The following is a 130,953-nucleotide window of genomic DNA, read 5'->3' as shown; positions in this document are numbered from 1 at the left end:
AAAGTTAAAGCTGGCACATGTGGGGCTGATTCGATTTGATTTAGATTTTTTTTTTGTTAATCACAGGCTTGCTTGTAAAATGCCCCCTACGGATCAGTAAAGTGTTCTTGATAGGCTATGTCATATTTTTTGTTATATTATATAATAATAATGCAAAATATAATAATATCAAATATTATATATTATGATGTTTTGCATTGTTAATCTCAATCTGGTAAGTAATTTAAATTATCATATAAATGTAGTGAAGTAAGAAATACTATATTTGCCTTTGGGATGTAAAAGTATGAGCTAGCAGGGGAAAAAACATTAAAGTAAGGTAAGTAGCCACTTCAGATAAGTACTTTCCACCAATGCCAGTTTAAATGTCTTATTTCAACATTGAGATGGGCAGGAAGTTCACTATTGAAGGTTTGTAGTTAAATTATGCGTAAGAAATTGAACTGCCCAAAATACCATGTTATGTATGAAGCATAGAAAATACTCTTGGCTTTGGTTAAAGTTAGGGCTATGCATACAGTGGTTATGGTAAATCTATTGGGAATGAACTCCAGTGTGTGTGTGTGTGTGTGTGTGTGTGTGTGTGTGTGTGTGTGTGTGTGTGTGTGTGTGTGTGTGATGGGTTAGAGCATTACAGCCTATAAGAATCATTGATCTGAGCCGCCCCTGTCAGAGAAAACACATGGTGCTGGCGTGTTATTCACCCTGTAATCTCAGAGTCACTGCAGCTTTGGTGTCCTCTGGTATCTGATACATGTACATAGTAAGACCCATTAAGTGTGTTGAGAAGACGCCTTAAAGAGTGACTCCCTCTGATATTCAATGCTGTGCATTCTAATTCTGTATGAGATCATGACATGACACATGAACTGCATTTCTTGCATTTGCAGTCCTGAACCACAAGGTGACACTGTTGATGTAGGGAACAACAAACACTTTACTTTTAGTTCATGCTTCCTTGAGCTTTTATTATTATTATTTTAAAAAAACACTGACAATTCCAAAATGCATAAAACTTGGTTCACAACACATACATCTATTTACAAAAACAGATAAAATAAAATAAAATGGAACGGAGATCATACTGTAAGTGCACATCAGTATAAATAGAAGATAAATAGACAAAAAGTGTATTTCATTTCACATCTGCATTCGTTTAAGGTGCCTTTGTTTGTGGGGGTCAGAGGTCATCTGCTCTTCATATTGATCGGAGGACTTAAAGAGTCAGACGCGAGCTCTGTTGGTGGTGGAAGTGAGCTCAGTTGGTCCGGCTGTAGAAGAAGTTTCCCGTTTCCTAGAAAATGACAAAGAAGAAGAACACACATTAGACACATTACAACAGTGTGGAGGAGGCATCCTGTAATTCATTATGAAATATGGAGATTCACTAAAAGATTCATATTAGAAGTTGGGTGATCGGTTTATTCTGAAGATGAGGCTCGGATTCATGTCTGTAATAATACTCACATGATGGAAGCCATGAGTTTTTGCACTGCCTTCAACTTGGGGTTCAGGCAATAGCGACGGCCGTTGTTGAGGGAGACACTGTTGAAATGGAAAGTAGAGGCAGTTAGATTGATGACTAGAAGTGCCTTTGAGAAATATTGGATAGAAATTGATAAAATGCCAGCCTAGGTGTTATGTGTGAAAGGTTTACTGAGAAGCTTCCAATTAGCACAAAAAATGCAAATAGCAAATCATTCTTTTCTAATCAGGACACATTATTGCACTAAGATACCACATTTCCACAATCTTAATTAAAGATTTCAGTGCATCTTACACAATCTCCACTTTGTCACAGAAGATGGTTGCTGGGTAGATCTGGATGTCCGTTATCTTAGTCCCTGGTCTAATTCCATTCCTGAGACGTTGACACAGACACAGTTTTCCTGATGTGTGATCCACTAGAGAAAGACAAAGAAAAAAAAAGTCATTAATTCAGTTCATTTTTCACTTCTTACAGCTACCAACACATATAGAACTGTATAAAACAAAGATCACATTGTGCACATTAGAGTGGTGAATGCTAAAGAAGTATTCAAACTTACTTTGGGCTTCAGAGATGCAGACCATGACAGCCAGGAGCACAAACACTTTCATGATGCCGGACATCGTCGGTTTCCTCTTTGGTGAAGAAGACACTGGTGCTGTGATGAAGGTGATAGAGAGGAGCTGTAACAAGTGCAGCTAGAAGGATAGACTAGAGTCAAAGAGAACTGTGAGGGGTAGAGACCAAGGGTTGCCTTTAAATACTCTCTCCAGACACATACCTCATCATACTTCCTGTGATCAAGGGGATTTTTGAAACAGGAAAGTGAAACTTCAAAACCCACAAAATTACCCTGACTCACTCTTTCCACTCGCCTCCCCCCGTGGTTACTAATAATTGAACTAGATTTTAAATTTAAAAGTATATTTTGATATCATGTAAGAGAATAGCAATATAAAAACAAAATTGTAACTTGTTGTGACTGTAAAGCCGCATGTGCAAGAAAACCGGTACTCACATTCTTTGTCTAAATTGTTTTATGACCTATGAAAAAAATATTCTTGGACATTTTGCACACTTTATTTATTTTGATATCATGAAGAATATAGATCCAAACAAATGGGTCGTGTAAAAACTATTCATGAAAATATATTAGTCATTTATAAGTTAATGATGGCATTTGGGTCACCTGTGTTTTTATTTCCCATTATACTTATTTCCATTATAAAGTTAACAAATAGCTCATATCATAGACAATGTTGGTGACATTTGTTTCCTCCTGGATGTAAGCAAAGACACAACTGAACTGAATATCTCTTGGTGATGATAGAATTCCATAATGTATAAGAGAAGACACATTAAATCTATTACACAATGTGTCAGCACATGAGAGTGCTAATCCTCAACTTCTGATAGACTTGGTCAAAAATGCTTTTGTATAACATTTTAAATCTAGTTCGTGTAGATTTGTGTGGACTATTTTATATTTGACAACAGAAAGTGTGGGCAGGTGATCTTTCCAACATCTGGTTCTGTATGCATGTGGTGGGCATCAGTGGTTAACACCATCAGTGCGTATACAACACCAAAGCAAACATAAGAGGGCTCTGAATAATATGACGACGAGTATGATTTTCTTTCTTTCCACTGTAGCTGCGTGGTAGTGACATGACATTTATGCTGTGAAAAAGTCAGTATTATCAGTAATATTTGATGGGTTCTGAATTTGTTTATTATAATCCGTAGTTGTTAGATATTAACTCTGTCAGATCTGATATGTGATATATGCCAGGAGTTATTTGTGCTTGTGCTAGTGAGCCATTACTATCCCAAAAGAACATTTCAATAGTAAAAAATACATATAAACCAACTCAAATTCCGCTTAATATTTTTTCAGTACTGTCTCACCATCACACTCCGGAGCACGGAGGAGAGGGCCGGACTGTCTGGACACTTGTGGTCAGCTGACCACTGTGCATACATCACCAAGTACCAATTCAGGTTTCATATAGTTTTTGTGTAAGATCGCTGCAGTGACCATGGATGTACTGTCAGGCGCACAGAGCTCAATGTAGAATCACACTCTCTGCCTTCTCCAGGCACCTCACCACAACAGGTGGTCTCTTATTGATGGCTGCCAGTATCAAGCTGTTTTCGCTTCATTCAGATGAAGTGAGACGGTGGGCTTTTTAGGAAATGATTTACCTCGGTGACGTCAGCTGGCTACTATGATGAGCAGGCCAGAAGATTCTGCTCTTCAGTCTGCTCCTCTCTCCTTCTCTCTGTGCTGTGCGTCTTTCCACTCCAAAGATAATGCAAATTATATTCGAGAAGTTTGCTCAAATATTGTCGGGTTGTTTCGGTCTCCCAAAATATTTGTCGGGACATGTCAAAACCATATGCAAACCTACGCCCTTGCCTAAATACCAGTTTGAGTGGGAAGAGGCATACACATTGGTTATACATCTGGCCCCGGGTATAATGATGTACAAAATACTTCACAAATCTGAAATGATCGTGTAATTGATGAACAAAACAGTCAAAGCGTTGCAACTCAATGGCTGAGACCTGTAGAGCAGATTAGGTTGACTGAACATGAAAATATTTCGTATATGATGCAACAAGAAGTCATGTCAATTTAACAAATAACAATTCAGACTTTTGAACATGAATAAATCATTTTCACTAAACATGATTTCAATAAGTGCAACCAATGTGCATTTTATTTCCATGTAGTTCCAACAGTTTCCCTTTTTAGTAGAGGGTGGAAGTGAGTTCAGTTGGTCTGGCTGTAGTAGAAGTTTCCCTTTTCCGAGAAATTACACACAAAAAAAGAAAGGAGGAACACACATTAGACGCATTACAACAGTGAAAAGAAGGCATCCTGTGATTCATTAATAAATATGGAGATTCACTGAAATATTCATATTAGAAGTTGGGTGGTCGGTTTATTCTGAAGATGAGGCTCGGATTCATGTCTGTAATAATACTCACATGGTGGAAGCCATGAGTTTTTGCACTGCCTTCAACTTGGGGTTCAGGCAATAGCGACGGCCGCTTTTGTTGGTGACACTGTTGAAATGGAAAGTAGAGGCAAACAGGAAGTGACTCTCTTAAACAAGTAAATATGATACATGCAGATAGATTGATGACGAGAAGTGCCTAAAATGTGTATGTTATTGTTGCCTCAGGAAGAGGTGATTATAACATTTACTGCAACTGAGACCTGTCAAAGTTTAGGAGTTCCAAGAGGACCCAAATGCAGAACACAGGACAGGCAGGTTGAATAAACAAAAGGCAAGTTCAGGTGTCATCCCTGAGATCAGTCCTACAGAATCTTCTTCACGACATTCCGATAGACTAAGAACTCTGGAGGTTATCCAGGATTTATAGAACCGTAGTTACATCTGTAACACAGCCCATCTTAGGACCACCATAACAGAGCTGCTCTGACCACCGTATGCACGCAGTGGCCTCAAAATAAGCTCTGAGGGCCCGCACCGGGCATGGCAGCCTTGTCCTCTCCTCTCCCTCTTCTAATGGGGGGTCAAACTGTACAAGCTGAATAGGCTGATTGAGATATGAGCATGCCAGCACCTTTGGGAAAAAACGCTGTATTAGACCACAAAAGTGACATTCGAGCCATCCGAGTTCCACATCAGGCATGAATCACTCACCGACAGGGCAAGTGGCTCACCTACATGCTGTGCAGCAGTGATGGCAAGGAGGAAAGCCGTTTTGGCCGACAGCCACCTAAGCTCAATCCATGCCAAGGGTTCAAAGGGAGGCAAGCATAGCGTGTCCAACAACAGGGGTGAGTCCTCTGCAGGTGCCTACAGGGCGCTTGGGGGACGCAATCTCAGAGCCCCTTTTAGGAAGAGGGACACCAGCCTGTGGCTCCCCGCTGGGTCATTGTCAACCCTAGCGTGCTGCAATGAAATAGCAGCCACATGCACCCTCATGGTAGAGGGAGACGGGCCCCTGTCTAGAGGGAATGCGCGACCCATGATGCCACAGTTCATGCGTCCGCCGGTCCAGGGCTCGATGATCCGAACAGCGAAACAACGTACCCTCCTGAGAGGGACAGCTTGTCGCAGCTTTTGGAGGGCGAGAGATCCGCAAGTCCGACAAGGCTATACAAGCGATGAGCAAATTTAGCTTAAGCTAATGCTACTATAGTACTTAGCCTGCGTAAGTGAGAAGATGAAGAAGGACTGATCTCAGGGATGACAACGGATACCCGGCCGGGGTCATCCAAGGTCACACGTGACTCAGTTGATATAAAGACTCGACATGCGTGTGCACGAGACGGAAGATATTCAGTGTTGAGCGCGGATGACCTGACAATTGAAAGAGGGAAAGCACGCAGACGACATACACAAGGAGAGCAGGGTGATTAGACACAGGGGGAACAAATCAGGGCAGATCAAATAATCACAAAGGCAGGAAACACAAAAAGGCAGGAAGTAGCACAAGAGAGAAGACAATAGGAGAGGACTTTCCAACTAAAAGAAGAAACACACTATAACAAAAACACTAGGACCATAAGAAGGCCAGACTTGGATAAACATTCGGTGTGACGGTGCCTAGTTAGCTGAGGAAGATACAAGCCTTTTTAGTGCATCTTACACAATCTCCACTTTGTCACAGAAGATGGTTGCTGGGTAGATCTGGATGTCCGTTATCTTAGTCCCTGGACTAATTCTATTCCTGAGACGTTGACACAGACACATGACACCAGTCTCTGGTGTTTGTATAGAAACAAACATTTTAGTTAATTCGATTTTTTTTTCACTGCACATATTTCTGCTCACAGCTACCAAAACATGTCAACATATATCAAATATAGATTTATTTTGTCTGTCGAACAAAACAAATAAAATCACAAACTTACGTTGGGCTTTAGAGATGCAGACCATGACAGCCAGGAGGAGAAACACTTTCATTATGCCGGACATCGTCGGTTTCAAGATGACACTGGTGCTAGAAAAATATCTTGTTGCTTGTGTTGAAGATGATCGAAAAATGAGCTGGAATAAACCCAGCTATAGAGATTAGCTATCAAAAAGGGCAAAGTTTGTTATGGGTAAATCTCTAGGGATTGGATGCCACCGTGTGTGTGTGTGTGTGTGTGTGTGTGTGTGTGTGTGTGTGTGTGTGTGTGGAGCATTACAGCCTATGAGACTCAGTGGATCTGAGCCGCCCCTGTCAGTATTAAGGCAGAATACTCTCTTTCAATGTGCATCAACAGAAGACATGAAAAATACACATGATACAATTGTCATTAATTGTAACAAGAACAATTTATAAGCTTCAGTTAACTTTTGTTTAAAACTTTTTTTGAGCGATGAGGTCGTCTCTATTGAGACTAGCCTGCAGGTTGTTCCACGACCAAAGTCCATTACAAAATATACTCTTTTTCCCCCCAGTCCACACAGGAGGCACCTTTAAGCCTAGCCAATTTCTGCATCTAAGATTTAGGTATTTTGTGCCAATACAACTTTCGGGCATTGTCACAATGTCCTTGTACATTAAAATATACTAATGCTGCATGCTAAGCATAGCAAGTAAAGGCCATTTTACAATGTGCAGTGATGAGTCCTGTAGCCTTTAGTTTCAAATGTATCTCAAATATATCTGGGACAGGCACATCTGTAATGGTATCGTCTATAGCTGAGAAAGGAATAGGCTTGTAACCAGACAATTATGTGAGGATGGAGAGAACTATAACTTAAATCTATATGGAAAAATAAGTGTGAACTTGAGTTACTTAGTTCCAATGTGATGTTTGAAATTAAGATTTTTGATTAATCAAATGCCGGAACATTTGAATGTCAAGAAACACATGGTGCTGGTGTGTTATTCACCCTGTAATCTCAGAGTCTCTGCAGCTTTGGTGTCCTCTGGTAGCTGATACATGTAAGTACTAGTAAGACCCATTAATTGTGTTGAGGAGACTTGTTGAAATATTTAATGCTTGGCATTCTAATATTACGAGATATGTTAATTTGCACATAAACTGTATTTCGTGCATTGGCAGCCCTGAACCACAAGGTGGCACTGTTGATGTATAGGGAACAAACAGTATCAGACCCGGAACAAAAAACAATGAATCAATGCTTCTTTGATTTCTTTTTTTTATTTATTATAAAAACAACACTGACATTACTAAAAATGCATACAACTTGGTTCACAACACATACATCTATTTACAAAAACAGATAAAAGGAAATAAAATGGAACGGAGATCATACTGTAAGTGCACATCAGTATAAATATAGGATAAATAGACAAAAAGTTTAATTCAACGACATCTGCATTCGTTTAAGGTGCCTTTGTTTGTGGGGGTCAGAGGTCATCTGCTCTTCATATTGATCGGAGGACTTAAAGAGTCAGACACGAGCTCTGTTGGTGGTGGAAGTGAGCTCAGTTGGTCCGGCTGTAGAAGAAGTTCCCCGTTTCCTAGAAATGACAAAGAAGAAGAACACACATTAGACACATTACAACAGTGTGGAGGAAGCATCCTGTAATTCATTATGAAATATGGAGATTCACTAAAAGATTCATATTAGAAGTTGGGTGATCGGTTTATTCTGAAGATGAGGCTCGGATTCATGTCTGTAATAATACTCACATGATGGAAGTCATGAGTTTTTGCACTGTCTCCATCTTGGGGTTCAGGCAATAGCGACGGCCGTTCTTGAGGGAGACACTGTTGAAATGGAAAGTAGAGGCAGTTAGATTGATGACTAGAAGTGCCTCAAATGTGCAGGTTCGTAATAACTTTCACTACAACTGAGGCCAGACTTGAACCTTTGCTAAATCTCGGATAGAAAGAATAAAATGCCACCCTAGGTGTTATGTGTGAGAGGTTTACTTGAGAAGCTTTCTATTATCACAAAAAATGCAAATAGCCAATAATCCTCTTCTAAATAGCACACATTATTGCAAGATCTCACAATTTAAATTAAAGATTTCAGTGCGTCTTACACAATCTCCACTTTGTCACAGAAGATGGTTGCTGAGTAGACCTGGATGTCCTTTATGTCATTCTTTGAGGTGATTCTATCCCTCGTTTTTTGACACAGACACTGTTTTCCTGATGTGTGATCCACTAGAGAAAGACAAAGAAAAAAAAAAGTCATTAATTCAGTTCATTTTTCACTTCTTACAGCTACCAACACATATAGAACTGTATAAAACAAAGATCACATTGTGCACATTAGAGTGGTGAATGCTAAAGAAGCATTAAAACTTACTTTGGGCTTCAGAGATGCAGACCATGACAGCCAGGAGCACAAACACTTTCATGATGCCGGACATCGTCGGTTTCCTCTTTGGTGAAGAAGACACTGGTGCTGTGATGAAGGTGATAGAGAGGAGCTGTAACAAGTGCAGCTAGAGGGATAGACTAGAGTCAAAGAGAACTGTGAAGGGTAGAGACCAAGGGTTGCCTTTAAATACTCTCTCCAGACACATACCTCATCATACTTCCTGTGATCAAGGGGATTTTTGAAAGAGAAAAGTGAAACCACAAACAAAACCTATGCATTCCACTCACTGTTGCATGTGGTTACTAATAATTTAACCAGATTTTAGATTTTGAAAGTATATTTTTGGTATCATGTATGAGAATATGAATATAAAACAAAAGTGTAACTTTCAATTGGAAAGCTGCATGTGACAAGAAAACTTATACTCACACGTTTGTGTAAATTATGCGTATATGACCTATGAAAAATATTTTTTTTACATTTTGCATACTATTTATTTTGATACCATGAAGAATAAAGATTAAAATCCAGTTGGTGTACATTGCTGTTGAATCTGGCAACACAAGGTGTGGGCAGGTGATCTTTCCAACATCTGGTTCTGTATGCATGTGGTGGGCATCAGTGGTTAACACCATCAGTGTGTATACAGCACCAAATCAGACATAAGAGGGCTCGGAATAATATGAAGGCGAGTATGATTTCCTTTCTTTCCACTGTAGCTGCGTGGTAGTGACATGACATTTATGGCTTGAATAATTCAGTATTATCAGTCATTTTTGATGGATTCTGCATTTTTGAATTTTAATCTGTATTGTTAGATATTAACTCCGTCAGATCTGATATATATGACATATGCTCTCCAAGGGTCATGAGTTTTCTTTCCACTGTAGCTGCGTGGTAGTGACGTGACATTTATTGTGTGAATAAGTCAGTATTATCAGTAATGTTTAAGGGATTCTGCATTCTTTCGTAGTCATAAGACATTAAATCAGATCTGATATAGGATATATGTCATGTCCTCCGAAAGTCATGGGTTTGAAAAGAAATGCTTGATTTCTGCAGAAAGCGTGGTCTAACTGTAAGTTTCAGTTTTACATCCTTTTTCACTTTTTGTTCAAAAGGACATCCGTTCACATCACTTCCTTCTCAGTTTGTGATATCCTTCTCTTTTCTTCTAAAGTTTTCAACAAATATGGAATGAAAGTGAAAAACACAGAAAATCTGGATTTCCTGAAATATACTATAACCTATATACCATTTGTAATAACGGGTGTTAGAGATCACATTATTTAAATAGAGTGGCAGGACTATAGGTGACTATATATATTATGTTATATTGCCTTATTACTCATAAAGCAGGGCCCCGAGGAAGACATATTTCTAACATTCAGACATTTAGAATAAAAGGCATGTTTTAAAGGGTTGGTTCATTACATTACATTACATTACAGTCATTTAGCAGACGCTTTTATCCAAAGCGACTTACAATAAGTGTATTCAACATCGGTTTTCGAGAACAACTAGAACAACTAGTCACCAGAAGTCATAAGTGCATCTCCTTTCTTCAAATAAGTATCTAAGAGCATAAACCAGAGCCAACGTACAGTGCAGAGACAGACGAATGCAATAAGTGCCACAAACTAATATGAATACAATAAGTGCAATAAGCTAGTATGGATACAATAGATGCTAAGTAAGTGCTAAGCGGAAGGCTAAGGGTAGGCCTTCTTGAAGAGGTGAGTTTTCAGCCTGCGCCGAAAGATGGGCAGCGACTCCGCTGTCCTGACGTCAGTGGGGAGTTCATTCCACCACTGAGGGGCCAGGACAGAAAACAGCCGCGACCGGGTCGATCGGCCGCAGGGACCTCTGAGCGACGGGACAACCAGTCGCCTCGAGGCAGCAGAGCGAAGAGGTCGGGCCGGGGGTGTAAGGCTTGACCATGGCCTGCAGATAGGAAGGAGCTGTTCCTTTCACTGCCCTGTAGGCTAGCACCAGAGTCTTAAACTGGATGCGAGCTCTTACAGGTAGCCAGTGTAGAGAACAGAGAAGGGAAGTTGTGTGGGAGAACTTGGGGCGATTGAACACCAGGCAAGCTGCAGCTTTCTGGACAAGCTCCAGAGGTCTGATGGCCGGGGCTCCGGCAAGTAGTGAGTTGCAGTTAGCTCTCGCAGCGTGAAGCGACTCCGTCACCGCAAGAAGGGCTGTCTCAGTCGAGTCACCCACTTTGAACCTGGACTGGTTGGGGTCCAAGAGGTTGTTTTGGTGGAGATAGGAAGACAGTTGAGTAGAGACAGCACGTTCAAGTGTTTTGGAAAGAAAGGGTAGAAGAGAAACCGGTCTGAAGTTCTTGACATCAGAGGGGTCAAGTGATGGTTTTTTCAGAAGGGGGGTGACTCTGGCAGTCTTGAAAGCCATGAGAAAGCATCCTGAAACAAGGGATTTGTTGATGAGGTGGGTGAGGAAAGGAAGGAGTTCAATCGCAATAGACTGAAGAAGAGGGGAGGGGATCGGGTCAAGGGAGCACGTGGTGGGGCGATTCGATGTAACAAGGTCGAGGACCTCGTTAGGGGAGAGGGGAGCAAGATAGGGTAAGATGGGGCATGGAGAGGGGAGGGAGAGCTGTGGGGGAAGAGCTGGAGATGATGGACAGGGACCATCAAACCAAACTAAATGGTTTTCTCACGTAGGCTAATGGTTTCTAGCCATGTAGAACGTTTTGGTCTTGCTTGTCCAGGTTTTGAAATATCTATCTCCTTTGGGGGTGAGGGCCGAAGTCTCCAAGGTTGATTTCTCATATTTTACTGTCTTCAAGTCTGGACTTGGTTTATAGTAAAAATATAATTTTGCTTGATGTTCCACCAAGCTACATTTCTTAACCGTGAAAAAGAAAAGACTGAATTTGTTGAATTCTTCAGAAATCTGTCTAAGCCAAGCTGTGCTAATTTAAGACACAGGGGTCTTTCCTGACAATGAAGAGCACTGAAAGGGACTTTCACTTATTTCTATAAAGTTCATATGAAACAACAGTGGTCAGCAAGTGTGACTTCCTTAAAACTACAACCACAGAAGCGAGCGCATGAAGGAAATTGAGTCCTTTTCCAGACAAAAAAAATGTGAGCGTAAAAAATGTGATTCATATCAAGAATTTCTGTGGTTTACTTCTCGAGAGATTTATTTATCACGCAGCAGCTCACAGTGGCACACTGTATATTTCTGCCACCTCTGATGAACTCCATTTTCTTTCTGACAGACAGACTGCACTTAGCAAGCTTGAATATTTCATACTTCCCTTCCATTAATATTTCATAGGTTTTCAGACTGGAGAGTGCACCGGCTCACGTCAGTAAAGTGCAGCTTGTTCTGGCACAGGAACAAAAAGGGATGACTCTGCGGTCCAGCTTTCAGTGGCAGTACATGTAAGACCAACACGGCTCATGGAAAATATGTTTTTATTAGTTGCCCTATTGGCTGTGTGTAGGGGGAAATGTGGGTTTGGGTACGCATTTAATAATTCATGTTTCCTTTTTGTGAAGTAGTGCAGCTCTTCACCACAAGCTCTTCACCTCAAAGTGCGAGCGACCCTGTGTAGGAACGAACCGACAGGAACTAGAAACGTCAGCAGAGTCTCTTCCTCTGCAGACTGTGTGTGTACAGCCTGGTGTGGTTGCACTTCTCATTTCATTTTAAAAAGCGATTTTTATAAATCAGCAAAAAACGCTGTGACTAAATACCAAGTAAATAGTGGGAAAATGTAAAAAAAAATAAAATAAAAAGATTAAAAACAAATCAGTGGTGGAAGAAATAGAAGTACCATTTATGTTAAAGTAGCCTATTACATTAAAAGTAAAAGTCCTGCATTCAAACTCCTACTGAAATCAAAGTACATAAGTATTATCAGCAAAATGTACTTAAAGTATAAACAGTAATTCTGCAGAAAACAGGCCTTTGTCAATGACACATTATATTAGCTTGTTAATACTGATGCATCCAATAGAAAGTAGAATTTTACTGCTGTAGATGCTTCAGATAGTTTAACTACATTAACTTAAGTCAGGAAGCAGAGTGGCCACATTAGATTGACAGTTTCCAGCCAATATAAACAGCCCAAATCACAACCTTGCCTGAAACACGTGCATGTGCAATAGAAAATACTTAAGCATACAAAGTTTCAATTTCACTTCAAATAACACAGGAAGACATGTGAGATCAATATTGCAACCCACAAAGTGTGGTGTCAGACAACAAATACAAATTCTCATTTCAATGACAATCTTCTGGCTGTTTGTCTTGTTTACTTAGGTTATATCTTGGCATATATTATTGGCATTAGTATTATATTGAGACTATTTTATATTCAGTCAAAACAGTAACTTTAAATACAATGCTAGAGTAAATCCACTTTATCTCTTTATACATTTAAAACATAGAAGTTATGTAGAGTGGAGTGTCTTCCTACATGAACAACTCTGCGTCGTAAGTGACCCACTGCTTCAGGCTGACTTGATGGAGCAGGTCAAAAGGCTACGCATTACATTCATTTGATATTTTGAGGATTGTTCTTACGGGCGGTTCCTAACTGTGGTTGATTCCCTCCACAGCATGGTCGAGACGAGAAGTTCCCATATTATTCAGTTCACATTGTGTTCAAATACATGAAGATAAGAGAAAAAATAAGAATGATGTTTTGAAAACGCATGTGATTAAATTGGGTGACTTTGTTTTTTTTGGGCCTCAGAAACCGAGCAATAACAATAATGACATCTGCAGAAAGACTGATTTATTTAACTTGACTGAAAACAAATTCAACTGAATGTTTGATGATGTCTTTTCACACCACCTGTGTTGACGAACTAATACGTTTTTTTAACAGCCCTTGCCTCTCATTTTGGCGTGCTGAGGTAAGTGTGAAAAGAAAGAGAGACTGGAGAGTCGATGTGACCGCAAGAGACTCTTCGAAAGTTTCCAGCCCGAAAAGACAAGTTTTCCTGTGACAGTGAAGGTGGTTTTTCTCTTACTGGAACCATCAGCATGTATGTGTCAAGTATTTGGACAAACCATAAAGTGAGCACCCAAAATGTTGAAACATAATAATTCCTCATTGCACATTAAAGGTGTGTTTGGGAACAACTACAGCAAGTAGGTAGGCCAAATCTGAACCTGGAAGTAAGTCAAACACGGATTTGTTTTACACCTGTGTGATTATCTGAATGCTCTTGATTCTTGTCCCGTCGGACGTCGTTCCGGACAAATGTCGCACCATTTCCATATCTTAGCAAATAACTGATTGAGTAGAATATTATCATTACAGAAAGGAAGGTTGGCTAAATCTACAAAATGAATAACGAAGTTGATTGATGAGAATGATCCTTTACACTATTTGAATAAACAGCCAATGTCTCAGTTTGGCCTAACTATACTTTAGATCTTAAATACACAATTCATTTTTTTACTTGGGTAAGTTGTCACTTTTAGTATGACTTCTAATGGGCCATTTGTCTATTAAATGTGCATTTTGTGGCACACCATTGCTTATAAGAGATTTAAGGTTACACAATTTGTGATGGCTTGTGAAATGCAAAGTATTTGCTAAGCCTGACCTCTACTGTTTAAAATGGAAAACTACATCCAAGGGTTGCTTTGAGATGTTTGCAGCTGAACCTCCAGATAAAAACAATTCTCTTTAATCAGAGCAGATATTTGTTCTTTTTACCAAAAATGCTACGCACAAAAAAAAATCTGTATATGCTGTTCTTTGCAATATTGAAATGTCTTGAATATGCGCATGTGAATCAGTCACTTTTATGCGTTTCATCGTGACATGCAGTCGACATGCAGCCGTACCACGACAGCAACAGATGACCTGCATCACGCATGTTTAGGTTCCGCGCTGTCGTCTTTGCTCAGCTGGTGTTTCTCCACACTTGTGTTTACCAGAGCAGGATCCCACCACAGTTACCATAGAAACTCCAGCGCCTGGCACCAGCTGAGCCGAGAGGGGAGTTCATTTACGAAGGATTCACACATGCAAGGAAACGGAGATCATAGCACAGATGTTGTGATCAAATATTAGACATTTGATAGTTGAGAGTATAAAAACAATGTTTTATTGATTCATACGTAGTTCACAAAACACAGGAAGGTAAAAAAATGTATTTTGTTTTGCAGATTTGTCAATTTATGTTTGTGTGTGATCACCAGAATACATCAAGTGTTGTAATAGTAATTTATTACATTGATATAACACTACAGATGGACAATCATAGCAAATCTGTATGTTTTCAAATGTGTGTTTGATCATATCCCTTAATATATCCGCATAGTACACATCTACATAATGCAGTGTCTCATGCACTGACAGAAAAAGGTTGGAAACTTTGTTGAGGAATGTCTTGGGTCACAATGTCTGTACATTTGCGCCCTAGATCTCAGCGATGGCAGGCAGCATGCAAGCTCGCACACGCGCCTCCCTCCACGCCGACCTGCAGTCAGAGAGCCACTGGGAGATGAGGGATTGTTTGATGGTTGGACTCTGTCGCTCCCCCTCTACCACTCTGTCTGCTGGGCTCCCTCTCCTGGTCTCCAACCTGGAGAAGCTGTGCTTTGGGGAGATGTTTGGAGTAGATGTGTTAGTGCTGGGGTGTAACTCAGGGCAGCTGCTCTTGCGCTGGCGTGGGATGTCTGGACTTGAAGCACGGGGGATGCTGTGAGCTCTGGAGCGAGCCTGGCCCTCCCATACACTCCCATGTTGCCTTATAAACCTTCCTTCAACAAATGCCCCCCTCACACCTCCTGACAGGTTGTTCTGGTGTCCATAGAGATACTCCAGAGGGTCGGAGTTGCCAAACATCAGCTCACCATTCAGTTTTATCTCCTTTCCCGGCTGCATGTCGGTGGCGTGTGCTTCGTCTGTAGGGTTGAATACAAAGGTGGAAGATGTTGTCCCACTGAGCCTTGACAGCCTCAGCCTCTGGTGCACGGCGTCCAGCTGCAGAGTGCGGATGTTGTCAGAGGAGATGTGCCTGGCGGGGAAGGTGGGGCTGGCCAGGTGGCAGATGGAGCGCAGGTAGTCTTCTGAGGAGACGACCTGGCCGTGGCCAGCGATGTGGAGTGTGTTGGCCTCATTTAAATCCCTCACCGTCTCCTCGGTGCCCTCTCTGATTGTGGGCAGCAGGAGTCTTCTCTTGGACAGCAGTCTGGACCGCGGCCGCATAGCTGAGAGAAAGACAAGGAGGAAAGACGTCATGTTTTGAGCCAGAATGTTTAGGCACCTACATACACAGTCATGTACAGTATATGAGCAGTTTTACAGTGAATTCATTGGATATTTTGAGGTTTTTATCGCAAAAGCAAGACACAATAACTTGATGTGGTAATACCAGTGGATTATGACGGGCTGATAGTTTTAGTGATCATATTGAAATGATGAAATTATTTGACCAGTTACAATAAAGGCTGTGGCTGCCAGATTCTGCTTCATTAGAAAACCGTTTATATCACCACATCGATGTACTATCCACCCAACAAAACATTATTTGATTCAACAGCATTTCTGAGACGAATAATTGAGGAGAACATATTAATACAGTGCTGTGTATCCAATAGACAGACACATTCTTGTATTTATTTAGCATACAGTTTATTTTCAAGGGTCCTGATGTTGTACTTGTACCTCATCAGACTGTGTTTTTACAATGACATCATTTTGCTTCTTCATCTGGACAAATAACTTGTAAGCGTATGGCGTTTCAAAACACAACCATCTCTTTTAGCCCCTAACTCAATCAAACCGAAATCACTTATAAGCCTTCCTCTCCTCCTCTTCCCCATTTCAGACTCCATCCCCTGCTTACTCTGGAGTTGCAGTGTAAACAGCCCAAAATACAAACAATCCCAGCAATGAGCAGCAAGAGGCAACATAAATAGATGACTCTTTTAAATTCCATTTCTGTCATGTAAAGCCACAGAATGTGTCAGCTTATATTTTGTTATGTAGCCCCATATTGTTACAACCCTGAGTGTAGCCCACAATATATTTTCGTCTTAACCACGATGCCAAAAATAGTGCAAGCCCAACCAAAATGCCAGCCTCTCCCAGTTTCTTCCAAGGTGTAACCATTGCTAAATTTAGACCACACCTTCGGTATACAACAGCTAAAAATGGTTCCAAGGCAGCAGCTCTGTGCTGAAGCACAGAATAGCCACCCTGTGTATTTTCAGCTCATGCATTTTAGAAATTATGGAAGCGTCTTCAGCACAATTTGCTCTCCCACTCACCTTTTTCCTTGTCTCGTCCAGTTGATCTGTCTTCCTTTCTCTGCTCTAATATCAGTCTGCAGCCTTTTTGCAGCTGAATCTGGTTTTTATTTACGATGCTGTAACTCCAGCCAGCGTTGTCGCTCCAACTGTCTCTGACCAGAGGCAGCAGCCGAATGCAGATTTATCTTCTCCCCACATCCCTCCTCCCTCCCTCCCTCCCTCTCCCAAGCTTACTTTAGGTTTGCCCTCCTTCCCTGGCTCTAAAAATAGACTCACCATCCATTTCCTTAGCCCAAGCACCGTCATTGGCCGACTGTATTGATGGAGAGAGAAAAACAGAGGCAGAGGAGAAAGAGAGAGAGAGAGAGAGAGAGAGAGAGAGAGAGAGAGAGAGAGAGAGAGAGAGAGAGAGAGAGAGAGAGACATGGAGAGAGAAATGAGGATGAGTGACAGAGGCAGAAAGGAGAACAAAACATAAAAAGAGAGGGTGGAAAAGAGATGGGGGTTTATTTTGTCTTCATTTTTCTGAGACATACTAAAGAATGACTAACTGTATATTGTTTGCTATACATATTGTGGAGCTTTTGTAAACATGTTTGACATTAGTTGTGTAAAGCATGTAACATGCGTCACAATTTGATATGCATGTGAGAGCTTTGCACATGTGTGTGTGTGTGTATGTGTGTGTGTGTTTGTGTGACAGTAACTGCAGTTCAAATACATTAAGACTTAAATCCCACACTGACAATTTCTGGGTAACGGCACATTCAAAAGCAACGAAAAACAAAGCAGATCTTTTTATAATTATTTCCCAATCTCAGATTTGGATTGCTCTTTCAAACTGTATTGATTTACTTTCCATGGAGAAGCTTGTTTATTTGACACGTGACATACGATGGTGTGAGGGCATGCAACATTTTGGAAGATTCAGTCATGGTGTTCTTAAAAAAAGGTCTTACCATTTGTAATAATTCATTTCACAAGGGTTCATTTAAGAATTAGATTTTTGACGATTTGACAAACGGCATTTGTTAGATATTTGTGTAGTTACACTTCAAATATAATTTCAAGAAAGCAACAAAAAATAGAAGTTAGTTTGGTGGAGAGAACTACTATTGGATACATATTTCACAATGAGCAGTCATGATGCATTTCTATAGTAGGTTAATACTTGTTAAAGCCATTTTACATCAAATACACAGATATTCTTAGCAACTCTATTACTTCATTGGTACATGTCATATTTATGATGTGACAATATTTGATAGGGTATATATGTGTGCCTGCTCACCAGAAGATTCAGCTGTCAGTCTTATGGAGTGGCGTGTAAGTGTGTGTGTGCGTGTGTGTGTGTGTGTGTGTGTGTGAAGAATTAGTATAGCAGATTTGAAAGTTATAGTAAACAGTAAAAAAAAAGAAATATCCAAATACCTTATGACTGGGATTGTAATGTTGACACGTGTGTTATAATTTCAAAGATGATTGGACGTGCAGAACGTAAAAGAATAATACAATAAAAGAGAAAATATTTGTGTGTTTAAACTGTATGATGACACTTTGTTTTCATGTCTTCATGGCTGAGAGCAATGACATTCTTTCCTAAAATGGTTGAACTTTGAACGTGCATGTTTGCTGTTGAATAAGGTTAGTCAGAAAGCTGCTGGCTGGGTCAACTGATGCTGAACACTGAGGCGACATGGAAGCTGTGATCGGACTGTTTGTGTTGATACTCGGAGTCTCTCACAGTGAGCTGTTTCACTTTTTTAATTAACTGACACATTTCATGCAGCCGGATCAAACATATACAGTTCAACATCATCTTCATTGATGTGTTTTGCAGCACAACCACTGACCCGCGCTGGGACCAAATTCATACAAGAATCATGACACATAAAATAACTGAATATAATTAAACATGTTTTTTTCTTCTTTGATCTTCAATTGACTGCCATAGATCTATTATGTTGAAACAAACTGAAAGCTTGGTGTGATTTACGACGATAAACTTAAGCTTCAAGACGCAAGATTTATTTAATTATCACTCAATTACTGTACAAAAAAAGCAGGATTGCGAATTCAGTTATAAAGCTAATGCTGATAATGCTCAGTCACAATTACAACATTATGTTTAGCATTAAATACAATGTATTCAATAACTTAGTGTACTGTAAAGCAGAGGGACGTTTGTGCATGAGTTCTTGGTGAAATGTTTTGTGGTCACATCTATCTTTTGCAATATAGAACATTTTCCTGTCTGCATTAAGGGAAGTATAACAATTCAGCCATACATCTGTCATGTTTTTTTTTTTTATTTAACAGATTCAGATATTTGTATTTATATTTTTCTCTACCTTGTTTTAAAAACATTTTATTTAAACTAATTTAACCTAATTAATATTTCACTCATGTTCTTTATAAATCCAGTGAACCCTTATTTCCACAATAAATGTTCATGAAAACTGCTTGAAAGACAAAAATATATATTTTATTACATTATACTGACATTTCATTGCAGCTACACAATGTTTACCTTCACAGGAAACACTAAGACATCATGGTTTTATGGCTGCACCATTACTCAGACTTATATGGTGCATCAGTACTTGTCATGTGATATATTGATCTTTATATTTTTCCTTTTTATTATTTCCAGGTGTGGAAAGCTACTGTGATGGCAGACAGAACGGAGCTCAGTGTTATGGACCTTTGGGAGGAACTGTGGTCCTCAAGCTGATGAACAACGCCTCAGAAACACATAAATACGAATGGTTGAACAAAAATACAGTAATACTGGAAGGGAGAATGAATAACATTACGTCTAATCTGATAGAAAACAGATCATCCTTTACTCCCAGTGATGGAACATTTAGGATCAATAAACTGAGCAGGACTGATGGTGGTGAATATAGACTTAGAACCTTTGATTCAAACGGAACTCAATCAGAGAACAGGGTTCTACAGTTGACCATTCAAGGTAAATAACTATTTATTACATGCATCTCATATTCTACGTGCTGTATATCTGTATCCATGTCTGGACTGCTCTGTATGAGAAACTCTACAGAATGATGAAGATTATGTCAATATGAAAAGTCATCTGTGTGTGTTTCCTTCAGCTCCTGTGTCCTCTGTCCTGCTGGTCACTGATTGTCTGTCCCAGGGACAGATGAAGGTGACCTGCTCCTCTGAGGGAGCGGAGAGTCCTCAGTACAGCTGGACTCTGGATGATCACACTCTGACAGGCTCTGAGCTCCTCTCTGGAAACACTGAGACAAACAGCATCATTCTGAAACAACACGTCTCAGGAAAACTGGTCTGCTCGGTCAAGAATAAAGTCAGTAGTGTCTTAAAAGAGGTGCAGATATCTACCTGTGGTGAGTGAGAGCATGAGTAGACACAAGTCTGATGTTAAGATACTACTGATTAGCTGAACATCAGTCATTGATCTCTGTCTTTCTCACAGGCTTCATATTCATTAACTGCAACTCACCCAATGGGACGCACATATCACAGTGGGGGGTTTGCAGTCAATAATACCCTGTGTATTGAGCCAACAACAGCTTCCAGACTATTTAAACTGACACATTTCATTCAGCCGGATCAAACATATACAGTTCAACATCATCTTCATTGATGTGCTTTGCAGCACAACCACTGACCCGCGCTGGGACCAAATTCATACAAGAATCATGACACATAGAATAACTGAATATAATTAAACATGTTTTTTTCATCTTTGATCTTCAATTGACTGCCATAGATCTATTATGTTGAAACAAACTGAAAGCTTGGTGTGATTTATGACAGTAAAGTTAAGCTTCAAGATGCAAGATTTATTTAATTATCACTCAATTACTGTACAAAAAAAGGAGGATTGCAAATTCAGTTATAAAGCTAATGCTGATAATGCTCAGTCACAATTACAACATTATGTTTAGCATTAAATACAATGTATTCAATAACTTAGTGTACTGTAAAGCAGAGGGAAGTTTGTGCATGAGTTCTTGGTGAAATATTTTGTGGTCACATCTATCTTTTGCAATATAGAACATTTTCCTGTCTGCATTAAGGGAAGTATAACAATTCAGCCATACATCTGTCATGTTTTTTATTTTTTATTTAACAGATTCAGATATTTGTATTTATATTTTTCTCTACCTTGTTTTAAAAACATTTTATTTAAACTAATTTAACCTAATTAATATTTCACTCATGTTCTTTATAAATCCAGTGAACCCTTATTTCCACAATAAATGTTCATGAAAACTGCTTGAAAGACAAAAATATAGATTTTATTACATTGTACTGACATTTCATTGCAGCTACTCAATGTTTACCTTCACAGGAAACACTAAGACATCATGGTTTTATAGCTGCACCATTACTTAGACTTATATGGTGCATCAGTACTTGTCATGTGATATATTGATCTTTATATTTTTCCTTTTTATTATTTACAGGTGTGGAAAGCTACTGTGATGGCAGACAGAACGGAGCTCAGTGTTATGGACCTTTGGGAGGAACTGCGGTCCTCCAGCTGATGACCAAAGCCTCAGAAACACATAGATACCAATGGTTGAGCAAAACAACATTAATACTGTATGTGAGAAGGAATATCCTTCTGTCTAATCGGATAGAAAACAGATCATCCTTTACTCCCAGAAATGGAACATTTAGGATCAATAAACTGAGCAGGACTGATGGTGGTGAATATAGACTTATAATCTTTGATTCAAACGGAATTCACTTAGAGAACAGGGTTCTACAGTTGACCATTCAAGGTAAATAACTATTTATTACATGCATCTCATATTCTACGTGCTGTATATCTGTATCCATGTCTGGACTGCTCTGTATGAGAAACTCTACAGAATGATGAAGATTATGTCATTATGAAAAGTCATCTGAGTGTGTTTCCTTCAGCTCCTGTGTCCTCTGTCCTGCTGGTCCCTGAGTGTCTGTCCCAGGGAGAGATGAAGGTGACCTGCTCCTCTGAGGGAGCGGACAGTCCTCAGTACAGCTGGACTCTGGATGATCACACTCTGACAGGCTCTGAGCTCCTCTCTGGAAACACCAAGACAAACAGCATCATTCTGAAACAACACGTCTCAGGAAAACTGGTCTGCTCGGTCAAGAATAAAGTCAGTAGTGTCTTAAAAGAGGTGCAGATATCTACCTGTGGTGAGTGAGAGCATGAGTAGACACAAGTCTGATGTTAAGATACTAATGATTAGCTGAACATCAGTCATTGATCTCTGTCTTTCCCAGGCTACATATTCATTAACTGCCCCACACACACACACACACACACACAAACAGTCATGTTGATCAGTTGTACTTTGACAGACTCTCAGACAGAACACTAACTGCATTTATCAATGTGCATTCTGCTAATGACAAACACGAGACGCGACATCAAGGTTTCAAATTTAAGTAAAACGGACGGATTTAAATTTGTGAAAGAAACAACAAAAACAAGATTGAACTCCAGTAATGATGGTATTTGTATTTGTTGCTGTGTGTGTGTGTGTGTGTGTTTACAAGGAAATAATTGTTTTATCAGCAGGCATTTTAAAGAGATTACGAATGGGTTGAGTGTTTTTTCATGGCTCTCAGCTGAACACCAACCAGAGCCTATTGACACAGATCTGTTTATGGTGTGTGTACTATAAATGTCATATTCTTGGGCTGCATTCAAATTGTGGTCAGTGGGTTTACTTGTGGAAACATACAATAAACTTAATTCAACAATTTTTCCTCAACCATAAACGTGTCATTGTAGTCACCAACGCCACATGATGACTTTTCAGTAATTATAAAATTCTTCTTCTTTGTCTAGCTTCAGCGTGTACAGAGAGAGAGTTGGACAATTTGAGTTGAATGATGGATACATAGAAAGGCTCTGGTTGTTGAGCCTGGTGATTGTTATCTCTGAGTTTCCAGCACCCAGAGGGACCCTAATATATGGTCATAGAGTCAACGAGGGGCGTTTCCTCAGAGAGATCACCTCCTCTTCCGAGAACAAGTTGTTTTTTGAAATATCTTTTGGGAAACATTTTAATCACAGGGGGTTTGCAAATTACCAAAATCACATTACAGTATAATGCAGTTACAGTAAATGGAATCACATTGCAATACATCTTGATTTATGAAATTTACAGTGTTCATTTTGAATCATTAAAATTTGGTCAAGACTTGTTTTTGAGCTTTGATCCATCCATTGGAACAAAACTGAAAACATATTTGCTGCACAGTGGAACCTTTGACTCTCATACCAATTAACCAATTACTTATTTAACATGAAAGGACTACCGACTGGGGACCCATGGAATAAGCTAAGAAACAACCATCATATCAAAAATGTTGACTTATTTCTTCTCAAAACCTTATTAGTTATGTTATTAATGCCATCTGAAAAACAGGTTATCTTAGAAAACCATGTCTGCTGCATCTGTCTCCTTAAAAATGACTGTCCCCTAGAGTTGCCCTACCCCGATAGTGAGTGGTACTTTAAATTAGTACCCATGGCAAACATGAACCCAATAAATAGTTCCATCTAATAAAACTGAATAGGCGGAATTTGGTGCTTTTGACAGGGATACCTGGATCCCAATAAATTGATATTCTTGAAAAACACTAATTAGAAACAGAAAACAACGTTATGAAGTTAATGTAAACAAATTGATTGACAAAATCATACAAAATTGGGCTGATGGAATAATGGGCCTGTGAGATATGAAAAAAGTATCTGTGGCGACCCCAGTCGGTAGGATTAAAGTGTGTAACAAGAGTGGTGTAGCCACTTTACAGAGGCCAGATGAAGTCAGCTTTGGAAAATGGCTAAAAGAACTGATTGGCTTATGAAAGATGTAAACAGGAAATAAAAAAATCTCCTTTCCTTTCTCAAAGTGTCGGATGTTACGGAAGCATGAACAAAAATAATTGCCATGTTTTAATTAATTAAATAACGTGATAATAATCTTGGATATTCTAAGAACAGTTTCCAGGGAAAAAGCAATCTGCTCTCATTCAGGAAGCCTTCAGAACACCTGGGCAAATATTATTTTTCAATGAATGCATTATGTTTCTGTAATATGTGACATAGCCAAAGACTGCTACAGCATTTTTATTTATTTTTTTACTGTCAATAAGCCAGAGTTTGAATGGAGTGACACAAAATCAATCTGAGAGTAAAACCAGATGAAAAGGTAGATATATCAAATCTCAGAGCAAGAGAGTGAGTGCAATGTAATGGCATATTTCCTGTACAGCTTGTAATCACATTAAATGTTAATTTCTACTCATAAAAACATGGCTGTTCTTGGGATCATCTCATGCTCAAGGGTAAATTCACCAAAATCTGAAAAAAACACATTGTCCCTCCTACCCTAAAGATATTTAGATATGCAATTTGGATTTAATTTGCAAAGGTTTCTATTTATATATCTATCTGCCACCCAAATACCACAGAGATGAGGGAATCCTTTAGAGCTCAAAGTGAAGAAAAAGGACACTGTAAGCAAATGTAGACAAAAGGTAATTTCCCGGGCCACATTTTCAATCCCACGGTGAAAACAACTCTACCTAAGTCAGCAATTTAAAGCCATGCTACTGAACCTGATATTCTGATTTTGATAAAAAAGGCAATACAAAGTTTTTGAGCACAAACATGAACAAAGTGCAAATGGGAGTAAAATGTCAATTGAATAAACATTTATAAGCATGCTTCCAGGAGATTGTTGCACCTGACCCTGTGCTGTGTCATATCACTCCGTTAACCCAAAACTGGTGCAGCAGTGAGGGTCACAGTGGTTGGCTCATGTTTTGTTTATCAGGATTGTGACATAACAACTAGTGGCTGCAGCCAAAAAGATAAAGAAGCATGATAACTGTTACTGGAACAAAAAGCACACAACACGGACAGTTTGCAAAATACCACAGGCACTTAAACTTTAATAAATATTAAACATTAAGTTCTTTTTCATATGTACAGATATCGTACAGAAAGATCCATGGACGCTTTTGCAGCTGCTGCAAGATTGAGATGTACCAATAATAAAACTTTTACAAAAGAAAACAAACTGGCTCCAAAGCTTCTATTTTGATACAGTCAATACAAACAGGCTTGTTTATTTTATTATAAATTTGTTTTACATAAATAAATGCACAAGGGACACCACTTTTAGCAACACTGACATAAAAAGCATCGTACTTAACTGACCGTAAAAAAAGAAAAAGAAAAATGCAATCAATATAGTTTTTTCTCCTCACTTATTTTGTTTTTCCACCTAGCTTAATGAGATATCAAAATATATCATCAAATTTCCGGGCGCACCAAGTGTCTGGCTATGTCTCTCAACATGCTGCATCTTAACTTCCTGAGAGATGAGAGACCCCATGTAGTCAGACTGGCATTTGCTTTGAAAAAGGCAACACAATCCAAGCAGTGTAAACTTTTCACAATTCAATTAACCCAAAAGGAGAATTGGACTTACCAAGAGGGAATGAGATATATCTGTTTGTGGGGAAAGTGGCTGCAGTCATGGGCTGTAATTTCATATGGAGATGGAGATTTCCAGGTGGTAGATTATGTTGCTCCATAAGTGCCGGTAGGGATAATACCATTCTACAAACATCACACTTATCATTGACGAGTCTGCGACTGTGGGTGGTTTGGAGGGACGAAAGCTTGGATTTGTGTAGTGCTGGCCAAACGAGCAAACTCGATGTACCCTTTTCATCCCCTCTGTTTCTCATTGTTGTATTGACACATGTTTGGCGATTCGCTTTTAAATCTGCTTCAATCTGTACTATAAAGGGCTTTTCTTTATTCAAAGTAAGTGTTCTAACATGTGGCCATAATATTCTCTCTCTGCAACAGTCCTGATTGTCATGTTAGTGATATGACAGTTCTTTTGTGCGGATAGGCCTAGAAAGCATCATGGCAGTTCAGAGGGTTTAAAAAGTCTGTAAATATAGTGTTCATCTCTATAAGAGAAATGAGGAGGTCTATCATGCTGCATGGCCTCTCTTCATCCGGAGGAGAAAGTTCCTCTTCTCCTCCAGAAGCTCCTGAATGCGTTTGTTCTTGGTTCTCTCTCGGAAGTTGACTCGACGCTTTGGGATTAGATTGTTCTGGGAAATGTCATTGTCTACGCCGATGATCCTGTTGTATATGATGTCGATAGAGTTGTTCTCACTATTCTCCACTGGTCTTCGCTGAGGTCTGGTGATGGTTGCGATGGCTGTTTTTTCTGTTGTCAGGGCAATGGTGGTGGAAGGTGAGGTTGTGGCAGGGTCTGAGATGCTCGTGGGAACAGGGAAGGTCACAGGGATATACTCAGACAGGTCCAGCCAGGGTGAGGAAGCGAGGTCCATCATATCTTCGCTATTGATAGTTGGGATCACCATAGTGAGGCCATCGTCCAGCACCATGGTGTCACTGACCACTCCCACGTTGCTGTAGGACACTGTGACTTCATCGTCACTGAGAATGGTTCCGCTGGTTACTGTGACATCGCCGCTGCTGGTCATTGTGACATCACTATATGGCATGTTGACTTCTTCAAAATTAGTGGTTCCAGTCTGTGTTATGAAGTCCCCAGAAGTGCTAGGTGTTATCGTTGAAGTATCAGGATACCACAGTGGAGTTTCATCTATGGTTGCTGTTTTGTTATTGATGTAAGTAACATTGATTCTGGACTCAGGCAAAGGTACGCCTGCAGCTATTGTTACAGTAGTGCTGGATGAGATAGTGGAAGAAAAGTACTTCCTCAGTTGTTCTGGACTTGGAGTGGGGGCTGTGGTATAATATGAAGGCATTGTTTTAAGTGTTGTCTTTTTTGGGTTACTCTTAGTCTTATTCTGATTAACCATGGCATTTTTGGGACCTAGTTTTGGGGTCTTTTGAGGATTTGTCTTTGTTTGTTTTTTCTTTGTAACTTTTGTCTTTGGCTGAATGTTCTTTTTGGGATTGGCCTTTGGGGGAGCCTCCTTTTTAAGCGTGGGTTTGTGTATTTTCTCCAGAGTCTTCTTCACTGGAGGAGTCTTTTTGAGAGTTGTCTTTACAGGGGGAGTCTTTTTAGGAGTAGTCTTTTTGGGAGTCTTCTTTTTGAGAGTTGTCTTTACAGGGGGAGTCTTTTTAGGAGTAGTCTTTTTGGGAGTCTTCTTTTTAGGAGTAGTCTTTGGCGAAGTATTGTTGGATGCAGTAGTCTTTTCAGGAGTAGTCTTTATGGCATTAGTAGTTGGTGGCGTAGTGTTTGTTGGAGTAGTCTGTTTGGGAGAAGTGTTTGGTGGAGTAGTCTGTTTGGGAGAAGTGTTTGTTGGAGTAGTCTGTTTGGGAGTAGTGTTTGTTGGAATAGTCTGTTTGGGAGAAGTGTTTGTTGGAGTAGTCTGTTTGGGAGAAGTGTTTGGTGGAGTCGTCTGTTTGGAAGTAGTCTGTTTGGGAGTAGTCTTTTTGGGAGTTGTTTTTTCTGGTCTGTCTTTTGGGGGTTTGCTGTTCCATGGGGTATTCTTTTTTGAAATATCACTTGTTTTCTTTTTGGGATTGATCTTTAGTGGAACATCTTTTCTTGTAGTATTTTTTAATGCAGTGTTCTTTTTGAGATTAACCTTTGGTGGAATCACCTTTTTGGGGGTTTTCTTTGGCGGAATCTTTTTGGGCTTGGATTTTAGTGGGGCGTCTGTTTTCGTACTGCTTTCTGTTGGATTTGTCATAGTTGGACTGGTTGTTGCTGGAAGTTGTTTGCCAGTTATAACAGATGTTGCTGGACTATTTGTAGTGCTCTGTAATTGTGTGTCTGTGTTCACGTCTGTGTCTGGGACAGGCAGAGGTAGGGGATGACCAGTAACACCAGGGGAAGTTGTAATAACTGAGGTCCTTGTAGTGGGGAGGACAGGAGCACTGGTGGCTGCTGGAGGATGAGTGGTGATCATTTGTGTAGCACTTAGTTGGGAAGGGGTGGAATGAGTAACAGCAGTGGTAGAGGTAGGAGGATGAGTGGTGGTCCAGGGATTGATGTCAGAAGCTGAAATGGTGGTGATGACAGCTCTGCTGAGGGTGGGTGGAGAAGCACTGGGCAGGATGGATGTGGAGTTGGTGGGAGGTTCTGTAATGGTGACATTGCTGCAGGACTTGCAGCACATGCGCCGGTAGTCCGGTAGAGAGCAGTAGCGCTTCAGCGCCTCCATACGACAGAACACAGAGCGGTCTCCATGACAACGCTGGCCTGTGGAGAAGAGAATAGAGAGCTGAGACCGGGTGCAGCCGGCGGTAGAGACGATGAAGAGGTGAGTATTATGTACGTGATTGATACGTCTTTGTATGTGACAGAATGTGCAACAAGTAGTATGTGACATTAGTATTAGTCTTTGTGTGTATGTTTGTATATATATGTATATATATATATATATATAAAGTACATGCATACGTGTGAGTGTGTGTGTTGGTTCCACACCATGCAGAGTACAGTAGAAAAGCCAGACCATTAGCAGATGATGCAGAAAGGAAGAGGAGGAAAAACCCAAACATCAAGAGCAGTCATGAGATTAGTCCAGAGCAACTGAAATGGAAAAACAAGGGTCACCAGTCTTGTGTTGTAAATATAACTCTGATATCTGAATTTTTCTAATTTTGATAATTTCTCATCAATTTTAATCCTCTACCACGTGACTTGTACCCCTTTTGTACCATGCCAGTACAAATAACTGTGTTCTACTGGCAATGTTTGACATTTTCTCTGACAAAGGATCTAGCCAGTGAACATTCCTGGTGAGAGAAAGATCACACTTTTCAAAACATTTTTATTGATACAACTTTGCTGTTGAGAATGACAGTAACTGAAACAATGAGATGTACGCCCCCCCCCTGCTCAATATATAGATATATTCTTTTCTTAAGAAAAATAATTCAACTGTATCGAAAGTTACAAGTTCACAGTCACTTTGGTAAAACACTTCATTACTTGGAAATCAACCAGTCAATCTGTTTAACGATTGAAAAAAACAAAAACATGAAGTACATAAATGATATTTGCTTTTTAAATGAATTACATAATTTCCATGATGATGTAAAAACTGGAATGGCACATTAAGTGTCATATGAAACATTTACAAAACATTAATAAAATTTCCCTGATAAATCAAAGTGCATATAGACGCAGTGCACGTAGTCCATCTGAATGTTTCTTCAACGTTAGCCAAACGTTAGCCAGCCCCACGCAGCAGGCCAGTGAAGCCACAAAACAGTTACCCATAGTATAGAATATTATAGAAGAAGATAACAGTCATGAACATTATTAAATACAGTCAACACCAATGTTATATACAGTCGCACTGCTAGGTCTGGCTTGGTCTCATACAGTCCAACTCCAGCAGAAGGAAACCTTGGATAGCTCGCTACATAGTCACAACAGAAATAAGTGATCACAATACAATGACAAGTCTGAAGTGTTTTTTTTTTTTTTTTTTTTTTTTTTTTTTTTTAATAATCGATACCATAAGTGTCCCTAGGCCCTTTGTAAACCCTCCCAGTAGTCGGACATTGGTCCAACATCACCTTGGTAGGTTTGATGGTTGGCGGGTGTGAGTTTGTTAAGTTGGTTTGAAGCTGCCTCTATTCCGAGTGAAACTTTGAATGAGTAAAGCCATCTCTTTCACAGATAAATGCCATTACATTCAATCCAAGATAAGGCATTGTTCATGTGGTTAATGTTCATCAACATAAAATGATCATCGGACGCTCTCAAATCAAAGTTTATGAGGTATTTCTGTATCGGATCGCAATGTGTAAAAGCCCGAATGATGAAGCTTCCTTACACACATACACACACACACAAACACAATCAGACAGACACACTTTGACTGACAAGACTAGCATATCTCATTTAATCACACATTTGTTAACTCACTCATCTAAACACAAGACACACATGCACCCAGAAGCACACACAAACAAACAAACAAACACACACACACACACACACACACACACACACACACACACACACACACACACACACACACACACACACACACACACACACACACACACACACACACACACACACACACACACACACACACACACACACACACACACACACACACAGATGCACCAACTCACACACATGCATACAGGTGATGGATGCGAATGTGCATGACAAAACGGGATCCTATCCTAAAGAAAACAAGAAGCGACAGTAAACCACTGATCCATCTGAGAGAATGGAGAGGCAACTAACTGACCAAGTCCTGCATAATATAGGTCTAACCCCTTCCCCCCCCCCCAAAACACTTTACCTTTATTAAATATTCATCTGTATTTATGTAAAATCAATAAAAAAATACACATAACAGTCAAGGATCTAAGCGATCAATAGCAGTCCAAAGGTTTTAGGCAAATAAGCTACAGCTTATTCATGGTAAAACGTTATTAATATTATTGTTACTCATATAGATTTAGATTTATAGGTATATATAAATACAAATATATTTATAGATGTATTTGTTTAAAGTCTGCAAGCACAAATAAGCTGCATTTATTGAACTTTAGTATAACAGTCAAAGAGAGGATGGCTGATGATGAGGTGAAATGGGAAGCAACCTCAAGCGGTCAGACTACCCTGTTTATTTTTTGTGTGTGTTGTTTTTTTAAAATTAGCCTTTCTTCAAGATCCTTCACCTCACAGTTCCCTCCCCCCCCAAAATCAGAAGGTTTACTTATGTCACTTCCTGTCCCGAGTTCCTGTCAATCTGAGAATGGAGCGTAGAATGAGACGCCATTCTCCTCCTCGAATGGAACCAGGATGTCAGATGAGCACTTTAGCAAAGATGTCCTCATTGTGACAAGATCACATTCACAATAAAGCTTTCATATTTTTTTTTAATAACTTTTTTTTCCTATATAGATATTTATATACCTTTTCTGTTTATTTTCACACCTGTTTCTCCCCACAATGACAGTGCGCTACAAAAAAGAAAAAAGCGCAGCTGCATCTCAGGAGTGGTAACCCATGACAACACGCAGCTAGCTCGCGCAAAACATGGCCGCCAGATGCAGAGTGGGTCCCCTCACACATGAACGGCTCCTCGACACGTCTCAGGAGGTGCCCGTGAAAACATGTTCGCCTTGCCACTTCGAATCCTTTTCACATCAAATTTTTTGTTGATCTTTTGAGTTTTCGACTGGCCAGCGGTTACAACACAATGCTCCACAAAGGAGAGAGAGATAGAGAGAGAGAGACAGAGCAAGAGAGAACCAACTAGCACACACAGGAGCCAGAGACCTCCCCCTAGTCAGAGCCGTCTCAGACACAGAGAGAGAGAGGCAACATCCCCCCTCCCCCGCAAAAGAGAAGTGAAAGCTTTGCCGCTCGCTCACGGGCGTGGGCACAGGCACGGGCCGTGGGGAAGGTCAGGGGGCCAGCCGGGGCCGGCCCTGCAGAGACAGGAGGACAGAGATGGGCAGGGCCCAGCAGAGGACAAACATGCAGCTGCGGCTGCCGCTGTGGAGGCCAGGCTGGGAACTATAGAGGGAGGTTTTACGTGAGGAGATCTTCGGTAAGATGGAGTTGGGGCGAGACAGCCACTGGATCAGGATGTTGCCGTTCTTGTTGAGGTCTGACGAGCCCTCTGCAGAGAAAAGAAGGGAGAGAGTGATGCAGTAGTTAAGGTGGGAAGGGAACTCTTTAAATGGTTATTGTGGTGCACCTTTCCCAGCATCTCCTTTCTACACTGATATCTGGGCCTGTTTTTGTCTACGTATTCAAGAATAGTTGCAGTTTATTACAAGTATAATTGCTGAGATCTGGCAACATGGGAATATTGTCAAAAAAGGGCAAGAAACAAGTGTTTTTTAGTCAGATTAGTTAAGGAAAAAACAAAACTCTTCCAAATAAGTTTAGTTAAGAACAAAAGGGTTTCAAATCTATGATTGTTTGACTGCTTGTGTTCCCATCATACAGAACTTCTTTTTAACATCGCCAGCTGTTTACTGTCCTTTTTTTGTTTTTTTTGCACAATCTTAGTATTGCAGATAGGAATGTTGAACAAAACAAACATTTTACTAAAGTGAAATTCTTAAGACAATTGTGTGTAAATGAAATAATTTGAGTGACTGGAGGTTCCTTGACACTCACTGGGACATGGATCCAGGCGACAGACTCTGATGGTGTCGGGCTTACTGTCCAGACACAGGCCGATGGTGTTGTCCCTGGTGTGGCACAGAGCCTGCCTCTGCTGGGTCCCGTTACCACATGACACTGAGCACTGGAGACACAGGACATCACCAACAAGCACTTTATAACACATCACCTGGTATATATGGACATAAAATGTACATGAATATTATGACATTGTGATTTTTGTAATCATTTTCCTTGGTTTACAGTAAGAAGTAATTGTGAAGATTACATCATCGGTTTCTCAGAGACTTTTCAACCCTGCCAAGAATACAGTTCTGGGGAAGTCTGATATTTAAACCACTGAGTCTCACAAAAATACCAGCTGTTGGGCTTCAATACAAAAATATCAGTATTTTCCCTGCAAAAACCAAAACGGGCCTGTTGCCCTACGTTCAGCCTGCATACCTGCGACCACGGTCCGACTCTCCACTGGGTCGGGCAGGGGTGTCGGTTGCAGGGTCTGCGAGTCTCGGGCCGGTCGTCGTTGCAGTGTTTATTGTGGATGGAGCGCGTGGTGTTGTCATCTGACGGCTGGACACAGCTGACCGAGCGGATATGCATCCCTGTCTTTCCACATGGTTTGCTGCAGTTCTGCCACTCCTCTGTCACCCAGCTGGAGGACACCACGGGGACAGAGAGAGAGAAACAGGAGTTCTGAGGGCATTCAACACGTCAAAATGCTGAAGTAAACAATGAGCGAGGAGGAAAGACCTGCTGAAGGCCTGCTGAATGTAGAAACAGCCTAAAGCTGTCTCTATCACAGCTTTGTTATTTCTTCACAGTTGCTGACATATAATACAATGCATACATGGGTGGGGGGCAGGGCTTCTGGTTGCAGTCTCTGGTGTCTCCTCTAGGTTTCATGTTGGATTTGTTACAGAAGCTCTTGTGGACCATCTTACTGTCAACTTTTCTTCTGCATCCGTATCGCAGGTACTGCTTCCCTACAGCAAGAGGGAATGGAGCATTTAACAAATGTAAGCACCAGAAGCATAAAGACAGACATCACAGTTGATCTCAGAGACACAACGGTTTCACAGCATGCATTTCCATTACTCCACTGTACCTCCGCCGCAGGCCTTGGAGCAGTAGGACCATCTCTTTGGAGCCCACTCATAGGCACTGTCCTCCACCAGCATGTTGTTCTGAATGGCAGAGTCACTGTCCATGTTCATCATGTACTTATAAGACAAATTCACATCCTCATCTCCATGCAATTTCATCTACAAAGAGAAAAAAGTGACAAAAAAAAATGAACACTTTCGATAACCGACACCATTTCAGACAAATATATATATAGTGTAATTTGGATTGTTAAATATGCTTGTGTATGAACAGATTATTCACTATTTTCACTCATTTCAATGTGTACCATGATCAGAATTCCATGTCTGAGAGGACCAGTGGTCTGAAGTGTCTCCTTGTCGTTCTCATTCTGATATTCCCACTCCACGCCCTTTTCAATCACCGAGTGGGATTCTGGGTAATTGTTTTCCCCGTTCAAGAAGAACAGTCCTGATGCCACGTTCTTTACAGCTGTAGATGGGTGAGAATTTTCATTGATTACACTAGTACCACACAAGTATACAACACAATACTACTAATAAACACGCAGGGAAGATAAACAATAGACAACGTCAAATACCTAAAGTGTGAGAGGTTGCTTTCAGCTCTTGGATCAGTAAGTGTCTCGCTCCTCTGGGGATTTCAAGAACTTTGAGGAAACCTGGAATGAAACAGACACCTAGTTTGTAACGCTGACATCATAACAATTTTACAGTTTCCCGACGAAAAGCCTCAGCTAATCCCGTAAAGAGCTCTTACTCATTTGAACCAAATATCCTCACGAGTTAAAATCCTTACAGTCTTGACTGTTTTCATGCAACTTTATAAAACATTTTGTGAATTTTGGTGCTGTAATGTAGGTCTGCTCTGACGCCAAAGATTAGATAATATACTAATAAACATTCGCCCATAGAGTTTGGTTTGACATAACTTGCCAGTGCTCGACTCATGTGGAAACATGATAACTGGACATTGCTACTAATCTTCCTCTAGAGGGCGATGTTTAGCTGAGTATAATTAAACGTGGTGCGCAGACAGTAAAGGAACACTGGACAACTATTTATCCGGTACTAACCAGCGTGATAGACAGCTGCTACATCTGATGCCATGTCTGTCCTACATTTAGATAAGGGTCATTGTCACTTGGAGTGTGTGTTCACCTTGTTTCTTGGCAGTACGTGTGATGGTGTCTTTGAAGGTTTTGCAGCTGGAGTTGTCTCCTCCACACACTCCACACTTGTCCTCCTGCTTTGAGGAGCCAACCACTCCGTCGCAGCCCACTTTCTGTTCATGAGGACATGGAAAGTTTAACACATGCAGATCTGACCACACCGCAGCAGCTGTCTCGCTCTCTCTCACACACACACACACACACACACACACACACACACACACACACACACACACACACACACATATAACGTCACTAACCTCACACTCCCCACGCACGCACACGCTGTGCGGGTCCTTGTATGAGCAGCGTGTGCCGTCCAGGACCATTCTCTGCATGAAGACCACGTCTCGTGTCTCCTTGGACTGGCAATGCAGGTGGCAGCGTTTGTTGGCTAGGAAACAAACACAAAAAAAATGACCCAATTGGCACATTTGAGATCTATTTTGATGAGTTCATCTTCACAACCAACATGGGATTACTTTTTATTTTTCTGAATGAGCTCTCCATGAGTCAGCGTGGCGCTCTGTCTCATTGTGTCTGTCTGTGTGACTCATAATACAACTACATGAGCCTCCAGAGACAAAACCTGGCAGTTCATCCCAGTGAGAATGAACACTTCTACATCATCACGTTTATTACACATGGACATAATCCAGAGACCTTGTTTTATGGTGCTTTGACACTAATAAGCAGATGGCAGACGTGCTACTGTAGAATTATAATATTTGCAAAAAACACGCTTTTCTCAGTCTGAACTGAGCAGAGTAGCAGAACTGCAGAGGTACAATACATTAGCTAGCCTGCATTTATATTTAAGATATGCTGTACATTAGCTGCCGATTCATTTTTATCTAGCTGCTCCTCACCTTTCAACGTTTCAACATGCAGATACATTTACAGTGTGGACAAATAGAAAATAATAAGCTTAATTTATGAGAACCCTAAAATGTTGTCAGGAGGTCACTTCCTATTTTGCACACTGCTCTATGAGGAGACATCTGATCACATCTGTGAGAAAACAGGAGACAATTTGGTTCTTATTAATAGACAGACCAACAGATAGCGATTGGATGAATCCCTCTAAACAGCTGATTGATCAGCCAAACACACACAGGGCAGCTTTACGTTTCGTGTTTCTTTGCTCACAAGTATATTACTATCTGTGTTGACTTGGGAAAACGCCTAAATAGAGACAAAAGTACAACTGTGTGTCAAACGTCTCTGAACAAATACTACAATTTCACACTCGGAGCAGACGCACTCTTTTCCCCCCCTAACACTATCTGAAACTCAGGAGATGACAGACCATGGATGGAATTCAATTTCACCTCCCTGTTCACTTTTTTTTTTCTCTCCCCCCCCCACACACACACACACATCTGTGCTCGCACACTCACGGAAAAGTAATTTGAGACTGAAAAAGCCTCGCTGAAAATGATAAGAACGGAGAAAAAACGGAGAAAAAACAATTTAGCAAGGCTCCTCTTAGCGTAGCGTGACCTCCAATTACATATGGAGACAGCTCAGCACTTTACTCTAGGGCTGCCCTCTAGTTGGATGATAATTTAATACCTACCAGAAAGGCAGTGACACCTCCACTTAGAGGCAGGGTGGGTCTGACAACCACACACACACTCATTTTAAAAGAGGTTTCAGATATTAAGTGAAGAACTCTAATAGTTTGTCCATGTGTGCCGACTGATACAATGATGGAGAGAAAGATGTAGGAAGAGCGGGTTAGTGGAGTTCAACATGACATCAGTGAATGGGTGGAGAGAGAAAAGACACAGAGTTCAAAGAAGATTCTTTCCAAAGAGATTTCCAAAGAGATGGCGTGGTTTTATGGGAGGGCGTAGTCGTAGCTTAAAGCTGTACACAGCAGGACAGCCAGATGTTAAGAATGACATAACAGAACAACACCTTTTATATAAACAACCCTCTAAAACCAACCACATTCAAGAATTATGTGTGTGCTTCCTCTTTTTGACTTTCATTCGTATTTACAACTTCCATTGTGCATCATGATGTCTGTCAATCTCAGGCTGGTATATTCATTCTGACAGACTCTTACTGTCCACCAAACTACTTCATCCCCTTTTCCATCTGCGGGTGTATACTCACGGTCTGTGTGTTCATAAGGCAGCCAGTGGTGCTTGTTGCTGTGGATTTCAAAGCGGGGGTCCCAGGCGTGGCATTGCTCCTCTCGCGGATCGCTGTAGATATCCTCGCACTCGTTGGTGTCGCACATCTGGAACTGGTGAGTCGCCCCCATGCAGGTGCGGCCCCCGTTGGCTGGTCTGAGAGGGTTGCAGGGCACAGGACGCGTTATCATTCAAAACTTTGCGCTAGAAATGATACATTTAACTCTTGTACAAATTTTCTTGATCAAGATCAGAGCTTCAGCTGAATTTAGCTCAATTAAGCACAGAAGGAAAACTTGCAATGTTTTATACACACACTGAGAAACACAGTTTCATACCTAGGATTGTCACAGTCGCGTGTGCGAAAGTGTACTCCTCCACCGCAGGTGCGGGAGCACTGGCCAAACTCACTCCACGTTCCCCAGTTTCCATCTTGCTTTATGATGTCAGGTGTCAACCAGATGCAGAGGCCTTTAAAGCAGTGCTGCAATGGGCAAATAATACACGAGACACAGGTGCTATTTGGATACAATAGTTTTTTTCAACAGAATATACATATTAATGTTCAATAGTGTATCAATACCTTGCCATTGCCGCACATGGTGCCATCAATGGGCGGTCCTTTCTTGGTCTTGCAGAAGAAGGGATTGTCTGGGTGGCTACACCACAGCTGCTTACACGGGTCAAACGTGCGAAACTGCAGGGCACAGAGAGAGAGACTCCTTCTTACAATTAATAGTCCTACTACACAGCACACACACGGGGCCACAGTCTGGCCTTAAATAATACAAGTCAACCATCATGAGACAGCTGGAATGAGACACTGAAAATGAAAATAGAGATGGGAGGAGAAATATCACTACAACAATAACCACAACAGTATTATACCCAACAACAACAACATCGACCCTGCACTGTGTCACTGCACTGTACACTACGCTTCACTGAGAAACACACAGCCATTCATGCAAACTAAACCAAAGGATGAGAGAGAGAGAGAGAGACAGCCCGTGATTTAATTAGGTCACAAGGGAGGTCAGAAGGCAAAAGGTTGAAAGGCCAAAGGTGAGGTCTCATTGACCTCTAGAATGCCCCTAGACACAGATCAAGGACCAAATTCTCCTCCTTTTCGGATATGAACCACTGATGAGGATACCACCAAACTGACCCGTAGTCCAGGGTCTGAGGGGCCGTGCCCGCCTCCCTCCTTTCCACAGACTTTCATACCCACCATGACCCCCGGGGACCTTTGCAGGTCAGAGTAACAATCAATGGCTAGACTGTGGTAGGTAATAACGAATGACATCAGACTGGAGGATCCTAAAAGCTGAAGTGAAACATGGAAAAACAGCCTCTGTTCTGGCTCAGCCCTTTCCCCTTGGGCGGGAAAGACATCTTTCCAACATTTTTCCACTCGTTTATAGTCGTGAGTGTTCCAATATAATGAGGCTCTTCCTGCCAGAGATTTGCAGGAAAACAGTCAGGATATGGAATGGTTCAACTGTTGAACTGCACCATAGTCACTGAACCAGTATAGTCACAGTGTTTTTAGGCTTTCAACTGCCACTGTCTCTGGAAATAAGCATTTTAGAATCCTGCAGACTAACATCCCAAATATGACGATGGGTAGAACAGAGAAAAAGTACAGTAAAAGAAAAGTAAGGAGCAACATTACAAACAATTACGACTTCTGAGGACAAATAGAAAAAGAAAATCTGAGAAAACAAATGACGGGCCACATGTCTTCGGGGAGGTGGGGTTACCTTACCTGCAATCCTGACTGGCCCGCCTTTTGTAGCTGAGGGGAATGGGTTTGACAAGAGAATAGAGGGTAATCTAGCAATGTGTGCAAAGCCCCCTGAATAAGCCCTTTGTCAATCAAGCAACAGTGTGCCACAGTGGCTTCACAGTCAAAGAGTGGGTGAGGGTGACAACGGGGAGGTTAGATGCCTGGCGAGATGCTGAAGCTCGTTGTGCTGTTTGTGCCAGGCTCATGTAAAGGCACTGTGGTATAAAGGTAAGCGTAATAAATATGTCTTTAAATCATATTTAACATTTACAACAGAAAAAAAGAAATAGCTATAAAAGACCATTACCTGCTTTTAAGCAAGATGCCAATCCCACCAGTGGCCGGGAGAGGAAAGCAGAGGACATCAGAAGAATGTGAACAGCTGTGTGTGTGTGTGTGACTCTTTCATTACAATGTAGATCAGAGATAGATGATGAAAGTGCTGCGTTCAGTTCACAAGGAAAATCTTCAGAGCTCAAGAGTTCCCATACAAATGGATCTTCCACAGGGAAATTCAGCAAATTCTGAATAAACTGAACAGACTGAATTCAAAGTGAGTTTACCCCAACTCTGAAAAAACTGCATCATCTCAGGAGATGAAGTGACGGTTGTAGAAGTTGCCGTGAGTATTGTTAGTTAGTGTTAGTAAACTCTGACTATGTTAGTAAAGTGACCGTGAGACTATGGGGATCTCTTACCGCGGTGCACATCGTGTAGCCCACACCAAAGTCAAAGCGACACTGTTCATTCATGGAGTAGTGCAAACCAGGAAGCTGAGGCAGAGACGGCCAGTTGTGGTCAAAGGGGTCGTCCCGGAGACAGTCATAGGAACTGCAGGAGGAGTAAAAAAAAAATGGGTTAAAATAGTATTTTATTTGGTTATTTTCTGGTCATCCTGTAATACTACGGATAAATGATTATTTTCATTTTGGATGATTATTATCTTAATTAATAATTGAGTCTATAAAATGCTGATTAATTTTCTGTTGATCAACTAATCAACTAGTCGGTTTATCTCTTATGTACTTATTATTTAAACCCCTTATTCATTCAAGTGTTTTTTACGAGTAGTACGTGTGTCAGAAGCTGCCAACTTACCCAAAATAAGTAATTAAAATATATTTAATGGTGTTTAATGAAACCTTAAAATTTGGGCTTTTTCAACCTGGAAACCACCACCATACCATTTTGGCAGTAATGCTCGTACACTTTGTAATAGAATAATTTCTAGGATAACAAAATCCCAGAAAATATCAACAAGACGCAAACTCTTAAATATTGATGAAAGTCTCAACCTTCAAAATCCCATGTAATGAAATTCTAGTACGAGTCTGTGTGTGTGTGTGTGTGTGTGTGTGTGTGTGTGTGTGTGTGTGTGTGTGTGTGCGTGTGTCTCACTGAAGGTAGCGTCCCAGCTCTTGCATGCTACATCTGGACCAGTGGAAACGGTGGAAGGCAGCTTGCACCAGCGGAGCCATGATGCTGCCCATGTGCACCTCGTCTCCACAGCGGTTCCCCTGGCCATCGTGCTCCATCCCCAGCCTGCACACAAAGAGAGAGAGAGAGAGAGAGAGAGAGAGAGAGAGAGAGAGAGAGAGAGCGAGAGAGAGAAGTGAAGGGAAAGGAGACAAACCAGCGGAGACAGATTGGGAACATGTGGGAGGAGAAGAAGAACAAGTATGGGGAGGGAGGCAGAAGCAATTCTCTCATCAGATATTGACTGAGGTAACCAACGGACCAACATTGTAATAAATCAATACGGTCACATAAGTGACTGCTTCGTTGTCTTTTGCTGTACCATGAGAGCAGGCCTGAAGACTTCATTATGGCAAATGCACTTACACGTGTCCGGTCTCGTGTGCCACCACAAAGGCAGAGGAGAAACCGTCCTCATGGTTCAGAGTGCAGCTCCTAACTGGATGGCACATGCCCGTCACTGGGGCGTAACCTAGAGAGGAAGAGAGACCCACTAGTCAAGATTTACAGACTTATTCTGTTGTACAAAAAAATACTTTGCAATGTTTGAACTTAACTTTTTTGCTCTTCACCATCAAAAGGTCAAGTTTCATTTAAATACATTTCATTGTGTCATTTTCTTTGTGTATTTCCAAAATGCCTTTTCACATACGCATGATGGAAAGAGGAGCAAGACGTAGAAACACGGTGTATTACTTCTCAAAATACAAAAGGAAGATAGATATATGTTCCATACCCACCAACCATACACACATCAGTGAATAAACATACGTATTATTCATTAAGTTCATACTGTCAAATTATTCAATTTGTATTTATTTTCTTAAATTAAATAATATTCAAACAATACTTTAAGTCAGTCTCCCGGCAACTCTTAAATTTGACTCCATATACTGAAATACACATCTGTTTAAATGATGTGCATTCGTGGGATCTGTGAGATGAAATTGATTTGGGTGAACTATACACACATTTTTACCTTAAATCTGTGACTTTTATCTCCAAAGATATGCAAAATATATATGACTTACACATAGCCAATCACACACACACACGTGTGCATGTTTGTGTGTCTATTCCTAACCCTAAACCGTCGCCTTCTACCCCTACATATGCCAATCTCCAACTCCCTGTGTGCTTGTCTGTCCTGTACTGCCTTTAATTGTGGGACTGTGGCTGGCCCTGCTCTGCCTATTGATTTTCTGCTGCTGAAGGCTGAGCCCAAGGGCAGCTGAAGGGCTTCTGGATAGCTAGGCCACTGCCTTTAGAGGCCTCTCCCCTGGGCCTGCCTGTTAGCCTGCACTCTGCTGCACAGAAAACCACCGAACCCACGGTGCACTATGCAGCTTCATGAGGCAGAGGCAGGAAGAGGGGAGTTTTCTGTGTGTACTCAATGAGTTCAAAGTAGGCGGGCATGCCGTTTCGATGTATGTACTATATGTTAATCGGTAAGAGTTTAGAATACCCTGCATGCCCGTGGGGCCAAATTCCTGGCGTGTGAGGAAGATGGCGTGATCGTGATACTCGGCGTCCCCCGTGTCCTGCTTCTGCTGAAGGAAGGCCCAGCGACACACGTTCTCCAGACTCTGAGATGGGTTCCCCAGTTCAATCAGACTCATGGACTGGAATGAGAGAGAGGCACACAAGGAAAGAGAGAAGAGGGGGTAAAGATTATACAAAAAACAGGGAAACCTGCTTCTCGTTTTAGCTCCGGTACAATAACATTTTATTCAGCCCTGTAGGGGGCAGTGTCACAATGTTATATATTGTCAGCACATCTTGCAAATTGCTGAGGTGTACAACACACACTCACTCCAAGGGATCCACACTCACACAATACTGCTCCTGTAATCTTGATCATTTCAATAATGAATAAGAAACTGAACACAGAGCTGCCTATTAATAAGTTATGCACTAATAGTCAAAAACATGTCCAATTACAGAATATTTACTTATGATTAAATGAACAATACCGACATTCACACAAATCCACCCGGATACCAGCAATTCCTTCCATTCACCTTCACCTCTCATTCTCTTCCTCATTAGGATCTCTGCTCCCCTCTCCTCTCTCTCCCTACATTCTGCTGTACAACTCTTTCCATGCCTCTCTTCCACTGCTTCCTTTTTGCCTCACTTTCTGCATTTCCTCCCTGTTTTCACACACTAACAACGCACAGCTGAATCAAACGGGGAAGAGTGTGTGTATTGTGAGTGTGCTGCAGTGAAGACATATGGCCGGCCTTTGCACAGGCACCCCTAAGACAGAGTAGGTACATGTGTGTGTGTGTGTGTGCTGCATCATGTTCATCAGGTGCTTGTGTGTGTGTTTCAGTGTGTTTTTATGTTTAAAGATGTATTTGGAATGGTGTGTTGTGTGCACTTGTTGTGTTAGAGTGTGTGTGTGTGTGTGTGTGTGTGTGTGTGGGTGCGCCTGCATTCAGGGTCACATAGCCAATCTGCAGGCTGTCTGGGTGCAGCTCTGTTGCCACGGTAATTGGGGATGATGGACAGCCAGAGCTTTGGCTGAAGCTGCGTAGGGGCTGGCCCAGAATGACCAATGTAGGAGTGTGTGTGTGTGTGTGTGTGTGTGTGTGTTTCCAGGGATCCACTGGGACTGTAGACATGTAGAGAGGAGAGGAAGCGATAAGGCTACAGCAGCATAAGTGTATCACAGAGCACCTATCCAGCAATAAAATCACTGCTGTGGGGTAATCCCAGCCCTTCTCCATTCCTGCCATCTCTTGCTTTATCTGTGTTTTTTCCTCTCTCTCTTCCACCCCACTCTCTTCTTCTCTTCGGCACAGGCAGGAAGATAGAGTTACAGTCAAGAAGAAAAGGATGCTACCCCCGTGGTCCGGTCTCTCCGTTTATGAATGAGGGAGGGCTATCATTGATTGTTTATCTTTGCCTGGACTTCCCATGATTCTGTGCAGCAGCCTACTGGGAGGAAGGCTGATTGCATAACGGGCAGAGTTTCTGTGTGCTTTGGTGCTGAACTGTGAAGGCGTGCGACTTGAAAACACTCCCCTGGGATGCTGCATGCTTTTAGTTCCTCTTTTGCTCAGTCCACTGGAATAACAGGCTCCGGGCATCAGTGCGTGCTGATGAATGTGTGTGCGTGCGTGTGTCTGTGTGTTTGTTTATGAGTGCGTGTGTGCCTGTATGTATGTAGGTACAACTGGACTGTGCTTACTGTAGGTACTTAAAGCTATTGTAGCAAATTCCTAGTATCAGAGATAGTGCTGATAGAGAGACAAGGCAACCACTTTTCAGGAAGTGCATCACAGACGAGGTTTGAGTATAACACATCAGGTCTTACCTTGCCGTAGCCCAGCATGATAATCCTCACCAGCACCACATTGATCTTTGCTCCCAAAGACTGGTCATGGTAGATCTCATTCACCTGGAGTCACGCAGGAAAACACAAGAGGGAAAGAAAATGAGTCTCAGCAGAAGAATTACAACAATATCTAAACTAATATTTACAGGGTTTGTAAATTGTATCTAATAGATTTATTAATGGCTGATACGGTAAATATTTTAATAATGCTTTACAGATCAGTTATAAGCCGTTACTTAGGACAACGTTTGAGTTGCTGGGTTGTGATGCTATCAATCCAGAAATGTATGCTCATACATACATACTAATTTCTAATCAACTACTACGTCTGCTGGTATAAATGTTAGTAACTCATAAATAGGTTTTTATAATAATCCATCAATTCTAAACAACTCCATTTTAATAAAAGGTTAAAGCTTATGAATGGCTTAAAATAGATTTGTAATCACTAATTAACCATGAATAGTACAATTTATAAACCTGTTGTAAAGGGTGGAAATATCTGACTTAAGTATCCCACCAGCAACACAGTGATATGAGATACTAGAAATGAAGAGACAGGAAGTTCTCTCAAAAGAGAGAAAAGGAAGTTGAGGAGAGGGCAATGAACTCAGTTTCCCATGAGCACAGATGGAGAGGAGATGAAGGAAGAAAGATGCAAAGGAAGGGAAGAGCCTAATGCAAGGGAACAAGGTAATGTGTGACAAGGGAGATGCAGAGAGCATTATACTGGTGAAACACAGAGAGAGAGAGAGAGAGAGGGAGAGAGGTAGAGAGAAAGAAAGAAAGAGAGAGAGAGAGAGGTAGAGAGAAAGAAAGAAAGAGAGAGAGAGGTAGAGATAAAGAAAGAAAGAGAGAGAGGTAGAGAGAAAGAAAGAGAGAGAGAGAGAGGGAGAGAGGGAGAGAGGTAGAGAGAAAGAAAGAAAGAGAGAGAGGTAGAGAGAAAGAAAGAAAGAGAGAGAGGTAGAGAGAAAGAAAGAAAGAGAGAGAGAGAGAGAGAGGTAGAGAGGTAGAGAGAAAGAAAGAAAGAGAGAGAGAGGTAGAGAGAAAGAAAGAAAGAGAGAAAGAGAGAAAGAGAGAGAGAAATAGAGAGAGAGAGAGAAAGAGAGAGAGAAAGAGAGAGAGGGGTAAATTGGCACTGGAGTTGAGGCCTGCTGTCCTCAGTGGCTGTGTGCGGTGCCTAATGAGGCAAAGGGATGTAAAAACAGACAGCTGTAATGAGATGGCTGATGTACACTTTGTGGAGAAAGAGGAACACAGACTGAAAACACACACACACACACACATACACACACACACACACACGCAGAGGTACAGAGATGAAGAACGAAATTGCAGACACACCCAGCCAGCGAGAGAAAGGTAGAGAGTTGAAGAATGCTACGAATACGGAGAGGGAGAGAGACAAGAAGCTGAGCAGAGAGAGGCGAGGGAGCACGGAGGCAAAGCGAGGAAAGAGACAGAGCTTAGAAGGGAGTGGAAACGATGCATTCTTAGAAAACAAATGTAGAGTAGAGTCGCGTTTCTTCAGAGAAGAGGGAAGTAATTTAAGTCCATGCTCCGTACGTGGTGTAAAGTTGGAAATCCCAGCAACCTATTCGGAAAATTCCAGTGGAGTGATCCTTCAAGTCAGAATCCTAATTTGTTAACCAAACTCGCATGGAATACATTTCTTTGTGACATCAACACATGGTTGTAACGTAAAGCCTCAACAGCTTTACATCATTTTCAGAAACCTCAAAATAAAGTCACGTTTGATTTTCAGCGTCTGCCTTTGTGTTGTTGGGAACATCTGTCTGGTCAATGATCAGATTTACTAATTTACCTTCTGAAATGCTAAGTTTACAGTTGCCCGCATTATAAGCTGTTAATGTGGCCAAATATTACTTGACAACATCAGCGGTTTCAGTGGAAGAAGCCTTTTACGTCAGGAGGCGTCCATGTGTTGGTTTTCCAAGCTGGAACAATAAATAATGGAGACTGTAATTAGCCTGTGACAGTACTGTAACCGGGACTTTTTGGCCAGAGCGCTACTTGAAGGAAAGAAAAGAGTAATACTTGAGGTTGTGATCATTGTCATTTTAAGACAATACAACCACATTGAAAGAGGTGCTGCAGCAATTTTGGTATCGCTTTTCCATGAAGTTAGGGGACGTGCAAGAGACAAAATAAAATATAAATGGACAAAATTTATGCATGAGAGGCTGAGATTTATTTGAGTTTTTATTTCTTGTAAGGATCAAAAATACAAGATTCTACACTTTCCATAATGCAACTTGCATCTTTTGTTAAACCCTTCCTGCCTATTCATCAGTCACATCTGTGTCAAGATTACAACTGATGCTTCTTTAGTAATTGTCTAAGAGTCCTGCGCAGCACCTGCACAATTCCTACAGGACTCATTTTTTTATATTCCTGGGGGATTTTTTGGTACATTTGTAGTACTCTCTCTCTCTGTAGTACTGTGACATGTACTGGTCTCAAGGGATTTATCTTGACATCATAGCTTTGTAAGAAACATACTACTGTTGCAGTTCTCCAAAGTGGTCATCTCGTCAATATAGCTGTCAGACAAATGAAAAATACAAATATTAAGGAAACTGTACCTGTAATCGTACCGACTCACTTTCCACACCTGAATATAATTTATAGGCACAGTTAAGTGGCAACAACCCATTACGTTCATGTTAATATACTTTTATTTTTACTTCCTGAAAACAAGGACGGTGAGTTGTAGAGACACGTTTAGGACTGAGGGACATGAGAGAAGGGCAACGTTTTCTTTCAGCGACCTTCAGTTCAACATTTTGGATGCTCCTTTTACACATTAAAAAAGATACAGAGTTGCTGAGCAACCACCAAACAAAGACAGAGTTCTGTTGTCTTCTCAGTTTGACCGTATCTGAGACTGTGTGTGTTTGTGGGTGTGTGTGTGTGCAGTTTTGAACTTGCCCGTCTGTCTGGCTACCTACTGGTGGTATTTCTGTTTCCGTGTATCATTTGTAACATTTGTCTCACTCCCTCGCTATCTTGGCAGACTTAAGTATATGTGAGTAAGTGACACATAATGACTTTGTGTGTGTGTGTGTGTGTGTAGCAGTGTTTGTTTGTCTGAGATGACATGGACACTTGGTCCAGCCCGTTTCCTTGACAACCGTTAGGCCAATTAGGGGCGGTTGACTTCCAGGTGACTCTGACACTATGAGGTTCATTCTAATGGGACGGACGGACGGACGGACGGACGGACGGACGGACGGACGGACGCACGCACGCACGCACGCACGCACGCACGCACGCACGCACGCACGCACACACGCACACACACACACACACAGCGTGGTGTCCTTTCGCTCCCAACTTTAGCCTTCTGTGTCTTCATGCACTTTAGTGCTTGGACATGTCACACACAGACGCTGCGCACTAGAGGACAGATTTGGCACAGTGATTCATAATCTTCCCCGTGCACGCACACACAAACACACTCACAGAGTTCAGTGTTAACAACTGGTCAGGCATGGCTCTCATTAATGCTGCTGAAGGGCGACGCCAGGTGTCATTACTTACCACCCAGGCTACAGGTAGCCTAGATTTGTCCAGCTGTGTGTGTGTGTGTGTCTGTCTGTGTAGTAACTAATGCAGTGAATGAACTAATGAAGGCGACTGTGGCTAAGTGGATAGCAGGGCCGTCCTTCAATCAGCGGTTCGATCCCCGGCTCTGGCTGTGTCCAGAATTGCTCCCGTACGGTGTAGAAATGTGAAATAAGTAAGTTGCTTTGGATAAAATGACTGTTAAATTCATTGCTGAGGACACAAAATCATTACTATCAGATAAATATCAGATAAATGATGCAGTCGGTCTGTCACTGAACTTAACACTTAACTCTGCAGAAGGCAGGACGACGTAAAGACAATGTAAGACAAAAGTGGGAGGAGCAATATTAAAGGCAGTAGTTGTTTAACCACATAGATTATAGGTATAAAAGCAAAGTGCTCTAAGAGAGAGAATAAAGGAGGGACAGTTCAGACTGAAACCCAAGAACAAGAGAGACACCAGCAGTTCTGTCTTGCTACTTTGAATCTGCACTTCATTAGCTGCAGGCGCCTCATCCACCAGTTCACACCTACATTTAGTATACTAAAGATTCCTTACTTTATCATAATTTAATGACATATAAATGGTAAGAATTTGTCTATTTCTTTGCCCTGAGACTAGTAGTAATATGATTAAAGTACATTTAGATCTGTTATAATATCAATATTCTGATTTAAACCAACTCATCATGGAAAGTGTGTTTCATTTAATATGCATTAAAAACACCCTCAGCTGCCGATGAGACAGAACTGAGTCATCAAATTAAATTTGGCTAGAGTGCGACATAAATTAGATCAGACTTTGGACAGCTTTTCTACATATTTTTGTCAACACACTTGGGAATATTTAAAAACTTGAGACCCATAAATTTGAGCTCTCAGTCTGACAGTGCTCCTTACATATCTGAGACACTTCCAGCTAACAAGGTGTCTATTATTACCTGGACTACCTCTCCTTCCCCAGCCCTTCCTACCACTTAACAGCACAACTTTCTCTGCCTCCGGGAGCTTTGGTAACGACAAGACTGAACGATCAACACCACTTCCAGATAGCTGTTGCAGAAATGATGCCTATCACGTTCTGGAGTAGACAAAATACACCTTAGCATGCCAGTATGCATCATTTCAATTAAACATACAAGAGGGGCAACTGCCTCCCCAGCAGTGCCTATTCATCTCCATGGAGAGTGTGATTAACACTGAGCTGCACCTCTCTAAAGGTCTCCATTAATGGGTGAGACAGAGAGTAGACAGACAGATCACTGTTAGCCACTAAATCTATCACCATGTTCACCACAGGAAGATTACTGCACAATGGCCTCCACTTGGCATTTGGCACACATCATATTTTACAGGATTTACCACAACATTGTTGCTACAGCACTCTTGTTTTTCTCTAACAGCCCACTTCGTCACCCGTGGCCAATCAAAACAATGCACATAGCTACTGTACCTGAATAAGCCATTTCTCCTCCCCTTCCCTTTTCTGTTCTTTCTGTTCGTTTTCTAACTCGCTTAACTGCATCTTATTAATTAATTTCTCCTTCTGTGTCGCCTTTCTCTCCCTCACTCTCTCTCTCTCTTGAAATTTGACAATGGTAATAAATATCTTTCCTTTCAGTTTTGTCCTTTTTTGTTTTGTTTGTTTGTGTTGTCCTCCCTGCCCATATTGCCGTCAATGTATGCCATGTGATCTGTCTCTTGTCTTGAAGTGAGGTAAACACATGGGAAAGGAGTGGGAAGCAGAATCACCAATACACACATTCAACTCAACCTACACATCAAGACACACAAACACACTTTGACACTCCCGCTGAACTTCGCAGACGGGATTTAGTGGTTTTTCTGTGGGGGCGCTTTGATGTCCTGCAGACAGCAGTACCGCCCCCGCCCCCGCCCCACCCTCCCACACACACACACACACACACACACACACACACACACACACACGCACAATTGTCCGCCTTGACCCTTGGCTCATTTTGTCATTCCAACAGACTGACAGAGGCAAGAAGTAGGAGGAAGGTGCATTACAAAACCCAATAGATGAGTGAAAATAAGCTTCAAGAAACAATGCAAACATTGTAGTTTTACAGAATAACCTGTACGACGGTGTAACAGCTGCTGTAACAAAAGACAGAGGAGCACTTCACACACTTTATCGAGGTGTGTTTAAAGTGTGAACAAGAGAACACGCATACAGATGACTTTCTGTTAGTTCGGAGAAGAATCTAGAGGAATTGAAGGAGAGAAGAACAGGTGGAAGCAGGACAAATACTGGAATGGGAGAAGTGAGGAGACATCATAAGATCAATTTGAGGGTTTTACAATGTCAGAGCAGTTCAGGGGGAGGTATTCCCATCTTTCTGAGTGGCTAAGCAGCCACACTATTACAATAACACAAAAGACCTACAAACATATATGCACTCTTTTAGAGGGGCACCTGCGGCAAATATATTTTCAAATCTCTCTGTTAAATCTATCTTAAACCTGCGTTATCACTCACATTAAACATAGAAAGTTTTTTAACATCGGTCATGATTTGTTGCTATAAACTACCCAACTCAGAGAGAAGTAACAATGCAAAAGAGCTCAGTGTGGAACAGCTCAGCGCTGCTGAGAGGAAGACAGAGAGGGAAAGAAATAAAACAGAGAGCGAGAGAGAGAGAGAGAGAGAGAGAGAGAGAGAGAGAGAGAGAGAGAGAGAGAGAGAGAGAGAGAGAGCACACCCATCCTGAAGTGAGCAAAGCAAACTTTCAAGAAGAAAGTCGCCCAGATGCCACGCGTGGGAGGCAGCTCTTATTTATTTATTTCTGTTTATCTGGCTGTCAGTAATTTATTCTGAATGCGCTGTTTAAAATACTCCTTCTCCCTCTGTCTCACCATCTCTTCCCCACAGATTAGAGGGGGGCTGCGACAGGGCTGCGCATTCTCTTCACCTATATTGTCTAACAAATATCTAAAAGGGGAGGCAGAGAGCACGGCGGTGCTGAGCTGAGACAAAGAGGTGTGGTAGGATTTGTTGCTGTATGCTCGCAGCTGCTTAACAGTCGGAGATTGGTTCCTTGCGCAGTGGGTCGCAACGCAAGCGAAAGCAAACAGGGGCACGCACGCAAACAGAATGAGCGCACGCGTGCAAACAGCACTCTCACCACAGGTTTAATTTGCAAAGATTAAAGTCTGCAGTTTGTTCAGTGTCACACCAACACACAGGTGCATGCACACACACACACACACACACACACACACACATACACACACCTGGGAGTTTGAGTGCTTGGCTAAGTGTTGTTGTGGCCTGGAGCATACTGCCTGCTGTTTCTGCATCTCTCTCACTCTTTTTCTCTCTCTCTCACACACGCACACCGACACACACACACAAGATGAATGATGACATGACACAAAGCCTGATGAAATGATATGTAGGAGCCCCTTCAGAGCACAGGGCTCACCTAACACACACACACTCACTCAAACAAATGAAATCTCATCATATTCAGATAGAGAAGAAAGGATTACCCGCGGCTGATTGCTGGATGAGAACATGTAGGAAGGGAATTGAATCCTCATTCAGTTGCTGTGTGTGTGTGTGTGTGTGTGTGTGTGTGTGTTACCCTCTTTCTTTGACCTCACTGTGGCTTACCTCCCATTCAACTCAAATGGAACAGTTTTCCCATTTAATGTTTTTATTTTTTTTTAAAGCGAGAGAACAAATGTCCTTTTTTTGGGGCATTTCTGATGATGGGTGTACGTGAAGATGCATTTATGCGTTTGTGTGATAGCATGCTGTATGCGTGGTGTGCAGAGGTGGAAAAAGCATTCAGATCTTTTACTTAACACACTGACAACACTGCAGCACAAGTAAAAGTCTTGCGTTCAAAACCTTATGTAAAGTATTATCAGTAAAATGTACTTAAAAATAAAAGTCCTCTGCAGAAAAATGGTCCCTGTCAGTGTTACTATCATGATGTTTTTGGATTTATATAAGTGCTGCATTAATGTGTGTCTTGCATTAGATGTTTATGGTTGTGCAACTTATAAACTTCTGCTGGGTAGTTACATCTACAGCAATGCATCATATTCTATAAGATCCTGATATGTTTGTAGCCTCGCTGTCCTGTGAGAATTACGTATCTCACAGTCAACTCCTCATTAGCTCAGGAAAACTGTGTTCAGTTTTGTGTCGATGCATTTTCCAGCTGATACCAAAGGGTTTATTTAGCTTAAAAACTATTAGAAGAATTTTCTAAACCAATAGAAGAACACTTTATCCTTCAGTTTATCAGAAACACTCCGATTCATTGTTTTTGCTTTCACTGGACAGGAAAGGTAGAAGACATTGTGATAACTTTAGTAATTAATGCTGTCAGATAATTGTAGTGGATTAAAAAGTGCAATATTTGCTTTTAAGATATAGTGGAGTAGAAAAAAAGTAGCAAAAGAGGGAAATACTCTCTCTGTTGCAACTCCATACTTAGTTACATTCCACCACTGGTAATGCTACATGAGATCTCAGGCTCTAAGATAACCATAATGTCATCAATTTACATAGCAGGTGACTAATTATTTTAATAGACATTTATTCATACTTCTCCGTCTGTGTGTTTGTATGTGTGTCTTAATGTGTGTGCCACCAACACTTACAATGTTCATGAGTGTGAGCAGGTACTTTTGGACGTGCTCCTTCCCGTGAAACTGGACCACCGAGTCGTCGACGCCCAGCAGCACCTCGATGTTGTAGGCCCTCTCCAGGCTCTGTCTGCGCATTCGCCCCGCTCGCGTGTGGTTGATACTCTGCTCCACGCCGCGGTACAGAGACTCCAGGTCCATCAGACCGCCGAGGTCAGCGCCTGGACATAGACAAATTACAGGGTTATTTAAGTGAAACCCGATTGGCACATAAAGTCACAGGACAGATTGAAATGTTGATGTGCAAACCTCAAACAAATCTCCAGACAACATCCAACTAATTCTAGGAAGTTATCTATTCAGTTATCTATTAAAAAATAAAATAATAAACCGGTTTACCCTTCTCTGACCCCTGACCAGACCGGCAAAACCGGAAATCAGCCCAACTCTAAGTGGAAGGACAACGATCGTCATACATTTGCTGGTTTCCACTGGAAATCAACTTATAAATGAGGCCGTAAACGCTGACTTCAGTGTCCTCCAAGTGTACTTCTGTCAACAGCATGCTGCATATGACGTCTTTGTTATTGTTCTTTGGCGCATGTGTGTCAACTCACACTGAAATCACACAAAAAGGCGTGCAGTGTGAACGAAGCCTCACAATCTCTGTAGATCTGAACAATGGTAGCACATCGAGCATCAACCTTTTTTTATTGGAAAGAAACGAATCACAAATAAACCTATTACCCAACCTATTGTTGTGTTGTTTTCACAAACCAGAAATGTCTGCCTTCAGTGTGTGTCTCCCTGGCTTCCTCTCACTACAGCTTTTGTTGTGTGTTTAGCGCATGTGTGTGCTACACATTGACATCCATTTTATGCACATGCACTTATTTGAGCACTTGCATGTTGATGTCTGTCTTCTGTTTCCCTTCCAAGACACCAGTTGACAGAACGGAGCATGTGTGTGTCACTCGTAACCGCTGGTAGCGGTGCGACTATCCGACACAGATCTTCTCCTAATCAACCAAATATTTCTGCTCCCATCTGAATAAAAGCAGCAGATGGTGCCGGCTAAACACATGGATTAAGACAGCTCCCTCACACAGGGGCTGCTCACCCTGCTCTTTTCTTGCTAAAAAAAAAATGCAAAACTGAAGAAACTCAATTTTAGGTTATTCTATCGGAAAGTGTGCAACCAACAGGAGCCCTGATTTGTTCAGATCACTAATCACTTTTGCCTCCACAGGTATGGCATACAATGCGTTGTTATGTTGTTTGGGCATTATTGGATAAACTGAAGTCCTGACTCTGCATCAAGTTTATGCCTAGTCCATCCCCCCCCCCCCCCCCCCCCCTCTTTTTATAGCAGGCAAAGCATCAGAGTCATAGAAGATACAGAAGATAAATTGTCCTGTCTCCAGAGCCAAGGCCATCCTCCCTCTCCCTCATCCTCCTGGTACGTAGACACAACATGGCCTTGCTTGCATGGAAGCCATGGAAGACCTCGTCATGCAGTCTTGAACATGTATTCTCAGTGGATTCCATCCTCCCCGACTCTGGCTAAGGCCTCCCACGGCCAAGGATGACGTGTTCAAGTGTGTACGCAGGTGCTTGTGTGTGAGCACTGTGTGGACTAACATGTCTAACTGGGCCATAAATCATCCATCAGGTAACTTTAACTAACGTGAAGGCGAGCTGTAATAGATATGCCGTTTTTTGACTGTGGAGCTTTATTTGGAGGTGCGGGTTGATTCAACACGTGGCATGAGGGGACAGCTGGAGCTCCGGTGTTTTGACGAAATGCGGTTATAACAAGAGTTTAGTGTCGGGAACAGAACGAGATGCAAGGGGAAGATACAGGGAAGACTAGGGGAGAGGAAGAGAGATCTGCCACTTTGCCTCCCAATCAGGAGGGGGCATCCCGCTTTCCCCCCCTCCCTCTTATGCAACGTTGCCAAGGCAACAGGCTCATGGGTAAAACAACGACCGCGTGGATAATATTGGCTCCTGAGTCGCTAGCAGAATGAATCTGGAAGTCTGAATATGATCCCATATCTGCCCACATTCCAGCGAGAGAGCGAGAGAGCGAGAGAGCGAGAGAGAGAGAGTAGACGAGGGGGCAAAGATAGAAATGAATACAGAGAAAGACAAGACACTATGAGAGGAGAATTTAAAGATTTTTGCTGCACATAATTTCATTCCGTTTCATAGCTCATCTTTCACACACATTTCTTCTCCTCGTTAGTTGAGGAAGCTGGATTTAAGGCCGTGGACTTCACAACAGGCCCTGGCTCTTGCTTGTTATAACTGCCTTTAACGAGCCTGAAGTCATAACCACACCATCTGCTTTTAAAGACAGGTCCAGATATTTTTACCTTTTGCTTACGTAATGTTAAAACAACACACAGAAAAAAAGGATGATTGCGATCTCACATTTAAGTCTGCGCCTTCACAAAATTGGAGGGTCTTGGAAACCGCGAATGAGACAATGCGGGGAAATTGCATAACACGGGGCCACAGCTGTATGGTAAGTGGAAGGACTACAGTAGAGATAACTCAAAGCGACACTGGCAGAGTGGAAAACAAGATGTGACTGAACCCAGAGGTTGGAAGGTGCTTGACCAGGTGGCAAGCTCTAACTATTTAAACATCTCCGTTTTCGTCGCACCTCTGTCCTCGCTTACACTCGCTGGAACACTCTTTTTCTCTCGCTTCAGCTGTTTGGGAGAAAGTTTTTCAGCGAGAACTGCAGAGGAATGAGGTGCAAGAGAGATTGAGGGAGGCGGTGAGGGAGGTGAGAGGTAGAACTGAGGGGTGTGATGGATACGAGCGAGAGAGATGAGAAGAGACCAGAAGGACCTTGGGTGGTTTGAGTTCCGCTTCAAGCTCCTGCAGCGACGGAGAATATCGCTCGCTTGTAGAACATCCGAGTGTCTGTGTGTGACTGCGGGCGAAGCATCAGGGTGCGGCGCCGTGTTTCTCACAGCAATAGCTTACATTAGCCTCTGAAATCTAACTGTTATCACTCTCAACCTACAGACAGGGGATTGATCATAGCAATGTTCATTTTTCTTTTCTCTCTGTCCCAAATCCTCCCACGTCTCTTACCTGCATGCACACACACACATTCACACACCGCTATATGCGTCTCTTCTGACCTGAAACTTTCCTTTTCCTGTCACCACCCGTTCTCAATCCTCATTTGCATTTTCACTCCAGTCTGCATCCCTACTGTATGTACCCCGTCCACCTCCACCATCACACACAAACACGCCACCCTACATGCAAACACACACACACACACACACACACACCGCCCTCTCCCTCCAAGTATTCTCATTCAGGTGGGGTGCAGAGCGCGGCCTTATTAGAGACAAAGGTTCTTTGTCTTTCAACCTTTGCAAAATGTCAAGAATGTCTGGTCGCCCGCTGAATACCAGGTGGGGAGAAAGGGGGGTCGGAGGGGAAGGAGAGACTATAAGCCACAACAGGAGAGAGGGAGAATGGGGATGATAATTCAGGTCAATCCACATCTTGCTATTGAGCAAGGGTCTTTGGTTTAAGGTGACTGCTTGGCAGTCAGGTGTGGCACATCGCTCTGCTCCGCATTCAGGAGCTCTACTGTATAATGACTGTCTTCGACCTTATGATGGTCACTCTGACCAGCATCAAGGTAGGTGTGTACCAGAGTGTGTGTGTGTGTGTGTGTGTGTGTGTGTGCTAACATCTACATTTGGATGAGTTTGCTTGTTACAATATGTATGTTTGATCCTCAAACAACAACATAACTGCCACCTTTTTGTAACATAACCCAGCCTCGTGCACGGTGATTTATGCAGCAAAGTAGATTCAGTTAAATACACGATTTACATAGAGGAATTAGAATATGGTAAATTACACTGTATCATATTGTAAATACACACACATAACCACATGGTGACAATATATATATAATACACTCTTTTACAGCAATGCCCAATTTACAAACTATTTCTTTTCAATACATCAGACTTTACCCACAAGTCTTAGAGTTTATAGTAAAGTCTTGCAGGACGTTAAAGTAAACACAATCAAGAGAATAAAGCTGAAGTTAATTTTGGTGGTTAAGTGTGGTTAGGGCTGCTGAATTACAAGATTATGTGATATTAGCTCTATTCGCACAGGACTAGTACTTCCAGGGGACCTCATGATTTAGAAATTACCCCACCACAACTGTGTATTCGTGCTTCGCATTCACACAATATCTATATTAAATATATAATGAGCATGGGTCTTGATGCTCTGTAGTAGAGATGAGTCTCCAGAATTTGCACCCAAAATGCTGTGAAAACCTTCATTTAGAATTGCCAACGCAGCCTCAATGATTCGGGGAAGAGGCAGAAAAAAAAGCCACAGTGAGTATATATATATGTATATATATGTATATATACGTATATATATATGTATGGCTTAATATGATTTGGGGTGCATTTTTACTTGACAAATTAAGAACATGGCAGATTTGCACGGAATTAAGATCATAGACGACTTCCGCAATTATTACAAATTACTAGAGGTTCCCAGGTAATACCAGTACTGTGTGAACAGGGCTTTACAGTACATGCAGTACTATGTATTTATTTGATACGTGGGAGTCTTGGAGGCAAAAAGCCCTGGCTTTACGAATATTGATGGATTATTTGCTTCATTGGTTGAACAGATTTCTTATAAAGTTATTTGAGGAATTAGATGGTTTATTTTTGTTACAGTAAAAAGTTGCCTATTGTCATATTCTCAAAAAGTAATAAAAATGTGTGTGCATTCAAGTGACATTGAGGGTGTCTGCCTCCACACAGTCGTCCCTCAAGAGGGATGATTAGAATCTTTAGTGTATTTTGGTTATTTTTCTCCCTCATAAGAGTGGCAGTGGGCCTGAGGGAAGATGGTGAACTCATTAGTGCTTACCTGAGTCCAAGGCTGTCTGTCCACCTGGAGGCACAGTTATCCACACATGTGAACTCATTTACTTACAGACACGTCTTCACATAGCTCAGGGCACGGACATTTTGTCTCCACCGGTGACAGTTTTATGGGTTGTCACGGTGGCGAGTGGCTCGGACGGCGGACCGTAGACGTGGCTCCGAGCATCATGGGCAGGTAGCGACATGCCACGCTGTCCCACACAATGTCCCCGTACTGAATGCTCATTATTTCTAAGCTGCCATATGACAGCTGTAAAGACTGCAGAGAGTGGAACACATAGTGAACTACGCTTCCCATAATCATACTGCCGTTAATTATTTAGATTGGCAATCAGCAATCTAATTTTACATGGACAGCTCCCTGAAGACCAAAATAATTATTCATACATCAAGCACTGAACTTTGCCCATTTATTATATTAATAACCGCTTTAGGTTCGGGCTGTTTATTTTTAACGGCGATTTCTATATTGCTGATGAGATGTTTTTAGTGGTCGAGCCTCGACTGCGAGTGTCATGTCCAAAGATTCAGAATATTTAGGCTGGTGCATTATATCTTCCTGTGCTCCCTGAAGTGGAGCAGAGGACCGTTTTTTAATATTGCATGAAGCAGCCTTTATAATCAGCAGGCGAGAGGGACACCTATCCACAGTGCTGCTCGTTTTGTCTGTGTGGATTTCTGGTGGTTCAGGAGACGAGGCAACCTTTAGCTCTCCCCTCTTACATAACTGTCTGTCTTTCAGAAACACACCGGGCCGTTGGCTGCTAGGGAGGTGCAGTGGTGCACACCGACCCCCCCCCCCCCCCCCCCCGCTGCGTCCTGCTCTACCATTGTTTCATGAGCCCAGCTGAGACATTTCTTCATTAAGGCTAAATGCAGAGTTACCTGAGGTACTAGATTCCTAATTCAAAGCAGCCACAATGAAACAACTCTGGTTGGAAACTGACAGAATTCACACTCATGATTGCACACGTTGTCACACGTGAGCATAAATTGAGTGGCGATATTTCTCAGACCCTGCGGAGAGCCTTGCGAACGTCTCTTGTCACATCAATAATTACAGCAAAGAAGACCGGCCCATGTAAACATCGCAAACACATCTCAAAACACAGTAATCCAATCACTGCCATCCACAGAGGCAATAATGTTGGCAAAGATCAATCATGACCGCAAACTCTCTCTCTGTTCGCTCTGTGGTGGTGGATGTAAACTGGAGAGCCTTAGTGTCCAATAAGACATCAAAGCCAGGCTGATATAAGGCTTACTGCAGGTCTCATCCAGTCTGAAACTGACCTGTCTGAGAGCCTGTCTGCCTGTCCTTTCCTGTGTCTGTCTATATCTGCCTCAGAGCCAGACATTTATAAAGGTCTCTTATGAAATCAAAAACGTACGAGAACACCTCCAGCCATGACAGGGCAGTGAAGATAAACACACAACAGCAGCAGTATGCAGACTACCGTGTATGCAGACAAGGGACATTCTTCGTCTGCAGCTCTTACTGTCATATCAAGCTCCACTGCCTGTCCACTTTAAGAAAACTACGGATCAATCTTACAGGGACACGGGCGTGTGCATCAACAGAGAGATAAAGAGAGAGAGAGGCTGACAGCGAGGTGCACGGTCCGGCTCCCAGAGAACCTATAAATCTCTGCAGAGACAGCTTCCCCGCTGGCTTGAAGGGTTTGTGGCCCCCTTGCCACCTCTCTCTCCAACCCTGCCTCTGCCTGTCACCTCTCTCCTTCTGTCACCTCATCCTCTAATCTTATATATCAACCCTGTCTCCTGAAATTGATGTCCATATACAACTCATGTGTTTGTAGTAAATGTGATGCTGCCTTGATTATGCTTTTAATCAACATAAAGAGGACATGTTTATATATCGTACGTATACCTGCAACATGTTCACTGTGAGCATATCTCGTTTTCCCCTTACAATATCTGCTTTTGCTCAATTTGCACAGGTTTTTTTTGGCTGATCAATTTCTTTCTTTTTTTGTTATTGGTGCAAAAACATAACGGCAGTGACTTCACAGGTGGTACAACAATAATAATATCAGGGGGGAAATACCAAAGAATCTCTAAGAATACAGGTTGAAGTTCAGAGCTTGACATTATACATAAACAAAACAAAACAAGAGATGAAATAGTAGTCATAACAACATCATCTTAAATATATATAAAAATAAAACAAGATAAGAAGAGGTGGGAGGTGAGTGCACTTGTGTCATCAGCAGATTAATGTCGATGTAAGTGGTACTATACATTTTCTAGGACTTATGCAATTTGACTGATTTTCTAGATTTATGCAATTTGACTGGGTTGAGGGATGCGCCGACTTTTTTGATATCCAACCATTTATTGATTTTTGTGGCCACTTGGGGGAAGCACAACACGCTGTAAACACAACACTGACATATCACCGTAAGAAGGTAATATGGTAAATGTGTTAGCGAACAGTGGCTTATTTACACATCCAGCAGACAGAGAGCAACATTACCATTCATTTGAAGAAGTTTAATGCTCACTGCCCTCTTAGCTCAGTTCTGCCGGTTCATTTTTTTAGCCGCTAAATACACTAATATTTTACCAGCTTGTCGCTAACCTTTGTCCGTCTGCTGAGGAGGCTCTTGACTCACTTTTCTTTTACTGAGATGAAAGAACTCTATGTTTTGAGATCTTAAGTAAAAGCATTATACAATCTACAAACATTAAAACTCTTGTTTCATGCTCTGCCTTTCTCCTGCGCTCCCTGCTCGTAACCTCATTTCTCCTCACCAATAGCCGAAAGAAATGTCCTGTCGTGGCTGTGAAGTACTCAAAGAACAGGCAACGCCAGCCACCTGAGACACCCAGGACCACAGTTATTATGACAGGCAAGCCAGCCAAACATCTGTCAACCTGAGCACTGTAGGGATGAAGGGAGTGGAGATGGAGGAGGAGAGGAGAAGACAGAGCAGAAGAGGACAAAAATAAAAGTGGAGAAGGAAAAACACGACAGAGACAAGATTTTTAAAAAAAGTCATAAGATAAAGGAAGGGTGATGTATACATTGTTAGCCAGTAGGTTTTGTATTATCAACTAAGTTCTCAAGATAACAAGCCAAAATATATAAAAGCTTGGGTTACAATCCAAACCAGTTTCTAATGCCCAGAACCTATGAAGGTGAAACCACAGAGTCATCTTCTACGTTGTATCAACATTCATAATTAGAGGGCGATATTTTTATATTCTTAATTAGCACCATTTAGCAGCTTGTGAAGTTGGTTGGTTTGTAAAAGTTTTCTACAACAGCAAACCAACCAGACAGCAAACCAAACAGACTAATAACGCACTATGAACTTGACTCATGTTGTGCTAAAATATACTACAAAGAGCAAATGGCAGTGCCTTGGTGTTGATGCTTAAAACTGCCAACCTGCAGCGAAACAGAGGTGTCACACAAGGTGCCCCGACAGTCGAATGCATTTGGGCCCTTTGGTCTCTCCTTCTCTCTTCTTTTATCTACATCTTTACATCACGTCTTCCTCATTTTTATCACTCAGGATTCACATTTCCTGAAGAGATAGATCAAAGTGTGAACACCTGGATGATTTGAATAGACAGCCAGAGTTGGACCGGTAAAAACTTGCCCCGCAGGTGAGAGCAGCCAAATAAACAAAAGCTCCCACAACAACTCACCTGTGAATGGCCTACATAAATACCAAATGACACAAACGGGTCGCAGGTGTATCTGCGACCACCTACAAGTTCCCCTCTCCAACTAAACCTCTCTCGTTGCATTCCTCTTCTTTCCTGCCGTCTTCATTTCCTCTTTTATTCACTAAATGTACTTTTTCAAAGGGTAGATATGGAGTAAGTCTATCTCAAGGTGTGAGACAATATGTATGCAAATGTTCCCACCAAGCAGCTCACCAGCATAGCCGAGCCCGAGCACGCCTGCCAAAGGGCGGCAGGATGAGGATTTATCATCCAATATCACCTGATAATGATATGATGATCATGATAAACATGTAAGCCAGGCTGTAACATAGTTATAGACCATCTCTAACCCAGATATATAAGCAGGGTAGTAAATCACCAGAGATATCATTGTAACGTTTTAAACAATTAAGGCGTGGATACTTGGATTCACCACTGACTTGGACACAGGGAAGTGAATAAAGAAAAAAAAGAGTGTTTCGACCTTAAAAAACTGGCATGCTCTTACACCAAGAGTTATTACTGCCTAGTCGGCCCACAAGCGCACAGACGGCTCTTTTCAATTGCACAGCGTTCGAGCCAGACGGGAGAGAATTAATAAGGCACTATAGTGTATCGGTGTTACTAAATTGGCGGTGTTTCATAACAAAGTCTTTCAGAGCAGTTGTCAATTAGAAACAATTAAAAGAGCCATTCATCATTCTTGCAAAAGCGGCTCCGTACGGGGAGCAGCGCTGACACAGAGGCTGATCAAATGTAATCAAAACCATAATCAGCAAGCGCTCTTTAACAGAGGCTGGCGTTGACGGAGCTGAGGTATGTTCACTGTAATGATCACGCCTCCATCTAGCTCCTTTGGACAGGGACGCTGTCAAACAAACACACAGCCACTGAAGCAAAAGCTGTGCAGAAAAAGTGACAACTGGAGGAAAAACAAGATGCAAAGAAACAGGTTTGAAGTCAATCTGTGTTGACGCTTCAAAACATGCTATAAAAATCAAACAAACGAGTCAACCATTAGGCGCTTGGCAATTGTCACTACAGCATGTGTCTACTTGACGTCGCAGCCTCGTGCTGATCTGTCTGTTGATTGACATGCAGCATCCTGCATCCTATCTTTCCTGGAAAGTCCTCGCAAAGGCTTCCCATATTGATGTCCAGCTTATCACTGCTTTGTTGGTAACCAAGAGAGATGGGATCTTAATGCAAAGATGCACTGGGGGAAAGTATCCAAGTACACAATATGTCTCTGCACATCCAGCTTCCCTCAGCTCTCAGTCCCCCGGAGGCGATTGTGATTGCACAGGGAGAGGCTACAAACCCCTGTCCACCTCCCAGGCATATGGCTAATCAATGCAACCTCTTCCGTGCAATGGTAACTCTATACTTCAGTAAGGAGAGCTACCAGCGCGGCCTCCCCGTCTCTCTATCCTAATGAAGCTCCCAGGTAATCAAATCACTGCACACACAGGCAGATGGCCAATATGGGAACAACCACCGGGGCTCTTTGATGGGATCACGACAATGTTTTTAAACTTGCCAATGAGTAATTTCACCTTATGTATTAAGCAGAACCAAACTGATTTCAACATGTGGCTAAATTTACTTCCCAGCACTATGTCACTGATAAAGTTTGACGCAGAGACAGCTGAGGAAACTATACGGATGGCATGACAACATGCTGATCTCTGCTAAATCTGGCTGAAGATGTATTTTCATTTGCTGGAGTGGACTCATTTGTTTGGGAACCACTGGCATGGACTATATTAGGCGACTGGCAGCGTGAAAGTCTCCCAACTGAATCACTGCAACAGAAAAAGAAGCTGGATCTGGAAAGAAAGTCAAAGAAAAACTGTGCACATGCAAACTTCAGGAGAGATTTACACCTATATAGCAACGGCTATATCAAGCTACCAAACAGACAGTAAAAATGTAATTCCTTAGAAACAAGGAACTTCACTGTTCGAGCCCATTGGGGAATTTATTCACAGTCAGTTGTGGGAAAGTGGCAGAAATATGACTTCATAACAGTTATATATTATGTTCATTATTTAGGCTATTTGTTTATTTGATTTAATGCAGTTATCCTTAAATTGATCGCTGGAGCAAACACATTTGAAAATGCACAACTTCTACTTTGAAAGTTGGATAATATATGTTTTGATGCGCGGAATTGCATTGCACGTGTTCATTCAATGCGACATTAACACAGGCCAACCATTAATCGCGTTAAGGCAGCATCGGCTATCGAAGAACGAACTCACACATATCAGAATACTTTTGCATGAGCACAAGTAGACCAATGAAATTAGGCAATACCCCCAATCTGACATTTTTCATTACACCACATAAACAATGGCAGATAATCTATACTTCATGCACGGACCCTCCTTTTACTAACATAATGGCAAATTCAAAACAATCCTATTTATAGCGATAGTCCCCCCATATTATAGGTTTCACCATTAATAACTAATAACCTGTTATGTTAACAATGACTTAATCAGAAAAAAACTTGGAAATATTTAACTGTTGGCAGCTATGCAGACGACCGGCTCAGGGGGGGCGAAAAAGCCTGCTGTATGTCCTCCAGCTTGATTTAATAAAGAGAGGTTATTATAAAGGAATATTTCCCCGCTTCCCCAATCTAGCAACTGGAAGTAAGACCTGTCTCATTCTCCTCGCTCTGCAGAGCAAGTAATACCCACTAATCCTAGACACAGAGAGAGGCTGTGGGGACGAGAGAGAGAGAGGGAGAGAGAGAGGGAGAGAGAGAGGGAGAGAGAGAGAGAATGTCACTATTTACAATTTCATGCTAATTCCTTTCTTTAACATTTCACACCCTCACCCTTAGACCTCATCATGTTGGCCTGGGGGTGTGTGAAAAAGCACATGTGTGTCTGTGTGTGTTCATGTGTATGCGCTGTCACCAGAGCAAGCCCAGTGTGGAGGACCAGGCACAGACCAAAGAGTCGCAAATCCCCAACAGTGTTCATTTAGAAGGGTTCATGCTGGCAGTGCGGACGCGAACACACACACATACACACACACACACACACACACACCGACATACACACACACACAGACACAGGAAGCTCCCAGGCCCATCCCATGCAGTGTGATGTAATGAGATATCTGTCGTTTCCCATTCGAGCCTCTTCATCCTCCACAGAGGAAAACCACTGACGAAGAGGCGAGGGGAAAAAGGAAAGGAGAGGACGGAAACTAGAGGACAAGGAGCAGAATCAGATATTTCTGTTTTTGTCTTCCTCGCCTCTCTGTTTAAGGGAGTAATATGTCTCCATCTCTGTCCATCCTATTGTAATGGAGTAGGTCTCACTACGCTGCCTGAGGAAATTGCCTTATAGTCCCTCTGCCCCTTTTCTATATGTGGACACACACACACACACACACACACACACACACACACACACATTCACAAACAGACCACACACACTCTCATGGCGTTGGCCCCAGTGACACTGCTTAAATATTAATGACCTGGTTCTCTCTCATTAATAATAGCTGCAGCGCTGATTACTCTGTGAATACCACTGTGTGTGTGTGTGTGTGTGTGTGTGTGTGTGTGTGTGTGTGTGTGTGTGTGTGTGTGTGTGTGTGTGTGTGTGTGTGTGTGTGTACACATATGGAAGTGTGCCTACTCACAATGTGTGAGCCAAGTATTTGTTCTGCCCGTCACTGGCATATTACACTGTGAATCGCTCCAAAAAGATTACCGCCATTGCATTACTGAGGTAAATTAAATAACATTGAATTATATAACAGTGAGGATGTTAAAGGTTAATATATGGTGATAAATCCAATGTCAGTTTGTGTCAGAGTGTGTGTTTCTGTGTGAGAGAGAAGAGAAGACAAGTGGATGCAGAGTGTGTTTGGTTATCAAGAGCAGACATGCACATACACACATGAAAAATAAGTAAACGTGGATAAGCAACACACACACAAATGCATAGACTTACAAATATACAGAAACAACCACACAGGCGGGCATTCAATCAGCTAAGCCATGCATGAGGCATGTGAGATGCAGCTGGCTTAAACTAGCTTAGTACGGGACACAACACACACACACACTCACGCACACACACTCACGCGCACACACACACACACTGGGGCCAACAAATAGCACGAGTAGACATCAGTATCCATTGGGTTGCAATGGAGAACTTTGCATCCCTCTGCTAAGAATAGCAATACTGTAGCGAGCCACAAAAGAGGAGAGTGTGATTTGATGAGCTGTGTGTCCTTTAGTAATCATGAGTCAGCATATTACAGCAGGTCACGCGGTAAATGGAAGGCAATCCCAAATAGGGTATTCACCAATTTCATTTACATTGAATGTGTGCCCTGTTGTGTGTGTGTGTGTGTGTGTGTGTGTATACTTATGAGGCCAACAAACCTACAACATTCCCATTTCCCTGATGAATTACATTGAACTGCATTGAGACAAGGAGGGAAAGGGAGGAAAAGAAAGAACTAGAGCGAGAGAGAAAGAGGAAATATAATCAGTGTTTCTTTACATTGTAATACAGTTACAGAGGAACTGGACACACTGTTTAGGAATTGAAAAGAAGCAGTGTTCCCCAATCTTTTATCACTCACTTACACACATACATCTCGATAATCCATGCAGCACACACTTCATCCTGCCTTTGTCCACCTTTTCAGGCCGTCCTGACGCTCAGCCCTCATCTACCCTCAAGCAGAGGCACAATTAGGACTTTAATTCCCGATGAGCCCCCAACCCGCCGCCCCCCCCCCCCCCATCCCGGGTCTCTCTGGACCTGGCTGTCGTTACTTGCATTGTCTGGCTATGGCTGATGGAAATCATCTTATTAGCGTTGAGCTAATGTCTGCTCTGGATTCCTGGGACACTCTGGCCACCCCTATTTTAATTGGCTGACTCGATTAATATTTCATGTGTTTAACAGCACATCACCTTTACCTTCGCTGGCTCTGACCCTGTGGCTGGCTGCTCGGTATGTCAGCTGGTGAATATAGATGAGTTAGAATATTTTCAGTGACCAACCACATTGTGGCTTTGGATTTTGGGGATTTAAGTTATGTTTTGTCAACTGTTTTAGTTAAATTAATTTATTATTAAGAAATTGATATTGATGGGGAATCAAAGGATTACAGTTAAAAATGCCACCGCTGTATCGACAATTTGAAAGCTTTGGAGTGCCGACGTGTTCATATTAATACATATGTAAGACCAGAGCAGGAATGTTTGGATGAACTGTGTGGAGTGTGTGCAAGCCACCACTAGTTCCTGTTGATCATGTGCCACTTCCTCTATTCTTGATCTGTGGACCAAGATTTCTTTATCTTTTCTGGCCTGTAACTCAGTTCTTAGGTCACAAAACTCTCATGTTCCCACCGATCTGGTAAAATATCAGCAATCTTAACGTTGTACAGATGTCAAGGGAATTTGAGTAATGTTTGAAAATCAAGTTTATTTCTAATTCAATATATCAGTTTTAGAAATCTCCTGCTACCCAGTCAGCATTTTAAGTGACCTGATATCACAATGAACCCAAAAAACCTTTAAGTAAGATCTGGATTCACCGAGCACGAGCTGGAAAAATTGCAGGTGAGCATGTAGCTCACTCAGTAACACACACACACACACACACACACCTGGTAGCCCCGGGGCTACCTCCAGGACAGAACGGGTGATGGAGCTGAGGGAAGGAAAGGAAAACGCAAGGAGTGGAATAAGTTGGGGAGGGAGGTATAAAAATAAAGGAGAAAGAAAAGAGAAGAGATACGACGACTGACTTAACTCATTTGGTAGCTTACTTAGAAGTTGTAATATCATAAAATGAATTTAAGGTCATAACAGCAACAAGCTGATGTGTGTTCAAGTGTCCATTGTTGTGATAAGTTCGGTTTTAATTAGTTATTTGATGCAATAAGAAGGATGTAGGAAGTGGGGATGCGTCCATCTATATTTACAGTCTGAGGTTCTGAGTCAGGGATCCTCCGGGCTTCTCCTGCGGGGATCAGGTACTATTCTACTATAGAGAGCCAGAGACACTGGTGTGCACTCAGTCTAATTCTATGGTTTACAATGAAGACGTCATTTTCATCTTCACTCTTGAAATGTCCAGCACAACAAAGGGAGCTGGGGGTTAAGTATGATCATCTACTTTGTATTGTTAAAGTTTGCTAGCTGCATTCGGGTTTCTTCCCAAGGTGACTTCAAGGTGAAGTTTGCCATGTAAAGGAAAGAAAACCTTGAGATATGTGTGAGTGTGACGAAGCTCCACTGCCTCCATTTTACACATTGAAGTCTGTCAGGGGGAGGACTACCGCATTTGTGAAAAGGTTTTATAAAAAACGACCAAACTGTCTGATGCTGAGTTGCATTGTGGGTAATGATGGAAGTGTCATGTTTTTGCAAGGATGAAAAATGTGTGGAATAGACAAAGACGGCATCTCTGATTCTGCTGCTGGGTTGTTGATCCTATTTTTTTGTTTCATGTCCATCGTGAGTCTGACTATGTTGCTAAATCAGTGGTGTACTCTGTTAAAGTCATATACAAGATGCTCTTTTTTTGTATGAGAACCCACACTGGTAACAAAGAACAGAAAATACATTTTTTTTTAATTGTGATGACCGATGTGCTGTAAGAATGTCCTTCTTGGTGCTATTTTAAAGAATAACAGAAAATGGAATATATTACAAAGGCGACATACCTTTTCTTATGAAGGAATTAACATGTATGATACATCTTTCTGTGCAACCGTATCCTCATGTGAGCTAATATGAAATTAGATTGGAGACAGAAAACAGTTTACTGAAATCTAAATCATCATCTCACACTGAATTTCTATGTTGTTCTCCATATGTTAGCACAACACTCTACCTCACATGCTCTGGCTGAATACCAATCGCAGGATTGGTATTTTGTGGGGTTTCTTAGCTTTTGATTAAAAGCAGAACCAACATTTGCTTTGCAGCACCATATGGTATACACTTAAATGTGCAGCTTCTGTGTGAGCCAGTTTGACACAGCCAGGCTCACGGGAGCAAGCAAGCAAACAAAGGTGTTATGAGTTTCAACAAGTAATTAAATAGCTGAAAAAAGTGATCAATCTGAAAAATATTGCTTTCCTTATTGATGAAAAGTTCAGTATTTGGAAAACATGGAGAATTCAGCACGTTATTTGAGGTCTCTAATAGACAACAGAGTGACAATAATCAAACTCGACATGGCACTAGACTTTATTTGGCAGCCCTAAAGGTGCAAATTGGTGCTAGGAGGAATATAAGCACAGTTCGGACTGTAATGTGACAGCTTCGACAGCTTGGAGTATGTGCGCACATGTGTGTATGTGTGTGTGTGCGTGAGTCATGGCTGCTCCTGCGGCCTTTAACACCCAGTCATCTGTCATCCATCGGCTCAGCTCTGCACTGCTGCCGTCTCAATCGCCTGACATAATATTGCGCAGACAAACACACACACAAACGAACACACACACACACACACACACACACACGCAACACTCACTTTCTCCGTCTCTCTCCTTCTCTCACACAAACACACGCAGTATTTTGACAATGTGCCACCAGCACCGAGTGTGAGGGGCAGAGAAACACACCTACACACACACACACACACACACCGTGTCCCCACAGTGTTCCCTGATTAACGAGATGGTTTGTTCTCTTCCTCAGGCCTGGACCAATCAGGCACGAGGACACAAATCTCTCCCCGCTGGTGATGCTGAAGGCCACTGGCCACTATTTATTGGCAATCTCAGCCCTGACTACCCAGACAGAGAGAGGAACACGCTTGTCACAGGAAGACACCACCACCGTGTCCGTCTCCGTGTGTGTTTTTCATGTGCTCCAGGTGAATTCTGCTACGGGAGATAAATATGCCCGCAAGTGTCATGAAATAACAGTTTCACAGAGCATCACAGAAATACACACACAACAAGATATACTGAGGGATCTCCTCATTTATAGATTGTGTGGGTGTGTCAATAGAGAAGAGGCATTAAAGCCACACACCCATCAAAGCTGTGATTAAAGCAGATTAGAACTTCTCCACTAACAGAAAAATGTCTTCTTATAGCTCAACACAATTATTCCCTCTTTTTCTAGCTCTCTGGACTTAATTAGCGGGGTTTAGCAAGCTTGGTGTCTTAGAAGCCCAGCTAAACATTAGTAATTGCCGTGTTTATCTGCTTCCAGAGTAAAAATAACCCACATAGGGAGGTTGTGACAGTGTGGCTGCTATCACTAAAGCAGTATTCCTGTTTTGTGCGTGGAAATCTGAAAACAGCTCCTCTTGGCAGATTCTTGTTTCATTTCTTTCTAAAAACGCCTCGATGACAGCTTTGTTGGTGAAACATTTAACACTGTTCCCAGCGGTTATTTTAAGAAGACTTAAATTGTTAACAGTGTTTCTCTTTTAAATGGCTTCAAAATCATATCAGTACCTAAATTACAGATAGTCCTGCCATGAACTCTAAAGGTTTGAACTGGAGGGACAAGGAATTTAACAAGAAGGCAATTTGTCCCTCATCTTGTCTTATACTTCTCTTATCTGTCCTCTGCTCATTCGCTATCCTGTTTCTGTCTTATCTATCTTGTTTACCTCCCAAATAAGGGGCACCCTTTGAAAATCTGTGCAGACTTATTACTGGTTCATATCCAAAGACAACAAGCAGCGTGCGTAAGATACAGAGACACTACAGGAAAACGCACTGCAAACATCCAAGGTATGCAAATGTCTCACGCTTAACATTAACTAACAACTAAGTTATGAAATATGAGAAAGTCAACATCTACTACGCTCTAGTGATATCGATGCCATACAAGAATTCAAATGCGGGGAGACGTAGTGGGAGGAAACGTAGAAGAACAGGCGCCAGAACCGAACTCGGCCCGTACTGTATGTGAGTCACTCGTATAGTCAGACACACTGTGATCTCAAACCTGGCTCAAAGTCATTACAAGAGGCCGGCCAGAGGGGCTTCAGGGGCAGGAAATGTGGGTGAGAATTTAAAGTTATAATTCTTAAGATTATCATGAAATCAAATCCCGTTTTTGACGCTATTTATCGTTAGCATTTCTTTCAGCAACAGCCATTTAATGTAATTAACTCTGCATTTACCTCAGCAACAAAGAAGTGCTCCTTTGTTTTGTCTTTTCATTTCCTGTCTACACCACAAGTGGGGATTTGTTGCGGTGCTGAGATTGACATATGTAGCTAAATGTTCACCTTGTACCTACATGTTACAAAATATCTGACCAGTTTCACAATGTAGCATACAGCGTTAAGGACTGACAGAGCTGAGAGAAAATGATTGCATCAATACAGCAGTTACAGGTGCAACAGAGCACACTACTGACCACACCCAGCAGTAATGTGCTAGCTAATGTCACATTATTGATATACTGGCGTTAACCAGATGCTGGAAAACTAACGTTACATGGACGCTGGAAACACTAACGTTACCTGGATGCTCAATAACGAAAATAAGGAAAATAAAAAGAAGGGACAGATGGTTTGTGGGGGAGCACAGCAAGAAAAGGATGAGCAGTAGAGGTCAAAGGAAGACAGCGAAGGCAGGGGTTAGCTTCTAGTAGAAAACACACACAGAGTAGAGTCGAGTAGAATGAGCTCAAGCCAGAACACTGGGGATTGTCAGCTTGATTGGGAATCTTTTCAAAAATCTCCCAGAGTTCTGAGCGATGGTGGGAAGTCTGGAGAAAGAGAAGGATCACAGGGGGAACGTGGGTAATATGCCAGGGGAGTGAACTAACTTTTCTCTGGCGTCAGCACATCTGCTGAGGAGGATGATCTGTCTCCCTCTCATTGCTACAGGAGGACACATGGCAGCAGAGATTCTCACATAAGCTGCACTGTGGCGACACACACGGAAAGAGTAGACATGCCAGCGTGCTCTCTTTAATTGTCTCAGCGTGATTGTTACCACAGCTGCAGAGGACACGTTACATAAAAGGCAAAGGGCTTTCACAGTCACCTTCTACTGGCTGTGCAAACCAGTGGCTCAATTATATCTCTTTCACGCTCGTCAGACGCAGATCATCCCACAGTGGAACCAACAAAACACTTCAAATCAACCCTGATCTGATTCATGTAGCTTCTGATGTGGTTATTATGAATTTTTCAGCGTTGCGTAACCAAAACTTGCATTATCAAATGTGTTTTGTGTAACGTCACGCAAGACAGATCACGCTTTTTATCAACATAGCAAGGAAACGCATTGGTATCTGAAAACTGTTTGCTGTCAATGGATTTCATAGCTGCTCCTGACAACTAAAGCATAACTAAACTACATTAAGGTTTTTAATGCATCCTCAGTCCTTGCTCTTCCTCAGCAACATTTTCTTTTCTACGGACGGTATTGTTTTGTCTTCAAGAGTACCTTCAGATTCTGATTGAGCAATCAGCCTCTGCGTTCTTTTTCTATGATTCATGTTTTCTGTGTTTCAGAAACTTAGGGAGAAGATCTTTGTCTTGGCAAAAAGCTCACAGTGATCTTTTTGAAAATAAGAAAATAATAAATTGACTTTCCTTTTAACTACAGCCAAGTGTAATTGACGCAGTACCCGAACCGCTGTTTTTACTATTAGAGTCCTGCACTTTTCAAGCCTCACCATACAAGTTTAAGATTGTCACACTCCTTTATTCAGAAGAAATTTAAACGCAATACAAAGCAGCAATTACCTTTCATCCAAAGCATATTTAAAGCTAATTTAAAGTACGGAAACATATGAACTGGGATAGTGAATTTATACAGTATATGTCAAACAAGACGGGCTTTCTTGTTCCTGCACGTGACCACTTTGCATGCGAGTGTACAAACATACAGTACACATGCACACATATTCTACAAGCCATACATTTTACTCCTGTTTTCTATTTCTGTTATACATTTTTGACAGAGATCGAGTTATTCAATTCAACTGTAGATATCCAATCATAAAAAGTTAAAATAGAAAGGACACATACGTACTGCCTTACTGTACATATTTCTTCAAACTCAAATCTGGAGGTGATTATAATATTTATCTTTGCCGTAATAAAAAAGGATAATTTGCTATAGTGGATTATACAGTTATTATACAGTTTATAGATAAAATTCTATTAAACTGCAATTAATTATTGTATCCAATTATGGATGAAAGGCCATGTTTTGCCCGACATGGCCTTCCATCCTGCCAAGAGTAACTAAATCATGTTGCGGAAGCCACACTACACCGGGTGGGAACAGAGCCGGTGGGACGACGAAACACAATTAAAAAGTATCATTGCAGCTTTGAAAAATGAAGACGAATAACCCGGCACACAGTTTGCCTCCTCCCTTCACTGTGTTACTGTAATTGCTCCATACAAGCACACGCCATTAAAAGGTCAGGCACCAACAGCGTACGGACAACCACAACATGACCCATCTGGATTTGACAGTCACTCCGGTTCATTGGGCGCAGTAAACAGAATGGCAAACGTGTATTTTCAGCCCCTGCTAAGCTCTAAGCGGGCCTTGTTTTCTCCTTCCTCTGATCTCTGCAGCTATTCTCCACTTTTATTTGAGCTATATCTGAACACATCAGACTAATGCTACAAGACACGTCAGCAAGCTCAGTGGGAGCAAATAAATGACGACATAGGAAGATGAAGATGATTGAATTTTCTCTTTCCCTCCTCCCCCCCCCCCCCCCCCCTCTCTCTTGTGTATAGAGATCCAACAGTTCTTCATCACTTATTTAAACTGCCCATTTTTAACCCACCGTCTGAACCGTAAACTTTTCTGTCCTCGATGCTCACGGCTGGTATTATCGCCATTGTTCAATAAAGAAGCACAGAGCTGTGTTTCATTCAATTGCGCTCCCCCAGGGTGCACAGTGGCAAATGAACTGCAGCCTAACAAACTCCCACCACCACACATCACTCTGCTAATCAGACAGCAGCCGTCTGAGCATTATTGCCATTGTGTAAACAAATAGCAACGCACTCTACGACTAAGAATCCTTTTCTGGTGATTTCCACCGTTTCACATGATCTTCATCAGCAGATGGACTGTGCTTAGTTGGCATGGGGCTGCATCTGTTGACATGACGGATGAGTAGCCATTGTAATTTCACCCAAAGGACTTTAAGGACTTCTAGTTTGTGAAAATGTAATACAGTTGAAAACTCTGGAAAGAGCTAGAAAGTGTACTTTAAGTAACTACATCCAAGGTGAAGAATAAACGTTCGTGCTTAATGTATAAGTTAAAAAAGTGGATGAACAGTTACTGAGCGTGCATGTCAACGCACATCCATGACAACAAACGCAATCAGCAGATGAAGATTATGGGATGCGGTTTTGCCACATTTCTATTGTTTCATGTTTCTGGCAACATACACATTTATCATGGCAGCAATAGAGAATTTATAGAGACACATACCACTAACAGGGCATTGAAGTAGACAACTGCTGCACACACACACAGACACTCTGCTGTAATAGTGGTGAATGCATTTGGGTCTCCAGATGAAAGCCTCGTCTACATGAGAGGCTCCATTAACCTCTGAACCATAGTATTTCATCCTCTTTACGGACGCATTGCTACATTAACCTACATGGTGTTTCAGTTAGTGACTACTCGTCCTGTGTAGGAGCTCTTTTAGAAAACAATGACAAATTTTCCTGCTCAAGCATGCATATCAAGGAAGCTTATTCGGCGGTGGCAATGGCTCCCACACTTCTCTGAGGAGTGCCAGATTTAACACAGCATGTGTGTTTGTGTGTGCATGTGTACAGAGTGTGTATGCAGCATTGTGACAGAAGTGGGAGGAAGGAAGTCACACGCCATCTCCTCTTCCATGAGCTTCTGTCCCTTAGGTTGGCTGGTTACATAACTGACGCTATCACAGAACACTGGCCACCTCCAGGGAGGTCGGTTGCACGTAATGGTAGCCACACAGTTGTACCTGCTGCTTTGTGCGAGCCCTGCATTTAATCCTGCATCATGAAAATGAAGATACAATGATATTATGTGTTAATATTACTGTTGCGCATTCATAGTCAAGCGATAGCATGCACAGGGGCATTGCTCATGTATTCTCAAACACAAATTGTTTCTATCTGAACTGTTTTGTCTTTGTTAAAGATAATTTATAGGAGATTGGGAGCATCTCCATTGCCTCTCAAACGGCTCTTAACATGGCGTCTGCTGAGTCGGCGGTTCGCCGCTAACAGCGCTAACAGTGTTGACCTGAAGGTGGGTGCTTCCGGAACAATGCCGTTTCCTTTTGTAACCGCCGTATGAGGGCAGTGCACTAAAAGCATGCATGTAAACAAAGTAAGGTGACGTTACTCCACTATATCTTTTCATAGTGGTTCGCTGCTTTATTAATGCTCTGAATTGCACTTTTAAGGACCTAAACTGTGAAAAAAAATACGAGTACATCTAGACAGCTGTATGATCTAATCATAATGGCTGAATGCGTTCTCTAATGTAATCAAACACATTCTGTGAACACACTAACCCTATGCTTAACCTCTACATTATATCTCTTATCTTACTCAACACTTCCGGCCTCTGAAAAGGTCAAACTAAACTGCGTATTTTCATTCAGCAAAGCCCCCGATTAGAATCATTGACCATGTTTTGTTTTTATCTTTCAACGTCAACATTTTTTAAGATTCTTTATCTCAGGTGGTTACGGTTAGGAAAACATTATAGACATATGAAGTTAGAGTTAGCAATGCGGCATTAATTGCAGGTCTGTGACTGGACACAAACTATTCATTACACACCCATACACTAAACTGACCTCCACACCCCTACTTTCCACCTCACTACGTCTACTACTACGGCACACTACTTTTTGCATTGGCACTCATGGCGATCATGGACGTAATAATGAAAGATACTGGGCTGAAAGAAAAGGACACAATAAAAACAAATCTTTACAAGGAAATGCTAAATGTTGTGCTTTCTTACAGTATTTTCGATTCAGGTAGTCATCCCGAGTCCTCCAGATTGGGACCACTGCTTTGTTATCAAAATACTTTTCTCTGGACCCAATGATGATCTTGGATGATCATCATTGTACATCAGAAATGGACACACACATTGTTGTATAGCAGGATTTTGACATCAAAAGTCTGGTATTGAAAATATGAACGCCACATCAGAGGCAGCACCAAGGCTTACTGCTATGTCACTATGATCACCATGATTATAGTGACACTCTCTTAATCACTATGTCTGTAATAACACTATACTCCATCCCTCCAAGGCGGCCCTTCTGCTCCATCCCATCCTCTGCTTGCTCACTCTCTTTTTGTCTCACAGACAGAAAGAAACCCACACACAGACTGTGGGTCATTGCGGCAGCGGTGGCTGCAGACTGGAGCAGAGGTCGGTCGCACCCTGCTATTATCCCAGGAGTCCTGCTCTGTTTAAAGGCACCGCTGTGGCACGGTGAGTGATGGCTCAATAGAGGGGCCTGCTGGGAGCTTACCAGCAGGTGAGGAGTCAGGCGAGCCAGAGGGAGAACACACACAGAGGAACGCGGCGCAGGCACACGGACGCACCACCGGTGGACGCACACACGCCGTCAGTCAGTCACGAGTGAAACAGGCAAGAAATAAAACCTGCAAAACGCACAGGGACGTACGCATACATGCCAAAATGCATGACTGCGCACACACACACACATATGCTGAGTGTGGTAAAAAGCCAGCTGTGCTCTCTAGGGATGGAACCGGTGGCCGCAGAGAGGGAGAAAGGAAGCACTTCCTAACACTGTAATTTCCTCCCAGAGGCACATGGGCCAGCACTCATTCCCACATATATAGTATATACTGTGTGTGTGTGTGTGTGTGTGTACAGTGCACAGCACCAGTGTGTGTGTGTTTGGTCCTTAGTGTGTGTATGTTTCTGCTTGGCTCATGTGCGTGTGCTTATGCAGGTGTGCACTAATGTACACTGCTGAGCTAAAGTGGCTCCTGACTGCCCAATATAACACCCATATTATTATATGGCATTACACGTTATTACATACATAAAACACATGTTTCGTTCAAAATGCAAGCTGTGAAACAGAATGTGGCGCCGCTGTTCTGCTGACTTGAAATCAGCTTCAGCTGCTGCTACAATGTGGCCAAACAAATACTTTGTTATAGAGCTTTATTTGATGGATACAAAACAAGTCAAAACTTTTATAATTTTAAGTCTTAAGTGAATGGTTATCAAGTAACACCTTCCTTTCCTGAAGAGAGTATACTTACATTTTGGACAACCCATATTTATCCACGCTGTAATGGTTCACTGAAGTTAATGTTTCCAAGTTCTGGAGAACTTTGTTTTTTTGTGCTGAAAATGCTCAGCCTCAGAAAAGCCTTGGCAGATGCCATTGTTGACATAAGCTCTATATATATGGTAAAGGAACTCCCCTCTAAAACTACTGGTTTTAGAGCTCAAAGCAGCAGCCTAAAGACACTCATTACAGACGGCTCCTGGTTTTATTCAGTTCTTTCACAGACAATTTTGCTTTGGGGCAAATGGGAAGACTGTGCCGAAATGGGAATATGTTGCATCAGGGAACTTGGCAAGGAAATGGAAAAGGCAAGAGAGGCATTCATCTCGCAGTTAAGAAATGAGATGTGTGGTGTTTTGAGGAACCTGATTGTGTAAATGCAATTTATCTGCTAAATTGGGATTACAAGAGATTTTCTGTTTTTGTAAATACAGTGGTCAGACAAGTTTAATTACATTATTTTAATCACTTTCACACCTCAAAAGTCAGTAATCATCCCTCAAAACACAGGAACACTTTGTAACAACAGCAAGTAGAAACAGTCAAAGTTGAATTGACATTTTTAGGAACCATTTTAATGTTCACCTTTGTTTTTTCTTCCTAAAAATAGCTGGATCAGGTATCGGTGACAATGTGGCAAATATATTCAGTTCAATTCTATGTTTGTATATATCTTTACTAGAGATTTAATTCCTGTTTAACTTGTGATAAAGTTGTTGCCTAAAAAAAGATCTACATATGAACTGAAATTCCTGTTAATAATGTTGAATATTTTTTACCAAGTTGCTGCTGGTCGACTGTTACTATTTTATAATAAATAACTCAGGAAGTTTATATCTGTGTATTTATTTGTTAAATTCAATGTTTAAGCCTGACGTGACCTCACACACAGAGGGAAGATCTCAGTCCTTTCCACACAGTGAGGCAAACAGCTGGTATCTGATCGGTACTTGCTACCCGCCGACCCACCCAAAGCCCGGGTGTCTGAAAAAGTTACATCAGTGCATCCCTACATCGGACTTCTATTTAGCATTGTAATGAAAGCCAAAACTACAAAAATAAGACGTGGGTTTAGGAATTTCCCTTCAATGTACCTACAGCTTGTGGAAGTGCAGGACCGAAGTAAAGGATTTAGAGGACGTTCTTGCTCTTAAATAAGCCTCATAAGGACATAAGAAGAGTGTCACTTTATCGGGGTTGTTCAGGTGGCTATTTGGGATTTCAACAAGAGGCACGCTGTACTGCAAAGTGCCTACTGGGACCCCCTGTTACATACTGAAGATGAATTCAGGCCATTTATGAGGTAGGTGTGTGTGTGTGTGTGTGTGTGTGCTCACATCTCTAAGTGCTTAGTCACGAGTCTCCTCTTAAAACCCTTGCACCATATGTCTATCCTTGTGTCACACCGGCAGAGACAGAGAAAGAAGGAAAAAGAAGGAGGGAGTAAAGTGAGAGACAGAGAGAGAGTGGGTTCTCGAGGGAGCCCCCACTGGCCTCTGTCTGACCCCCTCCAATTTCCTCTCAGCCCAAGCAGACGCATCATTGTATCAGTGCTGTGCGACGTGGCGTGCACCACCAACACAACAACAGCTCACATCAGCCCAGCACAGTAAAGCACAACACAGTACGACACTAAACGTACAAGAACAGCACAGAACAGCAGCACCTGAGAGGTTAAACAAACGCTGGCTTTGAGCCGATGCATGGAGTCCTGTGTAGCTGTCTCAGACCTCCGCCCAGTGTCAGTCCACCAGCTAATTGAAATCACATTGCCCTGGAGGCTGCAGGGAGCCTTTCTGCCTTGAGAACAATACAGATCTCTGAAATGTCAATGAAAACAAGTCAGCCGCAAAGGACTGCATTTTGTAACACAATTCTGTACCGCCGTACGCAAGCTGAATGATAGTTATCATGCTACCAAAATATAACAGTCTGACATGTTGCTTCTGTAGTGCTGAAAGGCGTAATCAAACAAGAAAAAAGTTAGGAAAGTTGTGAATTTTATCTATAATAATTTTGAGGGAGTTTAGTACAGGTAGCAGACTAGGTGAGGGGAATTATGGGAAAAAGCCCTCTGGTAGTCCATCTGTTTGGGCAAGTCTCAGTACCCTGGACACAACACTGCACTGCACTGGCACGCACGCACACGCATGCTTAGACACACAATTGAACCAACACACCCAAACAGGGAGTCCAGTCCCGCTAGCGAAATACCAAACCCCACCCTCAATGTCCAGCCTCAAAAAACAAAAAAAGATGAGTTGGTTTGGGGCAAAGAAAGTTGCACGTAAAGCTACAGTAAACCCCACAGGAAAAAGGGGAAATACAATGAGCAGAACAGAGAGACCCTGATGAAAACCACAGATAAAAGCAGCAGATCAAATTAAATTGTAAGGGGCGAAGAAAAGACAGATTGAAGGACGGAGTCCTGTCCGCCCAGAAAAAGAATAACGCCAATCCTTCGTTTTCTATCGGCGCAGCGATTAATTGTGCCACATTAATAATAAAGCTTGCTCTCTCCACTTAGGACATTGATTCACACCTCCTCAGCTTATGGTGTAGGAACCCAATCAATCTCGCTCCTTATTCATCTCTCTTTCTCTCCTTCTTGAGCTCCTCTATTACCTTGCTAAATATAACTTTCTTCCCTCTGTCTTTAGCCAGGAAATGAGTCCAACATTCAATAACTGGCTGTGAATTAAGCATGCCGGGGCGAAAGAGATGTCCAGAAATGATTGATTGATTATGAATTAATTCGCTAATGTCCCTGATTGATCTACGGGAAGGAGTGATCGTCTGAGAAAGACAATACGAGGGAATAAAAGAGGAGAGGACATTTTTTTGTTCTTTTTTCTTACAGGAAAAGAGGTGTAATGGCAGCAGGGTCTATAATGTGCTTCCTATGCATCCACATGGCTGTGATATTACAGTGATATGATGTAACAACCGGAAGGTAAACCTATGTTTACATAATGCTGTGGTCTAGAATAGCTAAGACAAAGATAACAAGGAAAGAGAGAAGAGAAACGAAGAGAGAGAGAGATCCTCATCAAATGCTACTGGGAGCAGCACATGCCTGTGTGTCTCTCTGTCTCTCAGTCTGTCTGTCTGCTTGGCCTTGAAAAATCCCAGCACTCAAAGCCAGACGACCACAGAACTCATGCCCACGCCATACATGCACGCACACAGAGACACAAAGACACACACACACACACACACACACACTCACACTGTGGCCTGCTCTATCCTACGCTATTGATCTGCACCCCACTCTTCATTAGAAAGAAAGATTCAAAGACAACAAGGAGCAGTGAGACGTGTTGTGTGTGTGTCTGAGTGTCTGCGTGCATGCAGCACGTATGCGTGTTCAGAAGTGTAAATGTATGATCAAGGGAGTTGTGTAAGCTGCGTGTGGTTACATCCTGTATATGCGAGTGTGTGTGTGTGTGTGTGTGTGTGTGTGTGTGTGTGTGTGTGTGGATGTACTGCCAGGTATCAGTAACAGTGGGAGCAGATCTGTGTTACTCTAATGCAGTCTGTCCTCACTGGGTGTTCCTATGGAAACTCTCTCTCTCTCTCTCTCTCTGTATATTATTAGACATTCTTGAGTCAACTGCTCAGAATAGGAAGACACAGATCTCATCTATTGTGATACACTTGTTATAAAGCGCTTCGTCTCGCTCCTGTACAACATGGGAGAGACTTGATTCTGTGAGAACACTTTTGCTTTGGTGATTAGTTGAGATGCAGACTCTTGCACAGGTTGGGGGTCACAATTGATTGACTTGTAGGCATCAGATCTATCACTGTGACTGGGCAGCCACTTCTGACACAAGCCTGAGGAAGGCATCGCAGTTATATTCTTTCCCTGCAGGCTGATGCTTCAGGTTTTAGCCCTGGTTGAATCTCTATTTGAGTTGAAACAATGGGATTCAGAGCTCAGAGTTTAGCAGTCTGGAGTCTTTCTGTTGATGCATGAGGCTCAAGTTTTCAGAATTGTATATATAGTTCAAATATTTGTGTGTATTCACTGGATAACAACTATAACACAGCATTTCTTCCTGGGAATATAACAACAGACATTTGGTAATACTGCAAATATATCATCACTGGGCCATAGGCCTTGTTTCTCACAAAATATCCATGAAACAATGCTAATAGAAGCCTTAATATTATATATTAAAAAAAACTAAAGCAACAAAATATCTGATCACCTTTACATTAGTTTGAAAGATTTTTAGTGTGAGTAAAAGTGATATTAAGACTTCCTCAAAAAATGATATGCATATTCTCAACTTCCAAATTGATCAAAAGATCCACTTATTATCCGCTCAGCTAAAAGATAAATAAACAAACACAATTAAATTGATTAAATTCCTCTTGTCAACACTTACCAGACATGACATGACCTTGAAGTAAATTGAACGTCATTTTACTGCGACAAGGTCACATTTTCTAATTTCATTGTAAAGACATAAGATTTGAGGGTAATACAAGATACAAACTGATGAACAGCTGAATTCGTATGATGGAAATATAATTCTGCTCACGCGATAGTGTTCAGACCTTGAGTTTTAAAGCCCATTTTAATACACATTTATCTCCCTTCCTTCATACCCCAGAGCCGACACGCTGTGTCAAACTCTAAGTATTATGCTCCCTCTAAAATAATAGCCCGACTTGTTGTTTCACTTCATTTATTTCATCTGTGGAGTGGAAAATGGAGGCAGACGACGAGAACCCAATGACTTGAGTGCCAGCTGTTAATTGTGGAGGCAGCCAAGGCAGTGTATAATTCTATAAAAGATACAGAGGGTGTTACCTTACCAGTCAAACACGTGCGTCTCCATATGTCGCTCCTTTAATCTCTTTGACAGTAGGGTATGCTCACGCTGTGACATGCCGTCTTTGCATATAATAGTTCGATTATATAAGCAGGTGTGTTTGAGGGAAGAATGGCTTGAGATACTAGTTCATTTCAGGGGGAGTATGGTCTGTGAAGTGTTCAAGATGTACTGCAGAGAACATTGATGACAACAAAAAGTCTGCAGGTTTCCCATTTAGGATGAATGATCGGGGACTTAGCTTGCAGTCAGTGTCATATCATTATTTCCACATGTCAGGAAAAAAAATGGAGAAGATGGGAGTAAAATAAAGCACAGAGCTGAAGAGTGCAGCATTCAGTGAAGGGTGTGTACAAGTGGAGGACGGCTCAGCCGGAGCCACAGACTGACCTCTGGAGTGGAAGTCTGCTGCCGTGCTGCCGACGGGCGCTTTCTTTACGGCGGAGGAGCGATAGACGACGTGTGTCCTTCCTCCTTCTCCCTCCTCCTCCTCCTCTCCTCTCACTCCGTCGCCCCTCTCCACCGGTTCGATAAAAAACTCCTCTTGCTCCATCCTGATCATACCAGCCTGGAAGAGAGTGTGGGAAATGAATACTTGTAGGTGAACTCTGACGTCATGTTAATGCATGTCAGTCCGTCATATAAACACAAAACACAGAGCTGCCGCTCCTCCCTCGTTTGCCTATCGCTCTTTTCTCCATCCACCCTTCACATATTCTCTTGCCCTGACAGTTTAAACCAGAAATAGTCATTTTCTTTTCTCCACTGCTGTGTTAGGGGCATGCTGGGAGAAAAGAGACGAGGACGGGAGAGGACAGTGATCCCTCCTGGGGCACAGGTCCAGAGTGACAACCGGCATCTAAAATGGCCAACACACAGCAGGAGATGAAACGGTCAAACTACCATCCTGGACTAACACATTCTGTCAGGTAATTCCCCACAACCACCTTCCACACACACACACACACACACACACACACACACACACACACACACACACACACACACACACACACACACACACACACACACACACACACACACACACACACACACACACACACACACACACACACACACACACACACACTCTCTCTCTCTCTCAAACACACATGACAAGTGCACAAATGCAAACTCACAGTGAGAGAGTGAAAGCAGGGAAGTGAGGAGAGAGACTGCAAAAGAGATGGTGAGAAGTTAAGAGGCGTGCATACAGAACGCACACGCAAAAAGGAGTTGCGTGCACATAAACGGGGAAAACAGGCACTGGGAAAATTGCCCGTCACTCTCTCTTATTCCATCTGTCTGTTTAAGACAACTGGTAATTACCAAGGCAACGCACTGCTGTAGAGGAAAGCCATGGGGGAGAACACACAGAGAGGATGGAGAGGCTTTGGAGAGGAAGAGCGCAAAAGAAAGAGAGCGATAAATGAAGAGAGACAACGTCGATGCGATCAGCGCTTCTCCCTCCGCTCTGACAAGAGAAGGAAGGGATGATGAGCGAGTTGAATAGAGAAAAGTGAGCTGATGGTAAAAAAAAAAGAAAAGAAAAAGCAGCGTACATCACAGAGGAATGTGTGATGAAAAGCTGCTTGTGGACAATGACTATATGTCTATATTAACCTGTTACATCCGTCATCTCATTTAACCCACAACCAAAATTAATATGGATTCCATAGTGACATATGTTTTTGCGCATAATGACAGGAGTAAAGCCAAACTCTACAAACATATTTCAGGGATGGATGGAAATCTGTTTGTAAAAAGATTATATTATCTTAAGACAAAGATGGTCAAGAGGTTTTTGAGAGGATAAACACTAAGCACTCTTTGCCAGAAAGCCTTTGACTTACTACACTGAATATTCATGTTATGTGCTTTATTTACTTATTGCAATAGTTTCTCTATTTTGTAACTATATTACTGCTCCGTCTCCTCCGTCTCATGCAGAGCCTCCACCCATTGCCTGTCTGTCCTGCAATCCTTCCTCTGTAGCTCTTCTCCATATTTGTTGGAGTTGATCATGTTTTTTTTGTGTGTGTGTGTTCTTTTTCTTTTCAACTGCTGCCTATGTGTTGTCAAAGTGGGCAAAATGTATTTATCATTTATTTGTCATATTTGCACGTGTTTTCTTTCTGCTGCAGTGAGTTGAGCTGTCTCAACCACCTATAAATAAAGTTAATTTGACTTCATGTGAATAGAATAGAGAAAGATAAAATGAGAGTTAGTCCTTTGACTCTGTCAGGAGCCCACTGTGTGAGCTGCAGTCATGAGAGAAGTGAGCTTGAAGTCATTATTACACTTATTGTGCACTACCTACATGGAGCCTGAACTTAACAAATACGAGGTTTTAATTTATGAGAGCACCTTGGCTCTAAAATCTATTCTTTCCTTTAGCATACTACTTATTGAGCTGAACTTGTGTGCTCCCTGAATTCCTCAGAGAGGCTGATTTGAATGGAAATGGATATTAACAAAAGTGGCCCCTCGGAAATAAAAACGTGCTCTTATTCTTTACTCTCGTCCTCTGCCATTCCTCTCTCTCTCTCCTTTTCCCCGCCAGCCTGAGGCTTTGGTCCCGGAAGGATGTCGACATGCAGCTGACCTGCCCTCTCACACTCCCTCCCTCCCTCCCGCCCCTCTCCCTCTTTCTCCCTCCACCCTTCTCATCCCTCCATTTCCCCGAGCCGTGGTGCGGCATTCCGATCGGAGCTGATGGATCTGCGATGGTGCATGCATTTCCACTCCAGAATACCAAGCAGTGGGGAGAGGAGAGCTGTGTCAAAGAAAAAAGATGACATGTGGGACTGGGAGACATGGTCGGATCGATCGGAGCCGGCATAGTGGGGGCGGAGGGCTAGAGAGAGAGGAAGGTGCAAGGGAGCAGAAGAACTGGACAAGTGCTTTGAAAAAGCCTAAGTGTATAAAGCATCAAAGCGCCTGCACGACTTTCCACAGTGAGAAGCATTGTCTTCATCTCCTCTAAAGCAGGAGCAGCCAAGTCCCAGTCGAGGGGATTACAGGGAGGCTTGTCCAAATACTGTGTCCAGAACTACTGAGAGACATTTTAGACTCATCGGCAGCACACCAGACGCCTTAATGTGGCAACACCCGTTGGGTTATTCAAAGGCAGGGTAGGGTTAAGGGCCACATAAACATGTAAAGGTCAACCGTGACGACCCAATGTTGGAACGGCTGTATGCTAAGGTATCTGTGAGTGAATGTACCTGAATTAATCAAATATAGAAAAAAGGAAGTGTAGTTGAACAACACCTCCAAAAAGTCGAACAACTGTGACAGCTTGGTGATACTTCTCTTTGCTATTTTTGCATGCATTTTTAAGACAGCCCCTAAATTGAGCTCATTATTTTCCCATCGACTGTCAAGTCACGCAAGATTTTCACAGCTCCAGGCGCCGTGGTGACAGCACCTGGGCAACATCAGTCAAGCTTTATCCTGAAGTGCCAAACCAATACTGTACGGTGGTTTTACCGAGGGTGAACCGTGCAGAATGACCGTGCAGAATATCAAACTTAAGACTATCCACACCTTTGTATTTTGTTTTGTTCACCCATATGTTAACAGTTTCACCTGGATTACTTTTAACAGCAGGATAACATAATTCTGATATTATGAGACTTATTTCTGAAGCTGAATTTTGGAAATGTATCCTCGATGGACATCGTTGTAGAGGGTGAGCTCTGCTGATTGCAGCAGTGGGTGCATGATGTCTATGTGTATATCTAAAATCCTATACATGTCGTTCTGACCATGATGTCAATTTCCACTTGTTGCATGCATACAGCCTCTATAAATAAACTCCCGTCCCCACGAAAACAACTTTGTGGCAACTAAACTTTAGGTTTAGGAAAAGATCATGGTTTGTGTTAAAATACCTACGGAAGTGATGTCACTTAAATATGGGAATAAATCAACGTTAACTTCTCCCACGAACAGCGGTCTCCTGGGTCAAAGACCGTTTGTTGTTTTAAATAACTTTCATATTTATAATATCGGGTATGTCGAGGTGAATCAGGAGATGATAGAACCTCTTGGTTTTTCCTTTGTAATTACCGTATATATATATATTTAGCATTACTCTATGACTCGCCTGTTCAGGGATCTCCATGGCATCAGCTGCCTCGCTAGTTGCTGTTCTCTTATTACAGTAAATTCATTGTGCTCCTTTGGGTGATGAGCCTGAAGATGTTTTATTAGGTTTGACATGTTAAAATGCAGCTTATTAGCTCCACTCCCCTCATGAGACACTTAAATATGACACTGTTGCCTTCTGCATCTCATCTTCATTGATTATAAAAGATTTTCACATCACACACACACGCACACACACACACACACACACACACACACACACACACACAGGATGTGTCGGTGCACATCTGGTTGAAAATGTCATGGCTGAGCCTGGAGTTTAAATGGATTTCTATTATATGTTCACTGTTACTGGGTCTGTGTCGCCACAACATCTGAACATTTGCATATAGTGCCGGAAACATGGTGAAATGATTAATAATTTAATTATTAATTAATTAGATGCTAAAAATACATTTTCAAATTTCCAATGGAAGGTTTCCATCGGTAAGCATGGGTATTATTTGGAGTAACCCGCTTTTTTTTTCTTTTGTTGGATAGATTAATTTCGCACATGTGCTGTAATAATAACTAATAGAAAAAACAACAATCAATAAAATGAACACTGAACAGCAAATCCTGAATAAAGTAAATAAAGAAATAAATAGAATATGTTTGAAATGGACTAGGCAGAAGTAAACCCTTATGAACCTCTTTCTATAACTTAAATAACGTAAATAATGAACCTCATGTCGATCATAAATACATTTTATTTTCTGGTAGGTCTGGTAGGTCTAAGAAAGCATGGTTAGACACCACCACGACTAAGTTTAAATACGCTCTTATCTATGACATCAACTGACCCTTTCAGTCCCATTATGAACAATTTTAATAATGGGATTTTCACACCCATAATTCCTCATGCCTTAAGATCATTACAGTAGATGCTTTGTCATGTCTGAAAAGCTCAATCAACATATTATGGACTATTGGTAGTGAACGTCACATCTGCATATTTTAAACACGTAGTGGAATTCACCTGCTTAGTGAACCGAGTCGAGGGAATCGATGCCACCGCTCAACATAAGGCTCAGCTGAAGACAGACAGTAACTGAAACACGTACTTCGATATTAATGTTGTCAAAATGTTATGACTTTGCTGCTTCACTGAGACTCAAATGAACAAAGAAATGCAAAGCTAGAAAGACGTCTTACTGTTGAGCCGTCTGATGTATTTCAGTTCATATTTCAATCAATTTAAACTCTTCCTTCGGTAGATTTCCTTCACACGGAATTATGATGCAAATTACATCAGAGTAATTTATCATCAAAATTAAAGAAGAGACAACTTTTGCACAACCTACACCAAATATCCACATCTGGCTCATTATCAAAGAAAACATGCCCACAACTCAGCGTATATAACCGGGTTATTATTACTGTCGTGGCCATTGAGATGGTGACACTAACCACAACCCTCCCTCTGAGACCTAGAGCCAAATCTGGATCCTACACACCGAGTGTCCAGTTACAACGGGAGGATCCTCTGTGTTTGAAGGCACACCAAGCTCTATTTGAGGATCTGAAAGGAGTAACTCAAGTCCTGGGTAAGTGTCCTGAGGGGCACGTGAGACAGACGAGCAGCAGAAAAGCAGTGTAGTGGAGTGGAGGAGCGGATGTTGTGGTGAGGATCAAAGTCACACCCGGTCGGGGCCCTTCAGCTCAGTCCACCACAGGCAGTGAGTGTGTGAGAGCGTGCGTCTGATCCGGAGCCACTATGTGTGTGTTTGATCTGATTAATAACCCTGCTACTGCTGGCTACCTTCACACACATCCACAGGCCGGCAGGGCAGACACAGTCACACAAGCACAAACACACACACATCCGTGCAGAAATATAGCTTTGATAGTGACTCACTCGTACTGTGTAACCCTCCAATTCATTCACCCTTTGAGTCATAAGAGAATCAGGCCCGTACAATAGTAAAGCTGATTTGACAAATTAGACACACTTCAGAAAGAGAGCGAGATAAAGAGAACACGTCACCGTAAATATTAAATTGTACCTTTACGCTCCCCCGCTTATAAGCTCTGAGAAAGCCACGTTTTGTGTTTGGATTATGAATATTGCTCTGGCAAAAATGTAAATTTATCTGAAATTTATGAAGGCGGCGTGAAGCAAAGCTATTGAAAACATTCAGGGAAGCTCTATACAGACACTTGTGTGACCCTTGGCACTGCTTTACTCTCGCAGGAGAAAAGGTATAGAGAGCCGCGGGAGCAGGACGAGGGAGAGAACTGCAGTTAAGGTAACGTATTAACACGGATTCATTAAGTGAATGAAATTATTTGATTAATGTCCTGAAGAGCGAGGCGATTACCAAATTGTATGTTAATGAGGGATATGCAACGAGGAGGAGAATAAATCCAATGTGACAAACAAAATATATCAAACATAAACACATGAAAGGAGGGAGGCCTTGTCATACATAAACCTTGACATATCTTTTTCTGTCTGTCAGTTGCCCAAACACACTCACACACATGCATATACATGCTTACAGATACTGTCAGTGTATGTGTGTGTGTGTTTCTTTGTGATAGCCAGATGCCAGTGTGATTTAAGCCGTGCAGGACTTAGCGATGAAGCCACATCCCTGTCACCCTGCTCAGCTGATTACATAGAGTGGTCTCCAAAAAAGGTCACACACCTATACACACCTTTGCATACATACACATGCATGGTAGCCCTGTCCCACTCATAATTCTAACCCTCTTTTCCTGCTTTCTTCACCTCATTTGCAAATTGTTCATCTTTGACCTATTTTTGATAAGTATGTCAGCTAAATCTCTCTCTCTCTCTCTCTCTCTCTCTCTCTCTCTCTCTCTCTCTCTCTCTCTCTCTCTCTCTCTCTCTCTCTCTCTCTCTCTCTCTCTCTCTCTCTCTCTCTCTCTCTCTCTCTCTCTCTCTCTCTCTCTCTCTCTCTCTCTCTCTCTCTCTCTCATATCGGGTTTTAACTCTCCAGGCTGGCCCGTACACATCAACGGTGTCTGACCCCCTCAAAGAAAAAATAAATTGTAAAAATGCAGCAGTCAAAGGAAGAGGAGGCGACAGAATAAACAGGAAAGGCCTTCTGTGAGTTCCTCACAATGCCATTCTGAGCCTTTAGCCCGTTATCTCCAGGAACATCTTCCTACTTATAGTTGGACCCCCAGTGGTGAACTTCAGTCAACCAGTTCTCATATTCCCTCCTTGCTGCCATATAATCTGCTTTTTCTTACAATTCCATTAGTATCCCACCCTCCACTTATCCGTCTCTTTCAGTTGCTGATAATACGAAGTGAAAGAGGCACTCTAAACGTGTGAAAGTGAAGGCGGGCCCAGGTGTTGGAAAAAGAAGACGGACAAAAGACAACAGAGCGCAGGCCATATTATTTAGACTCTGGATGGCACGGGCCTAAGAATAGCAGTCGTAAGCCAAATCTGGCAAGCCTGACCGCATGATCTGTGGAAATTGTGGTTCAGAGCGAGAGCGTTGACACACACAGAGACACAGTCACTGACAGTCTGGCGGATAGACCGAGAGACAGAGTGCCAGACAGACAGTTTGAAAAGGAGGCTGCCTCAGTATCCCGTCCCTTGCTTTCTCTCTCTCCCAATTATTGTTGTTATTAATTAGGACAGAAGGTACAGCCCTCTGTTTTCTGTCCAAACAGAGATTATGAATCAGCAGTACGACAAAGGGAACAGTAAAGGAAACAGATATGTGTGATAACCAGCCTGGAAGAGGTGATGGGTAAATGAAGTGGTGGGTAAAAATGAGAGACTTGGAAAGTGACAGATGAGAATTGACAAGAGTAGAAGATTAGAGACAGGAAAATAAAACTGAAGCAGTGGAAACAATAATGGTTTCTAGGAAAAGGCTGAAAGAAATTTTGGATCAACAGATGGAAACACAACTTTAAGAAAAAATATAGAAGATAATTTATGAATTAGAGGTATTTGCTCGATAATCAAGTCAGTACTGAAGTAAAGCAAAGGTCCTCTCCCTCCCCCGTTGTTCCTCCCCCTCCTCTCCGTCTCACGCTTTCCTTCTTTTTCTCTCAGCAGTCTAACAGCTTTCTCAGACAGCCAAATGTTCTTGGCCTGACCACCATGGAGGAGTGAGGACAAGTGGAGGGAATGTTTACGAGATCCAATCATCAGAGGCATCCACACTTGGTCTCTACTGTCTACTGGCTCAGGTATTAGCAGAGGGCCTGTACTTTCTGCGGAAGGTGGCAGTTTGCTGCAGAGAGCCAGAGGCTGTGAAACATAAAGCTGATATATTGTTGGATCAAACTTACCCCAACCCCAGAGGAAAGTTCAGGGTGGCTGTTGTTGTGTTGCATTTACAGCATCACCAACAATGCCAAAATGCTATTAAGGAAAGCTCAGAACTCCAAACAGACCCTGGGGCAAAGCAACGGAGGCAATCGCTGAGGAAATGTTTGTTTAAGCCTTGAAAATTCTAATTTCATCTTGTGTAAATTGGGGAATAAGTGGATCTCCATAATAAACAAAATCTGAAAACCTGACAAAACAAGACCTGTATTCACTTTACAATATTAGGGACAGATAATGACACATGATTCCAACAGATAAAGGCCTTGGACAGACACATTTATAGAAAAAAAAGAGAGGAAAGAGAAACTAAATGTGATATGTTACGTATGAGTATAAAAGAAAAGCCATGAGAACTCTTAACAACCCCCCAAGCACAGACCTGATTTAATATTTTTATGAATAAAGCCTGAATGTTATCTGTGTTTTTCTAAAAATGGGCCATCAACTGTTGCAATGCAATTTGACATTTACCCATCACATACATTGTTTAAAATAGCAAAAACAACTAAATTATTGGCGGAGATACATGTTACTATCGTCTAGCTGTTGTCTCAGAAACATAGACAGCGTTGTTTGTTGTGTGTAGAGTGTGTAGGTGTGGCGCTATCCGTATGAAAGTGAGCGGAGGAGATCGATCGACAGACAGACAGACAGCATCACTGAGTTCGTTTTCTTAGCCTACTTTAGTTGTAAAGAGAGAAAGAAAGAGAGCTGCAAACTTCAAACTTGATTCTATGATTGGACAGAGACTTGTTCATAAGTTGATTAATAATTAAATAAACGGTCCACTTTGTAGTTTTTCCTGATTTTTCAACCCCACCTCACGGTCGTCCTGGATGGAGTTTGCTGAGTTGCCATGGAGATTTGACAGACAGCTGGTTAGTTTTCGGAGTGGAAATTAATCAGAAAATTAAAAAGGTATGCTGAGCCACACTAGTTTGTAAGTGACAAGACGGACACATTTTAATTAACAAGAGGCTAATCTTTACAGCTCTTTAGCCTTTGTGTGCTCCTTGTCCTCGTTGTGCTCATTCATGCCAGCAGACTAACACACACTTTTACACACACACACACACACCTTTACCCCCCCCCCCCCCCCCCACACACACACACACACACACACACACACATAAAGAGCACCAGCTAAGCGCCCATCAATCCCTCTTACCGGCCTAGCGCAGCCATCGATCAGTGTGTGTGTGTGTGTGCGTGTATTACAGTGCGTTCACATTTGTGTGTGTGGTCTTCCGTATTGATAAATGACCCCGATTAGTGGCGACTGACCGCTCTATGATTGCAATCTAAAGTGCAGCAGAACAGCTGTTCTCAGAGCAGTGTTGTCTAAAGCAGTCCGTGATTAATACGACGACACTTTAATGAATTATAAACCAACCACAGGCCTGAGATCTGCTGGCCAGTCATAACTACATCCCTCCACCTGTACATTTTGAGGAAGTCAGTGGAAGGATCATGACATTTTGAGGTAATCTAGGTTTTGTAGCCTACAAACCTTTTCAAAATGAAGAATCTGGTGTCATTTGTGTTTAAAAACAACAAAGAAAATGCTGGCGTTTTCAGATCTCTCCATATTCTGTCCGTTTCACTTGTTTGGATAAGCTGTGACTTTGGGTTTTTGAAATGTGGATAAATTATGTTTGTCTGTATGAACAAGACTCTGAGATAAAACACAATAAACTTGAATTGTTCTCACTTTCAAGAAAAATCCCTCTTTATCTCTCACTTGTTGTCGCTCCTCTTCTGTCTCACCCTTCTGACCCTCAGTCCTGCCGACCCCTCCCTGATTCTGACAATCACACACACACACACACACACACACACACACACACACACACACACACACACACACACACACACACACACACACACACACACACACACACACACACACACACACACACACACACACACACACACACACACACACACACACACGGATCCACACCCATCCCCATCCTTATCTCCACTCTATCTCTATATCTCCACATCTATTGGGTATACCTGTAACCTAGCAACAGAGCAGAGTGAAGACCCTCCCCTACCTGCTCAACTGCTCTGACTGCTGGACCTGACAGCCAATCAAATTGTGTCAGGGCAGCAACTAGAGCCAATCAAACGTTTGCTATAACTGGGAGCTGCCCACTGCTCTCCACCCTTTTGACCCCACATGTGGGCAAAGGAACAAGCATGCGCATGCACACATAAGGCGATGTGCACTCACTACATCGCATGCACAAGCGCAAACACACAGTCTCTTGAGGCCACCAGGAGAGATCGCAGGATTGGGCTGATGATGATGTGCCTGTTGATTTTGTAACAGCCAAAGCTTCATTAGCAGAGCGAGGAACGCTACCTGTGGAAGCATGATACACACGTGTGTTTGTGGGTCAGTGTAACTTTTGATATAAAACTGCAAATATAAGCAGCCATGATGATTTGTATAAAGCAGCTCGAGACCTGCAGAAAATGCACATGCAGTTCTAGGTGAAATATATTTCATATTGGAACAAGCCGTTTCTGTAAGGCCAGTTCGTTCTGTTCTCTCGGGCCATCTTTCTTCTCTGTTGGAGACTCGCAGACATCAGGGTCTAATCAAATAGATCCTCTGTGCTGTTCTGTCTCTTTGACCACTGCCGGCTACTTCTCCATTCATTTCTCTCTGCATGTGGTGATCAATGTAATGTGTGATGGTAAAAGTGTGCGACTATTGGCTCCTTGCCGCACTATTGCGGTATAAAATCAACATGTGTCTTTCTATAAGCACTGGTGTTACCATGTCCCCAAACAGCACTGTGTTCTTTAGTCCTTTTCATGCTCTAGAGCTCCAACCTAACTGACATTCTCATGCTTTTTTTTGGTAGGATTATCATGCAATGACGTCTCTTTTTTGATTACACAAATTATACCCAGAAAGAAATTTCACCTTTGGCTACAACCAGGAGGCCTAGATTGTATTGTTAACAATTGCCATAAAGACATTCAGAGCAGAATGACTCAGAATTCCTACAAATCAGAAATCTTTCTTTTCAGGTCTCCGTCCTGATGTGATTTGGTACAAAACCAGGATCCCAAGTAATAAGGGGTGTCAGCTATTAAACTTATTACATAGCAAATATCCTACTTATTGAAAGAATTGCCTACACAATTACTTTAAGTTGCCACAAACAAGAAGCCACCATGATGCCTTCAAAGAAAGGCATTACATCCATAGGTTTACTGATGGTTATCTAGGTCCTGCATCTAGAGAGCTCATGAAATATATTAAAAGGAATCCTAAACTTCTGATTACCTGACCAACTAAGATGCGACAGATGTTTTGAGTGCCATTTAGTAGCCATCGTTCCCAAGTTTTTAGGTTTCGGTAACAGAAGTGAGCACTCACTACAGGTTTAGGCTTCCACCTCAAACTGTATGTAAGACGTTAAAAAACACCTACGTAACAAAGGCCATACAACTCTTATTTTGGCACATATGCTATGATTTATGACTTATTGTAACTTTTGCAGCTCTACATTTCCAATTTGTTTCTTATGAGCCTGAACACAGTCTCAAACAGGGTACTTCTGGCTTAAAGGGTAACATCTGTATTTTTCAACCTAGTCCCTATTTTCCCATGTTTTTGTGTCTAAGTGACGAATGGGGACAACAACTTTTGAAATTGGTCTCGTATTGACCGAAAGCGCTGCAGCCAGCAGCCGCTCTGCAATGTGATCGCTCGGGGCAATTCCTCACAGTCAATTTGTGTCCACTAAAAGTGCTTGTTTTTGCCACTGACAGATCGTTAGTGTCTGACAACATCATAGAAAGGACACTACAGAGAAATCAAATATTTTTTTCTTTACCTATCGTTTGATTCGATCTGTTTGTTATTGTGTCACGTGACTTGTTGCCAGAAGGCAATGGTGGCAATGTGGGTGCGAGTTGGAGAGAAGAGTGCCGGTGTCTTCAGTGTCTGAATGAACTCACTTTTATAAACTTGATATTTCTATTTTATCCTTCACTTTTTGTCACGTCACTCTCTGTTTCAAAGTACTTCTTAAACTTTGTGTTATAGATGAGAGGTATACAGTTTTATTGCATGTTTTCTTTTCTCCATTTTATATCATCCATCTGTGTGGCATGAGGGGTTTTCTCCTTAACCTATCCCTCTTTAATCTCCCTCCTTTTCTCTAACCTGTCACCTTGACTCCAGTTTCTTTTATTTTCACATTACTCCCCTTTCCACTGGAATCTGTCAAACCGCTGTGGAAGTGGAACGCAGGAAGGCAGCGCGTGAGGAAGAGAGTCCCTTATCTACCTTTGAATTTTAAGAGCTCCCTCTCTCGCTCTGTCGACGGCTCTGGTTGCACTTCTTCTGAGGGGAGCAATCAAAGCGGGAGAATTGTGACAATTAATCAGTCTCTTGTTGGATAGATGGAGAAGGAGAAGGGAGACTGCAGCAATTGCAATAATGGAGTATTCAAATTGAAAGAATATTACACTGAAGGAGACAGAAAGTTTCAATAACAAATTGTTCATTCATTTACCCGTTTTATTACTAAACGTTGCAGAAGCTACAACCTGTAAGTTTATGAATGTATACATGTTGTAAATGTTTTACCTTTTTATTTAACACATCTTGCTGTACTTAAGCAGTAAAACTCACATTTAGCATATTAACAGTGAGAGCTCCTCAAATCACTATATTCCCAAAGACCTAAAACTAACCCAAACAGCGGTTTCAATTGCGTATCCACCATATTTACTTTACTTCATGTCACATAAAATGCAAAAAGAGACTCTTAAAACCCTGTCAGCGCTTCTTTTGCAAAAAGAAAATGGCAACCCTGTCCACCGAAGTGCAAGGACGAATGCACGTCAACTTTATATACTTGAGTGGATGCAGACGGCTGGTGCGTGAAGCATATTGGAGCCGTTCGGGGCAATCAATGGGAGCGTCAGTGAACCAAGGCCACAAGGACTACAGAGCCGATTTGTTTTCCAACAACGTAACTCTCTATTTCTCTCTTTCATTCTTATTGAACAGCGTACTATATGTAGGAGAGCTCATAGACACAAGAACGTGAAAGAAAGTGTGAACTTGTTTACCCAAGTGTGTGTCTGTGCATACAGTATAACTTCTAGTACTATCCTGGGTGACTGTCTATCCCGCCTACATAATGTGTGAATGGAAGACCTGGTCAGTTGTGGAAAAACTATAAACCAGAAGGTATTATAAAGTGACTAACACACCGTCGCCCAAACAGCCTCGACATCACGCTACAATTCATTTAAATTTATGTGCACACATCTGGCACAAACTCATAGAGGAATTGACCGTTCGCTGAGCCTCACCACCTTTGGTTACTGTTGCTACGCCTGTCAAGCTTTCCATTCTCGCATCACACATATAGAGTTTAAAACTGCAGCAGATTTACAGCTTTTGCTTATGTGTTGATATTCCCCCGTTTTCTCCAAACTGGGGGCGTACCGACCGCCATCTACTGTAGATAATACACTGACTTTGGATAAGTACCCCATACAAACCCACTTCAAAACACCCAAACTACGCCTTTAACTGTAAGGCAATAATCCTGCAAAATGCAGTGCGGGACAGCAGTGGCGCATTCTGATCTCCAATGTTTTAAGTTGATTTTAATAACAAAAGCACAGTCATGAGTGTGTCCAAGGTACTTTTGTGGCCGATCAAAAAGTAATTATTTAGATAAAAACACGAGTGAGGGAAAAATGAAGGTGAGATGGAAACATGTTGGCCTACGCTGTGATTGGGTTGCTCTTTATTTAACAACAATAGGCTTTTCTGGATATATACAGCAAATTATTATGAAATATTTAATAAAAAGTGGTCTTTTTCTGTGAAATCAATGAGATTTGACAAATCCAATCAAAGTCGCATCACTACTTTGATGTTTCGATGTAGGCCGAGACATTTTTTGAATGGAATTCCGTTGTGGAGGTTTCAGGGCATTTCCCTCTGACGTGTGAGCGCTACCACCAGAGGGCGACACTGTGACGCTCTAGGCCCGGAGGAGCTCAGTGGGCAGCGAGGTCTGCGAGGTCTGCCTGGTGGGCAGAACAGAGAGAGGAAGACAGAGACGGGGGGGGAAGAGGCAGAATGTGTGTGGGAGAGAAAAAAACACTAAACAGAAGGTGAGGCGAGACAACTGAGTGGGGGGCCATGAGACTGAGATGTACTCAGAAGGAGTGTGTGTGTGTGTGTGTGTGTGTGTGTGTGTGTGTGTGTGTGTCTGTGTGTGTGTGTGTGTGCATGAGGCTTATGTATCAGATCTTGCATAAGCGCAGGTGTCAGCAGGTGCATGCAAGCACTCATACAAAGTGGTGCATTGGCATCTGTGTGTGTGCGAGTGTGTGTTTGTGTGCCTAAGGACAATACTGCTCCCTCATTACCCAACTGTTTCCTCCAGTCCAGCACTAATGAGGAGCCTCACCATCACCGTGGTAATCAAGGTCAAGCCTAGGCCAACACACACACACACACACACACACACACACACACACACACACACACACACACACACACACACACACACACACACACACACACACACACACACACACACACACACACACACACACACACACACACACACCTAGCAGAACTGCAGTGTGCATGTGTGTGCTCAGCTGCATTAAGCGACACATTTACAATCAGAAGCATTACTTTACATGGATTTATGCCAAAAAAAAAGAGGAAGACGATGACAAAAGCAAGAGGCAAATGGGTGGAGTATCGTAGGATCCCATATGATCCAGACAATTTCATAAGAAGGATGTGGGTGTGATGTTATGTCCCTTCAGTCTCCTCCTCCTCTTTTTGCTGGATGAAGACAGAGAGACAGAAAGAACACGAGGGAGGGGATGCACGCATGAAGACAGGTAGAGTCAGGTGGAGACAGACGGAGAGACAAAGAGGCATAAGGATGAGAGAGAAAAGAAAGGGAGGGAGGGTATAAGGCAGGGTGTGATATACGGGGAACATGGCTGGGAGAAGGGAGGGAGGTGAGGAGAAAGAGAGGGAGGAGTAATTAATGAAAAGAGCAAGACTTAGCTCTTTAGTCTCATCCCTCAAGACGAGCCTGACACTGCTACAGCTAGCTAATGTCATAGCAACAGGGAGAAGGAAAGTCTCATGGGTGCGGCACAGGAGAGAAGAGGAAAGAGCAGGTAGAGGCGAGAAAGAGGTGGTAAGGGGGGAGGAAACCGAGTGAGGGAGGATAGGATGATGGAAGGAGGAATAGAAGAAGAGGCGAAACAGAGAGAGATGAACACTGCAGAGTCAAGGACAGAGACATCAGGCTATAGAGTTATGTGAATGATATAAACATGGAGGAAAGGGAATGAAACAGGAGGGGGGAGGCACAGAGAGCGAGAGAGAGGGCTGGCAAAGAGCCAAAGGAATAAAGGCCATACCGTACCCTTCTCCCTCGCCATTTCCTTTCCCCTTTTCTATTCTGCAGCTATACCTGTGTTTACCATTGTTTCTATATCTAATTATACTCCTGAATAATTCACTAGAGTATCAATAATTCAGCTTTAATTAGCAAAAACACGGCAGACAGACTTGGACCTCACTTTAACAAATGCAGGACACGCGTCAAACAGAACCACATACACACAGTGGGAGACATTTTGTTTGAGGTGGCCAAAAAACAGAGAGTGGCACATGTGAAAATATGAGCGAGAGATGGTGTTAAAACTTAAAGGGGAAGTTGTCGAGACACACAGTCTGAAAGTTATCCTGTTGGTACGATAACACGCTTGGACTGCAGATAAAAGGGGATGTGCTGAGGTCACACGAGTTAACTGAACCAGTACAATGCAAAATTAGGATTAGGGTACAAATGTTGCATTCAAATTAGTTTGGACAAATTATGTTTTGGTTCTTATTTGTTTGAATGTTTATTTTTTAAGTGACAGTCCACAAGACACATAAAATGACCGTTTGTATATTAATTACTCTCCCTGTGTTTCCTTGAATCCTTGAAGAAAACGTTTGATTTCTTACATACCCCCGCGGTGAACGAAGAATTGAGAAATCTGAGAAAATTCTTGATGAATTGAAGTAAACGAGGTCAGTGCTTAACAACCGCTAAACATCTGTTTACAAGCTCTCATACAACATGAGCAGCATGCTTGACCATGAGGGGCAGAAAAACACAAAAATTATTTATATTTAAATCAGGAAAAATAAAACCTATTCAAAACTTTGTGATGAGGTACTTAAAAAGTAAAGTTCACTTCCTTTTTCCAAACCTTTTCGACAGATCCCACAGCCTTCCTCAGAGTGGTCGTCTATGCGGATGTTGATGGGATAACGTCATAGAACTTATCATGTGACTAAACTTAAGCACTTAAGTCACCGGATGATGTGGCAACTTCCATCTGCTGAAGAAGGCCATGGGAAAGCTCCAGCAAAAGCAAGAAAGTGAACCTTTAGTTTAAAATACTTTAACACAGCATTTCCAGCTTAAAGAACGACACGCTCAAGCTCACGCTGTATTTAAGCCTGTTTCCAAACAGTGTCATGAGGCTTTATGTCATTTTGACGGATAGACGTATTCAAATTAACATCACAATCGTTTCCTCATTAGCACAGAGTGACTGCTGTCAGGTGGATTTCAGCTACACTTCTAACTACGTCTCTGGAGGTTTGGCTCTTTGCACTTATTGTTCAGCGCTGCGGCAACACTTCGGGAAACACACTGCAGGACACGGAGAGAAATGTGTCACAAACTAAATTGCTTTCGAGTTGTTCGAGCTACTTGATGTGAAAGAGTCTGACGGTCATTTACACCCAGCAAAAAAGCCAAAGAGGGAAGGCAGAAATGACAGATTTATATCTCTCACTCAGCCGCCACCACCTCTTCATCTCCTCCATGTTCTCTTAGTCTTTTTTTATTTTATTGTGAATCTTTGGCAGGTTAAACGCAGAATTGGGGCTCTTAAAAGGAGCCTGTTTTATCCATCAGCTCCCGAGATATTTTCCAGAGACAGTTGCTTCTACACACACACACACACACGACTCACACACAGACAGGCACACGCGACTCATACACAGACATCCCCACAACAGCATCTATGTGACGGATTGGTAACGAGGACCAAAGCCACTATAAAAGATTCCTACCTAGAGCACGTCTGTTTGTGTCTGTACAGTTTGTGTTGTGTGTGTGTGTGTGTGTGTGTGTGTGTTCCAGTACACCAATAAGATCTGCCTCTGGATCGATTGGACTCAGACTGTGCCTCAGTTGACAGGCCGGACCTGTTGTTCTCTTGATTGATCCGTCCTCTGTGTTATGCGAGTGTGTGTTTGAGCGTATAAAAGACAGAAAAGAAAGGTTTCTAAAATGAATTCTTTTTGTTGTTCACCCTGTGCAACAATCCTGTTTAAAGACCTTTAAAAAAAATCATTTCATGTGTTCCTCTGAAGACATACTGCACATGCTCAACCATCATCTCCATCATCTGTCAAACCTAACACAAGGTTCTGGAGGTCAGACAACATGCCAAATTAATTTCTTTAAATATTCACAAAGATTTATTACAACTACAACAACTGGGGCTGGACATCATTTGAAATGTTTTGATACTAGTGCCTTGGTTTCACTACCGATACCAAAACAATATCTTTATCACACTGTCATTTGAGGAACATAGACAGGCATTTCTACAGGACTCTTTGTTAAAATCCAGTTCAACAAAGCAGCTACACTACGACCTTGCTCAAATAAAAGAGCCTTAATGTTTATATTAGAAGCTGTCAGATCAAAGAATAAGTAAAAAAGTGTATGAACCTAGAAAGCACTCAATGCCAGCTTTTGATACTCTACGCCACGAACACATTTCAATCAGTACCAACCTAAAGAAGAGACCTGTAGTTCGGTTAATTTGGTCCACACTGATGGAAAAAAAGAGGTATTGTTGCCTTTTAGTTCTTCATTCTACATGAACCCATGTGGGGAAATCAAAATCATGGGACAGTCCTGACCCCACCCCCCACGGCTCCATCAACCAGCCCCAGACCACCAGGCCCCCCTCCCCCAGCTCAGCAGGGGCTTTGTACCACCCATCCCATCACTTGCAAGTGGATCACAGACTTCCTGTCTGACAGGAAGCGGCGCGTGAAGCTGGGAAAGCAGGTCTCAGCCTCCCGGACCATCAGCACCGGTTCCCCCCAAGGCTGCGTTCTTTCCCCTCTGCTCTTCTCCCTGTAACACCAACAGCTGCACCTCCAGTCACCAGTCCGTCAAGTTCCTGAAGTTTGCGGATGACACCACCCTCATTGGACTCATCTCTGGTGGGGATGAGTCCGCCTACAGGTGGGAGACTGACCATCTGGTGACCTGGTGCAGTCTGAACAACTTAGAGCTCAACGCTCTAAAGACAGTGGAGAGATGGTTGTGGATTTCAGGAAGAATGCAGCCCCACATGCCCCCATCACCCTGTGTGACTCCACCGTCGACGATGTGGAGTCCTTCCGCTTCCTGGGCTCCATCATACCCCAGGACCTCAAGTGGTAGGTTAACATCAGCTCCATCACCAAGAAGTCTCAGCAGAGGATGTACTTCCTGAGGCAGCTGAAGAAATTCAACCTGCCAAAGACAATGATGGTGCACTTCTACACGGCCATCATTGAGTCCATCCTCTGCTCCTCCATCACAGTCTGGTACGCTGCAGCCACTGCCAAGGACAAGGGCAGCGTATCATTCGCTCTGCTGAGAGGGTGATTAGCTGCAATCTGCCGTCCCTCCATGACTTGTTCGCTCCAAGGACCCTGAAGCGGGCAAGAAAGATTGTAGCCGACCCCTCTCACCCTGGACATAAACTGTTCGTGCCCCTTCCATCTGGCAGGAGGCTGCGGTCCATCAGGACCAAGACCTCACGCCACATGAACAGTTCCTTCCCATCGGGCTCATCAACAAAGCCCGGGACCCCCACTGACTCTATCATCCCCAGGACAATTTCCTACCGGTCACTCCCCTGCACCTCCCTTCTATGTTTCTTCATTTAAACACACTTGACACTTTACATTACACTTCATCATACTTGTTTATAGTACTGTTATCTGTTTGTTGTGCACTTTATATTATAATCTTTTATATTCCATTGTAAATTTAAATATGTTTCTATTTCTTGCACTGTGTTTATTGTTCAATGTTATTGTCTAATGTCATGCACCATCTGCCATGACAAATCCCTTGTATGTGCAACATACATTGGCAATAAAGGGTTTCTGATTCTGATGGTGACTGACATCAAGTCATGCAGCACTTCACTAATTCATCTATTCATCTCATCCAGTGTTCAGCAAGAGCCATGGTTAAAAAATAACTTAATGAAAGGATATTTTGCTGATACAGGTCACTTCCTCGTCAGTTCACGTCCAGAACACGGTTGTTTAGAAAGCGTTCAAAACACAGCAAGCCATTCGAACCAAACGTGGCTAACGGGAGTTAGTTCACACCCAGCCAAACAGGTTAGGCGTGAAAGCACCCCAAGTGTTGCCTCTCAAGCTCTCACAATTAATTATTCTTCATAATCTCAATATACGTACATCACACATCAGCCCGATTTCTCCAAGGCTAACACCTTATTTACATGCATAACATACAGGGAATGGAGCAAAATGAAAGTTGTGAGAAACAAAAGAGGGAGAGGATAAAGCTGAGAAGCCGAAGCGGCAGCTTAGCACTAATGGTCAATGACATGTTAGCGCTGGGGCTAGGCTTAGCGCAGGCGTTTGAACTGCTGAAATATTTACACGGCGTACAGAATGAGAGACTCATTCACTTCAAATCAGCTGGAGCAGCGAGAGAGAGGGAGCTGGGCCACTTTCCTACCTCTTCACTGCACTGAGGTTAGCAGAACATGCAGTCAAATGGACAGCACCACATGAATTATGTGTATGTGTGACTTTTTCGTTTACTTATTCATTTTTGCTCCGGCATGTTGGACCTTTGCTTCAGTTTGTTTACAGGCGAAGGATTAACGATGAGGAAGTGCAGAGACAAACGTACGAGTCACTGTTTGCTTTTTGTTGTCTCACACAAACATTTTTTTTGCTCCTCTGTGCTCTCTCACGCACACAAGAGCTTCATTTAAAGTGTTGCGCTGATTCTTCTTATGCTGGATGTGCTTTTGGTCTAGTCTCTCTAACAAGGTGTTCTTTGCATCTCTCTCTCTCGTTCCTTTATCTATAAGAGTAAACGGTCTCTCCTCATATATGATACGAGGGGTTAAAGACAGACTGATGGGCCTCAATCAACTTTGAATTCAACACTTTAACGCAAGCCCGCCCCAGCCAGTATACTTAGTATTTGAGATCATGTTTACCGTGTGTGTGTGTGTGTATGCTAGGTTTCCCTATGCATGAGCGTGAGCCCATGTGGGCGTGTGAAAGTGAACCATCCAAACTCCTCAGAGTGTTTTTTCTGAGCGCTTGTCAGCTTCAAAGACGGGGGTCGAACCAACAGGCACCTGACACAAGCTAACTTCACTTACCGCCGCCATGACAGCAGAAAACAAACATACGTACTGTATTTTCATAATCTCTGCTCAGAGGCTCAGAGTGGACAGATGACTGGAGCGAAGGATGTGGGAAGAGAGACAGAAATCCGTCACTCGAGTTCTTCCTTCCCTGTGAAAACTTCCACTCTCTCCGTAGTAGTAGTGTTTTTGTTTTCACCTTCAACCGCGAAGGATTGAACTTCTTCACCTTCTCCCTCTCATTTTTCCCTCTCTTGCTCACTGGGAGCACGAGGTGGACGTGCCTGGAAGCAAAGTTCCTCCTGAGCAAGCCTGACAGTTCCTGCTTAATATTTAACCACTGGACAAGCACGAACACACGCGCCGATGCTGCACTGTGCATGTGGAGATGGACATGCACAGAAAAGCATTCATGCACAGGCACAAGCAAATCAAACTCCATCCATAAATGCAAAATGTGAAGTTTGATGGCGACAGCTGTCCCTCCAGGAGGACTTTCTGCGGCTCACATGCATGACGGGCTTTGTGGCAGAACCCACGTGCTTTAACATGGCGGTTGCTGATGGCGCTGCTAATGACAAGTTATGTTTTCAGGCGAAGCTGCATGAGGTTGTCCATTATCTTTTTTCCCTACTGGCCTCTTTCTCTCCTTCCCTCCCACTATCCCCCTCTCTTGTTCTTTCTCTCACTTTTCTTTTTAATTACCTGATGTCTCCTCTTCTAGCCCAGACACCAATAGAGATGTGAGCGGCACCGTCTGCACTGAACCGTCTGTGTACATCTGATCTCTGATCTTTCCTCTGTCTAACTGTAGTATGTGTGTGTGTGTGTTTCCCTAAGAGTGCTTATTACTTGCGTCTCTAGACACAACCTGGCTGTACTTTCTGTCTGTGAATATGATGGTTTTACAAGCATTTATCATGCAATAATGTCTACATACATTTTCGAGCATATTCTTGGCCATCGTTGTAGAAGATCAAAGATTGATTTAAATGACCGGTTCTGGGGAATAAAAGAGCTCGGAACAAAATCAACAATACTAATCAACATAATCCTGTTGATATTTGTATGTATAAAGGTAACGACAGGGTAGGAAATTTACATATTTTTTAGGGGGCAATTTTTGCCCCCACTGACTGAAATCCAGGGGCATTTAAAGAAAAATTGGGGGCACTTTTTGAAACTTGTGAAATAACATTTAACCTTTGTTCAAAATAATTAATATACTTATTTAGGCTTACAGTATATGAGAAATTGTCATCAAATGGCAATAATAAGACTATTAGGCAGTAGTCTACAGATTCAAAGTGTTTTCTTAGATTTTTTTGAACAAAAACAAACATAAATCAGACAATCATATTCAATTTATTCTTATTTATTTGTGGTTATTTATTGTTATTACATTTTTTAAACAACTATTAACAATTATTAAGTCAACGATGTCTTGATTACATATACATCAGTCATTGTATGGAAGTATTGCGAAAGATATGTTTGTAGCACCTCAAATGTTATATTACCCATTTTTGTCCAGAACATATGCATCAGTCATTGTGTGGAATTTTTGAGAAAAACATTTTTATAGCACCTTGAAAATTTCAAAAATGTGCCATTTGAAGGTACAAATTCAGTTCAGAGGTTTTGCTTAGTAAAATATCTTAATTGACTGTCAGGCAGGTATTATTCATTTCCAGCAACCCTCAAATCAAAGAATGAAGACACTTTACGCACAATTTAGGTGTATTTTCCCTTTAACTCACGAGATGCAGGTAGCATGTTTTCTACTTAATGTGAATATAATTCATTTAATCTAATTCCCATTATGCAATATGTATACTTTGTTTGCATCTTATTCTGAAAACCGGATATTCGTCTGAAGAAACCGGATGTTGTCTCGCGTTAATCTTTCCGCTAACTTTCAAAGTCCTTCGCTCGCTCCCGATCTGTGCCGTTTGAATGAGTTTACCGTGAATTTCAGCATATAGGTGCACTAACCTGCCTAACATGTCTGCTGAGTTGACCGCAGTCACAAGTCTGATTAAGAAGCATTATTCATTATTATTAGAGGAAATTATGGGGGCATTTTTTGCCCCTCTCCTCGTGATATCAGGGGCAAAATTATATTTCTTAGGGGCAGTTTTGCCCTTTGCCCTCGTGTATTTCCGACGCTGGGTAACGACTGGTCCAGCTAGGGCTGCGACAAAGAAGTATTTTCATTATCAACTTGTCAGCTCATTGTCTTGGTCCATAACATTAAAGAAAAATGCCACATCACAATTTCCCAGAACAAAAGTTGACATTAAAATAGCTTGTTACGTTTGACCGACAGTCCAAAAGCAGCATTCTCATTTTAGAGGCCATTTTTGGTGTTTTTGCATAAAACATTACTTAAAACAATGCATCGTTTTATCAAAATTGTGGCCATCTGTATGTGTGCCATGTACTTTCCCTTTCATACTCTTTCCCGCTTCCGGTGACAGATCTCACTGGGATGCCCCTTTTCTCTCCTGATGCCAAGCTCGGGTTCCCCATCTGCGACATGTGCGAGGACAGGGGCGGCTTGTTGCACTTCAAACACAACCGAGAGGCCTCTGGCATTCTTGGCGCTACAGCAGAGGCCACCGGATACTGAGGCAGAAAGTTACCTGCCAACGGGGTCCTCTCTGTGTGTGTGTGTTAGCGCGTGTTTGGCAGGGAATTAAAAGCCTTCATTCCTCTTGTCATCCCTGGCATGAAATAGGCGACATGAGGAGGGTTTTACATTGTGGTTTGTGAAACGGATTAACTATGTTAGTCATTTATTACGTAAAAATACAAAACATATGTTGTTTATGGATTCTCAAATGTCAAAATAAATGAGCAATTCTAAGAGATTTATAAGTTTACAAGTCATTAACAAATCAAGGGTGTAATACGAAGATGGATTGAATGTGTAACATGCTGCTGTCATTGGTGAAAGCAAGGAACTTTTGTAAATGACTAGGACTGCAACTACTTAATTCAACTAATTGATTAATCATTTAGTGTTAGAGTACTGTCTTTTTCCCAGACTCTAAGTTGACACATTGCAATTACTTGTTTTGTTGTTTTAAAGGATTGAAAGTCCTCCACCAGACCAAATAACCTCGGCCTATTCAGAAGTATATATCCCTGAGAACGTGCATTGGACCAAGTTTCAACAAGAAAAATAAAATACAGAGCATTTGAAAAGATAAAATCAGACTTCTGTTTCCACAGGGAGTATTTGAAAATGGAACTATTGAGCTCTCTGACACAGTCAACAGACTCCGTGTTTATAGTGAGGAGGTCGGAACGATCCTCTGAGGTCTACACACTTTAAAAACTGATACATCAGACATCTTCTTTACACATTCTGGAGGTGTAATGTGAGCGGATAAATAACACTTAGGGACAGCCGAAGCATCGTTTTCAGAGTGAAAATTGTTCGCTTTAGAGTAAGCACTGTAAACTGTGGCAAAATAGGAGAGGCAACTACTGTAAAAGGACTATATAAACTGCATATAACATTTCAACAATCAGTCAATATATATATATATATATATATTTTGTTCAAACACGTGCAGAATGTGTAAAAACTAAGCGGGTCTCAAAAGATTATCATGATCATCTTTATATCAGGCTACAACTCCAACAGCTTGAAATCCCAAGATGTTATATTCAAGTGCTGAACTATACATGAAGACGGACGTTTGCACTGATCACAAATGGAGTGCTTCTGATTATCAAGAACACAAGGTAAAATAAGAGAGACACAGAGAATGGAAGATAGAGAGGATAACATTAGAATAATGATTGAGAACAAGCCAGTGGAAATATGGCTAAAATACTTGTTTTTACTCACGGTATAGTTTAATTATCTAATGCTGATTATACAGCAACACAACTATGCTGTGTGATAGAGCCCATATCGACGCGTTTCATATACTGTGAGATAACATTTGTCACACATTTTGCCATATATACCATGCTGACTGTGATTTAAATATCTCTTAGTACAATGAGGCCACTGTGGGCAATATTGAAAGTACTGTGAGTGGGGACACCACAACCGTGACCGTTCTGCTTCTGCCCTTTACCTGCTGTGACAGTTTGTTTGTGGTCAAGTAGCCAATCGGAGTGAAAGACGACAGACACACTGTGATCATTGCAACCTACCTATGAATGACTCCTGATGCAGAAGACATTTTATGAATCATAAGAAATCAGTTTTCAGACAACTCTGCTTCCATATTGTTGTTGTTTTTTTTGCGGTGAAGTCATCAATTTTGTGCTCGATGACAAGGAAAAGCACTGCATACTGTGTAACTTGGTGGTAAGTGAGGACACAATAGTGAGCACAAATATTGCTATGCTGCATTTCTGCTCAACCCATTGCCCAGGCACGCACACGAACACACTGGAGGTCAAATCGTCTTTATGCCAGAAACCTCGGAGAAGGCCACCCAGTGAATAGCAGCCATAACAGCTCTGCACGGCAGGCAAGACACTAGAGAGAAGGGCACAGCGTGCACAGCAGAGATATCTGTCAGAGCATGCCGGCCTTTTGAAAAGCACCACAACATCTATCAGCTAGGATCGTGTGCGATCTGTGTGGAGGAGATGCTTCAAGATGTGTCAAGGAAGCACAGTGGCAATGCTACTGATATTCCTGCGAGCTGTAAGGTTACAGAGGACTGCCAGTGCTTTCAAATGAAAATCGGCCTCTTTGAAAAGACAACTATTTAGACACCGACAACAGAAACATAGAAACAAAGCCGTTTTCAGTTTCACAGTTCCACGGTTGATTTTGAATGGCTTAGATGGGGCTGCAGATGAAAGCATGGATAAAGGACAGCAACCTCTCAAAGCAAAGTATCACACACTACAAGTTCCAGAAAATCAATGCAACATCAGTACACTCAATGTTTAACCACTCCTGATTGCTATGGTAATGCAAGGGGTCAACTGGTCAGGCATGCACGTGGTTCCGCAGTTACAGTAAATGATGCCAGACAATTTTTGTCACGCACACACACACACACACACACACACACACAGGCTCCATATCTGCATCCATCTAACGTGACCTCCCTCATTAGATGGAATTAGCCTAATAATTCATGGACGGGCCTGGGAAAGAGAATGGGACTGGGAAAACTGCCACATTCCCTCAAATTCCCTCACACTTATTTAACCGTCACTGGGTGAGGAGGCAGAGACGGGAACAACAGAACAGGATCAGGCTTCAGGGGCTTGATCTGGATATGACAGGGGCAACAGTGGAGAAGCGGCTGTGTGATATGAAGAAGTGGAGCATAGCTGGATCTACAGACCATCTTTCCACTCACATTTCGTCTCCTAAAGACTCAAATCAGTCTCAAAGTTGTTGGCACCATTATTATGACGCTGCTCTTTGGGAAACTGTAATTCTCAGTGTCAGTTTTAAAAAGGGGAAATTGGTAGACGGTGTTCATTATACTTTACACTTAATTTCCTGACCCCAGCTGCACCTGCAAGAAATCTGATCAGAAGCAAGACCTTTTTAACATTAATTCCTGGAAGAGTTGTCTCATCCAACAGCTGCAGTATCCTGAGAGGCGATGCACACGTGGGCCCAATACTTGAAATCCATACAAATATAAAAGAAACTCGCCTGGACTCACTCCCAGGGGTCAAATACAGCTCTTGGGCAGCGGCCCTCTGCTTGATAGCAAAGCACAAGGCACACTTAAGAGTCTGTATGAGACGCACCAGGCTTTCGTTATTTTCGTATCTTTAATTACTTAACAAGCATACGTATTTTAAGCCAAACCATGATCTTTTTTCAGGCCCTAAACAAGTAGTTGTGTTGCCTGAATCTAACCGCGGCCGTTTAAACAGCCGCAAACCTTCTGTGTCAAGAGATCCTATACGCAAAAGGCTGCGCCAGGGGCTTTCTGCCCAAGCGGCAAAATATGAAGAGTATAGGGATGAGATCACGTTTAAGAAACAAATGGTCTGCGAATGTACCCCATGCATGCTGACCTACGAGCAGCCCAGAGAAGTGCTGAAGCCTCAACTCGCCTGGAAAACAACATTTGTGTTTTTGTAAGTCTGTCAGTCTATGACTCAAGAATGTTTGTCTGCAGCGTAAGCCAGTAAATATGAAGAATTAGTCATTTTCAATAGTAAACAGCAGTAAAAGACAGTTGGTAGCAGCTGTCCTAGATGACAAATCCCTCATGTTAAGCAATGCCCGCCAAGTAGTTTCACTGTGGCCTTGTCAAAATCATGAAGTTGTTGGCTAATTAATATCAACCAGTCATCTCGAAGTTGCTCAGCATGTAGCTTCAGGTCAGGTGCCTTTACCTCCTCTCTCTATAAACGGTATGTATATATATATGAGGTAAAGTCAAGCTGAGGGTTTACAGTCAAGATGTCCTCCGTGTGTAATATTTGTTTGGCATCCACCAACGTGCTGACAGAATGGCTTTAGGAGTAATTTCCACCCCTCAGTCCTCTCTCTGTTGTTGTTCTCCTTTGTCTCGCCCCCTCAGCTGCCTGCCCTTCTTCCAGCGCTGCGATCCTGTCTGGTTATTAATTCATAGTTAAATCTAAACGGTCTGGACACTCGCATAACCCTTCCACTGCTGTTCATTTTACGCTTGGGAGGGCCACCACTGTGCAACCCCACGCCTACTGATGTCCAACAAAACACACACGCACAGAAACACACATGTAGATGTGCTCCATCCCGTTTTTCTCTCTCATTTGTATGCATCGCAACTTCTCTGTGTAATAACACGAAGAAGTCAGGGTTGTTATATTTTGATTTTTTTTTTACCAGCAAACAGTGCGCAGCTATGATCATCATATTTTTTGGACCCTTCACAGAAAGAATGTAAATTATAGCTTTGCCGCTTGCGCTGAAAAAGTATGAGCATTAGCATAGTTTAGATGCCATTCCCAACAAGCCATTCTGCTATCACAGTCTCAAGTGGCCAACTAACTACAAATTTGTACACAGGTCCACACTCACTCCTTCAACATGCTGCTTCAAAGAATATTTTCACGCACTCGTGCAACACACACACACAGACACGGAGTTGCACATGCGTGCACGCCCCTTGCTGTCAGGATAGTGATGAATTGCAAGGAAAAAGGGGGAGCAGTAATCGGACACCTCCAGTAATTAAATCCCTTCATTGGGTCAAATATTTGATTATGAAAAACCCCTTGGGGGTGGCGGGGTGTAGCAATGACCTCTCTATTTTCGGGGGAGGGAGGAGAGGAGAGGGGCATCAGTGAGAGTAGTGAAGAAAGAAAACGACTGAAAGCAAGGTTGAGGAAACAAGGCAAAACATAGACAGAATGACAATAAAGCCATCTACATATTGTCTATAGTCAGTGACTATGTTCTTCACACCTCCTCCCTACTTTTCTCTCTGTCTCTGGATAGTGTCTGTGTGTTGTTGTAGTAAGTCGAAAACGCTGGCCGCAGCATATTGCTAATGTGTTGATGAAGGCAGCCCAGGCCAAAGGGAGTCTCTCTCTGGTGGAAGACAGACAGCGTGCGTGTTCGACAGACGAGTGAACATCACTGGCCTCCGCCTCAACCCTCTCTGGGAAGCTGCTAGCTTCAGCCTGCGAGTGCATCGCCTCCACTCTGCTGTGCCTTGTACATTAGCCTGAGACAACACGGGGAGGGATTACGCACATTAAAAGCCAGGAGTGTGTAGGATTAGCACAAAGTAGCAAAATGAAAAGAAAGCGTCGGTTCATTTCGTTCTCATTGGCCTTCATGTGTGTACTTTGTTTTACTTTCCCATGTTATCTTATCAGTATTGAACCCAGAAATGAAAGAAAGGCTTTAAGAACTAAAATGCAGTATATTGGCAAAAGAAATGCTGTTGTGTGAAATACTTGGAAAACTGTACTAAATTGAATTAAAAAACAGATTAAATTTGTTAAGCCCAACGGAGAACTGCAGTTCAGAGTTGCATCAGCAGTTGCATTATGTTCACACCATATGGTTCCAAATGTTAATTTCTCTATCGATTAGCAAATAAAGAGCTAGATGATGCTGAGGAGGTGCAGCTGTGTTGCTGTGGAGATACAGTATATACAATACTGTTGATGAGGCAAAATGAATCGGCCATAAATCACAGAGAGAGAAGTCCTGGTTCTCTGGCCTCACAGGGTCACAGCGAGAGACATGCACACTTTACACTTCATACAGTACTAAGTATGTAAAAAACAAAACACCACGTCTCTTATGAGCTGTGGGCTTCCACAATTAATTAATGTGTGTCTATGCAAAAGCGTACCTGAACTTAGCTGCTCCTGATTCATATTTCACAGCTTTCCCTCGATCTCTCCCCCTTCCCCTCTCCTGTGTGTGTATGTGTGTGTGTGTGTGTGTGTGTGTGTGTGTGTGTGTGTGTGTGTGTGTGGCTGCTCGAATGCCAATGCCGTCATCAAAGGACACGTCAAAATGAAGGCTCTGGCAGAGGCTGCTATGGGGATCTCAAACACACAAACACACAAACACACACACACACACACACACACACACACACACACTCATACATAAACACGCATACGCACACACACACACACAGCTCCAGCTATGCTTTCATATCACGCCCTGGCAACGCCCACTGACTGCAGCATATCTCCACCGGTATCACCAAGGTTACCAGCGGTAGCCAGGGATACCGTCGGAGGGTGGGTGTGGCCAAAGTCTAGTTGGTCGACGGCAACATCCTCATGTAAAACATTCCACACTTAAGGACACACTTTTATGCTCCAGGTTGCATTTTTAAAGATGAAATCACTGATATTTTACTTCCTGAATCCTTAATAATAAAGTAGGCTGAAAAAAACCTTCAAATTCACATTCCCTGTGTGTCAAATGTGCAAAGCTGGTATCTTCCACAGTTTATCACAGGTTTTTTTTTCATATGCTGTGAAGGGAGTATTATTCCTTTGCCAGTCTCAGTTAGCACTTTGCTTTTAGCAGTTTTCGCCCCCAATACTAATCCAGCCACATGTTAACAATCCAGGTGTTGTGTGATCCTTTACACCTCAGCTCGTCTCCTTCTGCGTCTTTACACACCTCTCGTTCCAATATAATGTGTGCGTGCCCGATCTCACACACGTTTCAGATGCATCAATTATACCAGTGTGCATGCGTTAGTCAGTGAGTTGGTTAGTCGATGGGAGAGGCTCGAATTCATTGGTTTAAGGACCCGAGATTAAAAATTGGTGTTTCCATGACAAAGGAGGGCCTCCGCCAGCAGCCGTGATGCCACAGCAATGACACACAAATTGAGTAAGAATATTCCCAGGCATGCTCCGAGCTTCACTCTCTCCGCCTGGAGAGGTGAGAGAGGGTGAGAGAAAGAGAGAGACAGAGGGAGAGCGAGAGAGGGGGGGAAGAATATTTGGATCAATCAAGCTGAGGGACAGAAAAAAAGCGAGAGAAACTTGAAAAGAAGAAAAATGTGCACTTTTTTTTTTGCATCTTTGTAAACAATCAATCATCCACACACACACAGTGTTTAACACAACAAAACGCACACATGCAGGCACAAATGCACCACATCTATACACACAAATATCCCACAATGACAATGACTCTTGATGATTTTCTTCTCGCATTGTAATTCTAACATGATATGCATCCCTGCAAGTGACAATGACATTCTCATGGAGCTGTCTAAGTGTCTCAGAGCTGCGTGCGTGTCTGCTTTGGGTGTGGTGAGCGATAACAAGACTAGCAGACACTGCTACAGTATGTACGCCTGTTTCCAAGTACTTCAAGGTTTCATGGCGGCCTTGTGAACACAACTTTGAGGTGATGTGTCAACCTCTCCCCCACTGTTCCACATCCTATTCCTACCCCATGAGGAATTAAAGGTGAAATCCACTCTGAAGCAATTTCAACCCGTTTATAAACTGCAGCTAATGATGCTATGTATACTTCTGGGTCCAATTTATTGTTTAGGTAGCATGTTTTTGGTTTACACATCGCTACAATATGATCATAGACATATACTGCATTACCCACTCCCCTTGAGAAAACAATTTTTTTAATGTTTTAAAAATGTGTCGTTTGTCCAAAGTGCATGTCGACACAATGGAGGAAACTTATGAGACAAAATAGAACAAAAAGGTGCAAAATACACTCTTACGTTCTGCTCAAACGCAGAGAATGTCAAGAAAGAAATGTGACTCTGACTTACTGAAGAAGGTCAAACATGTCTATCCACTACAGTCTTATTGTTACAGAAGTGTTCAGCGGTCCCTGGAGGTAGTTGTTGAAAGAACTGTGTTTGTGGAGAGAAGTGAAGAATGGAGAAAGTAGCTCATTTCTGAATCTATATTTGGGAGATTTACAGTTGATGGTAAAGTATAGAAGGATGTGAACGGAGCAGCTTTTTTAGTTTAACAAAGCAAAACATTTTGCTTCAATACGTGTAAGTGATTAACTGAATTTGCATTTAAATGTTATTTATTAGTATTTATATGTAACCTGGTGGGCGCCACTAGAGGGCACTGTACTCCAGAGAAAGCTAGCGGGACGTGAAGAGCGAAGCAAGAAGTGGAATCCTTCTCTTCGAGTGGCTAACCTGTGGAGCGTTAGTTGTTTTCCGTGTGGGTAAATATGTTCAAAATGTTATTTCTGTACAAAACGATGGAAAGATGTACATTAATATGAGTGTATGGAAGTCAGGAAATGTATTGTTTGACGCTAAATGATGCTGATGAGGGTGATTCAATTGGTCCGATGTATAGAAATGTGCTGAGGACTGCAAGGCTAATAACGTTAAGCATTTTAAGACCATCTTACAAGTATACATTATTTTATCCGTGTGTGCATTGTACCGAATATAATGTTTATATCCGTTGTGTAGTGCTGTATGGGATTGGTGGCCGTCGCCGCCTCAGGTGCACTTGAGCTAGCACAACGATAAAATGTAGTGGGTATTGAGATAAACGGCATCATTTCTCTTTATTAATGGACCAATTCTTCCAGTTCTTAATTTCAGAGTTAACTGTGTGGTATTAATTGTTTAACAGTTATTTATGCATTGAAAGCATGCACTCGAGTGATGCACCGATTGTTTGTACTGAGCTACACAGAGTCAAGGCAGTTAGCTTAGGATTCAAGTCATTTTATCAGATCGGTTGATTCACTTCATAGGTTAGTGACCAAGATTTGTGAAATGTTTTGAATTGAAATTTTGTGTTTACAGTGTGACTTTGAATGTACAGGAAAATCTTTGTTAAATATAACACAAATTGAACGTTCCAAATTCATTTAATACAACTATCTTTTTAAGAGTAGATGAGAAATAAAGATCCCTGAATATGGTTTTGTGTCTGCTGTCATACCAGTTTTCCCCCGCCTACATAGAGTATATCTTGAAATATAATCAGAAGTGTTTCTACTTTGAGTGTTACAGTGATGTTGGTATTTGTTACTGTAAGAAATACACGCAGGTGCATTCAAGGCAGACTGCCGACACTTTAAGTACACTTTGAGGCAGTTAGCTGCGGCTGTTAGTAGCATCTGGGGCAGAGTGGAGCCGCACAGTTTTCCGACCGCGTTGTGTGGATTATGTTGTGGAACGAGTTGTGGACTTTTAGAGTGTGTCGAGCTAAACGGCAGCGTTTATGGGAAGAAGAGATTTTGTTTTCCCCAACCTTGTACGAGGGAAAGTGGATCAATAAAACCCTCTTTTTTTTTTTGCTTTCACCTACAAGCGGTGTTGGTGTGCGCTATGAGCATAGAGCCAGAAACACGTGTCAACTTACGGTTTGCACTCTGCTACAAGTTACGGACTCTACAGTGCTCAATGCGGATTGGTTCTTGGACCACTTTGATGAGCTGCAGAAACATTTGCAGAGTCATTAAGAAGACTGTTCCGTCTTTGGACAAATCAGCAAGACTTTTATCAGACCTTTGGATAAGTTTAAACACCATTTACTGTATATGACGTACACGCACAGTTTTGCCATGTCAGCTGAAAGACAGAAGATTCCTTCCATGTGCATCTATTTTAAAATATTGTCCTGGTTGACTTTAATAGACAGGCAGTCTAAGCAACAGCTTTACAAAGTCCCTTCTCATGACAGTATCCATTCTATTGAAATACAGTATTAAGTATTACTAAATACTAAAAAAATGCAGACAGCAATAAGGGACATGCTCTTTAATGCCATCCTAATAAATAATAAATTATCATTGAATTAAACAGAGTTAAATTACATTGAAATATACTGTGCGTATGCAAACACAACGAACAAGATTGTAGGGCTAAGGATGTAGCCTGAGGCTGTAAGAGCGCATACATGAGTCTATGTTGTACTGCATGAATTTGTGGGTGCCAATTAAAACATTAACACATCTACTCAGCGTCCCTGCTCCAACATCTGATCCACAGGCTTCTGTTAATACAACATATCAGGTTGAAAACAGATATCTCTAATCCTCGGATCTGCAGACGAGTCCAAAGCCTGTCCTCTCTGCAGCATTATTCACTCGTGCACACATGCAGTCACACATACAGGGGAAAATAAAAGACAATTATACAGATTCTCCTCAGAGAGAAGTCACCACCAGCAAAAAAAATAAAGGAGGAGGCAAGCTATCAAACTGACAATCACCAGGGAATCCCACCACTTTCAAACAAATAAATATGTGCTGGTGCACCCCCAAACACCCTGAGAAATACCTCTCCTACACACACACACACACACACACACACACTCACACACACTCACACACACACGTGTGCATCGTCCTCTTGCTGAGCTGAAGAATACAGTAGACACTGTAATTCACACCCTGTCTGAGCTTAACCAGAGATTTCATCTAGAGGGGAAACACCAGGCTCCTCTATTGCCCCCAATTACTGCGGCCTGGAAGCGGAGTCAACAGCCATAGTTTTATACAATCACATCGTCTGGGAGGAAATCAGCCCTCTTTCGCTCCTGCTTTGAGCTGTGCACTGCCGGCCAGGGCTTCAGCATAAGCCACTTAAACTATCATATTCTGAAAGGGAGCACAAATGGCTGGAGCTCCTTGTGGAAAACGGTTCTATACAATTTCGCAGAGAGACGTCCTGCACATTATTCTTTTTCATGCAACACTTTCACTGAGATCAAACGGATACCGTAATCCTGAGAACGCACAAGGGCTTGTGCTTGGTAGTTCATATGGTAGAAGGATAGCCCATAGGTTCAATTTGTGTGCAATTTGCTGTGTGTGTGTGTGTGTGTGTGCATGCATGTGTGTAATTCGTGCAGGCCATTCTGCTCTCTGCGAGCTCAGTCGTATTGCCATTATACATCACAGCACAGCACCAGCGAGTGGCTGTGTCAAAAAGCCTGCCTCCCTCTCCACCATATCTCATAGTTACCTCCCCTAACCAAATTATCCCCCAACCCCCGCCTCACCCACCCCCTCCTCCTGTAGACACTGAGAGATGAGCTTCAGAAACAGCTGCCTCAAAAAAAAAAAAGACAGCAGCAGTGTCCAGCAGCATCTGAGAAGAAAACGAGAGTAAACAAACGACACTCGGCAAACAAAGATCCTGGCTGTCGTACTTCTGCTGAAAATCAAAAGGCATTCAGAAAATGAATGAGCACTACTTATTGGATATATATATATATACATACTCCATTTTACTCCTGTTGTATCACCAGTGCTATGACATGTATAGCCAGTTCATTTTGCATCAAGTGAAAAGAGCTTCCACTGCCAAGCAGAAAAAACAACAAGAAAACTCACTCTCCCAAAAACAAACATGCACGTGCACTCCCAGAAAGAAAAGGTAGAGCGTGTTGCTGGGGCAGCACATTAAAGTCCCTCTCTGGTAAGTCATTTTTCTACCCCAACCATTTGCATGTTTAAGTGACCAAAACGTACATGAGAAAGTCATTTAACAGTCTGGATCGGGCGGCAGCGTGGTTTGACCCCGGCACCATCCAGGTGTCTCAGTTATTGCCTTTAACTCTTCCTTTAACTCCGTCTGAACTGGTACAAATTCTTAGTGATTCAAAAGCTCAAATGGATCAAAATGTGAAATTCTGAGGCAACTTAAATGTGCCTGGGTGGTACATCTGTGAATAGAAATGTAATTTTTCCATACAAACACCCTCAGAAATACCTCTCCTACACACACACACACACACACACACACACACACACAGAGACTGACACACAGAAAAGTGTGTCACTGTAAAAACAGCTCCTCTATTTTGGAGCCCACTGCCATTTTATTTGTGGCGGAGGAATGCAAAAACACCACAATACTGATGGCTAAACATCCAATACTTCATCAACATAAAACAACTGAGGATGTCAGGTTTCCACCTCAACACTAAAATGATGAATGCCCGTCCAGGTGTGGCTGTTGGTGTCTGTGTGATCTTCCCCATGCGGAGCTTGAGAGTAATAAACTGGGCTCGCTGGTCATATTAGCAGGTAGAGTAGTCAGTGTAAGGCAACAACAGCTTGTGGCTCAGCTGGGGCTATGACCTCTACGCACTGTAGTGGGAGGGAGCGAGAGAGAGACGTGGAGTGGAGGGCAAAAGGGAGATAAAGATGGATGGGCAGTGGAGGAGGGAGAAACAGCAAGAAAGTAGTTCAGCCTAAAACATCAACCTAATCTGAGCCTCCTTTCTCTGCCTCTCTCAGGCTCTAGACCTCTCGTCCTACTGAGTCAGAGGTTGATTTAACACTTCTAATGGTGATGAAACCTGCGAGGCAATGACACGTGCACAGTTACCAAGCAGGATAACAAGATGAGAATAACAACGAGCCACTGGAATCTAACAAAAACATCAAATTAAATACTTTTTAGTCAATTTGCCATTCTGCTTTCTGCCTCCTGTCCCCATGTAAAAATAATAAGGGCCTTAGCAAAACAAATCTCTGCTCTAATTATTTTGTTACCTTCATCTACAGGAATTATTGGACTACTTTGCTTTCCAACTATTTGGCGGGAAACCCAAGGAAGTGACACTACTACAACGAAGACCGTGTGAGTAATACAGAATCCCACGAAACATTTGGAGGCAACGGCAATTTCCGAGCTGATTGTGTTGAGTCATTTTCCAAAATTGGCACTCGGAGTGACAAAGCAGCTTCTAACAATGCATGCTGGGCTGAGTGAGGCCTATCCCCGACAAAAAGGGCCATAAAAAACAGCAATCCCTATACGACTTGGACATTCAGTACACGTGTATGAATACTGTGAATGGTCCTATTAATGGCTCAAGAAAAACCCTTCAGTTCCACAACACAACCACAAAAAACAACATAAAAACGATCAGTGGTAGTGGGACGGAATAGAAAGGAATGTGGCCTTTAACAGGCTATACACAGTGGAAGAGCGGTCAGTGTGAATGACCCTAAACTGAGAAATTCCTTGACCAGATAGAGCCTCGGTCAGCACAGAGTGGCTGTGGAAACAGGCCAACGCGGCTACACAAGTGCTATCTGGGAGGTCACCCTGCTCTAAAAAGAAATGTGTGCTCTGCAAATACTGCCTCAAAATATTTCGAGGAAGCCTACTTCCTAAATGTCCGGATTAAATGTGATCTCAAATACCTTCGCCGCTCATATGCAACTCCAATCAATACTTGAGGAGTAAAGAATGCCACGCTAAATTCAAGTCCACTGAGGTCAGAACGAACAGGTTTGCTTTCATGTTTAATCATTCCTAATGTTTATTTGGACAGTTTTTTTAATTAATTCATATTTGGACAGCTGTTATTCCTTATTTATGGTGTTGCCCCCCCCCCCAACCGGTGAGAGAGATGAAGAGATGGGAAGGAGGGAAAAGAGACGGAGGTGGATGGCGGCTTCACACTGTCACACAGCAGCAAAAAGGACAGAGAGGAGCGCCCTGTCACATCGCATCAGAGTCAGCTGCAGCCACACCCGCCCTGCCAGCACCCTGCTGCCGGGAGAGGAGAGGAAAAAAGTCCACCTCCTTCTGCTCTATTCCTCCATTAGTCCCTCTTCTCCAGTGTGTCTCATTTGAATTGTATCTCATTCCTCATCTAGCCTGCCTCACATGCAGCCGTCTCCTTCCACTCTCACCATGTTGCCAGTCTCACTGATTTGGCCACAATGGGGACTTGTGTGGTGGATCCCAGCCTTGAGCTAGACTACAGTCCGGGTGGTGTGTGTGTGTGTGTGTGTGTGTGTGTGTGTGTGTGTGTGTGTAGGAGACAGTAAAGAAAGGGAGAAAGAGGATTAGAAATGAACTGTGGAGATAGAGCACAACCTGACAATAAGTCCCTTCTCCCCAGTGTGTCTGCGTCTGAGTGTCAGTGTGTGTGAAAGAGAGAGGCAAAGGATTAGAAAAAAATCATTTCTCTTTGTGTTCCAAATGATGCTGTCAATCATCGCACTGTTAGAGGAGCTGTGTCTGTGTGTGTGTGTGTGTGTGTGTGTGTGTGTGTGTGTGTGTGTGTGTGAGTGTGTGTGTGTGTGTGTGTGTGAGTGAGAGAGAGAGAGGATAGCAGGGATGCAAGGATGCAAGGATGCACAATTTTGGCTATGGCCATTAACATAGCCAATAATAGACTTAGTCTGACAGCAGAGCTATTTTATCATTTATCTCCTCCTTCATTCCTATTTTAATAGCTGAGCACCTTAATGCACTTAAGTGCCACACTAAGCCACACAAATGACACCTCACGCTCCTAACTTAAACGGATACATCCCAGTGTAGGAGGCCTGAACAGCCCTCACACAAATGCACAAACATATAAAGCAGTGGACAAAAAGCTTACTATTAACATGCTTCTGTATTGATCCCAGCTCGGCCTTTCTGTCCTCTTTCCAGGGAGACCAGCAGGTCAGGACTGGCTGCAAGCAGCCGTTAGTGAGCAGCTAGTAAGGACCTGCTCAAGTACACTTCAACAGAGCAAGTCGAGGCTTTGCGTCACATACTTGCAAAACGGGGTTCGCCCATATACAAACCATACAAAACACTGATCATGATCGGGAATTTCCGAAAGAAGAAATTCAGAAACTTTGATATACTGTTGATAAGTTACATTGCTTGACAATGTACTGATACCAATCCCAGCACAGAAGCTAAGCTGTTTCTGGCAATCACAGTCTGTCAGGCGACAGCCCCCTTCACGAAGTAGACACAGTGGGGTTGGAGTGAGCTTAACACACCACATGCTGTTGTTTTGGTTTCAGAAGATGGATAGTTACATGGGAGAGACGAGCACTCTCTTTGAGGAATTTTCTTTTCTTGCACCAGGTAACAACATCAGAAGTGTGGCTACTTTGGCCACTTAATGGCCATTTTGGCCATACAGTGAGCGAGACAGGGGTAAGCTAGTGTCACTTAAAGCCCAACACAAAGAAGATGGGTGCCACAAAGATGGCAAATACCACTGAATGTTTTAGCACCTGAGGAATTACCAGCATAGCCATGCAAGCGCTTGCATTTCCCCCAGTAATTAGACCTATCCCCAGGAACGAGCACTATGTCACACATGCTGTTGCTTCTCTAAATGCAAAAGACATGATTCTGATTGGTATCCTCATAAATTAGGGATTTTAAGTGATGAATGTGACTGACTCAAAGATATAAGCTGTAAACATTTCACACTGTGGGATTTACAAGGATTTAGACTGACAGGATTGAAGATGCGTGTCTCTTTGAATAGATCATCTGTCTGCACATCACACAATTCTTGGTTATTGTTGATCAGGTTCTCCAATCTCTTATGCGGGAATTTTAATCTAAAGTTAATCTTAAACTCAGCAGAAGACTGGTTTAATTAATAGTGTGATAAATATAGCCCAGCCCCACTTGCTAACTAAATCTTTTGCAAGTGTTGATAAGATGCTTGGCCCTGTCCCTGATCCAGAAGATGCATCCAGCACACCTCGGAAGCCCAACTATTCGGTAACTCAATCTCACACAGAGCTATACATGGACAAGGTCATCTCAAAGTCTCCATTACATCTTACATAATTGTAAGGCAGTATCCAAAGCTTTCCTTGTACACTCTGGCAGATGATCAGTCACAGTGATCAAAGCGCTAGATGTGTTTCTTTGTTTCACTCCAGCCCCCACAGAGTCAGTTATTAGAATACAATATATTATTATATAATATATTACATATGCTGGTACACTAACAATTCCCAAGCGCCTCATGCACTGACAAAACCCCCCAAACATAAAACACTGGGAGAGAAAAAGTGATTATTTCTCTGTGGCAGAAAACAAAAACAAGCAGCCTTAGTAAGATGAGGAGGGTGTGAGTTTCTGTTGTGAAGTGCGATTCTTGCCGCTTAGCTGCCAAGCAAAATGATTTTCAACCATAGAAACTGTACGCAGACAGACAAAGATGCAGACAGACAGACCGGCTCTGTTCCATTAAGGAACATGCAAACAGAACAATTCAACCCAGAGGAAGAACAAATACAACTAATTAGATCAGGCTGGGGAAAAAATGCACACATATTTTTTCAAGTATACGCACTCATGCAGTGAAAGCAACCTGCAAACAGAAAATATCCGTGATCAGTTAGAGAAGTGTACTAGCTTCTGGAAGCAGGAAAGTGACCTTAGCGGGGAAGAAGAGACAATAAAAAGTGAATTTCTTCATGCTAATCAGGAGGATTCTCTCCTCCCTCCCTTCTGACTGAGCAGGTGGCGACCGTTATGATGCTGCTGTTGTTCTTCAGGTTTGGGCACATTAAGATTCCACCGCGCTCTTCCTCCCTCCCCCTTTGTGTTACTGCCGCTTTCCTCTCCCTACCCTCCCTCGCTTCCTCCTTCCTCTCTCATCCTCTCTCTCTCTCTCTCTCTCATGTTATGTTTTTTCCGTGCGGCTTATGTAGGAAAACTTTAAGAGTACGAATCCACCTATGTGGCGGATGGGAGGTAAAAAGGCGGTGGCCCCGGGAGACATAGACTGGTTCAGCCAGGGGTAGGCCGGCAGAAGGGTTTGGTAGGATGATGGAACACAGTGGAGGATGTCTCGTCCTGTTTCCAAGACCGTCCACAGAGGCTGCTGGGGCCTGTTAGCTGGAGAACTGCTGATGTGGCTAGCATCGATCAGTTCCCTGCACAGCCCTGCGGCCTGTGGGACTAGCTGGCTGACTGATTAACTGACTGACGAGCTGGTGATGACTGTCCAGCAGGCAAGAAGAAAAATATTCCATTAAAGGCCTGGTCTATTACCATTTACTTTGCAGAATACTTTTGTCATCCATTGTTTGCTATTCTGGAGTTAACATACTTTATTTTGGTCACTGAAACATCACAGATGCTCTCCTCATCTTCACCCCTGATTCTTTCAAATCTGCACGACATGATGGACTAAATGTGTTTCTCTCACCATGAAATTATTTTTGTCAATACGATTTCACCGGAAGACAAAGGTCTCTTAGTCCTATAGACTGTTTGTGTCCTGTGCATAACAATAACAACAGTAAGAAATGAAGCCGATAGTCTCGAATATCACCGTGACATCACAGTATTTTATTATGACATCACATGCGCAGTGAATTATTCCGTCTCCACTACATCATTCAAGTGTGCTGGAGCAGATTTTAGTATCAAAACAACCTGCTGTTATCGTGACATCACAGAGGTGTTTCGCTATAATCACCGGGGTTCCGCTGCTCCATTTTCTCCGATGAACCCTGTTATTTCAACCACTCAAACAAACCGGCACTCTGTGAATGACAGAGAGCGAGACGAAAGAGAGTCAAGGGGGCTGGTTAAGTGCACTGTATGAGCGGCAGTAATCACAGCTCTGGTAAAAGCACTCTTTTTCTCTGTATAGTGTTCCTCAGAATGAGCTTGCTCTCTCTCTCTCTATCTCTCCCTCTCTTCCTCTATTTCTCTCTCTGTCTGATAATAGCTCTAGATTGAATAATTGTGTGTTTGAGTGGAGTTACACTGCAGGGTGGAACCTGCAATCAGATACCGATTACTCTCGATTCCCTCTCTCGCTCTCCGTCTCTCCATTGATACTATGCCTCAGCAGTCTGGCCTCGCTACACCTGGCCCTCCCTCCAGCCATGCGGTTCCTGCATGGCGCTCCTCAACCATCAGCTTTACACAGCCATACTCTACACAGCCGGTGAGGGCTTGGGTCAATAACAGCTGTGCACCGTGCTGTAATTGATGTCATCATTTCAATTTGAGCTGATTATAGTTGAGAGCTGCTTATCGTGTGACCCGGGGTGGAATAACACACTGTAGGGCCCAGTGAGCTGCCACGCCTGACCAAGCTAAACTGCTGGGCTGGCTGAATGGATGGATGGGTCGCCTTCTTCTATTGACTCCTAATGCAGAGGTAATGACTGAGTGTATTCCAGGGCCATGGCTAGCGCAAGTGTCCGTGTCGCTGGCATTTAGTGTAATTTTGGGGCTATAATTGTGATGGGCCTGCCCCCCCCCTCCCTCCTTTGTCAACACACTCTCACATGATTAAGCTCTATGCTGGCACAGAGCTGGGTGTATTTGTACCACACATCCAGACCGTTCGTGTGTTTCGTTAAGAAACTTTACAATCTTTTTAATTCTGGTAAAATATACGGATGCAGCAATCTGAATTTTTTCGGACCCGATATCATTACCTGGGTTTCAGGTATTGGCCGATACAGAGTGTTGATATGATACGAGTGTTAAATTAATAACCTGTATGCCTCACTGTGTGGAAGAGAGTGGGATTATTCTTTCACGTCTAAGGCAACATCAGGCTTGACATTGCTTTCTTAAATTTGTATTATTAAAATAATTATTATACACCAGGAAGTTGGTAAAAAAAAAAAAGGGATTACAATTCAATTGTAAACCTTTATAATGCAGTTGGTCAAAACTTGAACAGGAACAAAAATTCCAGTACATAGAGTATGTATAGAGTATATAGACTATGTACATTACTTGGCCCCATTGGATACCTGAAGTATTGGCCCGATGTCCGATATCTGTATTGTATCTGTGCATCCCTATACATTAAAATTTGTATTGTAACCCTGAATAATATTTGTATATTATTTGCCATCTCCATGCATCCGCCCACAGTGAAGAAATAAATAAAACACCTGTCAATGCTTTGGCATTTCTCCTTCCTGTTGATGTTGAGTCTTTTCAATGAAAGCACCAAAATAACACGGTCGCCTTCCAGCATTCCTGCTGTGCGCTAATAACACACATGAACAGACTGAAGCGCACAGCCAAACATAAATATGGCATATCAGAATATACAAAGGGCAACACCTGCACAGGATCAGTGCTAATTACCTGCCAACAAATGATGCTGACCATACTACGCAGATAGCAGACATAAAATATCCTCTCGTTAGCGAGACCTGTTCTATAACTTCGTGGCTCTAAACTTTTCTCTGCATAGACAGCGGGCAATACCCTTAACCCTCAACACCGCTTGTCTGATCACCGCTTGGGAGCAGAGCTGCTGCTAAAAACAGACAAAGACTGCTCACTAAAGGAACCGCGTCTCTTGCTGGCTCTTTCTTTTTTTTGCCGGAGCTCTGAATCTGTGGGTGTTGGGGAGCAAAAAGCTGTCTGCCACATTCTCTCTCTCTCTCTCTTACTCTGTCATTTTCCTGACTCTTTTAATACCATCATTAGGAGAGCTCTCCTGCGTGCCTGCTACCGCTGCTGGCCAAGAAACGCCAGGCAGAGAGAGTGAGAGGAGAGAGCGAGATGAGCGAGGGGCGGAGACAATTAGAGAAATGTTTGCACAGGTTTTTGTCATGCGCCGAGGTGAAGACGGTTCCCAGGAACTTTGCTTTTGGCAGCTGTCTGTCCCCGCTGTGTGCCTGAGCATCTGACCATGCTGTGTAGGGGTGGCGTGTGTTGTCGCACAATTCCCACTTCAGCAAAAGTGTGCAGTGCGCACGTGTGTGTGTTAAGGTGTGTTAATGTGCTTCACTGCTGTGGAAACACATTCCCCGTCATCCAGGTGTGGTGCACCCACCTGTTTTTTTTTAGGAGCAACCCCCAAAATGACAGGCAACGCACTTCCTCTCTTAAAACCTCTGAGACACGAGGATCATTTCTCACCCAGCTGGATCTCATTTCTGGCCAGCGTGCATGTCTACCGTCTCCACAGACCTGGGTGACCCCTCTGTTCCCACGGTAACCTGAAACTGCCCCACCATTTGTCAGAAGTCACTGATTATCTGAGGAGCTGTGGCCCATCTGGAAGACAGGAAGCCGCACACCGGGGACAGGTATCTGCAGTGCAACGAGAGTATGTTCTTGTGTGTGTGTGTGTTTGTCAAGTGAGCGCAACATGTAAAGTATTTGTCTCCTAAGTGTGGTAATTAATTCAATTATGCGTATTAATCACGGTCGGGATTATTTAAACATTATCTGTTGACATGAAATGTTTTGCTTCACAGCTCTAACATTATCGCTGTATGTGTTTACATGGTTTAAAAGATAAGTATATCCTGGTGGATGATGAGGATATCTAACACTTTTAGTGACTTTTAAGGATTTGACTCCCTCTGCCTATCTTTACTTTTACATAGCCTACATTTTACTTTTTGCATTTTCTAAAGATGGTCTGATTCTTCTCTTTCTTTCCCAGTTTCTCTTGTTTACCGTTAGCTGGGTCACATTGGTGCATGCTGAGCATTAAGAGTTTAGAATTGTTCACGTATAATACTAACAGAACCTCTGTAAAAGGATAAGACCTCTTCGCCTTGTTGCATCATGACTCCTGTGTGGAGAACATGCTCTGACTGTTCTCCAGTAACCAGGGCTCATAAACAGCAGGAGTACCAACTTTCATCAAAATTTAAATTATTTGATGAAAATGAATGAACTTCCAAAATGAAAATGAATGCGTCTCTAGCTGAGAGTTTGACAGCGTTGCTCTCTGACACTGTGTCCAGTGTAACAGGCCCCACTCAACTGCTTTAGCACATCACAATGACAGAATTATTTAGCGTGAAGAAATGAAATAGCCATGATTGTGTAACTCCCTATTACTATGCCACTGTCTCTTCTAGAAATAGGAAAAGCACTGCTGACACACAGCATTCCACGGAATATCATAAAGAGACACACACACACACACACACACACATGAATGCACTTGACCTCACACCCACATGTGCACAAAATCAGGCGAACACAGCCTCCACATCTCTGAACAAATACTGTAGGTGAGGCTGAAGGAAAGACCACAAGTGGGGCCAGCGGTTCAAACACACACACACACACACACACACATACTGTATGCATTCACATGGAATTGAAGTTCAGGAATTGAGATCTTGGCATGTGATTTCGTGATGAAATCGACACCTTTTTGACGAAAAACATTTCTGCAGGTTTCTGTCATTTTTACCATTTGTGTGTCTGAAAATACGGACTCAATTAAACTAAACCACCACCTCCAAATGTACCTGTTTAAAGTCAAACAGGTAAACCAATAACTAGGCATTTTCACAGCAGTTATTTTCGACTCCTCATAGAGAAAAGTGTTACTAATAATAATATAAAAAATGTCTGTTCTACAGGACCCTGAAACCAAAGCAGCTAAATGGAATTCAGCCATCTTTCCCTACTGTGACATGTCTTGACATTCTTAGTAAGTAGACAATTATTTCAAAGCCACGGGGAATTATTCAACCCTAATTCATACCTACAAATACAGTTGTTGCCAGACACTACACACACCAACATTCATGCATGAAGTAGAAACCTCAAAAGCTTAGGAGTTTTTATTCTGTTTGATTCATGCAGTTCCCCATTCTGCACTCTGCACACACAAACACACACACAGAAACACAGTCTCAGCTGCAGTTTAATTTAATTTTGCCCTGCACACTGCACAGTTCCCATACTGTACAGAGCGCAGCCTCCTCTCAAAGAACTAACCAGCTGATCACAGCTTCTGTTCACAGAAATCCAATTCCCTCCAAAGGTCATTTGTCCATTCAAAGATTTTCCTTTTTTCCCTGTGCTTTCTCATGCTCTCTTATTTATTCTGGTCATTTGTTTCTTCTTGAAATCTATACCCTTTGCCCTCTTCATGTCTCCCTCCTTTGCCTCTTTATCATTATTTTCTGGCATTTTGGTTTGAACCTTATCTGCCCCTGTCTTGGCTCTCTCCCTCCTTGCCGCCATCACACACCCTGGATCACAGCCAGCAAGCGATTCTTGGCTGTGAATGGGAACGCGGGGCAGAAGACGCTCTAACCAGGTGGCTGGGTCACTGAGGAAGTGGGCACAGCAGGGCAGAGCTGGGCTACGGGGCTCATGGGTCTAAAAAGGCAGATGTGGGCAGAGCCCGACAGAGCTTGGCTTTATTTCTTGGCATGCCTGAGGAGGTTGTAAGAATTGATTAGTAATGACATGAGTTGTTCAGGGGCGAAGAGAAACAAATTAAATATAAGTGAACAGCGCTAATGTGATTATTAAAAGGGCTTTTCCTTTTTTTGTTTCGCCTCTTTGGTGTGGATATTATAGCGCTCATGTCAATAATATTTGTCTTGTAAATTGTTACTGTAACAATATTGTTTTACTCCTCAGCTGTTTCAAGAGAACATTTTGAAAACAGCCTCAAAAAACACTTTAACGGATAGGTTCACATAGTTTCACACCTGTCTTAAAACAACACTTGCATGCTCATAACTCCTCCGGTCCATACTGGCCCTGAAGAGATCCCTTTCTAATGCAACTGTAGAGTAAGTGAAGGGGGACTAAATCCACAGTCCTTATTCTGAGCAAAAACGGAAATTTTACTCAAGCCAGTATGAGACTTCAGCAGTCTGATATAGACAAATAAAGTGAATATTTTCATATATTACATTTATTTCTTCAGTCAACATATTTTTGCTAAGCTGCGGTGGAGGGACATTAAAAACATTATCATTTTGTACAAAAAAAAAAAAAGACCATAACTTCATTCTTCTAACTTTGATTGTCAAAATCACTCATAAGCTTTCACTGCACATTAAAATGGTGCCCTGTAAAGTTACATTTACATTCAGTATGTTTCACCGAAACGCATAGTGTGAATCCTTGAGGCCTGACAACTGTGTTGAATGTATTTCCTCCATCATACAACTTGTTGGCACATTGCTAAATCACCATCACCAGCTGATCAACGGAATAGCATATTGCGTCACCCGCATGCTCAAGTGCATACATGTCCATCTCTGTGCACGCGCATGCTGCAAACGAAAAGGAGCAACGGCTCGTTAAAACATTGCTCCATAGCACTACTAGTGGACAAAAACTCTAGAGGGTACTTTTAAGAATGCAATTCTGCAGATCGGGAGGACTGTGGATTTTATGCCCCACCTTTTAAATTGGAGCCACAATAGGAAACAGCAATGTGGACAGAAAAAAATACTATAGTGATCAAAAACGTGTTCAACATACACACAGGCATGCGAGTGTTATTTTATGTAAGAAAGACTTAAAAACGTGTGAACCCATTCTTTAAAATCCTGGCATGCTTGGCAGTGCAGTCAGCCACACTGGTGATCTGTTATCTATAACCAACTACGCTTTGACAGCAACCTTTCCTAGAAATTACCAAAAGGCCCTGGAGTGACGGGCCGGAGCGAGCAGCAGCAGCAGCAGCAGCAGCAGCAGCGAGTTGCTGCTGCTGCTTGTGTCAGACTAAGTGGGCATGTCAGGCCTGTGCTGTCCTGGCTCCCTGCCTGCTCTCTCAGCTGCTTGCTCAGTCCCCTGTGTCCTCAACCCTAAACGGATCCAGTCGCTGCTACTCAGCTCCAGCGGCGGGCTGATCCGGCTGACTAATGAACACTTTTCATAACAAGGGGAACACCACCCCCAATCCCATTATGCCCTGTGCACATCCTTGGCCCATTTTTACTCGTATTTACGTGCCTTTTGTCCCACTGCCACAAGACTTGTCTTTCACACTTGTCCCTTCCACGTCTTCCTCGGTCACTGGGCTCCATCTTTCTGCATCCTCTCATCTTAGCAGTTCCTGTGAACATTCTTCACACGGTCTACATCTCACTTCTCTCCCTTGCCGAAATCCATTCACCAACTGTTTGCCATCTCTGTTCCTTTTCCTCAATTCATCATCAGCTCTATTAAAAGCATTTACAATTCAGGCTCTTTTAGCAACTGTTGTGCAACCAAAATATTTGATGGTGGCAGCTTGAATTCAAATGCTGTTGAAGTGTCTGCTATTTGTCCAGTCCTACAGCGTACAGGACAAGTCAGCTAAATGTTATTCTAAAAGCATTGTGCTGAGATATAGGCATAAATACCGAGGTTCTCAGTGAAACAACAGTGTATTCCTTTAATAATCCCTTCCCCCTTTTACATGAGCATACTAAAAGGGGCAGAGGACAGAGGGATGAAAACATGACTCAGGTATTTCTCATGGCAGGCCTGTTGTTACAACTAGTCTGGAAGATAACATCAGGGAGAAAAGACGTGTCAATCATAAGTTTGACCCCAAGACGACTTCGGAGGCCATCTAACATTCACCAGGGACAAAGACATAGTCAAGGGGCTTTTCCTATCTCCTTTCCCCCTCGTGTCATTCTGTCCTCAGGCACCTTTCCAGTGAGCTCAGTGAACACTGCAGCAGTCAGCCAGATAAGAGGTAACACAGGTTGTCCACTCACCAGGCCGTCACAGTTGCTGATAGCCACAGAGGCTCCTGGTGTGTCTTTGATGTCCCCCACGTACAAGCATTCATCGTGCAGTGGCTCAGAGTGCCGGGTGCTGTCGCTGTCATCATGCCACTCCATCTTGGCTCCGGGGGCCACCAGCCTGGCATTGTGGTGCAGACGCAGGTGGAATTCCCGGCCAAAGATGGTGACGTTGTAGTAAAGCTTTTGCCGAAAGGCCATAGGCTCTTCCCTTGGTCCTTCCCACTCATCATTGCCTACTCCTACCTCCCTCCTCCGGCGCCTACGGGACTGCCCTCCTGCCATGCGGCTAGCCGAGACGGCGTGTGACAGGAAGCGGCCCTCTGCGTCCACACTGATCGGCCTCACCAGTCCATACTCCCCCAGGACATGCTGCAGGGAGTCTGGGAACAGGACAGCAAGGGGAGGGAGAGAGAGAGAAACAGCATGAGGCAGTGGCAGGTGAGAGTGGGAACGATTGTTTATTTGGTGCATATGTGAAACCACAGCAGGGGTAGGAGGAGACATCATGGGAAAAGCATGTGTGATAATCCGTGGAGAAAATGGGGAGTCAAGGATGGAGGGTGAATAGGAGGATGGAAAAAGAGGTGGGAGGGGAAAAAAATGGGATTACAAAAATGGCATGCATGGGATTTTACATTCTTTATTCTGCGTCACAATAATAAATACAAGAAATAAAAGCTGTAACCTAACACACGCGCGCGCGCGCAGCCCCACCCAGAGGCGACCCCGGTGCTCGGCAGTGCGCGTTTGGAAAAGGCAGCCTCAGCAGAGCGCGCTGCGCTCCTGACACCTCCTGTGCCCTTCCACCATCAACAGGAAAGCCAGTACAAGATGAAGGTGCTAATTGTGACTTTCTCACGCTGTTTTCTCACTGTCAGGCTGCTCTATCCGAGGAAAGTGATTTCTCTATAACCTCGACAGCGCCCGAATAGCAAAGGAAAACAAAAGCGCGCTGTTAATTGATTTGATGCACGTTGGAATGTATTTTGGAGTCATTTATCCCGTCATCTTTAATTATCATTACTGTTTCTTAACTACATGCAAATTAATTCACTATGAGTATTGCCTCTTAAAGACAGGCCATCTGTCTTGGATTAAGGAACATTTATGTGACAGTTAAAAACAGGTGCATTTTAAAGGCGACCCACCACACACACACACACACACACACACACACCGCAGAACCAAGGCCATGTTAAGGTGTCAATGTCATCACACAGTCAGAGACAGTAAGGCCATCACCTTTATGTGGTCCTCAGGTGCACGTGGTATTTTATTATTATTATTATCATTACAACGTGATCCATCTATCATATCTAATTTATAAAGTCGACTGACTGATTAAATCTAACACACACTGTTAATATTTCTTTAGCTCACATGTTAGAGGGATGAGTTGATAATAGTGTGATCAATGGGCTGACATCCGACTCCAGCGTCCTGTGACAGATCGATAGATGCGACAGCGGCAGAATCAGATAATGTTAGACTACTTCCCTGCAAAACCCGACTGTAAACCGGCGCATCTGATGCCCCCTTTATACACCTCAGATAACATTATCCCCCTGGATTGGAGAAAGCAAATCCCAACACTGCACTTGCACAGCTGAGAGACCTCCGGAAAGACCCTGCAAACACCACAGCAAGACGCACAGAAGTTGCAAATGCGTCCCACAATGTTGTTTACAAAAACAGCAAACAAAGCATGTGAAAAATTAAACACAAGCATAAGAAACAATGTTTTTGCCGCTACGTTAAGCCCCAGACTTCCAGTGAGCGCACGAAAAGCCCCGTGCAGCCCTGCTGATAAGAGATCAGCAGATACATAGAACAACATAAACACTGACCACGTTTAACCCTACTGTACGTACCAACGCTACTGGCGATGTAAAGGCCGCTGATGGGCAGCAGAAAGGCCGGTAAAATAATTAGGACAGTAAATCCAGGCGAGAGACCCATGGCAGCTCCGAACTGCGCAGGTGAGAGAGTGGGACTCCGGGCTCCAGTGTGGTGAAGTTCCCCGCCTGGCGCGACCAGCCACGCCACGACAGCAACAGCACAGCAGCCCGCAACTAGACTGCCAAGTGCACCGGGAGAGACGGAGCTCTCCTCCCCTCTCTCTCTCTCGCTTTCTCCTCCTCTCCGCCGAGGTCTCTCTCTCTCTCGCTCTCTCTCTCTCTATTCCACTCACACAACTCTCTTTCCTCCTCTATTGTCTCTCTCTTTCTCTCAACTCCTCTCTCACATTGTGTGTGCTCCCCCACTTTCTGCCTTGGTGCTCTGACAACTCCCCGACACCACACACGCACACATGCACAATCCGGGCACCCACACACTCCCTGCGTGTCTCCGCTGTGTGAGATGAGAAGATATTTCAGGGAGCGCTGGCTCGCGCTGCAGACTGACTGACAGGCCCGCTTACAGCTCGCATCAACAAGAAATGCAGTGAAATTAACGAACAAGCTGCTTTATTACACCTCCAGCATTCGGCGAGCCAAAAGTTTTTTTTGTTTTTGTGTTTTTTGCAACTTGGACACTCTTTCTGGTATGAAAACTACTGTCCTACCCTCCCTTCCAGCGGTCCCCGGTGTGCTGCAAGCCTTGCATAAACTTTGAATATCCCGTCAAGCTTCCTAGGTTGGGTGAACAGCAGCGCCCCGCGTGGCTCACTGGCGGAAATGCCCTCAGTTTTTCAGGGCCCAAGGGTCCAATTTACAGACAGAAAAAGTGTTACTAGCCCTAACCTGCTTGCCCTCATTTAACACATCATTTACCCCTCTTCACCACTAATCTTATATTGTTGCAAACATCGATGAGCAGCATAAGGCAAACTACTGATATGAACAAAACCAATTTCATTTTCAGGAACGTCTTCTCTTCTCTTTTCGTTTTTTTCTTTTAAAAATATAAAATAGATAACACAGACGACACAAAAAAAACAAATAACCTTTGAATATTACCAAAGCCAGGTATCAAGTAGTCCCAATTAGCAGTGTGTCAATTTAAAAAAGCTCTGATTTGATTTGTATTCTTTGAATTTACT

The 130,953-nt window shown here is 42.5% G+C and overlaps 4 protein-coding genes across 4 annotated transcripts; all 4 read right to left on the bottom strand.

Moving 5' to 3' along the window:
- Positions 1 to 943: 943 nt before the first annotated feature.
- LOC142963118 (C-X-C motif chemokine 10-like) lies at positions 944 to 2,195 on the bottom strand. The gene is made up of 4 exons (XM_076103826.1): positions 2,049 to 2,195; positions 1,781 to 1,904; positions 1,468 to 1,545; positions 944 to 1,294 (listed from the first exon to the last, which is right to left on the bottom strand). The coding sequence occupies exons 1-4, from the start codon at positions 2,110 to 2,112 to the stop codon at positions 1,225 to 1,227; spliced, it is 336 nt and encodes a 111-aa protein (XP_075959941.1). The 5' UTR covers positions 2,113 to 2,195; the 3' UTR covers positions 944 to 1,224.
- Positions 2,196 to 4,243: 2,048 nt separating this feature from the next.
- Positions 4,244 to 6,447, bottom strand: LOC142963081 (C-X-C motif chemokine 10-like). Its single transcript, XM_076103786.1, has 4 exons — positions 6,376 to 6,447; positions 6,119 to 6,231; positions 4,484 to 4,561; positions 4,244 to 4,295 (listed from the first exon to the last, which is right to left on the bottom strand). Exons 1-4 carry the CDS (start codon positions 6,445 to 6,447, stop codon positions 4,244 to 4,246), a joined length of 315 nt encoding a protein of 104 aa, XP_075959901.1.
- Positions 6,448 to 7,609: 1,162 nt separating this feature from the next.
- Positions 7,610 to 8,906, bottom strand: LOC142962820 (interleukin-8-like). Its single transcript, XM_076103472.1, has 4 exons — positions 8,749 to 8,906; positions 8,480 to 8,603; positions 8,124 to 8,201; positions 7,610 to 7,951 (listed from the first exon to the last, which is right to left on the bottom strand). Exons 1-4 carry the CDS (start codon positions 8,810 to 8,812, stop codon positions 7,882 to 7,884), a joined length of 336 nt encoding a protein of 111 aa, XP_075959587.1. The 5' UTR covers positions 8,813 to 8,906; the 3' UTR covers positions 7,610 to 7,881.
- Positions 8,907 to 26,031: 17,125 nt separating this feature from the next.
- On the bottom strand, positions 26,032 to 129,869 carry LOC142963212 (A disintegrin and metalloproteinase with thrombospondin motifs 2-like). The gene is made up of 23 exons (XM_076103929.1): positions 129,782 to 129,869; positions 127,881 to 128,290; positions 80,626 to 80,803; positions 51,425 to 51,630; positions 43,169 to 43,252; positions 41,312 to 41,468; positions 40,213 to 40,318; positions 39,769 to 39,912; positions 39,069 to 39,201; positions 38,350 to 38,379; positions 37,165 to 37,278; positions 36,920 to 37,065; positions 36,562 to 36,737; positions 34,698 to 34,831; positions 34,427 to 34,550; positions 33,847 to 33,927; positions 33,574 to 33,737; positions 33,268 to 33,424; positions 33,010 to 33,145; positions 32,607 to 32,814; positions 32,157 to 32,286; positions 31,564 to 31,650; positions 26,032 to 28,247 (listed from the first exon to the last, which is right to left on the bottom strand). The coding sequence occupies exons 1-23, from the start codon at positions 129,867 to 129,869 to the stop codon at positions 26,032 to 26,034; spliced, it is 5,409 nt and encodes a 1,802-aa protein (XP_075960044.1).
- Between the last annotated feature and the right edge of the window lie 1,084 nt (positions 129,870 to 130,953).

The sequence above is a fragment of the Anarhichas minor genome, unplaced genomic scaffold (genome assembly GCF_050575085.1).
Source record: "Anarhichas minor isolate MPS153535 unplaced genomic scaffold, ASM5057508v1 ptg000028l, whole genome shotgun sequence".
NCBI classification, from domain to species: domain Eukaryota; kingdom Metazoa; phylum Chordata; class Actinopteri; order Perciformes; family Anarhichadidae; genus Anarhichas; species Anarhichas minor.
Note: the sequence above shows the minus strand (reverse complement) of the source record. Positions and strands in the feature narration are given on the sequence as shown.

Bases quoted from the DNA above. Each gene is read 5' to 3' on its own strand.
- LOC142963212 (XM_076103929.1), bottom strand. From the start codon at position 129,869: ATGGGTCTCTCGCCTGGATTTACTGTCCTAATTATTTTACCGGCCTTT. The intron at 51,631-80,625 runs GTCAGTCTGTGG...GTCTATGTCCAG, and splicing joins AGCAGACTTCCACTCCAGAG to GCGCTGACCTCGGCGGTCTG. The intron at 33,146-33,267 runs GTACAGTGGAGT...CTCTTGCTGTAG, and splicing joins CTCCAAGGCCTGCGGCGGAG to GGAAGCAGTACCTGCGATAC.
- LOC142962820 (XM_076103472.1), bottom strand. From the start codon at position 8,812: ATGTCCGGCATCATGAAAGTGTTTGTGCTCCTGGCTGTCATGGTCTGC. The intron at 8,604-8,748 runs GTAAGTTTTAAT...GTCTTTCTCTAG, and splicing joins CTGCATCTCTGAAGCCCAAA to TGGATCACACATCAGGAAAA. The intron at 8,202-8,479 runs GTAAGACGCACT...CCATTTCAACAG, and splicing joins TGTGACAAAGTGGAGATTGT to TGTCTCCCTCAAGAACGGCC.
- LOC142963118 (XM_076103826.1), bottom strand. From the start codon at position 2,112: ATGTCCGGCATCATGAAAGTGTTTGTGCTCCTGGCTGTCATGGTCTGC. The intron at 1,546-1,780 runs GTAAGATGCACT...CCATTTCAACAG, and splicing joins TGTGACAAAGTGGAGATTGT to TGTCTCCCTCAACAACGGCC. The intron at 1,295-1,467 runs GTGAGTATTATT...GTCATTTTCTAG, and splicing joins AAACTCATGGCTTCCATCAT to GAAACGGGAAACTTCTTCTA.
- LOC142963081 (XM_076103786.1), bottom strand. From the start codon at position 6,447: ATGTCCGGCATAATGAAAGTGTTTCTCCTCCTGGCTGTCATGGTCTGC. The intron at 6,232-6,375 runs GTGATTTTATTT...CAAACACCAGAG, and splicing joins CTAAAGCCCAACGTAAGTTT to ACTGGTGTCATGTGTCTGTG. The intron at 4,562-6,118 runs GTAAGATGCACT...CCATTTCAACAG, and splicing joins TGTGACAAAGTGGAGATTGT to TGTCACCAACAAAAGCGGCC.